This window comes from Saimiri boliviensis, chromosome 3, assembly GCF_048565385.1.
Source record: "Saimiri boliviensis isolate mSaiBol1 chromosome 3, mSaiBol1.pri, whole genome shotgun sequence".
In the NCBI taxonomy this organism is placed as follows: Eukaryota; Metazoa; Chordata; class Mammalia; order Primates; family Cebidae; genus Saimiri; species Saimiri boliviensis.
In genome coordinates, this window is record NC_133451.1 from 16,217,965 (window position 1) to 16,362,143 (window position 144,179).

Here is a 144,179-nt window from a genome sequence, read left to right on the forward strand (position 1 = left end):
GCTGCAAACCGAGGCTGTCAGAAGCAGCAATGTGAGGACAGAACCCTAAGAGTGTCGGGAAGTAGTGGAAGGTGGCTTTTATGAACACACACCACTATCCACTAAGCGTGCTGCACCCACCCCTGGAGCTTGGTCCCCCCATGTTTGGATCTCTCAGATCTCCCCATTGAAGGAGGCCATGAAGTTTCCTGTATTGTAGGAGGAAAGCCAAGAACAGTACTAAAAGATCCAGGACAAAAACTTCCAGGTTGCCCCAGAACCAAGCACAGAGACCATGCTCATGCAGGAGGGGACGATTTGTCCGACAGAGAGAAGCCAGCACCCCCAAAGCAGGGTCATGCCCTAACCCACCTCAGAAAGGGATCTTTTGGTTTTGCTACAAACAGAGACTCTGTTGAGCCTCCTTGAATAATAGAGATTTGTTGTCAAGATGAACATTAAACAAAAGAGACAGGATCACAAAGAAAGCCGGTTTGTCGTCTGAAATCTAAGGAATCACCAATCCTGGGACTTTAGTGTTTGTTCTCTCCTTCTATTTGTGTCTTTTTGTTCTTCAACTCTTATACACTGGTTTATTTAATGTATTTTTCCAGGTGAGGTTCCAATAGGAGAAATATTGCTGGTTAGGCTCATTCCATAGTCCTCCCTCACTTTGCAGGCTGGGCTTGGCTTCCCTATGACTCAGTAGCCAGCGTAGGAATCAGCTGCCATCAAGTCCAATATTCACTCCTAATCCAGGAATATTAGATAGCAACTCTTCATTCAAGAGACTATCTAGGGTCACTTTTTGTCAATGGGGCTGTTACCCTTTGAAGGGGGTGGTGATTTGGCCACCTCTGTGATGTGCATGTCTAGTGAATATCTATCTTTGTCCATATAACAAACATCAACTAAAAGTTTAGTTAATGGTCCCATGCCTACCAACCCCTGGGCACTCAGGATGGGTCCATTCCTGGCCCACTGGATCCAGTCAGTGGCAGTACCTGGAAGGAAGAAGTTCCAACCTAGGAATGGATCTCACAGGGACTTGATCTCTCAGGCTTATGAGTGACAGGAGGAGAAGTCAAGGAGGAAGCAGATGGCAGGCCCTAACCAGAGAGAAGGGGTCTGAGAGGACGCAGTTCCCATGGTTGTCCTGCGTGTATTTTTGCCACAGCCTTAGGGTTGTCCTTGACATAGTCACTGGTATCACCACCCCTTCACCAGGTGCGTTCCTTCTCATCTGTGTTCCAGGTGATAATGTTAAAAATAATGCTCATACCTATACGTTCATTTTTTGGGGAATCAGACAGACATGGGGTCTATCTCTGGCTCTGCATCCTTGATAAAGTCATTTAATGTCTCTGGGTTTCATGTGTCCTCATCTACAAAACTATGCTAAGAAAATCTTCCTCATATATTCTTTATACATGACTACTGTATTTGGGACATTCTTTTTCTAACTATTGATATGTGATTTGAAAAAAAGAATGTTTGACTCTTAAAAGCAGTGTCATTCATTCTGCCACAGAAATAGATGAGGACTTGGAACAGAGAGGAGGAAGGACTTCCAGGGCAGCAATATGAAGATAGAAGGGGAATAGATTGAGGGTTCCTGAGGTCATGGGCCCTAGAACCTGTTTCTTACATAGCACTCCCGGGGGCTGGCTGTTTCCCTGGTATGAAGGAATCGAGAGCTATAATGTCAGGCCATTGTTGACTCAGAGAATCTTTGGCTGATATGATGCTGAGAGGGGCAAGATGTTCCTTCCCCAAAACACCACTGGAAGCCCTTATCCAGTCTCCCATTAAATTGCTGGGATTTGAGGAGCCCAGAGAACACTGCAAGGAGAGGTCTCTCCTTTCTTCCTCCACGTGCCCTGTCAGCAGATGAAATAGCCCAATACCCAGAGCATTACCCAGGTATCCAGAAAGAAATGCGTGATCTCTGGAGGGCAAATAAGTAGGCATAGCTTCTGTTTTTAAGACCTGGGCCATGTGATAGAGAAGCAACAACAAAGGAAAATGGAAACTAAAAATGGGTTTACCACATCACCAAGTTTTTTTCACCAAGAAGTATTTTGAGGCAAGACTGGATCTTTTGGACTGAGAAAACCTTGGGGTTCTTGGATAATTCAGAATAGGAGAGGAGGGCATATGGGCTAGTCTGCTAATATGGATACATGGATGCTGCAGACAACTTTAATCTGAAAAATCAAAGTGACACATCTTAACTAACGCATGCCCACAGTAGGGAAAGGGGTCATACAGGTTATCGTGCATTATTCTGAGAGTACTCCAAGGATGCCAGCCTGAAAGAGATGATCTTTCATGCTTTTTCCATAGGAAAAATGATTGGAAGTCTGTCCAAAGATTCACAGAGGTTCAGGTGTGTTTGGTCCACTTAGAGAGAGAGAGTGACCAGTTAACCTGCTGCACTGGGATATGACTACTCTGAAATAGACTGGCCTAGGTATCTCAGTACTGTCAGGGTCCAGAGTAGAGACTGCAGAGCTAGGTCCATGACTGCCTCTCGGAGCTTAAAGTTAACATGCAGCTTTAGTCTACAACAAAATCCAAAAGAGCATGCTCAGAGCAGTAGGGCTGAGTGAGCTGTGAACAAAAGATGGTTTCCAATCAGTCTGGAAGTGAGCAACTTGCCCCTCTTATTATCATCTTGTCTTAGTACGTAATTCATCATTTACTCTACACCCTCCTCAAATCCTTTGCCCAAACTTAAGATACAATATTCCGTCTCCAAAAAGCAAAATCATAATGGAGTTAAAGCTCAAATTCAGCTCTGTGCACAGCTGTGCTATTAATTTTGGCATTTAAGCTTCATTCGTGAACCACTTAACACCCCACATACCAGGATGTTTTGGGTAACTATGATGAAATTTACATAAAGAAAACAATTTAATTATCAGTCCAATTCACATAGATTAATTTAGTTTTTCTAAATTTGCAATGCAGAATGAGTTATTACTTTTTTAGTGAAATAAAAAAGGATCTTTTCTCACCTTTCCCTAGCTGTACAGGGAAATGAACAAGATATGGTCATCTAGAACTTCCACTTCCATCAGTGAAAATTCTAGAAGCTTTAAGTTAATGAAATAGCTCCAAGTCAATGGGTTATTGAATAAAGAAGGAATTGCATTTTGGGAATGTATTTTGGAAGGTAAAGAGTTTAAATCTGAACTGGAAACCTGAATGACAAAAAACATGATCCTAGAATATTATATGTGTTAGTGTTTGGTTGAATTCAGCATGTGGTTTGTGATTCTACTGAACAATTTATAAAGATACAAGAAAAAAAGAACTAACATGCATTTGTACTTAATTATATGCCAGGTACTATGCTTGGTACTATGAATACATTATTTTATTGAAGATTATCCTGAAAGTTAACCTCTGTGTTTCCTTATTTATACAATTCTTCATAATAATAGTACTTGCACCACAGAATGGTGAGATTTTATGTGTAAAAGCTCAATAAATGTTACCTGTTGTTTCTGTGGCTGCTGCAAGTAATGATAGAGTTAATACTGCAAGGTAGGTACTGCCTGATTTGCACCCAATTAAATAGCCAGAAAGCAATAAACCCTGCACTTAAACCAGATTTCTTGACTCCAGACCCCCTGCTGTTTTCACTGTGCTTGGTAAGAATGTATAATCACATTTTTACTCTAAGTCAACTAACAAAACATTTTTCTAATACCTAGATGTGAAAGGAAGGGAAACTAGCTACTGATTCCAATACATGCTTTTGAGTAAGAGAGTTCTGGTTTTAAAAATGTAGGCATCACCGTCTATAAGCTGTGTAACCTTGGACACATTCTTTAACTTCTGTGACTCTCACTTATTTTGTCTATAAAATTTAAAATTCCTCTGAGTTTTAATATTGCATTAGTTAAGGTAATGCTGATTTTATAACAAATTAATCCTGAAAGTCCATTAGCATGGGGAAAAGAAGTTTATCTCTTATTCATGTGAAGTAGGAGCTGTAGCAAGGCAAATGGGGGAGAGTGTTGGGGAACTGTTCCATGCAGTGATTCAAGTATCTAGGCTGATGGACTCTCCACCATTTTCAACACAGAGATTATAAACTTGTTTTGTTTAGTTTTGTTTTTATTTATTTCTTAGACACAGAGTTTTTCACTGTCACCCAGGCTAGTGTATAGTAGTGTGATCACAGCTCACTGCAGCCTCCACCTTCTGTGCTGAAGAGATCCTCTCACCTCAGCCTCCCAAGTAGCTGGGACTACAAGCACGCACCACCACATTCAGCTATTTTTTAAAAAGTATTTTTAGTAGAGACAGGATCTTGCTATGTTGCCCAGGGTGGTCTTAAATTCCTGGCCTCCAATGATTCTCCTGCCTCAGCCTCCCAAAGTGCTGAGATTACAAGCACAGACACTTAGCTGGCAGAGAAGAGGGAGGATGGCGAATTCCTCAGAGGATTTCTATTAGTCAAGCCTGGAGGTGGTATATATCATTTTCACCCACATTCTGTTGGTCAGAACTCAGACACACAGGTATATCCCAATGCAAGGGAGGTTGATGAATGTAGTCTAGCTGCATGTCATGAAGGAAGAAAAAAAAAAACCTAACACCCTTAGATAATCTGTGCAATGAATATATTACATATTTTCAAATTAAATCTAACATACCTCATAAAGTTTGTTGGAATGATTAAATGAAACAACATGTATAAAGCATTTAACATGATGCCTACACATGATATGTATTCATAATTGGCAGTTATTATATTAAATTAGTATATAAAGGGCTAAATAGATTAACTGAGCTTCAGAGACCTATGGGACAATATCAAATGGTCTAACATAAACATCATAAAGCCTAGAAGAATACCAAAGTGAGAACAGAGCAAAACAATTAAAGAAATAATGGTCAAAATTTTCCCAGATTTGATTTTTAAGATTCGCTTATAGATCCAGAAAGATAAAGAACCTCAGGCTAAATAAATATAAAAAACACCATGGTTAAGACGTCATAATGAAGCTATCAATAGTCAAAGATAAACAGAAAATTTGAAAGCAGCCAGAATAAAAGGACACATTACATTCAGGGGAAAAATAATACAATTATTCCTTCTCATCATAAACATAAAAGGCCAACAGACAATGGAACTCCTTCCTTAAGGTGTTGGGAGGGTAAATACGTCAACCTAGAATATCAATAGCTAGTATAATTATCATTCAAATACAAGGATGAGATATAGATAATTTCAGATAAACAACAGCTGACAGCATCTGTTGCCAGCCAACATGCATCGCAAGAACAGAAAAAGGGTATTTATGAGGTTGAAGGAAAATGACACCGCATGGAAACACTGAAGAAAGTGTTAAAGAGCATGAGAAGTGGTAAATGTTAAATAGAAAGGAATACACTTTTTATTTTAACTTGCATTTTAGGTTCAGGGGTACATTTGCAGGTTTGTTATATAGGTAACCTCATGTCATGTGGGTTTGTTATACAGATTATTTCATCAAGCAGGTACTAAGCCTAATACCCTACTGATATGTTTTGTGCTCCTCTTCCTCCTCCTATCCTTCACCCTCAACGAGGCCCCAGGGTCTGTTGTTCCCTTCTTTGCGTCCATGTGTTATCATTTAGCTCCCACTTATAACTGAGAACATGTGATATTTGGTTTTCTGTTCCTGTGTCAGTTTCCTAAGGATAATGGCCTCCAGCTCCATCCATGTTCCCGCAAAAGACATGATAAATTAAGGATACATAATGTTAGCCCTCGATCAAACACGAAAGCATAATTTTTTGTATTATACTTTAACTTCTGGGATACATGTGCAGAACATGCAGGTTTGTTACATAGGTACACATGTGCCATGGTGGCTTGCTGTACCCATCAACTCATCAGCTACATTAGGTATTTCTCCTAATACTATTCCTCTCCCAACTCCCCACCTCCTAACAGGCCCCAGTACATGATGTTCCCCTCCCTGTGTCCATGTGTTCTCATTGTCCAACTCTCATTTATGACTGAGAACATGTGGTGTTTGGTTTCCTATTTCTGTGTTTGCTGAGAATGATAGTTTCCAGCTTCATCCATGTCCCTGTAAAAGACATGAACTCATCCTTTTTTATTGTTGCATAGTATTCCATGGTGTATATGTGCCACATTTTCTTTATCCAGTCTATCATTGATGGGCATTTGGGTTGGTTCCAAGTCTGTGCTATTGTGAACAGTGCTGCAATAAACATGCGTGTGCATGTGTCTTTATAGTAAAACAATTTATAATCCTTTCAGTATATACCCAGTAATGAGATTACTCAGTCAAATGATATTTCTGATTCTAGATCCTTAGGAATCACCACTCTGCCTTCCACAGTGGTTGAACTAATTTATACTCTCACCAACAGTGTAAAAGCATTCCTGGCCAGGTGAGGTGGCTCACACCTGTAATCTCAGAACTGTGAGAGGCTGAGGCAGGCAGATCACAAGGTCAGGAGTTCTAGACCAGCCTGGCCAATATGGTGAAACCCCATCTCTACCAAAAATACAAAAATTAGCCGGGCATGGTGACAGGCACCTGTAGTCCCAGCTACTCAGGAGGCTGAGGCAGGAGAATTGCTTAAACCCGGGAGGCAGAGGTTATAATGAGCCAGGATCATGCCACTGCACTCCAGCCTAGGCAACAGAGTGAGACTCTGTCTCAAAAAAAAAAAAAAAAAAAAAAAGTGTTCCTGTTTCTCCACATCCTCTCCAGTATCTATTGTTTCATGACTTTCTAATGATCATCATTTTAACTGGTGTGAGATGGTATCTCATTGTGGTTTTGATTTGCATTTCTCTAATAAGCAGTGATGATGAGCTTTTTTTCTTTTGTTTGTTGGCTGCATAAATGTCTTCTTTTGAGAACTGTCTGTTCATATACTTTGCCCACTTTTTGATGGGATTGGTTTTTTCTTGCAAATTTGTTTAAATTCTTTCTATATTCTGGATATTAGCCTTTTGTCAGATGGATAGATTGTAAACATTTTCTCTCATTCTTTAGGCTGCCTATTCACTGTGATGGTAGTTTCCTTTTGCTGTGCAGAAGCTATTTCGTTTCATTGGATCCCATCAATTTTGGCTTTTGTTGCCATTGCTTTTGGTGTTTTAGTCATGAAGTCTTTGCCTATGCCTATGACCTGGATGGTATTGCCTAGGTTTTCTTCTAGGGTTTTTATGGTTTTAGGTCTTTCATTTAAGTATTTAATCATTCTTGAGTTAATTTTTATATAATATGTAAGGCATGGGTCCAGTTTCAGTTTTCTGCATATGGCTAGCCAGTTTTCCCAGCACCATTAATAAAATAGAGAATCCTTTCCTCATCACTTGTTTTTGTCAGGTTTGTCAAAAATCAGATGGTTGTAAATGTGTGATGTTATTTCTGAGGCCTCTGTTCTGTTCCATTGGCCTATATATCTGTTTTGGTACCAGTACCATGCTGTTTTGATTACTGTAGCCTTGTAGTATAGTTTGAAGTCAGGTAGTATAGTTAGTAGTATAGCCTTGTAGTATAGTTTGAAGTCAGCCTGATGCCTCCAGCTTTGGTCTTTTTGCTTAGGATTGTCTTGGCTATATGGGCTCCTCTTTGGTACCATATTAAATTGAAAGTAATTTTTGCTATTTCTGTGAATAAAGTCAATGGTAGCTTGATGAAGATAGCATTGAATCTATAAATTACTTTGGGCAGTATGACCATTTTCACGATATTGATTCTTCCTGTCCATGAGCATGGAATGTTTTTCCATTTATTTGTGTTCTCTCTTATTTCCTTGAACAGTGGTTTGTAGTTCTCCTTGAAGAGGTCTTTTACATCCCTTGTAAGTTGTATTTCTAGGTATTTTATTCTCTTTGTAGCAATAGTGAATGGGAGTTCACTCATGATTTGGTTCTCTGTTTGTCTATTATTGATATATAGGAAGGCTTGTGATTTTCGCACATTGATTTTGTATCCTGAGACTTCCTGAAGTTGCTTATCAGCTTAAAGAGATTTGGAGCTGAGATGGTGGAGTTTTCTAAATATACAATCATATAATCTGCAAATAGAGACAATTTGACTTCCTCTCTTACTATTTGAATACCCTTTATTTCTTTCTTTTGCCTGATTGACTTGTCCAGAACTTCCAATACTATGTCAAATAGGAGTGGTGAGAGACGGCATCCTTGTCTTATGCCAGTTTTCAAAGGGAATGCTTCCAGCTTTTGCCCATTCAGTATGATATTGGCTGTAGGTTTGTCATAAATAGCTCTTACTAAAGAATAATTTTTAAAGATAGTAATAAGAAGCCAATACAGGAAACAAAATAGAATTTTTGTTCCAAAAATAATCCAAAAGAAGGCAGAAAATTAGCATGAGAAAAAAACGGAAGGAATAAATGAATGATAAAAAGCAAAATAAGTTTAAACTCTAAGACATTAGTAGTACATTAAATGTAAATTAACTAAATAATTGAAAGTCAGAAGTTATAAATCTAGCTTTTAAGAGCAAAAAATAATATGCTATAAGAGATGCACTCTAAATAGTAAGATAAAAATAAATTGAAAACTAAAATTACCTCTGTTTTCAGTTCTCTCCATAAAATATATAAAAAAAAATTTAAGAAAATTAAAGTAGGACAAGAACAGAAGTCAACAAAATAGTAAAACAACAGACAATAGAAAAAAAGTTGAAACTTAGGTCTTTGAAAATTAATAAAATTGATAAACTGCAATAAGACTACCTATGAAATAAAAAATACAGCAACGACTAATATCAACAAAAAGGGCCACAGGGGAGGAATATTACTACAAACTTTGCAAACATTTAAAGGGTAATAAAGAAATATAAGCAATTTTATTACCAAAAAATTGTGAGATGAAATGGACAAATTGTTTGAGAACACAACTTACAAAAACTTAAGTAGGCTCAAAAATAAATGGAAAACCTAAATAGTCCTGTATCTGTTTTAAAAATTTAATTCAAACACAGATAGCCACACAGAAAACCACACACACAGGTGATTTTACCGGTAAATTCTATGAAATATTTGTGAAGGAACAAATATCAATATTATACAAATCTTTTAGAAAACAGAGAAAAGAACAATTTCCAGCTCACTTTTTGAGGCCAATGTAATCCTGATACCAAAAACAGACAAAAACATTATAAGGGAAAAAAATAACAGCCAATATTTCTCATGTACCTAGACACAAATGTCATTGTAAAAGCAGCAAACCATGATATATAAAAAGAATAAATGTTATGACCAAATGAGTTTTACCCAGGAATGCAAGGTTCATTCAATACTTGAAAATCAGTCCATTTGCTACATTAACTGAATAAAGGGGAAACAATGTGATTAGTATGATCATCTGAATAGATACAGGAAAAGTATTTAACAAAGTGCAGCACACATTCCTGATAAAACCCTTTAAAAACTAGGAATAGAAGAAAATTGTCTCAATTTGATACAGAACACCGGTGAAAAAACTACAGTTAACAAAATAGTTAATAGTAATGTTTTTCTCCTAAAAATGGGAAGCAGATATTTTCCGCCTAATTTATTCAAAATTGTAAAGAGAACTTGATGAAATAAAGCAAGATAAAGCAAAAGAGGCATAATGATTGAAAAGAAAGGCGTAGTATTATTTCTATTCACAGATCACTGAGAATCAAGGACACACTGAATCAGCCCTGTACACCAAACCCCAGGTTCCTTTGCATGAGGAAGAAACGTCTTATTTATGGTCCTGCTAGTTGGTTTATTTTTTATTCACAGCTAAACCTAATCCAAGACAAAACAGACAAAAGCTTTGCTGTCTGTGGGCCTTCTCTCAAGTATGCTGACATAAAGTAAACTCTAAGACCTCTGCTCGCTATATTTCTCAGTTCAATTTCTTTTTATTTTTCTTTCTTTTTTTTTTTTAACATGGGGTTTCTCCATGTTGGTCAGGCTGGCTTGAACTCCTGACCTCAGGTGATCCACCCGCCTTGGCCTCCAAAGTGCTTGGATTACAGGCGTGAGCCACCACGCCCGGTCTCTCAGTTCAATTTCTACATTACCAATAGAGAATTTGTTTAGCCAAGCCTGGGTGAGGTGTTCATTGTTGGTCTAATCAACTGTCACTAGGAAGGGGAACATATGGCAGAAATCCACTGTTAAAGACCCTACTATGTGCATAAGGAAGTGAAGGAAAAGCATTCCTAGAGGAAAAGGATTGTGATGAACTCTGCAAAACTCCAAAAAGTGCCTTCTAGGGTGAATTTGGACACAGCTCTCTAATCCTTACTTTCTTCATCTGTACGATCAGTGTAATAATAATATCTCCTTCCTAAGGTCAGCACTGTTACCCAGGCTGGAATGCAAAGTTCCTATCTCAGCTCACTGCAATCTCTGCCTCCTGGGTTCAAGTGATTCTCATGCCTCAGCCTCCTGAGTAGCTGGGATTACAGGTGCCTGCCACCACGCCTGGCTAATTTTTTTGTATTTTTAGTAGAGATGAGGTTTTGTCATGTTGGCCAGCCTGGTCTCAAATTCCTGACTTGAGGTAATCTGCCCACCTCGGCCTCCCAAAGTGCTGGCATTACAGGTGTGAGCCACCATGCCTAGCCTGTGATTTGTACTTTCTTATCATAACAAGGATGGTCCCAGTGGCCAAGCTTTTGCCAACATCACCCTCTCCTGCGTCATACTCATTTATGTCCACCATGCTGTGTTCCAGATACAGAGTCCTCATCATGGCCTTATGCTACAATTTTGTCCCCTACCATGGCTTTATACAAGCTTTCCCCGCTGCATGGAATAGCCCTACTCCATCTTTTCACCTGGAAAAATGCCTTGCACATTTCAAAGCCCATTTCAGAGTCTGCCTTCTCTATAAGGCCATCATTTTCCTGTGCAGAATATTTTAATGCACCTGACCCTGGCCCTGTCCTGTAGTCTGAACATGATTGGCTAACTCACTCTTCTGTGCTTAACCATATACACACAATAGCATGGGCCACATTTATTATAACCATCTCTTTACAGGATAATGTTTCTCCTCTGATCTGTAGGCTCCTGACAGGCAGAGCCTGCCCTACTTATCTCTGACCTCAGCATCTGGCAGAGTTCCTAGCACTAGAGAATGCCTGGTGGAATATGGGAGGCATTCACCAAAGGGCAGTCCACCAATCCATTACTCCAAGAAGAAATGAACTAAATACGCACCACCACAGTCACTAATGAGCCAAAACAAATCAGGAGACTTAGAAGCCAAGGCAGAGAGCTCTCCGACTTCCTTCCCTAGAGCACAGAAATCATCCTTTCTTCCTACAGATGCTCTGGTCCTGCACTATCCCTGGCTCTACTCACACCATCAGGAACAGAATGTTCTACCAAGCTCTTCTAAAAGCTGCAGAGCAAAAACATTCTCCTTCCCAGGCCCTCCCAAATAAGGACAAAGCCCAAGTTGTGTCCTACCAATGGTGGCTGAGTATGCAAATGAGACATTGCATCAGGAGACCAGGACAGAGAACACCCAGCTACCTTTAGGGACACGATTCTGAGTCAAATATAAATGGAATAAATAATAGTAATCAGAACAACAACGATATTGGCAAAGAGCTTCAAGCTTCAAGGCTTACAAAGCACTTTTACTTCTATTTTCTCAATCACATTCGCACGATTACTCTGTACAGCAGATACTGTTATTGTGTCCAATTAATAGATGAGAAAACTGAGGCTCAGAGAGAATAAGCATGAATAATAAAGGCTGAAAAGCTCATAAAAAGGATTTGGGGTTAAAAACAGGCACGGGGGCTCACGCCTGTAATCCCAGCACTTTGGGAGGCTAAGGTGGGTGGGTTACTTGAGATCAGGAGTTCAAGACCAGCCTGGACAACATGGTAAAATCCCATCTCTATTGAAAATACAAAAATTAGCCAGGCATGCTGGTGGGCGCCTGGATTCAAGCTACTTGGGAGGCTGAGGCATGAGAATCACTTGAACTCAGGAGGCAGAGGTTACAGTGAGCCAAGATCAGGCCACTGCATGACAGAGCAGGACTCCATCTCAATAAAATAAAATAAAATAAAATAAGGAATGAAAAAAAGTAGATTGATCAGAAGCTCAGATTTGAAGGACAGCATATTAGCCAAAGCCATAGGAAAAAGAGAGGACATGAAATTGGTGGCATAGGCTGATATACTGCTAGCAGGAAAGGCAGAAAAGGAGGTTATGGTTCTATGTGTAAAAAAGTGCAGAGCTTTTTTAATATCAAGGAAGAGAAAATGGTGTGACTATAATGAGAATTGGAGTTAGCAAAAAACCTGCTGGCCAAGGGATCAAGGCTACCACAAACCGAGGTAAGTGGGACTTGGAATCTACTTCTGATTAAAAGCAATATATAATTATTACAGAGAATTTTAAAAAACTAGAAAAAAATGAAAGAAACAAATTTTATTTAAGAACATTTTTTTTAAAACATCCTAAAGTTCCATTATATAAAGTCGAGCTCCCAATTGTTTGCTATACCTGTTTTTAATTAATGGAGTCTTTTTATTAACACGGATGTTCTCTTACTTTTTCCTTCCTTATCTTACCCCTGGATGAAAGTAAATATTTTACTTACCCTCATCAACACTCAATATGATTATTCCATTTTAAATATCAGATAATGATGGGGAAATTTTGGAAGAAGGGCTATAACACCCTATTATTATTTTAATTTACGTTTAATTGGTTAATTAGAAAACTTAAAATTTTCTTCACAGTTTTTACCAGCATATTTCATATTTGTCTTTTGCCTATTTTTGTCCTTTTTTCCCTTTGTTTACAAGGTCCTGGTATTATTGAATTTATACAAGTTTTATATTTATTTAAAAGAGTTATCCCTTGTTGAATTCTCTATATTATTCCAAGTTTTGTTGATGGCTTTTTAATCTTGGTGATTTTTTTGATATATGAAAGTTTTAAACTTTTATGTAGTCAGATCTATCAGTCACATCTTTAGTGATTTATTCTGTCAACTTTAAGTTGAGAAACCCTCCCCCTCAGGAGGTTTGATAAATATTCACATCTATTTTCTTCTAGAATTTCTAACACTTTAGGTTTTTAAATATTTAACTCTTTAAATCATCTGGAATTTATTTTGATGTTCTGAGTGAGGTAAAAAAAAATGTTCCAAATGCTTTAAAAAAAAAAATAAAACACTTAGCACCTCATATTTTTAGCTGATATTGGCATAAACCTTAAAGGCCAAGTGGCACCCCCATTAAACACTACAAATTTCTTAATAGTGTTTAGTATTTTCTTTCTAACAGCACAGCATACAAAATACACATACTTGCCAGTCACTGCTCCAAGTGAGTTTATCAGCAAGCCACACACCCAGCACGTAGTCTCTCTTTTATTATTAAGAAAAGTAGGTAATAAATAAGAAGCGAGGCTCCCACCAATCATTAGCAAATCCTCCAAAGAAAATCCAGCACATATTGGATGGAGTCTTGTCCCTAGTGGACTTGTGCAATTTCTCTGACTGAATCATTTAAGCAAAGAAAACTTTCCTCCCTTCCAATCATGTCTCTCCTTCAGAGTATGTGGTGCTCATTCAAAAGAGTACATGCAGAAGAAACCAGAATATACACATTTGCTCTCTCTCCACACTGGGGAAACAGTCCTGCCTTTCTCTGCCTTCCAGCCCAAAGGTTGCCATGCCTGGTGCCGCACAGAAAAAGATTTGTGGCTTCTTGTCCTGACAGATGCCAGAGTAATGGAATAACTCTGTGCTATGTCCTGGTAAGGCAGGCCAACAAAACACTGTGCTATTGATGGCTCACATTATAATAGAGAAATATTAGGGGGATATTTCAATAGCCACCCAGAGGAGAAACAGCAGCTATAAGAATGCCACAGACTGTTTCCAAGGAGAGTAAAAGGTACATTAAAAAGGGGGGAGGGGATGAAAAGGGGGTAAAAATGCTTCAGGGGAAAAAAGTCCACTCTGAGAATATATGTTAATGCATAGCCTGTTTACTAGCTTGGTTCTCTAGAGAAGGAGAGTAACGACCCCCAGTATGTGAATTCCACAATCACAGCATTATTAATTTATACAGCACCAGAGACCACACATGGGACCTCATGGTAATTAAGTTACAGATAAAGCCAGGTTAGTTTTCCTCTGAATATAAATGACTGTGTTCTGTTTTACAGACACTCAAAGAAAAACTGGTGGATTTTAAACCAAAGAACAGTGTCTGGTAAACATATTCAATGCAGATCTGTCAGTAATATAATTTAAAAAAAAAAAAAAAAAAAAAAGAACTGCCTAGCAATAGATTCAGGAGAGAAGTAGAATAATGAAGATTTAGTCTGTAAGCCATGCCATTTTCCTTAGAAAAGAGAGTAGGCAAATTGGAAGAAAGAGATTTAATGAGTCTCTCTTACAAGGCCTGAATTAGAAATGTGCAAAAGTTCAATCAAACACTGGACATGGGGATAAAATCCATTGCCATCGTCCCTGCAATGGCCAGAATTAGACCACGACATAATCTTGACAAGTGGAGTAGACTTGGATCCAGCAATTTTACTTCTAAAAACTCATTCTAAGCAAGTAATCATGGACATGTGCAATGATTTTGCTTCAAAGATGTTCATCACAGCATTATTTATAACAGCAAAACTTTGTAGTCAATTTACCCTTTCATATCACATTTTACTGTAAACGAATCTTCATGTCTATAGATATAGTTGTGGACTCTCATCTTAAATAATGACAGAGTCTTCCACTGATGAATACATCATAGTTTAATATATATATATATATATATATATATATATATATATGGATATAAGAATGATATTACATTTAACCCTTAATCATATTCACAAAACTGAAAAGAGTGCACTAAATAGATATTACACGTTTTTATTTCCTGCTTGCAGAACCATTCAGGAGTACCCTCACCAGCAATTTCAACAAGATTCTAACAAACTTATTTATTTCCAGTAAAATTCCTACTTACAAGACATTTTTATCGTATCTAGTTTGCCATTTAAATGACCTAATTTTATGTCAGATTCTCTAATTCATGTCTCTCAGCAATGCGCATATCAGATACATGCTCAAGTTACTATTTTCAAGATTGTAAAAAATGTACACAGAAGTAAAGCCATTAGAGTGTAGTGGAATTGCATCTAAAGAAAATGTTAAGACCGTGTGTCAGTTAGCTATCGTTGCATAGTAAATTGCCCAAAAATTTAGTGACTTAAAATGTCAAATATGCATTATCTCATAGTTTCTGAGAGTCGGAAATGCAGCCATGACTCAGCTGGGCCCTCTGGTTCCAATCTCCTGTGAGGCTGCAATCAAGGTATGGGCCAGATCTGCAGCAATCTTAAACTTAGCTGGGAGGTGATCTACTTTTAAGCCCATTCGAATGGTTATTGACAGGAGTCAGTTCCTCATGGATTGTTAGGCTGAGACCACCCTTGGTCTTCATTCAATATCTACAGGGCATCACACAGCGTGGCAGTTGGTTTGGCCAGAGTGAGAAAGAAAGAAGGCCAGAGAGGAGTACAAACAAAACAGAAATCACCATCTTTTAGAGCTAGGGTTGCCATATTTAGCAAATAAAAATACAGGACACTCAAAGCAGTGTTAAGAGAGAAATTTACAGCTGCAAAAGCATATAGAAAGAAAAGTAAGAAAGAAAGAAAGAAAGAAAGAAAGAAAGAAAGAAAGAAAGAAGAAAAGAAGGAAAGAAAGGAAGGAAGGAAGGAAGGAAGGAAGGAAGGAAGGAGGGAAAGAAGGAGGGAAGGAAGGGGAAAAATAACTAGAAAAATGAGAAGAAACTAAACCCAAAACTAGCAGAAGGAAGAAAATAATAAAGATTAGAGATGATAAATGGATTGGAGAACAGAAAAATAGTAGAGAAAATCAGCAAAACCAAGAGTTTGTTCTTCTAAAACATTAACAAAATCAACAAACCTTTAATTAAATTAATGAAGAAAAGGAGAGAGGATTCAAATGTAGTGAAATAGGGGACATTTCAACCAATTTTACGGAAAAGAAAAGGATAAGAGAATATTACAAGTAATATGCCAACAAATTCAATAACCTGGATGAAATTGACAAGTTCTAGACTGAATTATAAAAAATACAAAATGGGAACAGGCCAATAACTAGTAAGGAGATAGTTGCACACCACTGCTCATAGCAGAACTATTTACGATAGCCAAGAGATGGACTCAACAGAAGTGTCCATCAACAGATCAATGGATAAACAAAATATGGCATATAGATACAATGGAATATTCAGCCTTGAAAGAAAAGGAAATTCTGACACATACTACAACAAGGATGAACCCTGACGATATTAGATTCGAAGTGAAAAAGCCAGTCACACACACGCAACAAAATGCATGTGTGAGTCCGCTTCTATAAAATATCTGGAGGAGTCAAATTCATAGAACCAAAAAGTAGAATGGTGGTTGCTGGACCAGAGGAAGGGGAAAGTGGTGAGTGGTTGTTTAAGGAGTCTGGGGTTTCAGCTTTTTGAGATGAAAAAAATCTGGTGATTACCCAACAATGTGAATACACTTAACATCACTGAACTGCACACCTTAAAACAGTTAAGATGGTAAATTTTATGTTATGTGTTTTGGTGTTTACTGCTTTTATTAAAAAGAAACATTTAAAAAGATGTAGAACACCTTATTAAATTTGAATTTCAGATAAACAGTGAATACTTTTTTAGTATAAGTACCTCCCAAATAGTGCATGGGACATTTTTACGCCAAAAAGTTATTCAATGTTTATCTGAAATTTACATTCAAGTTGGCATTCTGTATTTTTGCTGGCAATTTTATTTACAGCCTAATCTCAGAAGTGAAATATCATTACTTTTACAAAATTCCATTAATTAGAAGCAAGCCACTAGGTTCAACCTCACTCTAAGGGAAGAGATTACACAAAGACATGAATACAAGGAGACAGAGGTAATTGGGAGCCATTACAGAAGCTGCCTACCAAAGACAGAAAAAGATTAATGAGTATTTCTAAATAGTTTTATTTTTTTTCTCTCAGCAATGAGTTTGCAAACCTCTTGAAGGTCTACTACAGGTAAGGTGACTGCATAATATATCATCCAACCCGAAACTATTTTGAGATCATAAAAAGAGTGGTTGTGGAGGGTGCTACAAATAACTACAGCAGGGCAACGAAGATAAACAGAACTTTCCTAGGCAAACCCAGAGGTATGGTCACCCGAGTCAAAAATCATATTGCTGGGTGTCTTCCTCAACCATTGGCACAATGCCAACATATAAGGAGTATTTAATATATCTTGCTTATGGAATGCAAAATGATTCTAAGACACACAAAGGTACTTAGGCCACTGTTGGCTGAGTACAGTCGTTCTCAAGAATTTTTCATCAGAGTCTAATTAGGGAGGCCGAAAACCCCTTTTAACCCATTGAATCTTACCTTTCAATCAAAAAGTACATCGATAACAACACAGAGACTTCACTCTAGGAAGTCTCTTAAATCCCAGCAGAGGAATGAGTTATATTATATAGCCATTGGGGTTAGCAGTGGATCTCAAGTATCCCAGTGTTATGGTGAAGAGCTCACTGGGTCTCTGGCATTGAAGACTTCTGGACTCGAACCCAGCTCTGAGACTAAGTAGGCAAAAACCATGGGCAAATAAACTGACCCCTCAAAACATCAGCATGTTCATTTAAAAATCTTTTTTGATTGAATATAACAATATGCAGAAAGTACTTAGCACATTTATTCAACATATCAACAAATATTTCAGCATTTACTATGTGCCAATACATAATTCCTGGAAAGCTATAGTCCAAGAATATTCTTGATAGGAATGTATATCACTACACAATCTGCGATTTACCAAAGAGTCCTCAACAAATGAAATTAGAATTCCTAAACTTACAGTAATTTATTATTTTAACAGTCAATCGTACCAGCAACTATAAATCATAACCAGTGTAAGACAATGCTGATACCCCATGGATGAAGAAATTTGCTCCTTCCAAATCACAAACATTTCAATTATTGACATAAATTCTTTCACTGAAAAAACTTTTAAATTTTGTACCCAGACGGTGCGATAGAATAATGAGTTCAAGTTTTCAGTAAACTAAAAATGTTGCCATTTCTAGTTTATGAAAAATAAATTTTTGTTACCCTTCATAACTCACAGTTACTAATTAGTCCTTCTTTATACATAAAAATGAAATGTTATGTGATTTTTCCTTTTATGCATGTAAAAATAAAATAATACACAATTTTTAGGGATCAGGTTGCAGCCAATTAGGAAAACCATTCCACTTCACCATAAAGACATGAATATAAATAATATGATTATGAATCTAAATTATTTCCAGGCTTGAGTGGGAACACAGTAAATGTATAGGTTGTGACATTAGGACTTTTGTATTAATTTTCTCTTGCTGCTGTAACAAATTACCACAAACTTAGTGGCTTGAAACAACACAAATGTATTAGCCTCTCATTCTGGAGATCAGAAGTCAGACAAGTTTTCATTGGATTAAAATCAAAGTGTTGGCAGAGCTCCACTCCTTTCTCAAGGCTCTAGGCAAGAATTCAGTTTGTAGCCTTTTCCAGCTTCTAAAGGCCACCTGCACACTTTGGCTCATGGCCTCTCCCTCCATCTTCAAAGCCAACAGCAGCAGGTTGAGTGTGTCCATGCTGTATCACTCTGACCTCCTCTTCTGCCTCCCTCCTCCACTTTTAAGGACCTGATCACGGTGTGCCCACCCTGATGGTCCACAATCAATTCTTTAAAGGTCAACTCATTGGCAAAACCTTAATTCTATATACAACCTAATTCCTCTGTGCTATGTAACAGAACATAATGACAGGTTCTGGAGATTAGGTTTTGGACATCTTTGTGTGGTAAGGATGTGGGGGAATTGGTCTACACAGCACAGCTGTGTTTTCTAAAATGTATTTTGGTGAATATTAGTTCTGCAAGATGGTATATAAGGGAAGGGTTCCATGGGGAAATGTTTGGGAAATGCTGCAGCCTACATCTCATTCTTAGAACTTCACAAGACAGTTTTACATGAAAGAGATGTGCCCAACTAATTTGAAAATGTAATGTATTTTTTTCTTAAAGTAACTGTTAGCACCCAAACAACTAGTGTTCTGCAGAATGTGATGCCCTTGAACTAGTCCAGGACTTACGAATCCCGACCTCTGCTTACCAGTAGCTCACAGTATGACCCTGAGCCAGCTCACAACCCCCCTACTAACTAAGGGGAGCATGTGGCTTCAATGTAATCTGCTTCACTATTCTACATTTCCTAAAGTGACCAAAAAGTTTCCTTTTAAACTTGAGATTCTATGAATCACTTTGGCCAACATTTATGGAACATTATTATACATGCAGGAAATGAGCTAAACTCTGGGCATAAATTGCTATACAGACCAGGCCCTTTTCTTAAGGATCTAACTCTCCAGTTAGGAACACAAGCATGAAAATGAAAATCTGTAACATGTCTGGTAAAATCCCTAACAGCAGTTAATGCAGAATGCAGAGACAGCATGGAGAATAGGTCATTGACTCCATCAAATACCATAGGAGGGGGTGAAGTTTGCTTGTAAAGGACAGCTGGAATCTTCCTGGTCAAGTGAGAGGGAGAGAAGGATGTCTAAGTATTCATTCTGAAACATAGGTCAAAGACAGAATCATCAAAATAAAGGAATATTTACTATAATTCATAAACTATTTATAATGTACCAGTGGAATCTATTGAATCACTGAAGCATTGCCAGAAGAGAATAATTCTAATGTTTCCATTATAGAGAGAAGACAAATATGTAAGGGATAGATATCCCAATGATACTGATTTGATCTTTACAAACTATATGAATGCATTAAATTACCACATGTATCCCACAAACTGTGTATCTATTGTGTATCAATAAAAATAAAAACAAAAAAAAGTAACTAGACTGCGATCCATAAAAAATTATCCTTTCCCATAGTTAATATCTACTAGACAATTTCTGCCTGACTGTATCACCAAGGATACTACTTTCTAGCATCATCAAGGCCCTTTGGGGGACAAGTTAAAAGACTTGTCCCCATTCCAGAAACAGCCTTGCCTTTCTTTGGCACTGAGGACATAACAGATGTGATTTATTCAGGCTACAAAATTTACACCAAATTATAGACCTTGCTTTGCATGTCTTAAGGACTTTTTCATGTTTATTTTCAACAAAGGTGTATTATGTTTTTTCTGCAAGCCTTTTGTCAACAGCATGACAAAGAGAGCATGAGTGTTTCTAAATTACCCTTGCCTCTTGCATGACTAGAAGAGAAAGTCACGCAGGTTGGATATCTGTTAGTTAACAAGAACACAGGAATATATTTATCATTTTTATTTGGACACATTCTTTTTTCCGGTTCCACTTAGAGTTGTGGGATATTAATGGAAGGCCACCCATGTTCAGTTGTTATTGCCATTGTTGCTAAGAACAGGGGAAACGAATCAAAAGGGCAATTGAGAAATGTTTTCTTGAATAGAAAACTCAGAAAAGTAAATAAACCAATGCACATAACAATGTACTACTTACCCAAAGAGTTAGACCTCAAAAGAAGACCTCATATATCTCCATAGAGATGAGGATAAAAATAAAACACAAGGGAGCTAACGATTGTTAAACTGTTGCATCATGCCAAGTATTGTGTTTAATGTTTTCTTTATTTAATCTTCAAGACAATTCTTTGCAGTAGGCCAAACTCCTACAAATCGATCTCCAGAAAGACCATAACAAAAGTTTATAAATGCAAATAAACCAGTACCAGCCTGTGTACCATAAATCCTGTGGGGCCCCATGTGCTCTTTCTACAGGGTCTCTAGGATGCTGGAGGTATTTTTTCGAAATTCACAGCCACCTTTTTCAAGCTCTGGGCTGTCCATGAGGAGCTTCTCATAGAAACCCTTGAAGCTAACATCTCACTTTAGCCCCCATCTACAGATCTCTGGGAGAAAACTGGTATTTTGCCAAGTGTCTCACCTGTGGTGTTCTCAAAGTTATCAGCTTTTAAATTGCCAAAATAGACCTTGCTTTCTGCCATCCTTGCCACACCACACCATGCTGAGATCCATGCAGAAGAAGAGAGAAAGTCTACCTACTTTGTGTCTCACTTTAACCCCTGGGCACCAAAGGTAAACCTTCAGGACCATTATGAAAACATCTAATTTAGCTTCTAGTAAGCACCCCCTCCAGATTAGACACTGCCTTAGGGTTGATCTTAAAGACAATCATCTTACACGGACTCCATGTAAGCCTCCCCTTTTCCTCTGTACACTCAGGCATCTACAAAGACCTCTGATCTCATTCTCCCTGGGCCAAAATTCCTCATGCCAACTGATTTCTAGCAGGACAAACCTATGCATTCATCAGATACACAAAGATATCTCTGGATTCCAACTTTCATTCAAACAAGACTCCAGCTATAAACAAGTAAAAAATCTGAGCTTTTGAAAAGTTAATAAATTGGCCCAGTTGTTAAAGGTCAGAGCCAGAATGGGAACCCCAGATATGCCTAACTCCAAGTTACACCATCTTGAGAACTCACTAAACAAAGCTTATGTGGCATTGCTGCAAAGAACCTGGATTTTACTCCTTATTTTACTCCTGATGATTAGGGTGCGTTGGTTCCCTCTCAGGTTTTAATTTGGGCTTTCCATTTAAGAGTTTTGGAGCTTGTCCTCAGACTGTGGCAACATACCTGTAACTCATAAGGAGGATACAAGAAGACATCTCCCAGTAAACAGCAAAGGCTACAGCATTAAACTGATTTAACCCATGTCTCCTGAGAGTGTTGCTAACACACCTGCAATGATACATCAATATTAAGTGTTCAGTTTGGAGAAGGAAGTTGCTATAAAGGGAAATAATTTTTTATTATATATGTAAGCCTTGTTGAAAAAGTTGTATAGTTTCAAGATATTCTGGAGGCATTGCACTGCCTATTTCCCCTTTGAGACTCTTTGGCATTCAAGAGAAAAAGGAAATCTTGCAAATTTCATGAGCTAGCTTACCTTTGTTTTCCTCAGAAGCTATGGCTTATTGAAAAGAGAATCCTGATCTAACAATTCTGAAAAATACTTTTCTCTAGTCAAAATTGAAATTAAGGCTGATGTAAGGAAAAGCGCAGTCAGATACTGAAAGCAAGAAGTCAGATACTGAAAGCAAGAAGCCAGATTGCCGAACCTTTGGGACTTAGACCATGCCTTTGTCAAGATGGGCCCTCAGAAAATTCTTCTACTAGAATAATATCAGCTAGTAAATGGAGAAGGAAGTAGAAGTAGAAAGTTACCATTTTATAGCTACTAATGAAATAATTGATTAAGGCAGGGATTATCAACAACACCAAGACCCTTAGATGAAAAGTTGATAGGGCATTGGATGCTTACATGATGACAAAGGTTCTCCTAAATCCAAAGGCCAATCACAGGGGAAATATAATATCAAAGGGCTAGAGCCAAGCTCCCAATACATTACTTGCCTACTGAAGTGATTAAATATGAAGGACACAGCATCATGCATGAAGAGTTTTACCATAATATTTACCCTGGATCTAATCAAATGTTTAGATCTAATGTTTAGTTCATGTAGGAATTAAAGAGGAACCAAAACACTAGCAGATGAAAGGGCAATCAGGCAATTTAGAAAGAAGAAATTTCTCTAGGACAATTAGCCCAGTTCCTTCAAAATCTTCAACAAGTCGGTGTCATGGAAAAAAATAGTACTAGATTAAAAGAGACTCAACAGATGTAACAACCAACTGTGATGTTGATTATGTCCTCCTTTAAACAACTCAGCTGTAACATTTTGGAGGGCAATTGGAGAAATTTGAGCATGAACTGGTAATTTGAGGATTTAAAGAAATTATTATATTAGGCATGTAAATTGTACGGCTTTTCTGTAAAAAAAAAATAGCCTTTGCTTTTCAGAGATATACACTGAAGCTAATTCACAATTGCAAAGATATGGAACAACCTAAGTGTCCAGTGACCAATGAAATGAGCAAAGACAATGCGGTATATCTACACCATGGAATACTACTCAGCCCTAAAAAAGAATGAAGTAATATCTTTTACAGCAACTTGGATGGAGACAGAGACCATTATTCTAAGTGAACTACTCATGAATGAAAAACCAAATACTGCATGAGAAACTTCTAAGTGGGATGTAAGCTATGAGTACACAAAGGCAAACAGACTGAGATAATGAACTTTGGAGACCCCAAAGCAGGAAAATGAGGGGGTGTGGGGAAAAAACTATATATTGGATATAATGTTCACTACTCGGGTGACAGGTGCACTGAAATCTCAGATTTCACCACTAAATATAATAATTTATCCACATAACCAAAAACCACTTGTACCACAAAAGCCATTGAAATAAAAATAGATTTTAAAAAGGTGCATGCTGAGAGATTTGTTGGTGAAGTACTATTATATAAATAATATGCTTTAAATTTCAGCACAAAAAAATACAACCAATATGGAAAAATGCAAACAATTGTTATATTTACATGATATGTATATGAGAATCCATTATACTGTACACTAGTCTCCCTACTATTTGGCATTTGTCAGAATTTTTTTTTTTTTTTTTTTTTTTTTTTTTTTTTTTTTTTTGAGACGGAGTTTCGCTCTTGTTACCCAGGCTGGAGTGCAATGGCGCGATCTCGGCTCACCGCAACCTCCGCCTCCTGGGTTCAGGCAATTCTCCTACCTCAGCCTCCTGAGTAGCTGGGATTATAGGCACGCACCACCATGCCCAGCTAATTTTTTGTATTTTTAGTAGAGACGGGGTTTCACCATGTTGACCATGGTTGGTCTCGATCTCTCGACCTCGTGATCCACCCGCCTCGGCCTCCCAAAGTGCTGGGATTACAGGCTTGAGCCCCCGCGCCCGGCCTGTCAGAATTTTTTAAAAATACCAGTGGTCATCGTGGCTTTGGGCTTTGGCAGGGAGGAAGCATGAGCGTTTGACCCTCCCTGCTTCTGGTTGCTTTGAAAGTTTGATGACACCGTCAGGGAATCCTGGAATATTGCTGCTGAAAGAACCTCCAATGTTCAATCTACCTCCCCCTTTATTTAACAAAGGAGAAATGGAACTCCAGGGAGACACAGTGAATTTCTTCAAATCACATAGTTAATAGGAATGTGGTCTAGGAGCAGAAATCAGATTTATTGACTGCACATAAAGCCCCCTCCACTGTCCCAGACCCTCAACAGCCCTACAGCCTCTAAGCTTTTGATGAAAGGAAAAAGTGGAGCCAGATCTGGAGAAGCTGTAATTGCTATCAGGATTCAAGGAATGCTATCAGGCCTGGAATGTATTCCCCTCAGTCTCAGACTTGCTGGTTCAAGGCAGAAGTGGGTGCAGGCATTTGCCAAGATGGTGTATAACAGCATGAAGTGACACACCCAAGTTAGAGTATACACACAAATGAGGAAAAGCAATTCAAAAAGCCGCCCCACCCTCACCTTGGATTTCTTCCACCAAATGACTGAGTGAAAAGAGGTGGGCATTGGAGTTGGAGAGCATTCCGTCCTCATTCTACCACTTATAATCTGAGAGTCACTTAACTCACCTGATCCCTGGTTCTTCATCTATAAATTGGGAACAGCAATACAAGAGGGGATCCAGGAGAAACTACTTGTCACAAAAGATGGCACTCGAACAGTTTAAAAACTTCCATTTCTGTCCCTTTACCTTTCCCTTAACTAAATGCTAATTGACTTACAATGAAAAAATACACAGACCACTGCATTATCTATTAAGAGACTATTTAATAACTCCTGCTGTCAGAGTTTGTGCAGATTTTCTAACATTTTCTTTGCCTAAAGAAACATTTGGTTATCAAAATATGTACCTCATATTAGCTCAGGAAACCAAAAAGGGAGGAAAAAAGATTTTCATTCTGTTGCTGCAATAAAGGTTTCCTTCTCTAGCGATAATCAGCTCTGCATAATTAAAATCGTTCAGACTGCTGAACTCATTTTCAGACTGGAGGTTTCTTCCTGTAGCAACACTTACAAGCAAAGTTTCTACTGTGAATGAATTTAATCATAGTCTAATTACAATTTTAATGACTATCCCCGGCCCTGCATGTAAACTTGCACTCAAAATCTTTGCTATCTGTTAGGGTACTTTAAGGTCTTTTCATTTTTAATATAAAGGAATGGCAAAATGAGAGTGTGGAAAAGAAATCTTCCTTCTGGTTTAGTTTGGTTTGGTTTTGATAACCACGTGAGGAAATGTAAACAGTCCGATATTTTGAAGAGTCTTTTCAGTTTGGGCATTTCACCTTTAGATTTTATTAAGTGCTCTTTCCTAAGGAATGGAGAGCACCCTGAAACACTTGCATTCCAAACACTTGCAATTTGATGTGTGTTATCTGGTTTCATGAATGTCCAGAAAATGAGAGCTCCAATTTACCTTAGAGCTCAATCTATTCTGGAAATTCAAAGACATTTTATAAAAGAAGTACAAAAGTGGGCTGGGTGCAGTGGCTCACACCTGTAATCCCAACGCTTTGGGAGGCCAAGGCAGGCAGATCAACTGAGGTCAGGAGTTCGAGAACAGCCTGACCAACATGGTGAAACCCCATCTCTACTAAAATTAGCCAGGTGTGGTGGTGCGTACCTTTACTCCCAGCTACTCCAGAGGCCGAGGCAGAAGAATTGCTTGAACACAGGAGGTGAAGGTTGCAGTGAGCAGAGATCATGCCACTTTACCCCAGCCTAGGAGACAGAGTGGGACTCCATCTCAGAAGAAAAAAGAAGAAGCAAAAAAGAGAAAATGTCAAAAATTTATTCTTTAAAAATATATTTAAAAGGCAAACACAAAAATCGTCAAATTAAGCCACTCAAGTAATCAAAGATAACTTTCTAAGAGAAAACAAATGAAACACTTGATTAATGCCACCTTTTTTTATAATAGGGAATATCATGTAACAAAACTGGAAACCACCTACTAGCTAACAATAAACAATAGGTGAAATAAAATTGTCACGTTTGAAGGCTATTTAGTGACATGTTTTTCTCTTTTTTAATATTATTTTTATTATACAGCTAATACATGTTCAGTTAAGAAAAATACATAGGTAACTAAAAATATAAGATTTTTAAAAAATTTTTAAGATTTAAAAAAAAAATCTCACAACCTAAAATTTAGTACTGTTTTTTAAGTACTAAAATCAAAGACTTTGAGTGTAAGTTTACATGCATTTTTAAAAAGTGATCGCACAACCTAAAATTTAGTGCTTTTAAAATTGATGTATGTTATTCCATATTTTCATGTGTGTATGGATATATACATAATTCATACATGCATATATACATACACATGTCTATACCAAAATGGCTTCATATTGCATTTACTGCTCTGTATCCTGCTATTATCACTTAATAACATATTGGAAATAACTTTCCATGTCGATAATTACGTTTATGCAAGTTACACAGACTGCAAATGCAGAAAGGCAAGCCTGCTCCAAGCTCTCTAGCAACCCTGATTGCATTCTCATTTCTCATAGCCAAACAGTTGAGGGCCCTATCCTTTGCTCCTGTAGCTCCCTCTGCCTAGAAATCTCTTCCCTGCCCTTTTCTCCTCACTTCTTAGGCTGGAGTAATGGCCCTCCTTCGTGTCACCGTAGAACTGGGGACTAACATTTGGTAAAGTCTTCTGTGGTCAGGTCAGAGCCCTCAGATTCCGAAGACAACCAGTGCATGGGGAGAAAGACAACACAGGGAAAGGAAGGAAGGAAACAGGCATTCATTGTAATTGGAGGGACCAAGTGTCTTCACATACATCATCGTTGCATCTTCACAGAGATTCTGGGAAGCTGGTGTTAGTGACACTCTTTTCGCAGATGTGAAAACCAAGAGTAAAGGCAACACAGCCAGGAATGATCACTTTGTAAAACTGCTGCAGCCAAGATGCTGTTGCTGCCCAGCTGAGTGAGCACTGCGGTTTGCAACAATGACCTCTAGCCCCAGATACCACTTGAAGGCCCCCAGCCCCACAGCCTCTGGATCCTGGGTATATCTGTGCCATCCTTGCAGTATGGATTCTCTGGGATCCCCCCTCTTTTTTTTTGGCATCAGTAGCTTCAAACTGAGTCAGGTTATCAACAGGTCCTTGCTCACTTGCCTGCACCAAAGCTGTTAAGGAGAGTGGGAAAGAGACTTCTGGTTTCCACCTTAGGAATAGTGAACTCTAGAGTAGAATTTTCCAAATGGGTGTTCAAAGGCACTGTATGTCTATACAGAGTAGGTAGACTGGGTGTAGTGGCTCACATCTGTAATCCCAGCTACTCAGGAGGCGAAAGAGGGAAGTTCTTTTGAGGAGAGGAATTCCAGACCACCATGGGCAACAACATAGTGAGACCCTGCCTCTACAATAAAAATAAAGAAATAAATTAGCTGGGCCTGGTTACACGTGCCTATAGTTCTAGCTACTCAGGAGGCTGAGGAAGGAGGATCATTTAAGCTGAGAAGCTCAAGGTTACAATGAGCTATGATAGTAGCACTGCATCCAGCGTAGGCAACAGAGTGAGACCTTGTCTCTAAAATAAATAAATAAGCAAGCTAAGGTCTACCATCACTCATTAAAATAGTTCACTTTACAGAAAAGACTGCTCTGGGTTTCTGAGGCACAGCTGGGTGAACCCCAAATGGTTTAGACTCTCTAAACTGCCTATGTACTTAAAATTTGGGGGAATTTAATTCTAGAAAATCAAGACTTTTAACTTCATTTTTTAAAATTGTACTTTAGGTTCTGGGATACATGTGCAGATCATGCAGGATTGTTCCATAAGTACATACATGGCAACGTAGTTTGCTGGCTCCATCACTCCTTAGCCCCCACCTCAACAGACCCCAGTGTGTGATGTTCCCTTCCCTGTGCTTATGTGTTCTCATTGTTCAACACCCGCCTATGAGCGAGAACATGTGATATTTGGTTTTCTGTTCTTGAAGACTTTTAAGTTCTATCTACCTCTCTTCCAGACTTCAGGCATACCAAAATCCTGCTCTTGCCTTTTTTGTATAACTTGATTATGTGCTGTTGAGAGAAATCTTTTCCAAATCTCCCACTTCTTCCTCCTAATGTTTATCTTGACCCCAACTTCCCCTTGCCCCTCCCATCATAGCCATATGTGAGAGATTATTCTAAAACATAAGCAAGAAGTGAAGGGCACCCTAAACCCATGGGAAGGGCATGAGAAATTCTTTCCTAGAAAGATCTGTTTTTTAGGACCCTAAAAATGCATAAGATGAAAAAGGAGATGGGGACTCAAACCGAGGTCTGCGGGCTTCATGCTATAGTTTGAGAGAGAAAAAAATCTAATTCCACCTTGGACAATGGAAAATGGGAATAGAAATGGACAATAGAGGGGGAAAAAACTTTCAAAAAGAACTCATATTTCTTTGAGTCCATTTCCTGCTCTCCTAAAATCATAAATTCTATGAGGATACTAACAAGTTGTTTCCGGATGAAATTTTGATTCTTTTAAGGGTAAAAATGAGTGTACTAAAATGGGGAAAGGAATAAAGTTAATTTTTTTAAATCTAGGAAGGCTGAGGAAAGCAAATAATGCAAGAAAAATGAGGAATAATTTGACCCCAGCCAACAATGGCAAAACCTAGTTGGGATTATATATATATGTATATAAAATTAGATTTATTATATAAATAATATATATTTATTAGATTAATATATATAATCTAATATTTATTAGATTAATATATATAATCTAATATTTATTAGATTATATTATTTATTATTATATTATTTATTAATATATACTCTAATATATAATCCAATTATTAGATTAATAATCTAATATATTAATATATTATATGTATTATATAAATATAATACACACAGATATGTCAAGACAAAAGTACTAAACATTACTAAAGATACAATTTTTCCACAAATTTTGACTAGTCCAAGCTACTGAAATCCTTTTGTATGTATATTTTTAAAAGGCTGGAATTGTAATGTACAGGACAGTAAGAGATGCCTAGTAATTTATTTCAGCTGTGGCTAAAAAGAGGCAAGTGGCTTCATGAAGAAGCTGAACAGAGACCAATCATGAAGTCCAGATGGCATACATCTTTGGGTCTTGAGGAATTAGGTAATAAACTTACTGAATCATTGCCATTATTTTTATAAGTCAGATAGCAGGAGAATTGCCAAATGGCTTTTATTTGAAGGGTTTATTTTTTTTTCTTTTCCTCATTTTTTAATACAGGTTGAATCAGGTTATGAGGAAAATTTCACCCAAATGAAATACAGTACTTGCCAATAACCAACATCAATCTAAGAGTCAGCTCCAGAAAAATTATACAACTTAAAATGCAGTCAGGGTAATGCTTCAAAAAGTGATAATGAGATTCCTCCAAGTTGGACCTATTTCTAAGTTCTTACAGACAGCTGCTTTACCATGTGGTGTGATGCTGGATCGCACAGAGGTCTACGAAAACTATGCACATAAAAACAGTGGTTGGAAAGAACCAGGCTCGGTGTCAAGAGAATGGAGTCAGTCCTCTCTCCCCGTCATGAGCTGAGTGACCGTGGGTGAGCAAATTAACCTCTCTGAGTCTTGTAATTCTGAACTATCTATAAACCCGGGAAACTGAGGCCTGTTATACCACTCTCGACACATTTAAAAGCTAAAAGATGCATCAAAATATAAGTTAATGTTATTATTTTAAACTGCTACTATGCTGAGAAAATTTCTAAAAATTCTGGAAGCATTGACAATGATTTTTAGCTCATGCCAGGCACTCTGAAACGTAGGCTGGAAAAATATTTTGAAATTATAAAAGACTGTACCAATTACATTTATGGTAAATTTAAGGCATCTCAGTGGGGGAAACTCATTTATTGAATGTTTATTGTGAGTCTGACCCTGTGCTCAGGGCTCTACATACATTACTCAAATTTTAATCCTGTGAAGTTGGGTGATATTCCAGCCCCATTCTTCTCAAGGGAGAAGTGAGGCTCAGAGAGGCTGGATTGCACATCCATGATCTTTTTAGTGGGAGGTGGAAACTCTAGGATCTGACCCAGGAAGTCAGATTCCAGAAACTGCTCACTTCACTGGCCATAGGCTCTTAAAAGAAAGATAAAGATAAACCATAGCAACAGAAAACAATGACTGTGGAAGCCTTATGCAAACCATCAAAGCCAGTGTTGACCACATAAATAAAAGAATCGCTTGGGGCAGTGAATCATAAAAATGATACTCACAAACTTTAAATGTTTTCTTTAAAATATATACATATCCACTTGTTTAATAGAACCATTATTTGAAAGTTGTTAAGAAAAAAGAACACAGTTTTTGAAGCATACTTTTGAAGCACATGCATTTGTTACGCTCTAATATAATTGGCTGCTGATTCAATAAAACAAAACTGTTCCCAGAGAAGCTTTGGCTTCTGAATGTGAGAATTTGGGGTCTAGACTCGGTATCACACTTCCTTTTCTCCCTTCCTTTATTTTTTGATTTATTTATTTATTTCTGTCATGATCTTAATGATTCTTCCCTGGACCTTACTATATATTGCATAAACAGAAATCATTAGTTCGTTGCCATATATCATCTTTCTTTAAATCAGTGGAAACCCCAATTTTGTCTGGGGTCAGTTACCAAACTGATTTAGTAACTCTTAATTATTCTCTTTTAGTCCAAAATGTTTCCAATATTGTCAACTTCAGGTAACATTTTTTTTTCTCTAAAACTTAGTAAATATCAAACTGGGAATTTCACTCCCCACTAAATGCTATGTGAAAAGAAATAAACCCTTAATGATTTTTAATTTATGGTGCCTATATTAAAATGAAACTCATAAATTTTTTCCTAAAATGAAACTCCAAAATTATTTTAAAAACATTTTATAGTTCATTGATCCATAACTTGGAACAAGGACATTGCATTCTGTTGTAAAAACCTGGCATTTATTTAAATCACTTTCTTTACATTATTCATGACCAAAACATGAAGGAGCATTATTTTAGACCAAAGGCCTTCAAAGATTTGCCACAAATACAAGACAAGAGAAATTTTACATGACAGCTAGGAATTTTATATTATGTATACATACATACTTACATGCTCAGATGTATATACACACAAAAATGTATAATAAAACAATTTTCATAAAATGCCTTTACAGCATATAATGCTCACTGACATCTTTTATTCTGTTTTATTCAATTTCATTTTATTTTTGAAAATCCTTTTTCTCAATTCAGTAAATATATTTCATGACCCACCAAAGAATTAAAATCTACAATTTGAAAAACATTGATAAAGCAAGCATAGGCTTTTCAGACGGCTACTTTCTTCAAGTGTTTCTTCACAGAATATACACATTCATGGGAAAGAAATCAGTTTATAGAATTACACAGTGTCTGTCCATGCTGATTTTTACAAATAATACTTATCTTGTAAAAACAAACAATTCATATCTCTTAAATCTTGAAGAATTTTTTGTTGGCCAATAATAAAAGTCAAAATTTGAAATTCCACTTGTATTGCTACAGGCAGCTGCTGCACATCTTTGCCTGGATTTTATGTAAACTGGTAAAGCACTTGCTTTACCTTTGCACCATGCTTTTCTAGAAAACTTCTTATAATTTAGAACTGCTTCCACTCCATTGGAGATGTATGCCCTAATCAATTTTTTCCTTTTGATAAGTGACTTTAACTCCTCTGTAAATTTTTAAGCAGCAGATTGATTTGAGGGCAGAGGCAACTTTTGACCTCCAAGACCCAATACCTGCATACCATGGCTTTTCCTATATTCAAGCCATCCATCGGTTGCTACAGAGCTGTCAGTGCTTCCCATCTTTTTGCAGGGCCAAGACCTTTTTTGTAACTATCCATCTACTGATTGGCATTCTGTGTATTCTTTCTTGCATAAGCCACATCAATAATATATCAGCCCTAGTCATTAGTTTCAGTTTCTTTAAAGTAGAGCAAGAATTTAAAGACACTTGGAAAGCCATGAAATTATAGAAACTTTCTAGATGATTGTATCTTCCCCCAAAACTTTTACAATTATCTTACCATAGTTCTTTTTTTTATTAGCAACATTTCTTTAAGTCCAATTCATTCAATGATGGTTTTTTTTTTTCAACTTTTATTTTAAGTGCAGGGGTACATGTACAGGATGTGCAGGTTTGTTACATAGGTCAACATGTGCCATAGTGGTTCGCTACACAGATCATCTGGTCACTGAGGTATTAAGCCCAGCGTCCATTAACTACTCATCCTGATGCTCTCTCTCCCTCAACCCCTGACAGGCCCCAGTGTGTGTTGTTCCCCAACGATGTGTCCATGTGTTCTCATCATTCAGCTCCCACTTATAAGGAAGAGAATGTGATGCTTAGTTTTTCAGTCTGGCGTTAGTTTGCTAAAGATAATGGTTTCCAGCTCCATCCATGTTCCTGCAAAGGATGTGATATTGTTCCTTTTTATGGCTGCATAGTATTCATGGAAACAGCACTCTTAGTCTTCACATCCATGATTTGTTGGGTTTGCAGCATTTAATCGCATTGTATGATTATGAGTGAAAATGGTATATAAAAATATAACTGAATCTTGACAAGGACGTAGGCCAGGTGAAAACGTAAATCTGCATGAGACTACAGCAAGGCAACTGGCTGTGAGCATTCAGAGTACAGTCTACAGATGAAATGAAGCACACTGGACAATCCAGGAGTAGCTTAAGAGGAGATGGGTTAAGAGAGCTTCCACTGTCCCATAGCAGAGGTTACGGACAAAGCCCAATGGGAAGCAGTCAAGAAAGTATCACAGCCTGGGGCCTCCTGAAAGTAGACCCCCAAGGCAAGAATTAAAGTGCTGTCACTTCATTTATTAGGCGCAAGCCCAGGGTACAGAAGGCGAAGGGAAAAGGTGAAACAGGTTAAGGAAAGAGACTAAGCAACACAGTTCAATGTAACAGCTACAACATCACAATTAACAACAAAGAGATACAGTTGGCAACTCAAGACACATGTTTACTCACTACACAAAATCTTTCTGGGATGTTTGCAAAGAGGTACTGCACAATCTCAGCACAATCCAAAAAGGGCAAAGGAGTTGGAACTTACAGACCCTCCCATCTCCTGATTCCTATTGTGAAACGATCACCCTACAGCAAACTGATTGCCCCATGCTTCAGATGACATCTTCCAGCTTCTCAGCATACAATCAAGGACTCAGATACCATATCCTACGGTGGGACTTTTAGGTTCTTGTCTTAAAAGTCTTGAAGCAGAGGGGCTTGCTTGTAACTCATGGATACAATGCAGTTCAAAGCTCTAACTGTGAGCACCAGCCAGCCCAGGGAGTTCATAAGGATGCCAGAAAATGAGGTGATGGCATTCTCCAGAAGGTGTGCAGAAGCAATAGAATAAGAAGGTAGTTGAGAGAATCTGAGAAGGTGAACGTTTGTGTTCAACACAGCTTAAAAGAGAAAACATTGGGAAAGTAAGGACATTCTAAGAAGAAGGAATGATGCATTTCCAGACTCAGTAGGTAATATCTGCACCCCCATGTTCACTGAAGCATTGTTCCATCAGCCAAGATATGGAAACAGATCAAATGCCCACTGGCAAATGAATGGATAAAGAAAATATAATATATGCATACAATGGAGTATTAATCAGCCTTTAAAATAAAGAAGGAAATTCTGCCATTTCTGACAACATGGATGAACCTGGAGGATGTGAAATAAGTCTGGCTAAGTGAAATAAGCCAGACACAGAAAGACAAATGCTGCATGATTCCACTTATATGTAGTATCTAAAATTGTCAGCCTCATCGAAGCAGGAAATAAAATGGTGGTTGCCAGGGGCTGGGAAGAAGGGGAAATACAGAATTGTTGCTCAGTGGGTATAAAGTTTCAGTTATGCAAGATAAATAAGATATGCTGTACAACATAATTTAGCCTATAGTTCATTATAGAGTATTTTGCACTTTAAAGTATGTTAAGAGGATAGAACTAATGTTAAATGTTCTTATCACAAAAAATGAATAACAGTAACAACAAAATATATAAAAGAACACAGGAAATTTTTGTAGGTAATAGTTATGTTTAGTACCTTGATCATGGTGATGGTATCACAGGGGTATGAATATGTCCAAATCCATCAAAATGTATACATTAACTATGTAAAATTTTTCTATATCGATTGTACCTCAATAAAGCTTTAATAAAATATTCAATGAAAGGAAATAGTGTGGCTTTTTCTGCAGAGTGCAAACAGTAACATGTGGCCAGCGTGCAGGGGCATTCTAGAGTAGGACAGGAGAAAGCTCATCTCATTTCATTATGGCAGCCCTTTTACACTATTGACTTACAAAGAACTTACCGTCCACTAAACCCCCTACATTGTCTTTTTTACACATTCAGACCAGATTAGCACTCAGGTGTCTTGATTATTCCTGATTTTCATCCACTACACTGCATACCCACTAGAAAATATCCTTCTCATGACAGCAGGGCTTAGGGAAAATATGGAATACAGACAAGGCTTAGAGAAAGTAAAACTGCTTATTTCTTCCAAATAATGCAGCCTACATATTTCACAGAATTAATGTTGACAGAATTCACAGAGTTTACGGAAAAGCAAAACCCAGCGCACACGTGATTTCTTCCAGCCATTTCAAAGCTCACAATTTCTCTGCCATTGGTAACCTACCATGGAGAATTCATTTCATGCCTGTCTACTCTGGTAAAATCTTGGAATGAATTGAATTGTTACAAAAAGGTGAAAATTAGGAATGCCAAGAGTCATTTGATGCAGCTAATTAAGAGTCGTCATCTCTGCAGTTTTGCACATGTTCCTGACTTGCTTTACCCATACTTTCTGAAGTTGTATCTGATTTAAAAAATCATGAGAAACCCCTTTGTTTGTTGCCAGAGAGAGGGTCTTATCTCTTTACACTGAGGCATTGGAGAAAAATATTCACTTTCAAGTGATCTTTCTAATATTGAAATTATTTTGATCAAACTAAAAACCTCTGAGCCAAAATGTAGTTTAATTATGTGCTGGGTGCAGGAGATTGGGAATGAAACAAATGAAACTGTTCCCTCCCATGACTTGTGCTACATTTAGATAAAAACCCAACCCCCTTTACCTGGGTTGGCAATGCCCTAACTCTCTGACCTCACCTTCATTTATGTTCCCATCACTCCCAGCACACTGTAACAACCTCTGCTCTTCCTCAAACCCATCATGCTTGTTCCCGTCTCAGGCCTCTATACCTACTGTCCTGACTGCCTACAGCACTCTTCCTCTAAGCCCTTGACATACCTTGGCTCCCTCTTGACTTTCATATATCAGCTTGAATGCACCACATGTATCATTCAGGATCCTTTCAGCAACAGGTAACAAAGAAGACCCAATGAGAAATAGCTTAAAAAAGGAGGAGGAAGAAGAAGCTCCAGCAATGCACACATATAACATAGAGAGACAGGGTAGCTCTGAGGCTGGATGATTCAGCAGCAGGAGGACTCCATCAAAGACTCAGGTCCTTTCCAGCTTTGCACACTGCCACCTTCAGCAGATGAGCAATGCTCCCTTCATGGTCACAAGGTGACTACAACTGCTCCAGACTTTGCATGAAGATACAATGGTGGTCAGTGAAAAAGACACACACCTCTTTTCATGCAGCTTTCTATTAACAGAAAAAACATTTACCAGAGATCCTCCAGTCAGTAACCCTCTGATTCCATTGACCAGTACCTGATGTACTTAAACTGAACGCTGACAAGAAGAAAACCACCATGATTGATGTCAGCAAAGGATCTGGGCAAGGGTCTCATTCTCTAGGGTGGCCAGAGCCTAAGAAATTTGAAGCCATGCCAGCAAGCACAAGAAGTGAGGCCAGGGTTGGAGCAGGAATGGCTGCTAAAAAACAACCAGAAATGGGCCAGGTGTGGTGGTTCACGCCTGTAATCCCAGCACTTTGGAAGGCTAAGGCAGGTGGAGCATGAGATCAAGAGATCAAGACCATCCTGGCCAACATGGTGAAACCTCGTCTCTAATAAAAATAGAAAAATTAGCTGGGCGTGGTGGCGCATGCCTGTAATCCCAGCTACTCAGGAGGCTAAGGCAGGAGAATAACTTGAATCAGAGAGTTGGAGGTTGCAATGAGCCAAGATCACGCCACTGTACTCCAGCCTGGTGACAGAGCGAGACTCTGTCTCAAAGAAAAATTTAAAAAAAAAAAAAAAAAAAAAAAAAGCAGAAACAACTACAATGCCCAATTCAAAATTTCCCTAGTCACGCTCTACCACAATGACCATAATGTATGTTTAAATCTCCTCATAGAACTGGGTCTAGCCTCCTATTTCTCTTGCGCAGAAATTGTCTGATATTTCCATGCAAATGTAAACTCCGTAAGGGAGTTACGGACTCTATCTGTAGCTTCACCAGGGCATTCTCCAGCACCAGAATAGTACCTGTCACATAGTAGCACATAGTGAATATTTTTGAGTACCTTCATGCAGGACTGTGCCTACATGTGTGCCCATTCTGCCACGGAACCCTTTGCAGTAGCCTGTTATTGAACTTAATAAGCAGGGAAATCCACCAAAACTGAGCCATCACTTCAATGACCATAACCCTGGGAGATGGCCACTGAGTTCATGAACATATCTCTTATGATTTCAGAGAACGTTTTAAGGAACTCAAAACAGAATGCAATACTTTTCTCTCAAGCTGTTCTCCTTCTGCAGTGTTTCTGATTCCATGATGACACCACTGCCCGCCCAGTTGACCAAGACAGAACCTCAGATATTTCCTTCACTCCTCTTTCTTCCTTACCCACCCCACATCCAACAGTCAAGTTTTGAAGAACTCAAAAATTCATCTTCTCCCCTTGACTTTGATATTACTATTTAGTTAGGTTGTGTTCAATAAACTCTAATATCTTTGTCAACTCCGATATTCTATGATACTTTGACTTATATGCCCTTATTTTCCAGGACCCCACATTAAAACACTATTATGTTGTGTTACCAGTGAACATATCAAGAACATTCTGTTTCATCCTCCTCAAAGAGTTACATTTGAGAGGAAAGGGAGGGAGAAAAGGCAGTTTAAGTTGTGACTTTAAATGGTCATTTCTTAACAGTGGCAGAAACACTAGAGAGCATAACTCAGAATTTTTCGTTTGGTACTCAGCCAATTGTACAGAGTCCAATCTTGTAAAAACCCATCAATTTATAAAATAAATGAAGTAAAGATAGTCCAACGTCGTTTATAATTCTGGGATGTTAGCCACAGAGAACTTTTTGCTTTTGAACACATATCATAATTGTTAAGAAGACGTTAAAGAAAATTTATGGACAACATGTGACGCCTTTCTTCTTCCTCCAATCAGAAAAGTCCATCTCTCCTCTGAATTCCCAGAGCACTTTATATGGGACCTTTATTCTCATCCTTTCTAACATGTGTTAAGTTATTTCTGATCTTATTATATCTCCCCTACTCACCTATGAGCTCACTGAAGGCAAAACCTAAGTGTATTAGGAAGTCTTAACTCATAGGGGTCATACACATGAAACAATCATTGTCTTTTCCAACGACTGCTTTCAGTCATTCTCTGTTGAATCCTTCTCTTAGACGGCACTTAGGCATACTACATAACTTCATGGTTACCTTGAGGTATTAAAAGTCCCTTTTATTTTAAAACTTCAATTTTATCTGTGACACAAACTTAACCTCTTCTGTCTTGCGGGCTGGACATGTGGTTTGGGAAAATTTGAGTGGGAGGGTGTTTGGTCTAATTTTTCACTTCCTTCTCCTCCTTCAGGATAGGCTCTATCCTATCAGCATAGAGAGGATGGATCAGGGAGCAGGGAATTCCCCTTACATTTGCGGCTGTGGACTGCTGATGCCGTCCCTCTGTGTGGTGGGCATCTAAACACTGCCTCTCGTGTGTGACTTCCTCCAAGGTCAATTAAAATTTCCCAAAGAAATTTCCCTTCCTTTGGAAATCTTAATTGACCTCTGCAGTCTCTCATTCAGCTCTCATGGGTGTTACAGTTTACCCAGCTAGTAAACAGCCTGAACTGACCCTGTGACATACGCTTAACCTCACGGTTCCTGACATGCCAAGTGATGAGAGTGCTGACTGTCCGACTGTCAGCCTTTCCTAGGCTTTGCCAACTCCCTGTCATTCACTTTTTCTACTCAAGAGGCAGATCTGCTACCTAAAGACAGGTGTAACTAACGGCTAAGATGATCATAACTGCTTTCTGTGGCTGGTTCCAATCTTCCAGGGGTTCTCTGACAGTCCCTATCACTTGACATTGAGGGGAGAAGGGATAAGTTAATTACTTCGCACCTGAACATTCCCCATCAGCACAGCAACCCCAAAGGATCTCTTTCATCACTTCCTCCTTGGTCTTCTCTTTTGTAAAATGAGTGAGGGGGGCAAAAAATAATGATGGCAAAGCTCTCTCTTGACCCTCTGGGGAATGTTGGCTGCTCACGTTAGATGACAGCTCACAGAGTAGAAGCCTTCTCTGCCTGCCACTCTGGACTCTAGTATCTTTTTCTGCAGCCACAGGGAAAAAAAAAATACCATTAACATAGAGCTTAAAACATCATCCACTCATCATCTCACAGTTTCCATGGATCAGGAGTCCAGGCTTGGCTCAGCACAGTCCTACTCAGGGTCTCCTAAGGCCATAATCAAGGGGTCATCTGAGTCGAGTTCCTATCTGGAGGCTTGACTGAGAATAATTCACTTCCAAGCCCACTCATGTTGTTGGCAGATTTCATTTCCTTGCACATGCATGGTTGAGGCCCATGTTTTCTTATTTGCTGTCAGCCAGGAACCACTCTTAGTTCTAAAGCCACCCACAGTTCCTTACCATGTGGCCTCCTCCATAAGCCCTCCTACAAATTGGCAGATCACTTCTTCAAAGCCAGCAAGTGTATCTCTCACTCCTGTCTGCTAGGGCAGAGTATAATAGAATATAACACAGCAATGGGAGTGACTATCATATCTCCTTTGTCATATTCTATGGGCTAGAAGCAAGTCACAGGCTCCAACCACATTCAAGGGGAGATACAACTCATTGGGGGCAAGTTTAGGGTGTGTCCACCACACACGGGTTTCTTTCCTTTCTCACTCCATTCCTTCTTTCTTTACTCCCTTTCTTCCACATGTAGATGGCCTGCTATGTGCAAATCACACTACCTTAAGTGAAACAAAATGATTAAAGCAAGCCCCTTGTCTTAGTGTAGGCTGGTACAACAGACTGTCATACCCTTGGTGGCTTAAACAACAGACACTTATTACTCACAGTTCTGGAGGCCAGAAGTTGAGGTCAGGATGCCTGTATGGTCAGGTTCAGGTGAAGATTCTTTCTGGTGTTCAGACAGTCGTCCTCTCACTGTACCCTCACTTGATAGAGAACAAAGCAGAGAGAACCATTAACCTCTCCTGTTTTTTCTTCTAGGGGCACTAATCCCATTCACAAAGTCTCCACCCTCATGACCTAATTATTTTCCAAAGTCCCCACCTCCTGGTACCATTACGTTGGGTGTTGGGATTTCAACACATGGATTTCCAAAAGCTCCTAGGCTACTGAAAGAGATAGTCCTGTAAACAGCTACATGTAGCTTGTAATCAACACTGGCCTGTAGTTATGTACAAGCCCCAGCCCAAAACCAGGAGCCCTACTTTTCCATGATAAAGGCAGGAAAAGTTCATGGAGGAGGTGCCATTTGATAGGCTTTTGAAAGAGGAGGGGAAGCCCTACATGTTTCCACAGTGCTTTACCTGTGTCAGGCATTCAGCAAATGTATGTGTAATAAAAAGCTCAAGAATGTGAACAAAGAACTAATCTTCCAAATGAGCAGAGTAAAAGCTTGGGGAAAACACCTGACATCACAGTAATTTAAACATAATAATTAGTACATGGTCACATGTTGCATGGCAAAGAACTTGAAATTCTTCAAAAACAAATCTCTTCATTATATACCTAAGAAGCAGCTGAGATGACCAGAAAGGACAGGGCAGAGGAATGTAGTCTCAGAGCCAAGAAAAGGTGAGTGGAAGGACTGGCATTCAGGGCATTGGGTTGGAGAAGAAAGAGGACGGAGCTGTCTGATGGCTGCATTCAGACAGGTGGTTCTGGACCAGTAAAATGCAGACAGTCGTTCCAAAGTTTCTTTATTTTATTTATTTATTTATTTATTTTGAGACAGAGTGTCCCTCCATCACCCAGGCTGGAGTGCAGTGGCACAGTCTTGGCTCATGGCAACCTGTGTCTCCCGAGTTCAAGTGATTCTCATGCCTCAGCCTCCCAAGAAAAGCTGGAATTACAGACTCATGCCACCACGCCTGACTGATTTATTTTTTTTTTAAGTAGGTATGGGATTTAACCATGTTGGCCAGGCTGGTCTCAAACCACTGACCTCAAGTGATCCATCTGTCTCAGTTGCCCAAGGTGCTGGGATCACAGGCATGAGCCATTGCGCAAGGCCACTTCCAAAGTTTCTACTTTCAGACAACCTGCCTTTTCACACATTGTATACCAACACCATAAAGTGACTTTCATATACCTAAGACAGACTTTCCTCTATGAGCTGACAAATGAACATTTTGAACAATTTGATAGTAGTACCCATCAAGCTTCTTTCTGACAGTGTCATCAGCTTGGGCTATACAATAGTGTTTACTGTGGAATATTAATATAATGTTGCAAAGGTCTTTAAATGGGGTTCTGGGGGTCCCAGAGAGATGCCTCTAAGACCTTTGTATTCTATTCCTGTCTCAATTTTAATCAAGGTTGGTTTACTTCTTTTGTTTTATTATTTGTATAAATTTAATGTGTACAAGTGCAATTTTGTTATGTGAATATATTACAGAATGGTGAATTCTGGATTTTTAGCATAACCATTACCTGAATAATGTTCATTGTGCCCAGTAATTTCTCATCCCTCACCTCTCCCACCCTTCTACCCTTCTGAGTCTCTATTATTCCACACTTTATTTACATGCGTACACATTATTTAGTTCTCACTTATAATTGAGAATACATGGTATTTGTACCTGCATTAATTTATTTGTAATAATGGCTTCTAGCTGCATCAATGTTGCTGCAAAGGACATGATTTCATTCTTTGTATGGCTGAGTAGTATTCCATGGTATGTGAGCATATATATATGTAATTTTCTTTATCTAATTCTCCATCAATGGACACTTTTATTCCATATCTTTGCTATTGTAAATAGTGCTGCAACAAACATACAAGAACATACAAATGCAGGTGTCTTTTTATACAATTATTTCCTTTGGGTAGGTAGCCAGTATTGGGATTGTTGGATTGAATGAGGTTGCTCTACTTCTATGTTTTACAGATTAGGATCCTGGTAAGATTCTATTTGAAGAGAACTTCACTGTTTATTTTTTTTAACCCACTGTTTTATTACATTTTATCCTTTTTTATAAAAATGAGGAGAAATTTTAAAAAATAGAAGCCCTGACACATGTGATAGGAAGCTAGGTATAAACACATTACAATCAAAATTAAGACAGAAATCTTTAAGCACACTCAAAGCAGCAAACCTCTGTTTCAATTCAATGTTTAATGAGCTTAGCATGGGTCAACCACACATGTGATTAATTGTCAAGGACAAGAAACAGAAGATAAACAGGTACAACATATCATTAATGATATACGATTGAAAATTGTGACCAAAATGAAGATGTAATTATAGAGATTTTTAAGCTTTCTGAAATGGAGCCCCCATTATCCCATGAATATCAATATCTTTCACACATTTGAAGCTAGCACATGCATGTTTTGGAGTGTGTATGTATACAAACAGGAGAATGCCTTCAAAAATGTTTTCATTAAATAAAGTGATGAGCTAATGACTTCCCCAACTAGTGCATCTTTAATATCTTATTCTCAATGCATACAATACACAACATACCTTTTATCTGGGTTTCACTTTCACAATGTATGTCCATCTCAGCTAGATTTAACATCACCCCAAAGTTGCTTTCTTTTGTTCCTAATTCTAGCCTTTGCTTTCAAGAGGGCTTCTACTTAGTTTGCTCTCATAACTAAACCAAGAGAAGAAGCTTAAGAAAATCCCAGCAAACATTTCTTAGCCTGATCCTGCTCTTTCCTGCCTTCTTCATTTCAGATCATTTGAAGCTTAGAGAGCTTCTGGTAACCACAATAACAAGCCAGAACAAGGCACAGCGGGGTCTTGTTATTAAGAAATAAATATAATGGAGATCCACTTTGCATTGGCTGTGACAAAAATGAATATTAAAGCAAATAAAATCACCATGCAAAAGACTGATTTACCCTTTAGAACATCACTAGAATGAGAAATTTAAAAAGCCCTAATGGGCAAATATTTTGATGGGCAGTGTCTTTAAACCTACTCTTGTAGATTTTTACTGTCTTGCTAGCTACTATCTTGTTGCATTTTTTTGTTTTCTGAATCAATAGATAGCCTTTGTCTAACATGTATCATGAGCAGTACACTGTCTTAAGTTCCATGGAAGATAAACAATTGAGCTTACCTATGAATTTTCAGCTCACCAGGGAAACTAATTCATGTATTCTAACAAAAAATCAAAACATACAATTGCTTGAAGAGAGAAAACCTTGCAAAAAGGTTTTGCATGACCAGTCAATGCCATGCCAACCAGTTACTAAATATTTGCAGTATCACTTGTGGGATATATACTATAATAGTAGCTGGCTAAGAAACGAGGAAACTGAAGTGTAGAGAGGTGAAGTGACACATCCGAGGACGCAGGGCTGAAGCAGCACCAGCAAGATCCTAGCCCATCCCCTCACTTCACTCCAAACTTCTCTGAGGCCTGTTTCTACTGCAAAGGTTTTCAAGGTTTTTAGGACAAGGTAGCATTTGAGCTGGTTTTGAAGGTTTGGTATGATTTAGACATGCAAAGATGAAGACAACCATGTTAGTCTGTTTGTGTTTGGGCTGCCCTAACAAGATACCATGGATTGGGTGGCTTAAACAATAAAAATTATTTCTTATAGCTCTGGAGGCTGAGAAGTCCAAGAGCAAAGTGCTGGCACATTTGGTGTCTGGTGAGGGCCCACTTCCTGATTTATCTTTTCATTGTAAGAAAAGATGGTCATCTTTTGCCAGAAGGTGCAAAAAAAAAAAAAAAAGAAAGAAAGAAAAATAAGAGAAAAGATGATTATCTTTTCATTGCATCCTCACAAGGTAGAAGGAGTGGAGAAATTCTCTTGGAGTCTCTTTTATGAGGATGTGAATCTTATTCAAGAGGATAGAACTCAATCCCACTCCCAAAGGCTTCTCCTCCAAATTTATCACACTGGACATTTAGGTTGCAACCATACCAAAATGATAAAGCATAAAATTGTTCAGAAAATAAAACCTAGATCTTGAGCTGCAGATACCAAAAAACTCAGTTTCAAATACTAGCTGAATATGCCAGTTCAAACTTCTTAGAAGACACAAAGGTGCTCTTTTCTCTGGGATGTTGAAACATGATATGAAGATACAAACATTACTCCGGTACACTGAGGCAGCACCTTTCCCCCTGCACTGCCCCATTCTCTCCTCCCTTCCACCACCCATCTCATATCATGTCTATGCTCAGTTACTCAGATGTATTATTGTTACTCTCAGTTACTCAATATGCTCAGTTACTCAGATATACTCAGCCACCTGCTCCAGGGCACATACGTTTCAGAGCCTAGATTTAAACTCCAATCTTGCTCATTTTGATGTCTCCACTCAGCCAAGATCAGCTGCCTACACCCCTTTACCTCCTCCACGAGAATCTGTCTCCTCTAGTTTTAACCATCCTGGGAGCCCAGCACACACGCAGCCCACCCACACCTTGCTAGGCAACCAGCAACACTGGAAAAAAGAAGCACAAGCTTAATTCCACCAAATTGACCTTTGTTCCTGTCTCTTCTCAGTGCCATTTTGAGTAACAAACAAATTCATAGCCACCATAGGCATTGTCTAGGTCCATGCCTGTCACTGGTGTCAATTTATAATAACACATAGAAGGTGTCAACTGAATACCCAACGTCTTGGGCACAATAAACTCAAGAGAGAAAGACATTTAACATCACAATGATTTACTTGACTATGACACATTGAGATATTTTCAAGCTCTACTTGGGAAATATCTTCCCAGCCATGGTGAGGAGGAGACAATGATGATCCCAGCCAGATCAGACCTCCTTGCAAATGAGCAGTAAGCTACTCCACAGTGAGCAAAGTCACCTATGAATCTGTGTGGCCCCTTCATGGGGGCCATAGTCTCTGCTTTTGTTTACACTGGTGTTGGACTGCCTTTCCCATTTCTTCACCTATAAAAAGAGTTTCTAAAGCAAGTATATAGACTTAGCTCCAGAACCACCTTCCAGAGAAGTCTCCAATCCCTCCACCAGATTCAATCATTTTAAACTACCTATGCATACTTTTTTTACCTCTAGTGAGCAATTTATTCTTTATGTTTTCCTCCATTATTTATGTATTTATCCACCCATTTCTCTTAAGGGCTAGAACCTCTTTGACTCGGGTCTGCACTCCCCACAGCATCTAAGCAAATGTATGGAAGAGAGAAAAAAGAAAAGAGGTAGTGAGAAGAGAAAGGGACAGTCCAGAGCTGAGCTCAGTAGAGGGCGAGATGGGAGAATATCCAGGAGAGGCCAGGGAGGAGCTCTGGATGGCCAGGGCTGTTGCATCATCAGTACCCCAAGCATCATGCAGCAGCACGAAATGTTCAGGTCCTGGTTTCCTATGTGGCCCCCAATTAGCTCAGTGTTCTTCTTTGTAAAATGAAGGACGTGCACTACATTTCAAGGGACTCTTCCAAAGCTGAATTCCATACTTCTCTCTGCCCCACCTCCAGACACCTTGCCATTGCCCCTAAGACTGCAGTGACCACCCTGTGGTGTCACCACCTGCCTCCTCCATCAAACTCTGAACTCCTCTAAAAGTACCGTGCGCTGAGTCTTGTTAGCAATTGCCTCCTTTGCACTTAGAACAGGACCTGGCAACTGTTTCCCTGAATGAATGAATAATTGAATGGCTGAAGGAATGGAGAGTTCTGAAAACTCCAGAGCAGAAGTCTGGATTCAGGTAGAGTTGGGGGATTTTAATGGCTTCTGAGGTCAGACTGAGATGGGATCAGGCCCCTCCATATGTCCTAGTCTGCCTGCGACAGTTCCAGTTACTGCTTGTTGTCCTAGTGTAATTATTACAGCCTCCCCTTTGACCCCCATGTGTCCCATATGGATAATAAATTAAATGGTCACCATGAAAATGAGGGTGCCTGGTGCTTTAAGTACTGACCATGTACCAGATGCTTCAATCAGCTCTTTCCATACATGATCTTCATTAATTCACCCCCAAACCCTTAATATGGGTCTTATTATCCCCACTTCACAGACCAAAAAAAAATAAAAAATAAAAAAATTTAAAAAAACTGAGTCTCAGAAAGTTCATATAAATGGCTGAAGACCTCAGAGCCATTAATAGAGGACTGTCTGGATTCAAAGTCTTGCTCTTTCTACTCTACCATGTTGTTGGATCACGGGAGCAGTGGGAACCAGGAAGGGTCATGTTTCTCTCAATGCTCAGGGTCAGATTTCTCTCTCTTACCTCCCTTGTTACATTCTCTTAATTCCTATTTTTTCTTTGCTGGGTCTTATCTCCTCTCCAAACCCCAGAACAGCCACAGTGGGTATTTCCTTTTTCCATCACTTTTCCTCTGCTACTTCAAGAAGTAAGTCTGTAAGAGAGGACTGTGCTTTGTAACTCAAACTATTTGAGCAGAGTGCATAGCAGGAGTTGACCTTCACAGTGCCAGGGAGCGTCATACCCAGCAGACTCAGAGGCATGCACTGAAGGATGTAGGCCTTCTGAGTCTGCCTGTCTGGGTTTGAGTCTAAATCAGCCATCTTCAACTATTTGATGTTGGGCTAATTGTTTCATCCCTCACAACCTCTGTTTCTTCATCTGTAACTGTCCATTGCCTCTGGTTGTCACTAGAAGACTAGCTCTCACCAGTTGCTGGTTGAGAGGAACACTGAAGACTAGGGCTTGGGGTTTTACATGTCCTGATGGAAACTCAGCCTCTCCATAACCTAGATACTGTGGGAAAATTTCTATTTCATCCCCCTAAGCCACCAAGGCATCACCTCAATAAAATCTAAGATGCCTCCAAGCTCTGTCCCTCCTCACTCCACACCCACTACCCACGGCCATCCTCTCATCCTCAGTTTAAAGCAATAGCCTCTCACTCTGCCCCTTTCCCTTCCTTCTACCAATTTATTCTCTACTCTGATTCCAGATGGATTTCTTTTAAAGTGCAAATCTATTCATATCACTTGCCTACTTAAAATTCTTCAATCGTTTCCTCTTGCCCTCAGAATCAAGTTCAGCCTCCTCCTTGGAGAGAATTACATGGCCAGGGTACCATCCTGAACTCTCCCCCTCATTTCTTACTCTCTAGCCAGAGTGAACTTCTCTTGGTTCCATGAAGGGGCCTATTCACTTCCCACTGCCCAGCTCTCATGATGCTTTTCTCTGTTCCTAGAATGTTCTTCTCCCCTTCCCATTCCCCACTCCAGTCACTCACTCACACCTCATCTTGCTGACTCTTCCTTGTCATTTGAATCTTAGCCTGAACCTTGCTTTAAAGGAAATAAGCCTTTTCTTTCCCCACTTGCCAATTGAGGTCACCCGTTTACAGGTGTCAGAGCCCCTTGTACTTCTTCCCTTGTAAAACTCAGTCCACTCAAAGTCAGTTAGTCAGTGGCTGTATTCACTACTAATCTGTAAGCCCCAAAGGAGCAAGGAGCACATCTGACTTGCATCCTATTATATCCCTGCATGACGGGGAATCAGAAGCAAGTCAAAAATGTTATGTATTCATTCACTCACTCATTCATTTGTGCATTAATTCTTTCCATTGTAGTGGGTGGGCATTTCTTTTTTTTTTTTTTTTTTTAATCACCTTTTCTCTGCAACTTCCAGAGATTAATCTGTAAGAGAGGACTGTGCTTTGTAATTCACAGAGGAGAAAGACTCACAAACTCTTTGAGCAGAATATATTGCAGGCATCCTTGCAGTATAAGAGGTTAGGTGTTTTTTAGATCGTCTGTCCTGATGCCTGACCCTGGTAAGGACACCTTCCCCTTCCTCTCCTCTAATCTCAGGTTGTGAAGCTCCTTGCTCTGTCTGAAAACCCTTCCCAGCAGTGCGATCAGGTAGAGCAGAGAATGACTGACAACTAAAATTTAACGTAAGACACTGGGAGAAGGAAAAGTTCGAAGAAAGAAGCAACAGGATGAAAAATGGCCAAGAGGTGGTATGGGATAAGAGAAAAAGGGAGCCAGGCGTGGTGGCTCACTCCTGTAATCCCAGCACTTTGGGAGGCTGAGGTGGGTGGATCGCTTGAGGTCAGGAGTTTGAGATGAACCTGGCCAACATGGTGAAATCCTGTCTCTACTAAAAATATAAAATTATCCAGGTGTGGTGGCAGGTGCCTGTAATCCCAGCTACTCAGGAGGCTGAGACAGGAGAATTGCTTGAACCTGGGAGGTAGAGGTTGCAGTGAGCCAACCTCTACCCTTCAGCCTGGTCGAGAGAGAGAGAGAGAGAGAGAGAGAGAGAAAGAGAGAGAGAGAGAGAGAGAGAATGGGTCCTGAGAAACTAAAACTAAACCATCCCACCTAAAATTGGACTAGATAAGCCATCTGAACTTCTACCACACTGTGGATTCTGGATGATTTGAAACATTTCTTGCTGAAGCCCAAAATAAAGAATTGATCAAATGCTTGTCATATGTCCCTGTTAATGCTTATAAATGGCTTATCTTTTTGTGTGAATCTTTTTTCAGCAAACACCAATGGCCATCCACTGGAAACCATTTCTTCCTTCTTGGTTAGAAACAGAATTGAAGCTGGAGTATAGTCAGCTTCAATTATGACTACATTTCCCAGGCTTCCTTACAACTAGCTATGCATACTAAGTGTATGATTAGGTTAGATCAATGGCAATGAAATATGAAATTTCTGTGCCATCTCCAAGTCACTTGCCCTGGAGATCCTCTATATCCTTTCACATGAGCTGCATCACAGAGGGACCATATAGACAGGACAATGCCCTAAGGAACAGTAGAGTCATAAGATCAATAAAAGGAACTTGGCCCATGAATGGCCACATAAAGCTGAGCTAGTTCACCAGCCTCAATTGCTCTCTTCGGGGATGTTACATGAGAATGAATAAGCTTCTATCTCCCTTAAGTCATGGTATTTTGGGGTAGCTTCATTATAGCAGGTTAGCCTCTACCCAGATTAACAGAGGTTTTCTTTTTTCCATGTCAGAAGGTATAGTGCTGAGTTTTCAATGATTGGATTTGTGAAACAACAAAGAGCTTCCAGAATGTATGTTGTCTCTTAATAGTGTATAGCAATTCTAACAGTACTCCCTTGGGACTTATTTGGCCAGGCAGAGCAGTGTGTATTAAATATAGTGCACAATGAATTTAGATGCATTTTGAGGTTCCTATGAAAATATATGCAAACCTTTTATCTATTGTCTATATAGCTCAGTTGGTATGCAAATGCTACGTAAGGCTCAGCTCAATACTGCCTCCCTGAAGAAGGCTTCCCTGAATGCTTCCCTCAACTCCAGTTAGTCTCTCCTTTGTTAGAAGGTCATTGAACCAGCAAATCTTCTCTACCCAGAAAAGAATCTGTGTGCAATTTCTCTCTTCTATCAAGTTGTAAGCTGCATCACTGCTTTGCGTCATTACTTATTCACTTAATAAATATCTATTATGTGCTAAGTACTGTGCTGGGTGCTGGGGACAGAGAGATGAATGAGAAACAGTGATGGTCCTGAGAGTCTGATGGATGGAAAGAGACACGTAGATGAAAAATGACCATTTTTCTTATTGCCACATGTAGTGTGGCATGTGCTACTGCAGTATCATGAATCTAGGCAGGCAGCTCCAGAGCTTGGTCTCTCAACCACCACACTCTCTGATGACCCCCAAATGTTTATCTCTAGGACAAGATTGTCTCCTGAAGGTCAGCCAACTGCAACACAGGGCATTGACAATAATCACTGGGACAATTAGCAGTGTCAGGGTGATGAGACACTCTGACACTTGGGTTTTATCTTTGGGCTTCCCCATGGTCATCAAGAACTGTCCTGGGTCCAAACTCATCAAATTGTTCACATCGAATACATGCAGTTCATGGTATATCGATTATATCGCCCATAAAGATGTTTTTTTTTTAAAAAAAAAAAAAAAAAAAAACTCCCCAGGGATGAAACTGAACAGAGAGCCACTAAAGAGTGCATGGACTTGTCTCTGCCCCAGAGAACTCCAACTGTCCATCAGGAAGTTTTACACACAGCTGGTTTATAGTGGGCTTGATCTAGGCCTCTGTGAATATAGCTAGAATCTCTGCTATTTGGGCCTCTTACATTAATCTGATAAAGATTTTTAAATAAGAGACCTTTTGTGAAATGTCTTTGATCTAAAAGCAAATTTTTAAATTGCAGGGCCAGAGAAAACCAAAGTCCCAAGAAAGAAAATCAAACCTACAAATTTAATTATCATGTAACAAAGAAAACAACTGTTTATGAAAATCATTAAGACAATGGAGCCCAATCATATAATTGCTTTAGCTATTTTCTTATTTACAAAGCCATTTTGGTGAAGTACAGGTTTTAAGGCAGGATCAGGGCATCTGTAAGTGAATCTAGCACAGGCAATAGCGTATGGTAGAGGCTCAACAAATATTTGCTGAATCCAGATTGATTTTCTTCAGAGCCCACTCCTCTCCCTCTTATCCAGCTGTAACATATCCTGTATATTTTGAACTTAAGGCTCAGGCATAGCCTGAGGCTACAGAGAGAACAAGGTCAAGGTTAATTAGGAACAGCCAAAATTCCTCTAATGACACAATTCAGGACTTTTAAGGACAAGCCTTTAGAGTTCATATGCTCCAAACTTCTTATTCCGTGGAAGAAGGAACAGGAGCCTGTAAGGAACCAAACTCTTACACAATGTCCTGGGCAAAGCTGGGGGTGAGGGAGAGAAATCTAATCAGTGAGGAAATCCAAGGTTTTTTCAGAACTTGAGTTTCATTCCAAAGTGCATAATATTTACCTGGATTTTAAGATAAGAGCAAATCAGGGAGTAACACTACAAGTAAAGTTTGAATCAAACGCACTGTACTAGATTGAATAAAGAAAATGTGGTACGATACACCAAGGAATCCTATGCAGCCATAAAAAGAATGAAATAATGCTGTTTACAGCAAAATGGACGCAGCTAGAGGCCATCATCCCAAGCGAATCAACACAGGAACAAAAAACTAAATACTACATGTTCTCCCTTACAAGTGGGAGTTCAACATGGGGTACTCATGGACACAAAGATGGGAATAATAGATGCTGGGGACTAATAGAGGGGAGAGAGGAAGAGAGACAAGGGCTAAAAAAACTACCTGTTGGGTACCATGCTGACTACTTGGGTGACAGGTTCATCCATACCCCAAACCTCAGCATCTCACAGTATACCCAAGTAACAAAGCTGCACACATACTCCATGAATCTAAAATAAAAGTTGAAAGTATAAAAATAATTTTTTTTAATTTAAAATGCACCATATATCCCACCTCCTCGTTCTGCATTCCCTTCTCCCACTGGTTTGGCAGCAAAAGAACACAGGACATTGACAATAATCACTGGGACAATTAGCAGGGAGATTCCCCTGGAAGGAGCTAGGATGTGGGCTGCAGAGAAGCTAATCCTATCCAGCCAAGATGACTCATTGGATCAATAGAATCATTAACAGGAGTCTTCTGAAGGAAAGTGCCCACCACAAAGCTGATTCTTAATCTATCTCAGATGGCCCCATGTGCACATATAAAGAAGTCAGATCCAAGGCCAGGTATGGTGGCTTATGCCTGTAATCCCAGAACTTCAGGAGGTGAAGGCATGCAGATCGCTTGAGCCCAGGACTTTGAGACCACTCTGGGCAACATGGTGAAATCTCATCTCTAAAAAAAATATAAAAATTAGTGGGGTAGGGAGTGGCATGTGCCTGAAGTCCCAGCTACTCAGGTGGCTGAGATGGGAAGATCTCTTGAGCCCAGAGGCCTCGAGGCTGCAGTGAGCCGTGATCATGCCACTGCACTCCAGCCCGGGTGACAGAGCAAGACCCTGTCTCAAAAAAAAAAAAAAGAAGAAGAAGAAGAAGAAGAAGAAGAAGAAGAAGTAGAAGAAAAGTCAAATCCAAAGGATGAAGGGCCAGGAAAGGGGAGAAGGGAGTAGCCCAGACTGGGTGAAAGGAAGAGTAAGGCCACAAAGCAACCAGCAAACTGCATGGGAGAGCTAGTAGCTAAGCCTGGAAAAAGGACTCTCAGGGCGGTAAGCAAAAGGCGAGTCCAGACTCTGCTTTCAATAGCGCCCCTGTGAGCATCAGCTCTAACCCTATGATAACAATGGCTACCATGGATTATGTCCCCAGCCCTGAGAAGTAGGTGAGAATCAGCGTAGTCTTGAGGGTGTGAGAGGTGGTACTAGGAGCAGCTGTGAACTCCAGAAGTGTAACCTATGAGATAGGATGAGGTTGCAGAGGTCAGCTGTTTTGCATATGAAGTAGTTTGGACTTTCTTCTGGGACAGTGGGGAGCCATAGCCAGATGCAAAGCATGGTAGTGCCCTTGGTTTAGGTGACTTGTCTGGAGGTTGTACAGAGAACAGATTAGCACAGGGGATCTCCAAGTACTGTCCCCAATCAGCAGCATCAGTGACAACAAAGACTAGTTAGAAATGCACATTCTCAGGCCCCACCTCAGACTGAATGAATCAGAATCTGGGTGGGAGCTTAGAAATCTGTGTTTTAACAAGTTTGAGAAGCACCAGGTTAGACACCAGCGTCACTGAGAGCATACCAGTTAGGAAGCTGCTGCTGGAGGCTGTAGAGAATGGTGAGAAGACATGCATGGGGGCAGTGGCAGTCCCTGCGATGGGAGGATGTGCATAGCATAAAGAGGCCAGAGGAGCGCAACCCTTGGTGACACTCGTGAGACAGAAGAGGCCGAAGGAAATTTCACAAATTGCTGCTTAGAAAGAGGTGCCATTTGCCAAAAAAGGAAACACAGGTTGGTGCGGTGACTCATGCCTATAATCCCAGCACTTCAGGAGGCCAAGGCGGGTGGATCACCTGAGGTCAGGAGTTCAAGACCAGCCTGATCAACATGGTAGGAACCCTGCCTCAAATAAAAATACAAAATTTCCTGGGCATGGTGGCACATGCCTATAATCCCAGCTACTCAGGAAGCTGAGGCTAGAGAATCACTTGAATCCGGGAGGCAGAGGTTGCAGTGAGCCAAGACTGTGCCATTGCACTCCAGCCTAGGCAATAGAGCAAGACTCACTCTCTTAAAAAAAAAGAAAAGAAAAAAAAAAAACGGAAACACAGGAGGTGGGGAAGGAGGAGAGACGAGCTTGTGGGAGACAGCTGGGCAAGAGTCCTCCCCATCTTTTCCTTCCTTCTCTCCAGCTCAGCAGGCCCTCAATCAGCTTCATCCCTGGGCAGTTCTAGAGGAACACAGGGGAGCATGAAGATAGGGCCCAATTCAGGATCGTGGTCATCCCAGGGAGTCTGCTGTCAGCTGCTCTCTAGACAAGCCAGTCCTAGAGATAAACGTTTGCGAATCACCAGGGTGACTGGTCAGAGCACAGCGGTGAAGAGACCAAGCTCTGGAGCTGCCTGCATGGTGTTAAATACAATTTATAGGCGGCCATTGATTGGGACTGAACTCCTCCTCCAGTAGGCCCCAAAAGACCAAACCAAAATGGAGTCACTCATGTAAAAGTTTCATATCACTAAGCCATAACTAAGTTGCTTATATGCCCTTCTGAATAATTAGAAGAGGGAGAAATAGATGACAGACATATCCCCAAACAGACCAGTTTAAAACGAATTAATAGGGAGGTCCCCTCTGCTTTAATGTTTACAAGTAAAGGACTTTGAAACGACCAATTCACTTTTTGTTCCTTGTGTCTGCTTTCTTCAACCTTTTCCTGTCTATACATACTCACTCCCCACACTGCAAATCAGAGATCTCTGAACCTCTTCTGCTTCTGTGGGTTGCCTGATTCATGAATCATTCTTGACTCAGATAAACTCTTAAACTCATCTTGTCTGAAATTTTTCTTTTGTCACTGGTCTCATGACTTCTGTTCTATGGTTTGCTTGCTGTGTGACCTTGGGCAAGGTGCTCAGTCTCCATTTCTTTGTCTATAAAGTGGGAATGGTAACAATAAGACACATATTTTCAGATTATTTTGAGAACAAAATGAATTAGTATATGTAAAGCATTTAGAACAGTTCCAGCAACGCTGTATTCATGTCAATGTTTAGCTATTATTATTGTCATGTTACCATTTTTATAACCCATAGAAGTGAAGAGATTTGAGAAATCAACCAGTGAGATGAGAGGTCTAAAGGGCTCATTTGCTCTGCTTCTAATGTAGGGGTGTGAATTCCAGTCCTGACTGCTGGAGCGCATGCTACTCTCTTACTTCCAGGCCACTGTTCTTCCTTCCAACCTCCTCTCTGCTTAGCCTCCCCCTCCTCCCCGTTGCTCTTCTCAGCTTTAATGAGCTGACACCACATAAGCTCTCAGGACATATCCAGTGCATTGCCAGGCTGGAAAACAAATCTTCAAGATGGGAAAGAGAACTTCAATCCATGTATTTCTTGAACATCTAATGGGCACTGAGACCTGGGAGACGGAGTCCCTGGCCTCCAGGAGCACTGTGGCTGGAGGGCAGCGAGGAGGGTGCAGAGACCACAGCAAGAGGCCCGAAGGAATAAGCTTTTCTCTCTCACTAGAACCCTCCCACCCCCAATCCACTTAACAATTTGTGTTCTCACTCTGGAATCATCAAAGCACAAGAAATCTGCTATTGGAACAGGAAATGCCAAGATAGCACAAGCTCTTTTTTTTTTTTTTCTCCCCAAATGTCCCATCTTTTCTAATCTGGGCTTTGGAAGCAGAGCCCCTTGGCAGGGAGAGAGAAAGCACAATCCAAGCTCGGAAGAGGCAGCGCTCCTGGAGAACGACGGGAAACAGCAGATATCAGCCCACACCCGGAGCAACTCGGGGCAGAACCGCAGAGCGGGAGCCTGGGCCGCAGCGGCGAGGGCTGATTCAACTTCCTGGTTTTAGCTGTAGTCAGCTGGCTAGATGGATAGACTCCAATAGAATCCCAGAATGGGTTTTGAGAATGAAAGAGAAAGGCCCAGGGGCACCGAAAGAAATTCCCCAGAAATACAAAGGTTGGGGAGAGAGAAGGAGAAACATTGAGAGGAAGAGAAAAAGAGACCCAAACTGGGAAAGCGTCAAAGGAAGAAGGACCTAGGAGAGCGGAAAATGATTGAGCGATCTCATAACTTCTTTTCCAGCTGGTCCAAGGGAGCAGGGAAATTTGATGATGAAAACCGGAACAAGAAGCTCAGAGACGGGTCAGCAGAAGACAGCGTGTCTGGTGACCCCGCCTTAGGCTTGGAATTAGATGATGATTCCCCCAAACACAGCGCAGAGGTGAAGTGACCCACTGATTAGGAAAAATGTATTCTGTCATCCCTGTAGGGCAAATAGCTTTATATTTTTTTCTTTTTCCAGTTTCTGAAAAAGGGTCTCTTCTCCCCACCATTCCCATCGTCCTCACAAGTCTTGTTCACTGCGCAGAAAGGCTGTTTTTACTGAGACACATCTGGGCAAGCCGGAGTCTTTAACAGTATCTCATAATGGCACCAGCTTTTTATGTGTGAGAAATAATGAAACACCTTATTGGTGAAACAAATATCAAAGTGAAAAAGCATTGCTCATGCAGAGAAAAACAGAGGGAAATTGCTTCCTTCTGCACCCAACCCATAAGCACAAGTCCCTTCCAAATTGGGGTGTTTGGGGTGTGTGTGTGTGTGTGTGTGTGTGTGTGTGCGTGTGTCTTTTTTGTTTCTGTCTAGAGTTTAATAAAATCCTAAGACAGTTGTTGTATTTTAAGAGGAACATATGATCTTGTTATTAATGCAGAGTAGCTAGTGATTATATCCTCAGACCATCAAAAGGGACTCTCAGCCTTCGTTCCACTCATCTGGAAAGATAAAGTGTTTTATCAAAAAGCAGTAAGTGCACCATATAGAAACAACCAGCCAAAGAAAAAAGGAGCCAACCCTAGTTCTACAACTCAAACAAAAATATTTATATCTTATTATAATTCTTCCCAGTCTTTTTATTCCTATATAGGCACTCTTTCATATTAAATTTCCTTTCTTAAAAGATCAGTAATCATAGTAGAGCTACTTGAAATTGTTTTAAAGAGACACATGATGAACATATACTATTCTTGGCTTTCCAGTATCTATGTAACCTTCCTTTGGTACTTGTGGCCATATTCTCCTTTGGCTATTACTTTTCCAGTGATATACCTGATGGGAATGTCACCTGAAATGTGCTGTGTTCTTCTCACCCTGGGAAGGGCATTGGCCAATCAGAAACTTCCATGCTTGGATGTGCATCTTGAATAACGTGGCAGAAAGACATGAAGACAAAAGTAGTTTAAACTTACACATCCCATACGGTTTCCATGTAAGACTACTGCACTGTTCTTGCCACCTTTGTACACCTCTCCCCTCCAGAAATGCCTTGGTTCCTGAGCCTGGTTCTCCAAACTTGAGTAATTCTATGAACTCTCTCATGTTCTTTCAGGAAACTTTATTTTTGCTTAAGCCAAAAAGAGTCCATTTCTGTCGCTTGCAACCAAAGAATCCTAAATGAAAATGTAGCTAAAATAAGGATAGGTATAATAAGAGGTGCTGTTATCTGAACAAAAGAATAAGAGAATATGTTCTGGAAAATATTGTTTAATAACTTGTGGGACAAAATATCATCTGTTGAGACTCCCAGAAATGTTGTAAAACCCCAGATAGTACTAAAACCTCAGTTAGATTTGGCAGTGTTAATAAGAACATGAGTCCTGGAACCAGAAGGCCTGAGATAAATCCTTGTTTTAACACACACTAGCCAGGTGACCTCAAGCAGATTGCTGAGCCTCTCTGTGCCACAGTTTCCTCATCTAAAGAAGAGGAAATAAGAGATCCAAATTCAAGGGTTACATGATAAATACATGCAATGGCTTAAAACAGAAATCATTCAGTGTAATGCTGGTTCTTAAGAGAATTTGCTTTTCAGAGTCAGAATAATTTAAAAGAATCATAAGCTTCTTGTTGAGTTCTGTTTCTTTCACTTAATTTGGCAATCTTTGCCTTCTAGTAGAAATAGTAGGTTTCATTTAATATGCTATTGAGATAGTTGTGGTTAATTTTACCATCCTTTTGTTTAATATTTCTTTCAGATTCCTGACTTCTTTGGGATATTTTAATGTCCCTTCTCCTTCTCCTGATAGAGAGGATGGATAAATAGATAGATAAATATATAGATAAATGGAAAATAATAGGTCAATAGACAGTAAATTGTAGGTAGATAGGTAGGTAAGTGGATAGATGATACATAGTAGATATACAAGTAGGTAGGTAGATAGGTAGATAAATAGAAAATGATAGATAGATAGATAGATAGATAGGTGAATAAGCCCATTCTCATGCTGATGATAAAGATATACCTGAGACCAGGTAATTTATAAAGAAAAAGAAGTTTAAAGGACTCACAGTTCCACATGGGTGGGGAGGCCTCACAATCATGGTGGAAGGCAAAAGCTACATGTTAATGGACACAGAGAGAGCTTGTTCAGGGAAACTCATCTTTATAAAACCATCAGATCTTGTGAGACTTATTCACTATCATGAGAAGAGCACAAGAAAGACCCACCCCATGATTCAATTACCTCCCACCAGGTCCCTCTCATGACGTGTGGGAATTGTGGGAGCTATAGTTCAAGATGAAATTTGGGTGGGGACACAGCCACACCTTATCAACAGATGATACATAGGTAGATAAATAAGTCTGTAGGTAGGTAGGTAGATGGTAGAAGAGAGAGAGAGAGAGAGAAACAGAGAGAGAGAGAGAGAGAAATTGCCATTCTTTCAGTGATTAAAGACAGCAATATACATCCTTAACTTTAAGGGCTAATATAAATTAGCATTTTGTCAGCAAGCTATGTAAGGAACTTAGAATCTTTTGGCATCTGATTCCTTTTATCCCCATTCCACCTTATGTGTGATTGTTAGTGTATATTTGAGGCTCCCTTAACATTATCCTGCTCCAGGGAGAATTTGGTTTTGCTTCTGTCAGGCACTTAGGCTGAAAAACCAATCAGACATTTTCAGAGATTTGATGATTTGAAGCCAGGCTTCAGTCTTTATGAGGGCTAGCTTATTTCCAGGCCTTTACTCCTAGGAAGGGTTTCCTACTAGAGTTTCTCAGCCTTAGCACTATTGACATTTGGACCAGAAATTCCTTGTTCTGGGGGAGCTGCTCTGTGCATTGCAGGGCATTTAGCAGAAGGCCCTATTTCTTTCCACTAGATACCAGTAGCACATCCTCAATTGTGGCAACCAAAAATGTTCCCAAACATTATCAAATGTCCGTTGAAGGGGCAAAGGTGCCCCACTGTGAACCAGTCTCCCAGGGTGTAGCCCTACAGGATCTCAACCAAAAGTCCCCAGTCCCTGAGACTGTCAAAGCTGCTCTCACTTCTCAGCCTCTTTGTTGCCACTTTGGAATGAGGGGAAAAGCTGCTCCCAACATGTAGTTCAGTTCCCTTAATTCCCTCTTCCCAGAGACTTACACATTTTCCAAACTACCTTGTTAACCTGGCCAGCACCTTGACACGGGTGTGTGTGTGTGTGTGTGTGTGTGTGTGTGCGCACACATGCATGAGCACATGTGTGCATGTGCATGTGTGTTTGCTTTTCTAGTTCTCAACAGAAACATTGATCTGCATGGCCTGGCTCATCATCTGAAATGACTAGCTCATCATTGCAGAGCTCAAGAATAACAGTTACTTGGAAGCAAAATCTTAAATAATTTCTTTTGAATATAGATGCAGAAGACTGAATTCTCTGCAGAGCTCCTGGGTGCAGGGCACAAAGAGGGAACACGTTAATGTACTAATAGAACTGTTACCAGAGGAGTTTTACACTGGGTTATTCTTTGTTGCGGGTCATAGCTCTGTGTATCATAGGATGTTTAGCAGCGACCCTGGCCTCTGCTACAAACAATAAAAATACCCATCCTTAGAGGAATTTACAATCTCGTTAGTGTAAGAGTATATGCACATTTTAAAAGCCAAAATAAATACTTCAGTTGAGCTACAAAGTATATACAAGTCTCAAAAAAAAAGGCATATGGTAGAAAACTACGGAAGGAGATATTTATTACAAGCTAAATTCATTCCCCTACTTTTTGCAAGCTCTGTGACCTTGGCCAAGTTGAGGCTCAGGGTCTTCCACAAAGTCAGACTGTGGGATGAGACAATCCATCACTACCGTTGCTTCCACACCTGACAGATGAGAAGTCTATCAGAAAATAGAGTTGTAATCATTTAGAACACTAAATGCAGCCAAAGAGAAGCCGTGTGTTTATGAAAAGTCAGTCTTACCGGATTGACCTATTCCCATTTCAACTGATGTTCCTAATTGAGAAAGTAAAGAAAACTCATCAGACATGGAATAACTGGTTTCCAGACACATCTGACAAGATGCATCAGAATTTTCTGAGGAAATGGAGAAGTGTGGGCTAGAGGTACAGACAGCTTGTATGGTTTGTAACTAGTTGATTCCAGAAACTAAAGAATTCTGATTGGCAGGTAGATATGGAGGGATAAAGGCCGTCTCTGATGTTATGGTCCCATAAAACAGCAGCCTCTTCCAGGCCTGTTGCTCTGGATCAATGATTTGGATGCCAACTGAGAAAGCATTTCATCAAATCCATGGGTTTTTTTTTCAAAGGTGAGATAAAATACAGGGAACTCTAGGTGGGGTGCGGTGGCTCATGCCTGCAATCCCAGCACTTTGGGAGACCAAGCAGGGCTGGATCACTTGAGGTCAGGAGTTCGAGACCAGCCTGGCCAACATGGTGAAACCCCGTGTCTACTAAAAACACAAAAATTAGCCAGACATGGTGGCAGGCTCCTGTAATCCCAGCTACTCAGGAGGCTAAGGCAGATGAATCACTTGAACCCAGAAGGTGGAGGTTGTGATGAGCCTAGATTGCATCATTGCACTCCAGCCTGGGCAACAAGAGCAAAACTCTGTCTCAAAAAAAAAAAAGAAAAGAAAAGAAAAAGAAAAAGGATAAAGGGAACTCTAAACCATGTTCCTGCCCACTGTCCTTCAAGTACCTCCTCTCTCCGCTGCCGGAAGTGCTGCACAGGCTTTCTTTGTTCTTTCCCGCCTGAGTCAGTGCACCCTAATGCCTGCTTCATCACTGCTGCCCAGTGGACCCTCTGGCTGCTGAGGCTGATGCCCTCTCCTTCCTGGACACTTCCCCATGCACAACACCCCTCTGCATTTATTCCCCAGAGTGCCACTAACACAAGACAATCATGTGCTGCAGATTTCTACTGAAGTTTTGCGGACGGCAGAAGATATTTAGAGCATAGAGCAGAAAACAGCCTCAAACTAAAAATCAGACATCATTTCTCTGGAAATATATTTTCTACTCCTGGCCACAGAGAGTGCCCGATTGACTTCTTATGGATCCTCTTGTCTCAGCAGCATGCAAAGTTCCTCGCGTCCTTCCATCTCTTCCGACCCTTGGCTCCTGGGTTCTAACAACATTATGTCTTGCCTGCCGTTGATACTCAAAATGTGGACTTATTTTCCTGTACCAGTACATTCTGGACCCTTATTGACCTGATCTTTGCCATCTAGTATATACCCAGGGTGGAGCAAGGAAGGGTAAGAGAGGGCTTGTCTTCTTCACCTAAAATACCTACCAAGGAAGGTTCCTATAAATTCATCCACCTAAGAGAAAAATATTGCCTTTTACATACAGGGGAATTTGAAGGTTCTCCTCTAAGCTGAGATTCTATGATTTTGTGGTTTTACTTTTTGTCTTCAAATAGCTAAGTGCCTAAGAAACAATGAGCACTGGCCCCCCCTTACCCCCCACACCCCTTCCCACCCCACCACAGTCAAGGGTGGGAGGATTAAGGCTCACAAGTTTTGAGGATCAAAGATTCCTAGAATACAGCGAGGATTGCCATGCATTTACAAATCCCCCTTTTCCTTTGTGCATTTGTACAAACCTGAAAATACTCTCATCCCCATTCAATAAACAGAAGCTTAGAATTCAGTAGGAGCAGGAAGTAGTGACAGAAGATGAGAGAGTAAAAATGATTTGGAGGAGGAAAAAAAAAAAACACAAGGGAATGAAATGTCCACACCCAAAAAAGGAGTGGACTAAGTGAGACGAAGGATTTGGGTCCCCAAAATACCACCCTTTCCTTTCGCCTCCCGATTTGATGCCAGTGAGGAGCTGTGAGCGTTTGGGCAGATATTTGCATGCTCTAAGTGTTCCGCTGGGAAAGTGGCAGATACCGAGACAGATGGCTCTAGGAAGTGTGGGTGAGCCTGACGTCAAGTTTGGGAGCCAAATGGTGTTTTCTGAGTTCCACCTCTTCAGATCCCATCCATAACGGACCCACTACTTCAAGCTATGCCCCTCCCTGAAGCCTCTCCTGCCCCCTGGATCATAGTAATCTTTCTTTCCTCTAATAATAATAAATGCTGGTTAAACCTGTGCTGTTCTGTCAAATATTGTCATTTTGGCCTCATCTGTCAAGGATTCCCTTGAAGGCCATAACAGGGTCTTCCCTCTGTACCCTGCTGCCTGAAATTCCTCCATTTACTCGACACATCCTTATCAAATACCTACTATGTGCCAGGTGCTGTGCTTTGCACGAGGGAAACCAACAGAGAACCAATGAGAAGGTCCTTATCTTCACAGGGATTTCATTCCAGTAAAAAGAAACAATAAATAACGTAAATAAAAATGAAAAGTCCAGCTCCTGGTTAAAAACCTATATATGGGCCAGGTGCGGTGGCTCATGCCTGTAATCCCAGCACTGTGGGAGGCCAAGGCAGGTGGATTACAAGATCAAGAGATCAAGACCATCCTGGCCAACATTATGAAACCCCGTCTCTACTAAAAATACAAAAATTTTTAGCAGAGTTTGGTGGCACGTGCCTGTAGTCCCAGCTACTCGGAAAGCTGAGGCAGGAGAATTGCTTGAACCTGGGGGGTGGAGGTTGCAGTAAGCCAAGATCGTGCCACTGCATTCCAGCCTGGCCACAGAGCGAGACTCCATCTCAAAAAAAGGAAAAACCTATATGTGATTTTTCAGGCCCCACCATAGGCAAGTACAAAGGCTTTACCTGGCTGGCTCCATGGGCAGCACCTGCCCTTCCCACAGCAGACTTGCCTCTGAAGGGAATTGGAAAGGACTCAGGCCCCTCTAGCTGATCTTGCTTTTTGCATATTTGTATTCCTAGCCCCAGAGCCCTCATTCCTGGGTTTCTTTATCTGAGGCCTTAGGCAGAGGCCCTCTTCAGGCATCTCTGCCAAGCCCTACTTATGGGTGAAAAGACCAGAAAAACCTGGAAGACCATTTTTCCCACTCTGACTCAATACCCAGTACTTTTCCACTCCTGGCCCTCAGCCCTGACCCTCCCCAACCCCAGAGTCTGTAAACTGCTCCTGCTACCCCACGTCTGCTCTGGCTCATGTGTCCTCGGCCTGTGCACCGTGCCAGGGGCAATGGGGGCAATTTCACTGCATGGGTTTTGCCACTTGCTTGTACCACAGCAGTTAGTGAATAAAGGCTTCCTTGGTTCTTCCGTTTCAGCCTCCTGACGCTTAATCAGCTACTCCTACACCTGATAGCTCAGCCCTCTCTCCGGCTCAGCTGAGTTCCTGAGAAAAAATAACAGTTACAGAGAATAAGATCTCAAATGGAATTTTTGGTGTTTGTCTTAGAACTTTGAAGTCCAAAGCTGAGAACAAGAGCTGATCAATAAAACCCTCCCACTCCTCCACCAGCACATAGAAACTAAAGATGCAAAGGTGTAGACAACCCATTCGGGAAGTCTTGTGACCCACAGCCCACCTCCCACCCCCCAGTCTGTATGTATGAAGGAAGCCTAGAAATAGAGGAAGATAATCTCAGGCAAGTGGTGAGTGGGGCGGTGGGGGTGGGTGGGGGAGGTCTCTGTCCCTGGTACTGCTGCCAGAGGGCCAGAACAGAGGGTGACTTCTTAGGGGAGCTTTTTGGTCTCCCAGTGCACAGAGACCAGAGAAAAGTCTACATGCCAGAGGCTGGCTGCAGCTGCCAGTGACAGAAGCCGAGGGAGAGGACTGCCTTGGGAGTGGCCAGTCCCCCCAGGAGTACACAGCAAGATAACCTAGGGTTTCCAGTGGACAGAGTGGATGCTGTGCAAAGCTGCCCGGCCCAAATTGTCTTGAAAGAGCTGCTCAGGGGAATGAGCTCACCCTCACAGATGGAGAGGTTGTGAGGTACAGTGCCTGAGAAGGAACTGCAGGGCAGCTCATGGGAGCGAGCTGGAGAGCACCCCGCTCCCCCACTGAGGCTGGGTGGGCAGGACGGAGGCCTCCTATTCGGGGGTCTTCTTCCCGAAGAAGAGCCAGCAATTGTGAATCCACCTTGACAGAGGGCATTTGACAGTCAGGAGAGAAGTGAAAACAGCACCAGCTACCTGGAAAAGAACTTCTTACCCATTAACCCCTCATTTCTCCCTCAACCTTTGTCTTTCAGCCTGACTCTGGAAATGCCGGAAGTCCAGTGGAGAAGCAGAGGGGGGAAGAAGTGAAGAAGGTGAAAAAATGCAAGATGGAACCACAGTGTGTTTGCAACTGCCGTCAGTAGGACCTAAGTCTAGCTTGAGTCTATAGGGCAGGAAAATTAACTGAAGGAGGAACTGAAATGTTGGCGTTAAATTGGATTAAAACCATTTAATATCTAAAAACAAGATGATTTTAATATGCAAAACTTATCATAAAAGCCATGGGATTTGCTTGCAATATTATTTTTGGCAAATCCTTCCCAAGCAGGTTTGAAGCTGCGGTGGGTGACAAACGTTATTTCCTTATCTTATCTTACCAAATATAGCTTGTTCAAATGCCAGCCATAAAGGCAAAAAAGAAGCTGAGGAAGAGACAAGCAGAGATTAAATCTACTTTTGAAACTGCCACCTGGGAAGGCTGAGGCAGCAAACAGTAGTGAGAGAGGCGCCACCTCTCTCACTGGACAGGGGGAAGACTGTTCCAGGCCCAGGGAAGATATGTGCAAAGGCCCTGGGACAGGAAAGAGGATGTAGTGAAACTACAAGGTCTGGAGCAGGGCAGGGCATGGGACATGACATCAGAGGCAGATTGCACCAGGCAATATGGTCACAGTGAAAGGTTGGAATTGATTCTGAGGGCATTCCAGAGTTTACGTAGGAAATTGACATCCAATTTATATGTTTAAGATCTCTTTTACTGTTGTTTCAAGAATGGATTGGAGAAGGAATAAGAGTGGAGGCCCAGCAGAAGCACACAATATACTTCTCAGAAAGGGCACAATAAATCCTGAGTGGTTGCCTTCCTCAAATTTACAGACTCCAGAAAACCAGAAAGACAGGCGGCCATGCGTACTTTAGGCTCCCTATGACTAACACAATCTACTGGAATTTAACAAACAAACAAATTAATTAAAAAACAACAATAGCAAAAAGAAAAAACAGAAGAGATGCTCTAGCTCGAAAAACAGACATTCTTCATGAAAGCTACATAGCATGTTATATACATAGATATATATATATATATTTCCTCCTCAAGCCACCAAAAAGCTCAGAGCTAAATTTTACATTCTAGTACAGTAATTTTCTCACCTCTTCTTCCTCGCTATAAATATGGTTTCTAATCTCTCCTTTAACAGAATTTCAACATGAAAATGTACTTGTTCGTTGTTCATGAGCCACTGCAAATCCATTTTAAAGACTTTTGCACAACCTGCCATAAAGAGAAGAATGAAATTCTTTTTCACCCATTTTGAAGACAAGACCGAAAAACAAAAATACCGCCAATTATCAAAAACTGCTTTGATTTTTTTCTCACCAGCAGCTACACTGATCATTCCCCCTCTGTCCTGACTCTTTGGGACAGTTAATCCCCAATAAACCTACTGCCAGCCCAAGGAGATGAACTGTGAACACCTCCTAATGTTTGAGACAATTTCTCGGGAAGCCCCACTTCACTCTCATGCATTCTAGCCTTATTTGAATAGTTACTATACATTGAGCACTTGCTCAGTGCCAGGCACCATGCTGAGCACTTCACATATATTATAATAATCCAGCATCACAAAAACTCTTTAAGGCAAGAACTGTAGCCACACCAGACCAACCTGCTTCAACTTCTATGTAGTAAAGTTGTGAGTTGTTTTTCAGTTGCTATGGACACTCAGATCATATAACCTGAACAGGCCCAGGTGAACCAAGCATGCAACCACAGAGGAACCTAAATGCTTGGACCAAGAAGGTGGGGACTGAATTAAGAAGCAGACACCGCATGAGAGGATCCAGAATCCAATGAGTCTGAGCCTTGGCATCACCCCACGGCAGGATCCAGTCAGATCCTGCCTCCCAACTTCGCCTTGTCGAAAGATCCAATTAGATCACGCCTCATTACCCTATGCTTACAAGCCCTGACCCAGCCCCCAACTCAAAGAGACAGATTTGCGTGCTGCCTTGGTGTTTGGCTTTCTGATACACAGCCAAATGGATCCAGTTCAGTTCAATGACAGGACTGTTATTAGCTATATCATTTTATAGCTAAAGCAACTGAAGCATAGAGAGTTTCAGTCACATATCCAAGGTCACAGATACTGGGACCACTAATGTTTCCACTATAAATCTATCTGCCTCTGGTGATAAACTTTCATATTTGAGGTCATCACTTTAATCCTCCTACACTTCCACCTCCAGCTCACTAGATGATGGGATGTTTGTTTATATCCTCTCTAGCTCAGGTGCCTTGTCCGCTTGTCATAGACACTGGCTTGAACCCCTGCTTCTCACTGCCTACCGTGGTGTCCCACGAGAAATATCAGGTCTAATTTAGGCCCCAGCTCAACCACGCTATTTCCCTGTAGGAGGTAACAGGATCCAAACAGACAGCAGTGTGCTGGATCTGCTTATCCTAGTTTATGAGAGTCTGTCATGTGCATTACCTCTCTACAGTGTATTCAATGACATCATGTTGCTCACTTGAAATCAGTCATGATGGAAGTATTTACACCATGGATATTGGCAAACGCTGCCAATTAGGGCTTTTATTATCCTATTGTCTGCTCCAAGTGGTGTGCTGGTAAACGTGGGGAAAAGCCACATTTACCAGCACATCACTTGGGGCAGACAATAGCATAATAACAAAATCATTTCTTAGTCTTTTCTTTATAGCCCTTAGTAAACGAACGATACTCAATTCCCAGAACTCCACCAAGAGAAATCCAGCTGAAATTGTATATGTTGGGACCCATTCTCCTTGCTGAGAATGCAAATGTCCTCTTGGTGCTTTATGAGAAACAAGCTAGAAACTTTTTCATGCTTTCCTACATTCTGTTGAGCTTGCAGTCTCACTGGAAGGAGAAAGCCAGTCTCAGGTGCTGAACAACAAATTGCTTATTGGAACAGCTGCTGCTTTCGGCTGAGTAAGCAGGACATTCAAGGGTGGTGCTTTCTTGCCATGGTGCTGCAGCCAGTTAAAAATTAGTGTTAGGGACAGAAAATAAGAAGCAAAAGGGAAACCATCAGATGATTTGATATGGGCCACAACCAGAAGCCTCTTTTGCAGTTGTAAACACAGGATAGGTTAGAGGAAAGAATGTGAACGTAGAAACAGGCCTGCATTTGAGCCTTTGCCCCACCACTTGCTATATGTTCTGATGGGACAAAAAGGTAAGAGAAGAGAAGGAGGCATGATGAAAGGTGTAATGATGAAGAGACATCAGGGCTGAAGAAAAGACTTTTCACCGTGACAGCAACTCAGTGATGATTAGGAGCATTCCTTGCATATTCAGTATTCATTTGGCACCTACTGTCTGCCATGAGAAATACTAGATACAGTTGTGAACAATAGACATAGCTCCTGCCCTCATGAAGCTTACAATCTAGTGAAGAATAGAAGTATTAAATGTGTAGTACTAATGAAGTTTTATTGCATGTTATGACAAAGGAAATAAAGGAACCATAGAAACATAACAGGTATGTGTTGTGGCTGACCTGGTCCAAGGGAAAGAGAATAAAGTCTCCCCATAAGGTCCTGCTCACAGAGTGAAAGGACAAAGAGTGGCTAGAGAGTCATAGGATGACATCATGACTGGACTTTCCCCTCTTGTAAGAGCACTAGAGTGAGCCAGACACTATAGATTTGGAAGCCAGAAACCTGTGTTCAAATCCTGGCTCTGCCACTGAGAAGCACAGCAAGTTACCTAACCTCAGTTAGCTCAGTACCTTCGTCATATATAGGGACAGCAATAATACCTATTATCTTCCAGTTTTATTCTTTAAATTAGTGTGGAGAATAGGTCTCAACATAATGCATGACTTACAGCAGATGCTCATTAAATGATATATATATATATATATATATATATATATATATATATATATATATAAAGGTTAACAAAAAATTTATTTTAAAAATTAAAGATCTCTTAAAGTGGACATGATGATCTCCTTATTTACATATAAACAGAAACATTTAATGAGGCTTAGTGGTCCTGTCCTATAAGATAACTTGAGAGTTTGCACAGCAAGAAGCTTTGAAAGTAATTGCATTAAACACATCTGGAATAGTCAGCATGTGTTTCTAGCAGCAGTGAGAACACATACTGTCCCTTCCAACCTACCTTTTGTTGCCTTACCCAAAGTATGATTCCCACCTGCAGTGACTCTATCTATTCCCAGATTGTCCAAGGTGAATTGCTATTTCTTTTTTTTCCAATAGCAAGAAGATAAGTGTGACTTAATTTGTTCACCGTTATAAACCTTTCTTTAAAAAAAAAAAATCATTGTCCATGGCATGCCAATTTGATATTAGAGAAAATATGGTCATTATAAAGACTTGAACATTCTGAAAGTTTAAGTTCGAATAGATTGATTCGATTGCTACCAATAGTTACCCTGAAATGACCCACCTTGTTTTCCATCCCTCTGGTGATGTATGTAAATTTTAACAATCTGCAATATTTCTTTCTATACGCTGCATTTGCAGCAGAGGTGATAAGCTACGACGCTTGTCTTCTTTGCACTTTTGCTCACCTTTAGCATAAATTATCAAAGAAGGTAGCAAACTGCAAGTTGATCAGTCTCCCCACTTTAATTTAACAAGACAGGTCATGATGGCTTTGTTCCTTGGCCATAAAGGCCAGGAAGCTGTTTTCACAGATTAATGTGACATGATGTGGAGAGTCATAATAACTATGACAAGATAAAGGGAATTAGTTAAAACTTAATTAAAACCACATGGACAACAAGTAGAACACTGTATGTTTAGTATCTTGAAATCTTTGTTGCTGGTTTGACAAAAAAAAAGAAGAAGAAGATGTTTTGTAGCAAGCACAAGGTCCCCAATTAATCCCTGGTCTGAAATGATCAGATCAAAATCATAATTAAGAGGAAATGAAACTGGTGATTCTGATACCTGTCAGCACCCACCCTGTCCCACCCTGGGTCACGGTAAAATAACAAAAAAGTGAAGTTCTCATCAACTCAAAGACTGGAAGCATAAAGTAGGTAGTTACCACATTTCAAAATGCTTAAGAATCATCCTGAGACATTTATTAAAAAGCTGATTCTTGGGATCCAATCTCAGACATTCTGATTTGATGAGTCCAGCATGGCAGGCCTGAAATCTTTATTTTTAGCTAGCATATTTCAGCTTTAAAGTGACTTCTAGTCAAAATATATTTGGTTACCATAGACAATGAGGGAAGATACTTTGAAATTATGTAAATAACCTGCTCTTCATTAAACTATTTATCTCTAGTTTTATTATCCATGGATGAGCCTTACCTGAACTAATTATAACTATCACTGTTGCAAAATGGTGACTTTTGTAACTCCTCCATTATTAATTGGCATTTATTATTTCTTTTGTTTGTTTGTTTGAGACAGAGTCTCACTAAGTCACCCAGGCTGGAGTGCAGTGGCACGATCTTGGCTCACTGTAGCCTCTGCCTCCCAAGTTCAAGCAATTCCCATGTCTCAGCCTCCCAAGTAGCTGGGATTATGGGCGTGCACCACCATATCCAGCTAATTTTTATATTTTTAGTAGATATAGAGTTCACTATGGTGTTGGCCAGGCTGGTCTTGAACTCTTGACCTCAAGTGATCAACCCACCTTGTCCTCCCTAAGTGCTGGGATTATAGGCATGAGCCACCACGCCCAGGCAGCATTTATTATTTCCTTCTATGTTTATTAGTTGGGATATATTATTTCTTTCTGTTCTTTTCTACATTTATTAGCCAGAATTCTATTAGAGGAAATGTTCTCTCAATAATTATGAGTATTATGTTATTCAATGGGTGATTGATCCATTACTGTCATTCACTTTTAATACTTGTATTATCCCATATTTGACCACAGATAGCCCCTTCAAGCTGGCTTCCACAACCTTCTAAGTACTTTCTTGCTTTTTGGGCAATAAGATGTTCTAGACTTATCTTACATTTTCTCTGCCCTGCCCTTGTACTTTTAGCAGGAAATGATGTTTAAAAGTAAATTTCTCAACTAAGAAAGATCCAATATCATTTCTATGATACTCTTGCCAAGAAACGCATATCCTAAATGTAACCATGAACAAACGTCAGACAAACTAAAATCTAAAGGTGTTCTACCAAACAAGAAACCTGTACTCATCAAAAATGTCAATGCCCTGAAAGGCAAACAAAAGCTTAAAAAGTGTTCCAGATGAAAAGAGAGTCAAGAGACATGAAAACCAACTGTAGTGCCCGAAACTCGTTTGGATCTTGATCAGAATTTGGCAGAATTTATGAGAATTAGCAGATGAAATGTTATATGAAGAACATTTTTGGAACAACAGGCAAAATTTGCATAAGGGCTGTAGATTAGATGATAGTATACTATCACTAAATTTTCTGATTTCGAAGGGGACTATGATACAGCAAACATGATGAGACGATGAAAGGTGTATAGGAATTCTTTGTGCTCTTCTTGAAACTTTTCTGTCCATTTAAATTTATTTCCAAATATGAAGTTTTAAAAAATTGACAATATGGCATTAAGGCAAATGGTTAATGTATAAATGAATGGCAATTTACTTAAGCAGGCAAATTTCAGATAATTATCAATCTACTTTAATATGCATTTATATATGTACATATATATATATAACAAGCATATCTAACCTATAATTTTACAGATATTAGTACTTAATAGAGGCTAAATTTAAAGAAATTCATGTAAATAAAAATATTCATTAAATAAAAGCACAGGTACTGTGTAGATGCAGCAAAAATTATAAGTATTGAAGAAGAATGATTGAAGTTTAAGGAACAGGGGTATATTGAAGAAAGCACTTACATCAGGGGCACTGTGCTTCTCTAGATATGGCTTCAGACTTAACATTTTGAGTAAATTTCCTACTCTTTGTCCATAAAATGGAGATAAGAACATTTGTCCATACCATTTTCTATAATGATTACCAAAGGTATTACTATGAAAAGGGTTGTTATTCTATAAAGAACAACACTAGGCCGGATGCAGTGGCTCATGTCTATAATGCAGCACTTTGGGAGACTGAGCCAGGTGGATCAACTGGGGTCAGGAGTTCGAGATCAGCCTGACCAATATGGCGAAACCCCATCTCTACTAAAAACACAAAAAATTAGCCAGGCGTGGTAGCATGCACCTGTAGTCCCAGCTACTGGGGAGGCTGAGACAGGAGAATTGCTTAAACCCAGACTCTGAGGTTCCAGTTAGCCAAGATAGTGCCACTGCACTCCAGCCTGAGTGACAAAATGAGACTTTGTCTCAAAAAAACAAACAAACAAACAAACAAACAAAAACACACCAAATTCATGGCCAGTCACGGCAGCTCACACCTATAATTCTAGCACTTTGGGAGGCCAAGACAGGTGGATCACATGAACCCAGGAGTTTGAGACTAGCTTGGACAATATAGTGAGTCCTTACAAAAAATAAATAATTAACTTGGTGCAGTGGTGTGTGCCTGTCACCCTATCTACTCAGGAGGCTGCGGTGAAAGTATCTCTTGAGCCTGGGAATTCAAGACCACCCTGGGCAACATGGCAAAAACTCATCTCTACGAAAAAATACAAAAATTAGCTGGGTGTGATGGCATGCACCTGAGCTACTCAGGAGGCTGAGGCAGGAGGTTCACTTGAGCCTGGGAGGTTGAGGCTGCAGCTAGGCATGACTGCACCACTGCACTCCAGTCTGGGACACAGAGCAAGACCCTTCCTGTCTCAAACAACAACAAAAAGAATGGCACTGAATCCAAATGGAGCCATTTGATGCCATTCTGTATCCAAGAATGCCCTTTACTTTTCTTTATTTATCACAGCACTTGGCAATGTTTCATCAGCTGATGGTCAACCAGCAACCCTCTTCTTGCCTCCTCCTCCTCCTTCTTCCTAAGTAGAGGCCTTCCCATTCCTTCCCATCACTTCCTGTGATTGAGAGAGTAGGATATGAAATTTCAACCTGAACATGGCTGTTCTAACAACCATGGCCATAATTTGGTGCTATCCATTTGACTTCATCCCACTCACTCTCCCCCATCCTTAAAACAATCCTGAGCCCTCTGGACCTTTGAGCACACGGGGTGCAATGTTTTGAGATCAGCAAGACATAAATGCTTATTTTTGCTGTTTGATTTTAATAAGCTCTTTGTTATGTCTAGGGTTGTACAAAAAATATAAATAGGTAAAGATAATATGTCACTTTCAGTGCACTGACATTTTAGAACACAGAAGAATCAGCATGAAAGAGTGTAATTTACATCAGTAAAAAAGATTTGAATCCTCTCTCCTCTACTTTTCAGCTACGTGATGGTGAATGAGTTATTTAACCTTCCTAAGTATCTGTTTCCTTAGCTGTAAATTGGAATACCAAAATCTACCTTATCCATTGGCTACTAAAATTTAAAAGATAATGATATAGGGCTGTAATTTTCAAACTTTCATGTGAGTGCAAACAACTTTGGGATCCTTGTTAAAACACAGATTCTGTTTCTGTAAGTCTGGGATGGGACTTGAGATTCAGCATTTTTAAAAAGCTTCCAAGTGATGTCTTATGGACCATACTCAGAGTACCAAGGACTGAAGGCTGAAGGTGCAGAGAGAAACAGCTAAACCAGAGCAGAATCCATGTAGGTTTGCTTCACTCTCTTCTACTCCCCACCACTTCATTTTCTAAAGGGGTCTCTTTAGCTAAAAGAACTCACTAAGGAAAGTCAATCAAAAAAATGACAAAGAAAAAAGCATAAGCAATTCACAGCTCTACAGTAGGGGTTGATTAGGGTCAAACGAAGATATATTTAAACCTAATTAAGATAAAGGATCCCTCGTTAAGTTGAGAGAAAGGCTAAGAGTAAAAACTCTGAGGACTGGTTGATTTCTGTCAGATTTCTGTCAGAAAAATATTGCATCAAGGGGATATAATGACAGCCTTGAAGAATGATGGTCCTGACTGTAATTCTGAAGGCAGTTTTAATATTATAGAACTCAGGAAATAACAATAACAACTTATTCTGAGAAATTGTTTTAAACACTGCAAATCCCTTTGCATGCATTAATGCATCCCAGTCCTCACTTCATAAACATTTTATCCCCTTATTAAATAGGAGATCGTGAGCTCCTTGAGGCTAGGGACCTGCCCTGTTCATATTTTTATTTCTAATATTTGGCAAACATCTATATCTAGCAGGCATTTGACAAATATTGACTTGAAAAGAGATTTTTTTCACCCAGGTCCTCAAATATATATTATCCTATTTCATTGAATCTAAGTAATCATCAATAATATCATACACTGCTTTATGTATCTCTAAGAAAGAAAAAATGCCCCCATTTAAATCTTGTGTACCATTGATTTTAAAATAGATCCCAATTTCAGAGATATTAAAATGTGGGGAAAAATGTGAAACCTAAAATTGAGACGGTGCTATGTAGTCACTCACCCAGAGCAGATGTGAAATGACAAAACAGCCATACATAAGGGTTGCTGAATATACTGTAGGTAAGAAAGGAGACAAACAGGGACAGGGAGATATTTCTTTTTAATTTTTATTTCAATAGTTATTGGGGTACAGGTGATTTATGGTTACATGGATACGTTCTTTAGCAGTGATTTCTGAGACTTTAGTGCACCCATCACCTGAGCAGTGTACACTGTACCTAGTGTGTAGTCTTTTATCCCTTACTCCCTTCCTAAAAGTCCCCTCAGGTCCCCAGAGTTCATGATATCATTCTTATGCCTTTGCATCCTCATAGCTTAGCTACCACTTATAAATGAGAACATAAAACATTTGGTTTTCTATTCCTAAGTTACTTCACTTACATTAATGTCCCCCAGCTCCATACAAGTTACTGCAAAACCCATTATTTCATTCCTTTTTATGGCTGAATAGTATTCTATGATGTATATATACCACATTTTCCTTATTCATTGGTTGATGGGCACTTAGATTGGTTTCATACTTTGGGAATTATGAACTGTGCTGCTTTAAACATGTATGTGCACCTATCTTTTCCATATAATGACTCCTTTTCCTTTGGGAAGATACTCAATAGTGGGATTGCTGGATCCAACTGTAGTTCTACTTTTAGTTCTTTAAGGAAAAGATGTTTCTTTATTTCTTTATAACATAGAACGTGTCACAGATTCAGTAACTTGAAGGCAAGTGGGGATCTTTCTTAGACTGTGGTCAACATGGTAGACATTCATCTTTCTCAGGAAAAGCATCAGTGGACTCCTGTTTTTAAAGACGAGGTGAACAGCAGATTCCATGAGACATTGATCCAAGGCTAATGGTCCTTTAACAGAAGGCAGACAGAAGAAAAATACAGGGGGAGCGGGAATGTCATTACTGTCTCAAGTTATACAAATCTGTGTAGTAGCTATTAGGGGAACCCAGAGCTACAGAAATTCAGTGAGTGAGGACACTTGGAGCAGTTGTCTAGAAAGAGAGTAATTCTCTGCCTATATTAGTTCACTCTCATGCTTCTAATAAAGACATACCCAAGACTGGATAATTTATAAAGAAAAGAGGTTTCATTGACTGGCAGTTCCTCAGGGCTGGGGAGGCCTCAGGAAACTTACAATCACAGCAGAAGGGAAAGCAAATGCATCTTTCTTCACATGGTGGCAGCAAGAAGTGCTGAGCAAAAGTGAGGAAAGCACCTTATAAAATCATCAGATCTCGTGAGAACTTACTCACTATCATGAGAACAGTATGGAGGTAACTGCCCCCATGATTCAATTACCACCCATCCGGTCCCTCTCATGACACATGGGGATCATGGGAACTATAATTCAAAATGAGATTTTAATGGGAACGCAGCCAAATCATATCACTGTCTCTGGTATAAAAGTCTTGGATCAAGGGAGACATCTTTCTGCTGTGGATAAATGTGAACTGAGGAACCATTTTTATGCTCCCTCAACAGGAGATCAAACTCAATGCCAGACTCTTAGACCCACTGAGAAAAATTAACAAGTTAGAATTACCTCCAAGTGAGGTTTTTTCCTAGCTGTGGGAGCTACCATCACCACAGCTCATAGAGTGCAGCTCTGCAGCTGCCTTTGCTTGTGTTGAAAAGACATTTGTGAGCCGGGCGCGGTGGCTCAAGCCTGTAATCCCAGCACTTTGGGAGGCCGAGGCGGGTGGATCACGAGGTCAAGAGATCGAGACCATCCTGGTCAACTTAATGAAACCCTGTCTCTACTAAAAATACAAAAAATTAGCTGGGCATGGTGGCGCGTGCCTGTAATCCCAGCTACTCAGGAGGCTGAGGCAGGAGAATTGCCTGAACCCAGGAGGCAGAGGTTGCGGTGAGCTGAGATCGCGCCATTGCCCTCCAGCCTGGGTAACAAGAATGAAACTCCGTCTCAAAAAAAAAAAAAAAAAAAGAAAAGAAAAGACATTTGTGGAGAGTCTTTCTTCAAGTTAAGGACCTTGGGCAAGTTATTTGATGACTTGGAGCCTCAGTTTTATTATCTGTAAAATGGATAAATAGTATCCACCTCATCTTGAAATGAGAATAAAATAATACTTGAGAATATTTTTATCTTAATTTTATTTATTTAAAGTTGTACATAGTAATATTTAGCTTTTTCCATATTTCTTGATCTTTATATTATGTCTTTTTTTTGCTTTTTTTAATTGCATTTTAGGTTTTGGGGTACATGTGAAGAACATGCAAGATTGTTTCATAGGTACACATGTGGCAGTGTGATTTGCTGCCTCCTTCCCCATCACCTATATCTGGCATTTCTCCCCATGCTATCTCTTCCCAACTCCCCACTCCCTGCTGCTCCTCCCCTATTTTCCCCCAACAGACCCCAGTGTGATGCTCCCCTCCCTGTATCCATGTGTTCTCATTGTTCAACACCCGCCTATGAGTGAGAAAATGTGGTGTTTGATCTTCTGCTCTTGTGTCAGTTTGCTGAGAATGATAGTTTCCAGGTTCATCCATGTCCCTACAAAGGATATGAACTCATTGTTTTTTATGGCTGCATAGTATTCCATGGTGTAGATGTGCCACATTTTCCCTGTCCAGTCTATCATCGATGGGCATTTGGGTTGGTTCCAGGTCTTTGCTATTGTAAACAGTGCTGCAATGAACATTCGTGTGCACGTGTCCTTATAGTAGAACAATTTATAATCTTTTGGATATATACCCGGTAATGGGATTGCTGGGTCAAATGGAATTTCTATTTCTAGGACCTTGAGGAATTGCCACACCATCTTCCACAATGGTTGAATTAGTTTACACTCCCACCAACAGTGTAAGAGTGTTCCTATTTCTCCACATCCTCTTCAGCATCTGTTGTCTCCAGATTTTTTAATGATCGCCATTTTAACTGGCATGAGATGGTATCTCAATGTAGTTTTGATTTGCATTTCTCTAATGACCAGTGATGATGAGCATTTTTTCAAATGTTTGTTGGCCTCATGTGTGTCTTCTTTTGTAAAGTATCTGTTCATATCCTTTGCCCACTTTTGAATGGGCTTGTTTGCTTTTTTCTTGTAAACCTGTTTTAGTTCTTTGTAAATTCTGGATATCAGCCTTACATCAGAATATTTTGAACAGTGTCTGGCATATGGCAATCACTCAATAAGCATTACATATTTTTATTATCTGACTTTTTTATAGATTGACACAATGACTTTACTCAATGCTGCTTTCATGATGATGCAACAAGTTGCATATCCCTGCAACATTCCTAAATTCCTATCCCAAACTTTTTTATTAACGGTTGGCTTACACAGGCAATGGCAAAATTAAAATTGAAAATCCACAACTGCAGGAAAGGATCCAATTCTAGAAACCCAGAAACATGGCCTTCGAAGAACTGGGGCCACGGCACTTCCCTTAAAGCAGCCTGAAAGCAACAGCAGCTCTGAGGAACGACATCCCCAACCCACCTCACTGCACCTCAGTCTCCTTTCAGGATGCAGAGTGTGTGCTGTGTAATCTGTCTTGTGCACAAAAGCATTAACCTCTGGAATCAAATGTGTCTGTTAATAAACCAACAAGCCGCTCACACCGTCAGCCCCCTGCGGTGTTCCCCGCTTCGGAGCCACAGCACCGGCATGTCACATTTGTCAGCTGGTTCAACTCCTTAGGCACAACATAATTTGGAAATGTGAAAGATCCCAAATTATCTTATCCAAAAGTGACAAATCAAGTACAGTGCCCACAAGCCCAGACAGTTTACACAAATAAACAAAACACAACAGTAGCGGGGGTATCAATCTCATAACAGTTTAGGAAAAACAAGTCTATTTCTTATCTGTAAGATTAATGAAGTAGGCTGTAACCTCACCTCTCATTGTGGCTGAACAGAAAGCTGTTTTTCATCTATTCTGCAGTAACATAATAATGTCATGTCACAAAAGTTCATAAAGAAGGGGTCTATACTTACTTGCAGAATTATTTAAAATACCCAGTGACTAGTCATTAATGCAGAATTATTAAATTTTTCTCAGATATACTGTTTTTAAGAAGCTGCAAATATTAGGCATAGCCCAACTGCTAAAAATATCCTCCACTAAATAAGAGTTTGTGGTTTGTTTCTTTTTTTTTTACTATAGACACAATGATAAAGAATATTTATTTATATAGTACATAACTGGTATGTTTTAAAAGCTATTGATATTTTTATATCTTTGTGGCCTTCTGCTGAACTTAGTTGTTCCAATAGCTGTCAGGTTTATTTCTCTCACCTGATTTTAAATGAATGCTTATGTTATCTGGATTTAGCCAGGACCCATTTTCCCTGCTTCCCCCTCTGAGCCGACACACACAGGCATGAAAAGCTTAGGCAAGGAAGAAGGGGAAGCTGGCAGACTGCAGTGAGGGAGGAGAACTCGGTTTCCTTTTGGTCAGATAACTGCTGAAGCCAACCGAATGCTTTCAGAGACAGGGGTACAAAGTATAGCACCTTTCTCTCTCCAAACTCTGTTGAAAATGGTTGTACATCTAATGAAAATTCACATGGAACTTCACATGGTTAAACATAATCATACCCGGTGAGGCTTTTTCCCACGTGGAATATAAAATGTGCATCCTCCTCAGAACTTATTTTCCATCAACGAGACTGTGAGTAATCATAGGAAGGGATTCATCGTGAGCAAAAATCAATTTTATTGGAAAAGCAAAGAAAGGTAATGCATACAAAAAGGGAAAAGCAACATTTCCCAGTAAACTCCCAGGTGGGGAGATAGGCTGAAACCACAGGCCATGTCTACACTACTAATTTGAGCAATGGAATTTGGATGCAAGTTAAACTGGATCATCTGTATCATATTTGAGCATACACTGATTTGACAGGAAAATTGTAATGAACCAACACTGAAGCCCAGCCCAGTCTTGGTAGTAAATTGTGCTCACCTAACATCCCAGAAAGTTCTAGAGCAGACACATCTAGGATAAATACTTTCATGGGCTACGTGTGTGTATGCATGTGTCGGTCTGTCGGCATTGTTTTGCAATTGAAGAATTATTCCATGTCTTCATTATCCAAGCTATGCATAGTCCACACATAGCAAACAGTCAAGAAATGTTACATTAAAAAGACCTTTGTGCTAAGGGGTGAAATGACGAAATGACTACAGGACACCCTTATTTAAGAGAGAACTAAAAAATGAGGGGGAAACAAAATTCCAGAATTCATTATTTACTTTGTGTTACCACCTCAATTTTTGTACTAAAGAAGTCTTCAATAAATGGAAAGTAACTGCAAGCCAGCGATTTCTGACTGCCTCCCTGAAGCCTTTGGCTGGATGCCTCTGGAATTCTAGAGGGGTTGCTGGCTGGAACACTCTGGTCAAGGCTTGGTTGGTCTTATGCTTCTTGATGAAGCACACAAGGTTTGATTCTGCTACTAAGAGCAGAGCAAACATTCAAGTGCTGAATTACCTACCATGGCCCTGAAATAGTTCCCAGTAACCAGACATTCCTAAGAGAAAATCTATGTAGCCAGTGTCTTCCTTTCTTCTAACCAATAAGATAAAACCAAACTAATAGCTTAATTCCTCACCAGTAACGACAATGAGGAATTACATTTAGGACCTACATAATAAGTGCTTAATAAGTCATTGGAATAAGTGCCTTCTTAAAAGAAGAAGAAGACTTGCACCGCTTAATGGGGAAAGACAATCTGGAAGTGAGTCATTAAATATATCAGGTTAAGTGTTGAACTCAAATAAACAAAAAGTACTATGTAACATGAAGAAGAGATTCATAACCCCTGTACAGAAGTCATAGAAAACTTCATGGAAAGGTGACGTTTGACCCAGTTTATCAAGGATATGCAGAAACTGCTAAATTAGAGACGGAGAGGAAAGGCATCATGAAATAAAGAAACAGCAGTGCAGAGACACTGAGCTACCCGAGTTCAGGATCTGCACTCCATGCCTCTGAATGGTTTGTACTGTGGGAGTGCAAACAGAAGATGAAACCAGGAATAAAGAAGGACAGATTCTCACGGGCTTATTTAGCACGTGCTAAGGTCTGAATGTCCCCCAAAATTCATTTATTGAAACTTAATTCCCATTGTCGTGGTATTAAGAGATGGAACGTTTTAGGAAATGGTTAAGTCATAAAAGTTTCACTCTCATGGATGAACTCATGCCTTATAAAAGGGCTGGAGGGAAGCAGCTTTTTTTTGCCCTTTCATCTTCCACCATGTAAGGATAGCGTTCAAGGCACCATCTCAGAAGCAGGGACTGGGCTCTCACCAGACACTAAATCTGCCTACTCCTTGATCTTGGACTTCCTTGCTCCAGAACTATTCTTTATAAATTGCCTAGTCTGTAGTATTTCATTATAGCACACAAACAGACTGAGACACCAGGGGAAGACATATGGATTTATCCTAGGAATAAAGTGGGAAGCCAGTGGAAATATTAAATCAGGGGAGCCATATAGTAAGATTGGATCTTTAGGAGCTATCTGAAGACAAGGGAAAGGAGAGAAAAACATTTATGAGAGCTTTTGTAGTTGTCTAGGTAAGATACAATGCTGGCCTGAACTAAGAGAGTGATGTCAAGAATGAGTAGAAAGGACTAAATCAGAAAAATGACCCCGATTTAGAATTGCAGAAGATATTGGCCTAGTGCAGTAATCCCAGCACTTTGGGAGGCCAAAGCAGGTGGATCACCTGAGGTCAAGAGTTTAAGACCAGCCTGGCCAACATGGTGAAACCTCGTCTCTAAGAAAAATACAAAAATTAGCTGGGTATGGTGGGGAGCACTTGTAATCCCAGCTACTTGGGAGGCTGAGGCAGGAGAATCACTTGAACCCAGATGGTAGAGGTTGCAGTGAGTCAAGATTGGGCCACTGCACTCCAGCCTGGGTGACAAGAGTAAAACTCTATCTCAAAACAGAAGAAGAAGAAAAAGAAGAAAGAAGAGAGAGGGGAAAAGAAGATATTGTACAATCAAATAGGGAGAATAAAGGAGGAAAGGAGAACTAAATAATGTCAAGATTTTTTTTATCTTGTACAATTGTGTGGAAATTAACATCATTAATACAGAAAAATCAGGTTTGGAAAGACTGATTTTTGAGATGCCAAAGGGAAGTCAAGCACTGATGCCCAACAGACAGTGAGAAATATTAATCTGCTTAGAAAATTTTATTTGTAGTGGATTATGACTTACTTAATTTCTGCAATGTTTAGAAATGTTGACAAGTATGCAGAGAGAATAGAAAGCATACTCCAAGTCCTCTTAGAACTTATATTTCTCAAGATTTTCAACTAAAATTTCTGCTCATTTAAATTCTTTCCAAATATCAGTTCCCACATGCAGGAAGCTTTCTTCTATTCCCAAAGCTTTAAGTCATTTCTCCTTCTTCTGAATTTCGCTGTCCACAAGCATGCTGACAATGTCTTTCCTTTGGCATTTATATGATGCCCTGTGCCTAATTGTCAGTTAAGTCTTTATAAATATGCATCCTGTTTTTCCCAAATGAATTGAGAATAGTCTCAAAGGCAGAGCTATAGTTCTTTTTTTTTTTTTTTTCAGCCTTAAATATTTTGCACAATGTCCGACAGCAAGTGGCAGCTTAGTCGAGCCAGATCGCCTGGGCTTGAATCCCAGCTTTGTCACTAACTTGTTATATTGGCAAGTTATTTATTCTATGTATAGCTTCCTTATCTGAAAATGAAACCAACAATAATACCTACTTCACAGAGGTGCGATGAAAACTCAGTGAGATAATAAATGCAAAGCATTTTCTAAGTTCCTGGGACATAGCAAGAGTCCATAGGTCTTTGTATTAGTCAGGATAAGTCAGGATGCGCTATGTTAACAATCAACCTCAGTGTTTCAGTGGCTTAAAACAATTGAAATGTATTTCTTCTTCGTGCTACAGACTGAACTGATCAACAAGGGATTTCTGCTCATCAAGTCACTCAACGACCCAAGCTCACAGCAGCCATTATCTTGAATGCTGTTGGTTGTCATGTCAGAGGGAAAGAAAGCCTGGAAGGTCTTGCACCAGCAATTAAATATCCAGAATGAAAGTGTCTCATTCACTCTAAACTCATTGGCCACAGTAGTGACATGACCTCACCCAACTACTGGGGCTAAGAAAGTAGAATCCTACCATGTGCCCAGAAGGAAAAGAGAAACAGATCTCAGTAGAATATCTGTAATGACTATCAAAGTATTGGTTGTACTACAGTCATTTTGTTGTTGCCACAATAAATTATTCCATGTAAAGTACTTAGCATAGGATCAGGCCACACTAAAGACTCAGTGTTAGCTATTAACAGTATTAGTACCAGTAATAGTTTCATATAAAATTATTTTAAGTTTGCTCAGACCTAAACATTAAAACACACATACACATGTGCATACATACGTGGACAGACACGCACACAGAGGTGAGGTTATTTTAACCTAATCTGTATACCACAAGTCAAGTTGGAATAGATAAAACCAAATACGTACTTGATATTAAAAAATAAAAGTCAAGCTTTTAAAAAGTTGGCCAGGAATGGTGGCTCATGCCTGTAGTCTCAGCACTTTGGAAGGCCGAGGCGGAGGTGGGTGGGGAGGAGGGAACTCTTGAGATCAGGAGTTCAAGACCATCCTGGCCAACATAGCAAAACTCTGTCTCTACTAAAATTACAAAAATTAGCCAGGCACGATGGCAGGCACCTATAATCCCAGCCACTTGGGAGGCTAAGGCAGTAGAATCACTTGAATCCAGGAGGTAGAGGTTGCAGCGAGCTGAGAACATGCCACTGCATTCCAGCCTGGGCAACAGAGTGAGATTCCATCTAAAAAAAAAAAAATCAGTTCCACTATTCAAAAACAAACACATTTAGCATTGTTGTGTTCCTTCACCCAGTCTCTTCTCTATTCCTAAGACTTTGTTTCTTTATGTTTAACATAATAGTACATAGATAACTTTTACCCAAATGTTTTCATTTAGACCTTTCCCTGTGTTATCTGAAAGTTTTTTTTTAATCTTCCCCACTCCAAACCTGCTCTTCCTCTAGCATTCCTTTCTTTGTAATGACATCTGTCAGCGAGTTAAGCCAGGTACCTGGGAGCTATCTTTGTCATTCATTCCCCCTCCTCCAACATTTGGTGTATCAATACGTCTTAATCACTTCTACCTCCTAAATATATTTCAAACACATTAGCTTTTCTCTTGTTCCATTTCATCACCCTAGACAAGGATTTCTCAGCATTGGCACCATTGATATTTGAGGCCAGATAATTCTTACTTAGAGGTGGCTGACCTAGATACTATAGAGTACCCATTTTGAAATACATGCAGGGCATTCTACATTAACAAAAGCCTTCTCTTACAAGTAAAAAACTTTGTCAGAGCCTTATCTCATCCAGGGGGAAAAAAATTACCTAATCCCAGCCCCTTCTAACCTTCCTGTCTCACCTAAGGGAGATGGGTGGCAGGGGATGATAAGAAACATTTAGGAAGGTCACAGCCTAGAGACACAAGCCAAGAAAAATACTGAGATTTGATTCAAATTATAGAATGCCTTCCCTCCCTCACTTCTTATTAGCCCATCAACAGGACTTCAGTATAATAACAGTGGATTAAAATTCATACTGGTGCTAGATTAAAGCTGATACAGGTACAGACTCTATTTAAGAATAGCATTTAGAGAATGCCAAAGACAACAGGGAAGATTAAAACAAGGACACTAGAGGAATTTGAAGCACCTTTGCCTTCAGCTACAACAATCATTAGATACAGCCACGATCTCAGCCAGATACATATAAAACCTGATACTAAAGTCCTGTTTGCCTCAGTGCCTATTATCTGATATATTATATCCAGCTTCCAATAAAAAAATGCAAATTGACTTCCACTAAGACAGCCCAATAGGAACAGATCCAGAGCACAGTTCCCAGTGAGATTGATGCAAAAGGCAAGTGATCTTCACATTTCCAACCGAGGTACCAGGTTCATCTCAGTGGGACTTGTTGGACAAAGGGTATAGCCCAAGGAGTGCAAACCGAGGCAGGGTGGGACGCTGCCTCATTCAGGAAGTGCGACAGGTCAGAGGGCACTCCCTCCTACCAAAAGAGGCAATCAGGAACATCTGGCCACTCCGGAGCTCCGCTTCTGATGCTGCACTTCTCCCAAGGTCTTTGCAGCACACAGACCAGGAGATACCTGCATGCCGACGGGCTCTGCAGGTTTCCAGGGCAAATCTGGGCAGCTGATACAGCCTGCGCTGCGTTACCAGAATAAATCCTGGAGCAGCCATTTTGACTGGTGCCTGGAACACCTGCAAAACAGACTCACCCATACACCTGAGAGAAAGGGGGCTGAAGGCAGGGAGCCAGGTGATCTGGCTCCACAGGTCCTACCCCCACGGAGACCAGCAAACTGAATCCCACTGGCTTGAGATTTTCGCAGCCAGCACAGCAGTTTGAGCTTGACCCTGGATGGTCAAGGTCTGTTGGGAGAGGCGTATCCACCATTACTGAGGCAGCACTAACCTTACCTGTGTAAACAAAAGCACAAAGAAGTTTACACAGCAGCTGGGGGGAGCCCACAGCAGCTCAACAACAACTCTCCAGGCAGACCATGACTAGAATCCCTCCTTGCTGAGCAGAGCATCTCTGAAAAAAGGCAGCAGTCTGTCAGGAACTTATAAATAAAGCCACACCTTCCTGAGACAGAGCACCAGGGAAAAGGAGAGGTTGTGAGTTCTGCTGCAGCAGATTTAAAAGTCCCTGTCCAGCAGCTCTGAAGGGAGCAACGGAGCTCATAGCACAGGACTTGAGCTCTGACAAGGGACAGACTGCCTCCTGAATCGGCTCTCTGACCCCTGTATATCTAAAGAGTCACCTTATATAGGAGACCTCTGGTGGGTACCCTTCTGGGATGAAGCTACTAGAGGAAGAAACAAGCAAAACCATTGCTGTTCTGCAGCCCCTGCAGGTGACTCCCAGGCAAGCAGGGTCTGGAGTGGACCTCCAGCACTCCTGCAGCAGAGGGGCCTGACTGTTAGAAGAAAAATTAAGAAACAGAAGAAATTGCCTCAACATCAATAAAAAGGATGCCCACTCAGAGACCTCATTCAAAAGTCACCAACTTCAATGACCAAAGGTAAATAAATCCATGAAGGTGGGAAGAAACCAGTGCAAAAGGATGAAAACACCAAAAACCAAAACACCTCTCCCTCACCAAGGGATCACAACTCCTCACTGGTAAGGGAACAAAACCAGATAGAATGAGTTTGGTGAATTGACAGAAGCAGGCTTTAGAAGGTGGGTAATCACAAACTTCTCTGAGCTAAAGGAACATGTTCTAACCCAATGCAAAGAAAGTAAGAACCTTGAAAAAAGGTTACACGAAATTCTAACTAGAATAACCAGCTTAGAGAAGAACATAAATGACTTGATGGAGCTGAAAAACACAGCACGAGAACTTCACAAAAGCATACACAAGTTTCAATAGCTGAATCGATCAAGTAGAAGAAAGGATATCAGAGACTGAAGATCAACTGAAATAAAATGAGAAGGCAAGATTAGAGAAAAAGGAGTATAAAGAAGTGAACAAAGCCTCCAAGAAATATGGGATTATGTGAAAAGATCTAATCCACGTTTGATCATTGTACCTGAATGTGACGGGGAGAAAGAATCAAAGTGTGAAAACACTCTTCACGATATTACCCAGGGGAACTTCCCCAACTTAGCAAGGCAGGCCAACATTCAAATTCAGGAAATACAGAGAACACCACAAAGATATTTCTCAAGAAGAGCAACTCCAAGGCACATAATCATCAGATTCACTGGGGTTGAAATGCAGGAAAAAATGCTAAGGGCAACCAGAGAGAAAGGTCAGGTTATCCACAAATGGGAGCCCATCAGACTCACAGAAGATCTCTCAGCAGAAACCCTACAAGCCAGAAGAGAGTGAGGGCCAATATTCAACATTCTTAAACAAAAGAACTTGCAACCCAGAATTTTATATCCAGCCAAACTAAGCTTCATAAGTGAAGAAGAAATAAAATCCTTTATGGACAAGCAATTGTTGAGAGATTTCATCACCACCAGGCCTGCCTTAAAAAAACCCTTAAAGGAAGCACTAAACATGGAAAGGAACAACCAGGAAAAATGTACAGCCACTGCAAAAAAGTACCAAACAATAAAGACCATTGACACAATGAAGAAACTGCATCAGCTAATGGGCAAAACAACCAGTTAGTATGAAAATGGCAGGATCAAATTCACACATAACAATATTAACCTTAAATGTAAATGGGCTAAATGCCCCAATCAAAAGGCACAGACTGGCAAATTGAATAAAAAGTCAAGATCCATCAGTGTGCTGTATTCGGGAGGCCCATCTCATGTGCAAAGACATGCATAGACTTAAAATAAAGGGATGGAGGAAGATTTACCAAGCAAATGGAGAGGAAAAAAAAAAAGCATGGTTTGTAATCCTAGTCTCTGATAAAATGGACTTTAAACCAACAAAGATCAAAGAGACAAAAAGGGGTATTACATAATAGTAAAGGGATCAATGCAACAAGAAGAGCTAACTATCCTAAATATATATGCACCCAATACAGGAGCACCCAGATACATAAAGCAAGTTCTTAATGACCTACAAAGAGACTTAGACTCCCACACAATAATGGTGGGAGACTTTAACACTCCACTGTCAATATTAGACAGATCAGCAAGACAGAAAATTAACAAGGATATCCAGAACTTGAACTTGAGCTGGACCAAGTGGACTTAATAGACATCAACAAAACTCTCCACCCCAAATACACAGAATATACATTCTTCTCAGCAACACAACACACTTACTATAAAATTGACCACATAATTGGAAGTAAATCACTCCTCAGCAAATGCAAAAGAAATGAAATCAAAACAACCAGTCTCTCAGACCACAGTGCAATCAAATTAGAACTCAGGACTAAGAAATGCACACAAAACCGCACAAGTACATGGAAACTGAACAACCTGCTCCTAAATGACTACAGGATAAATAACGAAGACAGAAATAAAGATGTTCTTTGAAACCAATGAGAACAAAGATACAACATACCAGAATCTCTGGGAAACATTTAAAACAGTGTCTAGAGGGAAACTATTAGCACTAAATGTCCACATGAGAATCTAGAAAAGCTCTAAAATTGACACCCTATCATCAAAATTAAAAGAACTAGAGGAACAAGATCAAACAAATTCAAAAGCTAGCAGAAGACAAGAAATAACTAAGATCAGAGCAGAAGTGAAGGAGATAGAGACACAATAAAACCCTTCAAAAAATCAACAAATCAAGGAGCTGGTTTTTTGAAAAGATCAACAAAATAGACAGACTGCTAGTCAGACTAATAAAAAAGAAAAGAGAGAAGAATCGAATAGATGCAATAAAAAATGATAAAGGGGATATCATCACCAATTCCACAGAAATACAAACCACCATCAGAGATTACTACAAACAACTCTGTGCACATAAACCAGTAAATCTAGAAGAAACGGATAAATTCCTGGACACTTGCACCCTCACAAGCCTAAACCAAGAAGAAGTTGAAACCCTGAATAGACCAACAACAAGGGCTGAAGTTGAGGCAGCAATTAATAGCCTACCAACCAAAAAACATCCAGGTCCAGGCGGGTTCACAGCTGAATTCTACCAGATGTACAAAGAGGAGCTGGTACCATTCCTTCTGAAACTATTCCAAAAAATACAAAAAGGGGGCATAGTTCCTAACTCATTTTATGAGACCAACATCATCCTGATACCAAAACCTGGCAGAGACATAACTAAAAAAAAAAAAAAAAAAAAAATTCAGGCCAATATCCATGATGAATATAGATACAAAAATCTTCAGTAAAATACTGGCAAACCAAATGCAACAGCACATCAAAAAGACTATCCATCACAATCAAGTAGACTTCATCCCAGGGATGCAAGGCTGGTTCAACATATGCAAATCTATAAACATAATCCACCACATAAACGGAACCAAAGACAAAAACCACATTGTTATCTCAATAGATGCAGAGAAGGCCTTTGACAAAATTCAACAGCGCTTTATGCTAAAAACTTGAAACAAACTAGATATCGATGGAATGTATCTCAAAATAATAAAAGCTATCTATGACAGACCCACAACCAATATCACACTGAATGGGCAAAAACTGGAAGCATTTCCTTTGAAATCCAGCACTAGACAAGGATGCCCTCTCTCACCATTCCTATTCAACATAGTACTGGAAGTTCTAGCAAGAGGAATCAGGAAAGAAAAAGAAATAAAGGGTATTCAGTTAGGAAAAGAGGAAGTCAAATTGTTTCTATTTGCAGATGACATGATTGTATATTTAGAAGACCCCATCATCTCAGCTCCAAATCTCCTTAAGCTGGTAAGTAACTTCAGCAAAGTCTCAGGATAAAAAATAAATGTGCAAAAATCATGAGCATTCCTATACATGAACAACAGACAAACAGAGAGCCAAATCATGAGCAAACTCCCATTCACAATTGCTACAAAGAGAATCAAATACCTAAGAATACAACTAACAAAGGACATGAAGGACCTCTTCAAGGAGAACTACAAACCTCTGCCCAAGGAAATAAAAGAGGACACAAATAGATGGAAAAACATTCCATGCTCATGGTTAGAAAGAATCAATATCATGAAAATGGACATACTGCCCAAAGTAATTTCTAGACTCAATGCTATCCCCATCAAGCTACCATTGACCTTCTTTACATAACTGGAAAAAACCACCTTAAACTTCATATGGAACTAAAAAAGAACCCACATAGCCAAGACAATCCTAAGCAAAAAGAACAAAGCTGGAGGCCTCATGCTACCTGACTTCAAAGTATACTATAAGTCTACAGTAACCAAAACAGCATGGTACTGGTACCAAAACAGACATATAGACCAATGGAACAGAGCACAGACCTTGGAAGTAATACAACACACGTATAACCATTTGATCTTTGACACACCTGACAAAAATGAGCAATGAGGAAAGGATACCCTGTTTAATAAATGGTGTTGGGGAAACTGGCTAACCATGTGCAGAAAGTTGAAACTGGATCCATTCCTTACACCTTATACAAAAATTAACTCCAGATCAATTAAATAGTTCAACATAAGACCTAACACCATAAAAATCCTAGAAGAAAACTTAGGCAATACCATTTAGGACATAGGCATAGGCAAGGATTTCATGACTAAAAGACCAAAAGCAATGGCAACAAAAGCCAAAGTAGACAAATGGGACCTAATTAAACTTAAGAGCTTCTGCACAGCAAAAGAAACAATCATTAGAGTGAACCAGCAACCAATACAATGGGAAAAAAATTTTGCAAGCTACTCTTCTAACAAAGAGCTAATATCTAAAATCTACAAAGAACTAAAACAAATTTATAAGAAACAAATAAACAGGATATTAGCAGGCACCTTTCAAAAGAAGAAATTCATGCAGCCAACAAACATATGAAAAAATGCTCATCATCACTGGTCATTAGAGAAATGCAAATAAAAACCACATTGAGAAGCCATCTCATGCCAGTTAGAATGGTGATCATTAAAGAATCTAAAGACAACAGATGCTGGAGAGGATCTGGAGAAATAAGAACACTTTTACACTGTTGGTGGGAATGTAAATTAGTGCAACCATTGTGGAAGACAGTGTGGCGATTCCTCAAGGATCTAGAAATAGAAATTCCATTTGACCCAGCAATCCCATTACTGGGTATATACCCAAAGGATTATATATCGTTCTGTTATAAAGACACATGCACACGTATGTTCATTGCAGCACTGTTTCCAATAGGGAAGACTTGGAACCAACTCAAATTCCCATCAATGATAGACTAGATAAAGAAAATGTGGCACATATACACCATAGAATACTATGCATCCATAAAAAAAGGATGAGTTCATGCCCTTAGCAGGGACATGGATGAACCTGGAAAGCATCATTCTCAGTAAACTGACACAAGAACAGAAAACCAAACACTGCATGTTTTCACACATAAGAGGGTGTTGAACAATGAGAACACATGGACACAGGGAGGGGAACATCACACACTGGTTGGGGAGTGAGGGGCTAGGAGATCAATAGCAGGGATTGAGGAGGTTGGGAAGGGTTAACATTAGGAGAAATCATAATGTAGGTGAAGGGAGGATAGAGGCAGCAAACCACCATGGCATGTGTATACCTGTGTAACAATCTTGGAAGATCTGCACATGTACCCAGAACTTAATGTATAATAAAAATAATAATAATAATAAATTGTAAATCATGAAAAAACACAGGAAAAAACACCATCTGAAGAGACAAAGCAAGCATGAGAAACAAACTCAGATATGACACAGATTTTGGAATTGTCAGACAGGAAATTTAAAATAACCATAATTAATATTCTAAGGAATCTAATGGAAAATGTAGGCAGCATACAAGAACAAATCGGTGAAAGAAACAGAACAATAGACTCTCTAAGAAATTATCAAATGAAAAGGCTAGAAATCAAAAACATTGAAACAGAAATGAAGAATGGCTTTGATGGCTCATCAGTAGACTAGACACAACCAAGGAACAAATCAGTGACCTTCAAGATATGTCAATAGAAACTTCTTTCCAGACTGAAATTACAAAAAAAAAGAAAAAAAAGAATTTTAAAAAGGAAACAGAATATCTAAGAGTCATTGGCAATTTCAAAAGGTTTAACAGGCATGCAATTGTATACCAGAAAGAAAAGAGAGAAACAGTTAAAATAATAATGGCCAAGAGTGTTCCAAAATTAACAACAGACAGCAAACCACAGATCCAGGAAGCTCAGAGAACACAAAGCAGGATAAGTAATAAAATGTCTACACCTGGGCATATGATAGTAAAATTGAAGAAAACAAAAGCCAAACAGAACATTTTGATAGACTACAGAGTTTAAAAAGGACAAGAATTACAACATGTTTGTTGTCAGAAACCATACAAGTAAAAAAAGGGTGGATTGAAATACTTAAAATGTTAAAAACAAAACAAAACAAAAAACCTAGAATTCTACACCCAGCAAAATTATCCTTCCAAAGTGAAGAAGAAATAAGTATTTTCTCAGGCAAGCAAAAACTTAGGAAATTTATTGCCAGCAAACTGCTCCTCTAAGAAATATGAAAAGTTACTAGGGAGAAGGAAAATTATAATAGTCAAAACCTCAGATCTACATAAAGAAAGGAAAGCTGCCAGAAAAGAAAGAAATGAAGGTAATATATAAAATCTTTAATTTTTTTCCTATTTATTTATTTTTTTAGACGGAATCTTGCTCCGTCACCCAGGCTGTAGTGCAGTGACATGATCTCAGCTCACGGAATTCTCTGCCGCACAGATTCAAGTGACTCCCTTGCCTCAGCCACCTGAGTAGCTGGACTACAGGTGCACACCACCACACCCAGCTAATTTTTTTGTATTTTAGTAGAGACTGGGTTTCACCATGTTGGCCAGGATAGTCTCAATCTCCTGACCTTGTGATCTGCCCACTTTGGCCTCCCAAAGTGCCTGGATTACAGGCATGAGCCACTGTGTCTGGCCTCTTATTCTTTTTTTAAATCGATTCGAGGTATGCATGTGGCAGTTTGTTACATGGATATACATGTAACATGTAACACGTTCACCTGGCCAACATGGTGAAACCCCGTCTCTACTAAAATACATTACTGGTGTAATATACCCAGTAATGGGATTGCTGAGTCAAATGGTATGTTTGGTTATAGGTCTTTTTTTTTCTTTTTCGTTTGCAACATGTTTAATTTGTGCTGTTCACACTGCACACTGCACTGCACTAGTGCCGGCCCCTGAGAGCACCCCCTGCACGAAGGAAGATGAGATGAATATTCAGAGGCAAAAAATGGCAATAAAAAAGCTGTGTATGTGAACTCTGACTACTCAGAGGTGGCAAAAAGCAACCCCACTTGTCTTGCACTCAAAGGCTCACCAAGGGTTGGTGAGGGGCAAACGGTAACACAGGGAGGGGTCGACACCAGGAGAAGCAGCATGAGCACACCAAGGATGTTGACGCTGTGACAGGCTGGGTGGGGAGCCCTGAAAGGCCATTTGCTCAGGGTACTGGCCAGTTGCTTTTCCTTGTGAAAGCCTTGCCTTTTCCTTGTGAAAGGAATGTAAATCATTCCATTATAAAGATACATGCACGGGTATGTTCATTGTAGCACTATTCACAATAGCAAGGACATGGAGTCAACCCAAATTCCTATCAATGATAGACTGGATAAAGAAAATATGGTACATATGCACCATGGAATACTATGCAGCCACAAAAAGAATGAGATCATGTTTTTTGCAGAGACATGGATGGAGCTAGAAGCCATTGTTCTCAGCAAACTAATGCAGGAACAAAAATCCAAACACTGCATGTTCTCACTTATAAGTAGGAGCTAAACAATGAGAAGATGGGCACAGCGAGGGAAACAACACATACTAGGGCATGTGGAAGGTGAGGTACAGGGGGATGGAGAGCATCAGGATATAAACAGCTAATGCATGCAGGGCTTAATACCTAAGTGATGGGTTGATAGGTGTAACAAACCACCATGGCACACAATTACCGATGTAACAAACCTGCACATCCTGCACACGTATCCCAGAACTTAAAATAAAATAAATTTTAAAAATTATCATAATAACCAATTCTGACTGGTATGAGATGGCGTCTCATTGTGGTTTTGAATTGCATTTATCTGGTAATTAGTAATGTTGTTTTTATATATTTTTTGACCAATGTATGCCTTCTTCTGATAAATGTTTATCTTTTGCCCACTTCTTAATGGAGTTGTTTGGTTTTTTCTCATTGAGTTGAGTTTCCTGTAGATTCTAGATATTTATTCTTTATCAGATACATAGTTTGGAAGTGTTTTCTCCCATTCTGTAGCTTATGTGTTTACTCCATTGATTATTTCCTTTGCTGCGCAGAAGCTTTTTAGTTTAATTAACTCCCATTTGTCTATTTTTTGTTTTGTTGCATTTGCTTTTGAAGTCTTAGTCATAAATTCTTTGCCTAGGCCAACGTCCTGAAGAGTTTTTCCTAGATTTTCTTATAGGATATTTATAGTTTCCAGTCTAGCCAGAGCAATCAGGCAAGAGAAAGAAAGAAAAGAGATCCAAATTGGAAAAGAGAAAGTCAAATTATCTCTGGTCACTGATGACAAAATCTTATAACTAGACAAACCTAAAGATGCCTCCAAAAGACTACTAGACTCAATAAATTACTGGAGTAAAGTTTCAGGATACAAAATCAACAGGATAAAAAACTTATTCGCATTTCTATATGCCAATAATGTTCAAACTGAGAACCAAATCAAGAGTTTAATCCCATTTACAATAATCACAAAAAAATACCTAGGAATATGTTTAACCACAGCAGTGAGATATCCCTACAAAGAGATCTACAAAAAAAATGATGAAAGAAATCATAGATGACAGAAACAAATGGAAAAATATCTCATGCTCATGGATTGAAAGAATCAATATTATTAAAAACAACCATATTTCCCAAAGCAATATACAGATTCAGTGCAATGCCTATCAAACTGCCAATGCATTTTTCACACAATTAGAAAATGTTATTCTAAAATTCATATAGAACCAAAAAATAGCCCAAATAGACAAAGCAATCTTAAGCAAAAGAAAAAAATTAGAGACATCACATCACCTAACTTCAAATTATTCTACAAGGGTATAGTAACCAAAACAGCATGGTACTGGTCTAAAAATAGACACATAGATCAATGGAACAGAACATAGAACTCCAAAATAAAGCCACATACCTACCACCAATGTATCCTCAACAAAGCTGACAAAACTATACAGTGAGGAAAGGACATACTACTCAATAAATGGCATTAGGAAAATTGGATAACCATATGCAAAAGAATAAAATTGGAACCTTGTCTCTTGCCACATATAAAAATTAATTCCAGATGGATTAAAGACCAAAATATAAGACCTGGAACTATTTTGTCTTATTCTTAACTGATCAAATAGAAAACTGTTCAAAGTAATAACAATGTGTTATGTGATTAAAGGATACGCATAAGTGAAATGAGTGAAAGCAGTGCTGTAGGATGGGAGGGAGAAATTGAGAGTGTTCTGTTATAAGATACCTATATTACCTATGAAGCAATATAGTGTTATTTAAAAGAGACTTTGGTGGGTTGTAAATATGTATTGCCAACTCTAGGCTAGCTACTAAAAAAATGTTAAGACATATAGTTGATACATTATGAGTAGAGAGAAAATGGATTGGTATAAAATGCTCAATTAAAACCAGAGAAGGCAGAAAAAGAGGAAAAGAAAAAAGAAACAAGAAACAGATACAACAAAAAGAAAACAATGATAAACATGTCAGATAGTAATTCAACTATATCAATAATCACTTTACATATGAATTGGCTTAAACATGCCAATTAAAGGACAGAGATTGTAATCTGATGTTTTTAATGATTAAAAAAAATACCTAATCATATATTGTCCACGAGGAATTCATTTTAAACATAAAGACACAGATAGGTTAAAAGAAAAGTGGTAGGGAAAAATAAACCCTGTTAACACTAGTAAAAGAAAGACTGAGTTATTAAATTAATATCAGAAAAAAATGTCTCCATCCATTGCCGAAACTGTGGGTTACATACTGAGGTTTAAAACCACCTCTGGCTGAGTAGCACCAGTTTAATCTACCAGCATCTCTTGGGAGAACACCTTCAGTAACTCTTTAATCAGTTCTGTTATACGTACTCTTGGTCCTAAACAATTCATTCTACACTGCAGCGAGAATAATCTTTTAAAACTCAAATCTGAGATGGGCATGGTGGCTAACACCTGTAATCCTGTACTTTGGGAAGCTGAGGTGGGAAGATAACTTGGGGCCAGGAGTTTGAGACCAGTCTGGCCAACATGACAAAATCCTATCTTTACTAAAAATGCAAAAATTAGGCAGGCATCGTGGCGCATGCCTGTAATCCCAACTATTTGGGAGGCTGAGGCACAAGAATCACTTGAACTCAGGAGGCAGCGGTTGCAGTGAGCCAAGATCTCATCATTGCACTCCAGCCTGGGTGACAGAGCAAGACTCTGTCAAAAAACAAACAAACATCAACAACAACAACCAAAAAAGCCCTCAAATTTCATGTAATCTTGCTGCTTAAGACCATCAATGTCTTCCCTCTATTTTTAGGACAAAGGTCCAAATTTGGTAATGTGCCCATAAAGCTCTGCATGTTTTGACCCTGACATCTTCTCCAGGTGCATTTAACATCATCCCTGCTCTGCTCTGCATACTCCAGCCTCACTGACCCTCTTTCTGTTCCTCGAACTCAATCTGTTTATTTCCACACCAGGACCTTCACACACGCTATTCCCTCTACTGGAACTCACCCTCACAACCACTTACTGCCCCCTTACCTAGATAACTGAGCTTCAGACACCACCTTCAAAGTTTACTTTCGCTACCTCAATTCTGGTTCCCCATTTATAATTTCCTAGCACCTGCTACTGCTCATTTATAGCACGCATCAAAACCACACTTCATTAGTTAATGTAAAAATATTTGTTTTCATATCTGTCCTCCCTGTTAGATTATAAAAGGGATGTTGCCCTCTTGTTCACATGTCCAACATAGCTCTCAAAACATAATAGGCCCTCAGTACATACTTATTAAATGAGTAGATAAATTGAAGAATGAATATCTTTGTAAATATAATTTTAGGGCTGCCTAGTAGTCAATCTAGGTTGTGATAAAAATTTAGCCATTCTTCTGTTCATGACCATTTAGATTTTTTCAAATATTTACTAAAAAGAGAGAGGCATAAAGAATAGAATGAGATATTATTCAAATATCTAGTGTCAAAATTTCTCTTAGGAGAAAAACTTCCTTTGGAGAAAAATCCCTTATTAAGAACTTGGGATTACACTGAGATTCCAAGAGGTGTATGGCAACTGGACCCAAAAACTTCAAGAAAGAGTTCACTGCACTTCCTGAAACAAGAAGATGAATTTTCTCATTGTTCTAGAGAGGCAGAGTAAAAGGCATAGAATGCGGGAGAGATGAGAAGGAGAAAAAGAGAGATACAGACAGAGAGACCGGCAAGGACAGGATGCGATGGTAGATGATGAGTGGGGACAGGTTAGGAGAGGTTCCCTAGTAACATGGTGACCAAACAAATCCAAGAGAACAGAATATTGTAGTGAACCCGTTGCCACAAATTGTGCCTCTTTAACACTTTTTATTGGGTTGGTTTTTGTTCTTTCTTTTCTCCCCCAGAATAGATGAAGAGGCTGGATTCCATGTCTGAATTGACACGTAAGAAGCTGAATTAACTCAAGATGGATTAAAGATTTAAATGTAAAACCTCAGACTGAAATGTTTAGAAAAAGACTTAGGAAATACCAATCTGAACAACCAGACTTGGGAAAAAAATTCTGACTAAGTCTCAAAAGCAATTTCAACAAAAACAAAAAGTGACAAGTGAGACCTAATTAAACTAAAGGGTTTCTGAACATCAAAAGAAACTACCAACAGAGTAAACAGACAACCTACAGAATGGGAGAAAATATTTGCAAACTGTGCAGCTCACAAAGGTCGAATATCCAGAATCTATAAGGAATTTAAATAACTCAACAAGCAAAAAAGCAAATAACCCCATTAAAAAGTGGACAAAAGACATGAATAGACACTTTTCAAAAGAAGACATACAAGTGGCCAACAAACATATGAAAAAGTGCACAACATCATTAGTCATCAGAGAAATGTGAATCAAAACCACAATGAGATACCATCTCATGCCACTCAAAAAAGTCAGAAAATAACAGATGCTGGTGAGGCTGCAGAGAAAAGGAAATGCTTATACACTGTTGGTGAAAATGTAAAGTAGTTCAGCCACTGTAGAAAGCAGTTTGGAGATTACTTTAAGAACTAAAAAGAGAACTACCATTTGACCCAGCAATCCCAATACTGGATATATATCCAACAGAAAATAAATCATGTGAGATATATATGTGTGTAAAGTGGACCACCACCTAGCCATAAAAAGGCATGAAATAATGGCATTTGCAGCTACCTGGATAGAGCTGGAGACCATTATTCCAAATGATGTAACTCAGGAATGGAAAACCAAGCATCGAATGTCCTCACTTATAAGGAGAGCTACGCTATGAGGACACAAGTCATAAGAATGATACAGTGGACTCAGGAGACTGAAGGGGAAGGGCAGGAGGGGGATGAGCGATAAAAAACTACACATTGGGTAGTGTATGCACCACTCGGGTGACGGGTGCACCAAAATCTTTGAAATCGCCACTAAAGAACTTATCCATGTAACCAACACCACCTATTCTCCAAAACTATTGAAATTTTAAGAATTATAAATCGTTCTAACAAAAAGACACATGCATACATTCATATGTTTATCACCATACTGTTCACAATAGCAAAGACATGGGATCCACCCAGATGCCCATCAACAATAGATGGGATAAAGAAAATACAGTCTACTGGTCATAAAAAGGAATAAAATAATGTCTTTTGCAGCAAGTTAGATGGAGCTGGAGGCCATTATCCTAAGTGAACTAATATAGGAACAGAAAACCAAATATCAAATGTGTCCCTTATAAGTGGGAGCTAAACTTTGGGTACTTATAGACATAAAGAGGGAACAATAGACCCTGGGGGCTATCGAAGGGGAAAGGGAGGGAGAGGGACAAGTGATGAAAAACTCACAATTGGGTACCACGCTCACTAGCTGGTTAAGGGGCTCAATCAAACCTCAGCATCACAAAATGTACCCAGGCAAAAGAAACATGAAGCAGGAAGCAAACAACAGGACATCTGATTTTATTCAGATTTCCAAGAGACAAGGCAAGGAGGATCCACCTTGTCTCTGTTTCTTTTTTTTTCTCTCTCTCTGTCTCTATCTCTCTCTCTCTCCATATATATATATAATATATATATATACACACACATACACACACTATATAGAGAGAATATACATATATAGTATATGTGTATATATAGTATATGTATATATCGTATATGTATAGATACAGTGTATATATATACTATATATGTATATACTCTCTATATACATATACTACATATATATATATACATACATATACTATATATACACACACCTATAATATGTGTGTGTGTCTATCTATCTTTGTTGCTTTTTCCTTTCTGAGGGGAGTGAGAGTATATTCAAGGTTGTCTCCTTCAGGATAAATTTCTAAATATGGAATTACTGGGTTAAAGTTTAGATACACATTTAAAGTAAAAATGATTTCTAGCAATTTATATTTCTGTTTTGTTGTTGTTGTTGTTGTTGTTTTTGAGACAGAGTTTCCCTCTTGTTACCCAGGCTGGAGTGCAATGGCACGATCTCGGCTCACCGCAACCTCTGCCTCCTGGGTTCAGGCAATTCTCCTGCTCAGCCTCCTGAGTAGCTGGGATTACAGGCACGTGCCACCATGCCCAGCTAATTTTTTGTATTTTGAGTAGAGATGGGGTTCTGTTTTTTAAAGTAGGAATTCAAAAGAATGAAACATTCCTTGTCCTTACAAATAGTTGTCTTCAATTAAAAATTCCAGCTCCTTCCCATTAAAAGTCATCGCTCTTCTACTGTAAAACTATATATACCATGAGTGTTTAATCAATGAATATTGAATTAAATTCCTAGCACTCCTAGTCCTGAAAACTAGCCATTTTTATATGGGCATATTTCCCCTATTTCCAAGAACACTGCAGTATATCTTAATTTTTCAGGCTCTGTCTCTTCATCCTCTGACTTACAAGTAGCTTGAGTCTTCAAAATCGTGTTGGGTATTTTGTATCTTGATTTCGTGAATTTCCAACTCTGTTAATGTCTTGTTTTTGTTTGAGACAGTGTCCTGCTCTGTCACCCAGGCTGGAGTGCAGTGGCGCAATCTCCGCCAGCTCACTGCAACATCCCTCCCTGCAGCCTTGCCTCCCAGGTTCAAGCAATTCTCCTGCCTCAGCCTCCTTAGTAACTGGGACTACAGGCACCCACCACCACATTCATCTAATTTTTGTATTTTTAGTAGAGACGGGATTTCACCATGTTGGTGAGGCTTGTCTAGGTCTCCTGACCTTGTGATCCACCCGCCTCAGCCTCCTAAAGTGCTGAGATTATAGGCATGAGCTACTGCACCTGGCCAATGTCCTGTTTTTTAAAGGATTTTGACACACATACTCCTGATTAGCATAGTAAACGCAAAATGATACTAAATCTTTTTGAAATTCAAACAAGATTTTGCTTATGCTTAGTTGTTTTTTGTTGTTGTTGTTGTTTCTTTTTTTTTTTTTAGACAGAATTTTGCTCTTATTGCCCAGGCTGGAGTGCAATGGTATGTTACAGCTCACCACAATCTCCGCCTCCTAGGTTCAATTGATTCTCCTACTTCAGCCTCTCGAGTATCTGGGATTACAGGCATGTGCCACCACACCCGGCTAATTTTGTGGTTTTAGTACAGATGGGGTTTCTCCATGTTGGTCAGGCTGGTCTTGAACTCCCGATCTCAGGTGATCTGTCCACCTTGACCTCCCAAAGTGTTGGGATTACAGGTATGAACCACTGCACCCGGCCATGCTTAGTTTTTAATAACGCAAAATTGTTTTGAGCCAGTACTCCTTTTTTAAACTAATTCAATTCTTCTCTTTAATATGCTACATTAAAAATCTAGCCAATATCAGAATTAGCCATATGGCTGATAAAAGAAAGCAATAATAATTAGAATCATAATTTCAGAATTTGTCTAGAAGGCTTTTTCTCTTTTTTCCAGATTTATTAAGGTATAATTGAAAAATAAAAACTGTACATATTTACAGTGTACAACGTGATGTTTTGACATATGTGTACATTGTAAAATGTTTAAATCAAGCTAACTGACATATGCATCAACTCACATACTTATTTTCTGTGCTGAGAACATTTTAGAGCTAGTCTTTTAGCAATTTTCAAGTATACAATACAGAATTATTAAGTATAGTCATTATGCTGTACAATAGATCTCCAGAACTTATTCATCCTGTCTAGCTGAAACTTTGTAACACTTGACCAATATCTCCTGCTCAGCCACTCCAACTCCTGGTAACCACCATTCTGCTAGCAGCTTCTATGAGTTGGACATCTTAGATTCCGCAGATGTGAGATCATGCAGTATTTGTCTTTCTGTGCCTGGCTTGTTTCTCTTAGTGTAATGTCCTCAAGTTCATCTATGTTGTCACAAATGACAGCATGTGCTTTGTTTTTAAGGCTGAATAGTATTCTAGTGTGAATCGATACCACATTTTCTTTATCCATTCATCTATCAGTGGACACGTAGGTTGTTTCCACGTCTTGCCATTGTGAATAATACTGCAATAAACACAATAGTGCAGATATCTTGTCAACATACTGATTTCATTTCCTTTGAATATATGCTCAGTAGTGGAATTGCTGGGTCATATGGTAGTTCTATTTTTAATTTTTTGAGGAACCTCAATGCTCTTTTCCATAGAGGCTGCACTAATTTGCATTCCCACTGACAGTACACAAGGGTTCCCTTTTCTTCACATCCTTGTCAACACTTGTTATCCTTTGTCTTTTTGATAATAGCCCTCCTAACAGGTGTGATGTGAAATCTCATTGTGTTTTAATTTGCATTTCCCTGATGATTAGTGATGTTGAACATTTTTTTTCAAATGCCTATTGGCCACTTGTATGTCTTCTTTTGAAGAATGTCTACTGAGGTCCTTTGCCCATTTTTTAACTGAGTTATTTGTTCTCTTGCTTAACAGCCATTTTCTTTAGACTCTGCTGGACCATGTTAAAAAAAGAAATAGGCAGAACTAAGAAAAAAATTTAATCCATAATAATCCAACAGCTAGATATTTTATCCCCTCTTTATACCTTTGAATTTTTTCTATCATAATTATTCTCTTTCTGCAATTGGTCACTACTAATATATTTGTGGTTGGGTTAGAGTCTGACCATATAATGCTTTTAAGGGCATAGCAATGCTACCTTTAAAAAATTATCCTGGCTGGGCACAGTGCTTCACATCTGTAATCCCAGCACTTTGGAAGGCTGAGATGAGTGGATCACGAGGTCAGGAGATCAGTTGGCCATCCTGGCCAACATGGTGAAACCCTGTGTCTACTAAAATACAAAAAATTAGCCAGCTGTGGTGGCAATCACCTGTAGTCCCTGCTGCTCAGGAGGCTGAGGCAGGGGAATTGCTTGAACCTGGGTGGCAGAGGTTGCAGTGAGCCGAGATTGTGCCACTGCATTCTAGCCTGACAATAGAGCAAAACTCCATCTCAAAAAAAAAAAAAAAAAAAAAAAAGTTATCCTACAGTTATAATCTCACAAAAATACAGTTTATCATGGCTTTGTTTCTAATATCAAAAGATGGGAAACTTTGTAAATCTCCAACACCAGTGGGTTAGTTAAATACCTTATGGAACATGCACCAGTAGAGTATCTTGCAGCTAATAAGAAAGAATGAGATATACCTACATATGCCAATGCAAAATGAATTCTATGGTACATTTTAAATGAACAAAGCAAACTGCAAAACATTGTGTATAATATGCATTTTGTATGTTTAAAATATCTCTACTTGGTTACACAAGAAACTCCTAATTGTTTGTAAGGAAGGCAGTGGGAGACATGGTTCTGAAATGTAAGGAAAACTTACTTTTCACTGAAATTTAATTTTTTTCTTTGATACAGAATCTCGTTCTGTCATTCAGGCTGGGGTGCAGTAGCATGCTCATGGCTCACTGCAGCCTCAACTTCCTGGGTTCAAGCAATCCTCCCACCTCAGCCTCTCTAGTAGCTGGGACGACAGGGGTATACAAAGACACATGGCTGAATTGTCTATTTTTTGTAGAGATAAGGTTGCCCAGGCTGAAATAATTTAATTTTTTTACCATGAGCATATATTAATTTTTATTTAAACATACACAATCAAATGGGAAGGGGGAGGGCTTTGGTTCTATATTTCATGAAACCAGTCAAAATCACTATCAATTTTGGCTAATGATAATCAATTCAAATTGCAAATCAGCAATTAATTTATCTCTGAATCCATCAGCAGCATTTCAACATCTCACCAAATCTTAATAAGAGTTTTAACCATATGCCAAACAGTTATTTCCTTGGTCATTCATTGATTGTATGCCAACTGTAATTGCAGGGCATGCACAATGCCAGCTGCCATGCTGGCACACAGGAACACAGCAGGGAGCAAGAAAAAGAATTCGTTGTTACCTCCTTGAGCACAGAGTCTAGCAGGAAGGACCACCCTTCCCACTGAGTAACTGCAGAAATGTTGAAGAGCATTGTAAGAGCACTTGAAGGGGTGCTGACACAGTCCATGTATTGGAAAGACCTCTAGGAAAGGACATTTAGCTGATGGCTCTAGTTAATCAGGTGACTGAAGAGAGAGCATGTTCATGAGGAAATGTGCAGATGGTGCCACCTCAAGGGTAAAGAGAGCTTTACCTGGCAGCATTGAAGGCCATCGGGACCAATGCAGCATCAAGTTCAGAGAAATGAATGGGGAGAACACCAGGGAGCCTTCCTAGGGGACTTGAGCAAGGCTGAGGACCCTGGACCTCACTTTCATGACAGAGAGAATCACAACAGGATTTCGAGCAGGAGTGTCAGTCTCCTAGGGCCACTGCAACAAATTACCACAAACCAAGCCACTTAAAACAACAGAAATGCATTTTCTAACACTCCTGGAGGCCGGAAGCCTGACACCAAGGTGTTGTGAGGGCCACGCTCCCTCTGAAAGCTCCAGGGGAGAATCCCTCCCAGCCTCTTCCCAGCTTCTGGTGGCTGTTGGCAATCTTTGGTGTTCCTTGACTTATAGACATATCACTCCAAACCCTCCCTCTGTCATCAGATGACTTCTCCTCTCTGCAGGTATCTCTGCACAAATCTCTCTCTCGTAAAACCAGCAGTCATAATGAATTTAAGAGCCACCATGATCCATGTGACTTTATATTAAGTTGGTAACATCTGAAAAGACCCTATTTCCAAAAAGTCATATTCCCAGGTTCCACATGGAAGTGAATTCTAAGGGGAGACAAATCAACCCAGTACAGCAAAGACAAGATATAATCTGAGTTGTATTTTAGCAAAACTATTCCATGGATAATAAGGAAAAAGATATGAAGAGAGCAGGACTGGAAAGATAAAGATTAACTTCATATACATCTTTATTATTTTTTAATTAGGAGAATCATTTTGAGGCCCGAGCTACACATCAGACATTGAGCTAAGGGCTGTTTCCATATCACATTCTGCCCTCACTCTGCCCTGTTGAAGACAGTCAGAGATGTGACTTTACCTATCCATGGTCACAGAGCAGTGCCTCAAACCCAGATCTGATAGGCTCTAGAGCCTGTATAGTTTCCATCCTCCCAGGTTGAAAACTGAACACATTCTCAAGGCAATGAGACTCCTCTGACATGGATTTCCAGGAGGTGGAAAATACTGCATACTGGCATGATTTTAAGCACACTTCATATTCTTTATGCAAAGCCAGGGCAAAAGGTGAATAGTTAACATGTCCTAAAGAGCAGTTGTGTTGTAATGTAAAGGAATCTGAGGGTTCCAATCACACTGCACCATGTCCAGTAATTCAACACTAGGTCAGAAATATTCTCTTTAAAAAGAGATCTATGCAAAATCCGTGCTTTGCAAACACAAGCCCATATTAGAAGAAGCCTGCTTTTTACAAAATGAAGAAACTTGAAGCTATCATCTGAAAAACTCAGACATAGAAATGAATACACAAGGAAAAAAGATAAATTGGTGGGAATTGTTCAGACTGATAGCTGATATTGATCAGAAACAGACTATGGGTCTTCTCCCTCTTTCCTGGTTTATTTCCATGGTCCACAATTGTAAGTATGCATTGAAATTTTAAGAAACAACAATGAAGACCAAGGTTATTCTCTCTTGTGCTCAGTAGTTTTGGGGGTGTCAAATGAGTAACGTGGGTATAGGTTACAGCTTCCATCACTTATTACAATTTTGTCATCTCAAGATCTGAACAGAGCACCCAACTCTCAATTTCCTCCTTTTTATTCCATGGCTTTTTCCTGCAATATTAAAATAGAAATGAAAGAAGGAAGAAAGGAGGGAAAGAAGGAATGAAGAGAGGAAGAAAGGGAGGAAAGAATGAAACTTGAAAAAAGTAAAAGGGAATCTAAAAAGGGAGTAGAAAAGGATTATTCTGATATTTATTACTAGTTAAAAAAAATGAACTGTAAATCAGGTTATAATTTATAAACTGGTTCCTAAAAACAAAGAATCAAATATGTTTAAAAGCAATTAATAAGCAATTTTTATCTAGGAAGTGGGTGATTTTTGCACAAGGGAGAGAGAAATGCTCCAGGCTTCGCCTCATCTCCTAGAAGCATCCCATATTCTTAGATGTGACGTTGCCTTGGTAACCACAACTTGGTGACCTCGTTATTTCAACCTAATCCTGCTTTGAAATTATAGTTGCTCCACCCTTTTGCCTGGCCAGCCTGATAACATAATCATTGTAAATGAGGATGGGGAAAAAACAGCAGGATATGGTCCCTCCGGTGACACGAGACCAGTCTCACCTTATCATGGAAATAGACGAACAATTAAATGGCATGAATCTAAAACCCTAAAAGTGGATTTTCTTATTTTTTATATGGTTTGTTATGCTTATTTTCAAAACCTACTGGTGGATTCAATGTAGCAGGGTATCTTGATAGTACTATATGAAAATGGAAAATTCCTATTTGTGTTACAAAAAATAAGAAGAGCTAAACTGTCAAAGGTGAAGTCCTTAATTATGCATTTGTTTTGCCCAACAGCTAAGTAGAAACCAGAATCAGAATATAATTTTTTAACAAGTAGACTGGCAGTATCCAGGTTTGTTCGTCCAGCATAACTTCCTCTGGCTAAAGCCTTGCAGACCAGTTGTCATCTTGAATTCAGGCTCCTTTCATAACAAAAGAATCAGGAGATGATGTTGCTTACATTCTGAATGCATCAAATCTAACTATACTATCGTTTAAAGGAAATATAATTTACTCATTTGTTCCAATTTGTGTGCTTTGAGATCTCTACCCGGAAAGGAAGGAAAATTCCTTTCTCTTTCTCCTTCATTTCCTCCTTTAAAAAAAAATCCAAAATGGCTAGGATACAGTAGTGGTAAGTTCAGGTCTTAAAAAAATGTTCATACTGCACCCAACTCATACATGGAGGAGTCTGGGTAGCTACATGGCCTGGGTCTTGGGCTCCCTAAAACTTCCCTTCCAGGACACACCCCTGTTTCTGACTGGCACACACCAGTTCATTCATCTTTCCAAGAGATCCCCAATTGTGGCACTTGGAAGGGAGGGTTACATGGATGGATTCCCTTCCCCAATTCTCCTGCTGGCAATAGTCCTGCTTCTTCTGTCTAACCACTGGGTGTTTCCCAAAGAGTAATTCTTTGCTACTGGTGGATACGCTGCTGGCCTCACCAGTGGATGTCAGTGGCAGCTCACAGGTGAGAGGCAAGTTCCCACTCAGGGCCATTATCCAGAGAAAACATGCCCAGGGAATAAGGCGACCCATGCTGCATTCCCTCCTTGCCTGCAAAAAGAGAGCCACTGCCATTGGGGGAAGAGGGAATGGCCAATGGTTGGCTAATGGATCTAAAAGTGGAGCTAGATAATATAAATAAGTTCTAGTATACTATAGTACCATAGAATGACTATAATTAGCAACAACAATTTGTCATATATTTTTAAATAGCTAGAGGAGCAGGTTTTGAATGTTCCCATCTCAAATAAATGATAAATGTTGGAAGTGATAGGTATGCTAATTATCCTAATTTGAATACTCTACTTTGTATACATGTATTGAAAGATTATACTGTGTTCCATAAATTACGTGTAATTATTATGTGTCAATTAAAAACAATATGAAAGAGAGCTGCCACCAGCTATACCTATATCTACAAATACTATTGTGATATAATCTAAAGAATGTAGGGAAAGATTGTAGCTTCTTGAAAAATGTATGCTGCATTAATTAAAGCTTCACTATCAAAGTGATAGTATCAAATCTCTAAGAGAAATAACTTGGAACAGTACGCATTCTTCCTTTCTGCTGAGAGGTGAGTAAAATTAGCATTTCATAAAGTGTGAGCTTCAGGCACACTACACCGGACCATTCTAAGCCCATTCTTCTCTTGCTCACTACAGCCACAAGGAGTAACAGTAATATAATAACGATGATGAATACAGCTAACATTCAGTGAGTCTGCATACTACCAACTGCCCCATTTTACAAAGGAGTGGCCAATACTGACAGCCGAGTGTCATGATAGCCTCCCAAAGCTGGCAGCAAGTGGCAAGCCAAGATTCAGATGCATGTGACTCCTCAGCTATTCTGCCCTCCTGGACCTAACTGTAGAACTAGGACCAGTGCTGGACCCCATGAGTAGACACATCAAAACTCACTCTGAAAAGAAAGTTCTAAGTGGTCCAAGCTGTCCAAAGACAGAATAGACCTAGACAGTCTCAGAAACAAAGGAAACACACAAAGTATGAAATTTAAGGCCAAATATCTTTGACCTCTAGGAACGGATCAAAAGTACAGATCTGAGTATAAATACTGCACCCTATTGCCCTCTGTAAGTATTCATCAGATGGTGTGTTTTTGGCTTGGGGGTTCTTAAATGATACACGTAGAGAGAGAAAGGGAAGCAAATTTCTTGGCAGATTCAAGCATCTGTGTAGGGAAGAGGAAAGAAGAGTAGTACACTTGTGGTGGGATGGGGGTAAGAGGCTGAGAATAGACACGTTTTAGGTTTAGACTAAGAATTGAGAGAACTCACACAGTTGCTGCGAGGATCAAAGGATAACAGGCAAAAATAGACAGAAAAGTATAGATCATGAGATAAATGTAAGAAATTCCGGTCCCAGAGGCAGCTGGCAGTGCTGCAGCCTCCTGAGCAAGCGAAGTAATGCAAACTGTCGGAGGAATATGGTTCCACTGAACCTGTTCCAGCCAGGAAGAAACAAGGATACAAAGGAGGCTTTGGGAACAATGAAGGCAACAGACAGCCGGTGGGGGGTGGAGAAAGGAATATAAGAAGGGAAGTTCAGTTCTGCCAGGGCTTGGATAACAAGGTGCCCAAAATCCATGAAGCTCCTCCCTTCCACCATTTGTACCCAACAGACCTGAAAACAACCAGATTGTCAGACATTTCCTGCGTTTCCTTCCCTCTACCTGAAACATCTCTCTTCTCCTTCCTTACTCCACTCTTTCCTTTGCCTTCTGCCTGGTCATCTCCCAGCTACATTTCAGATCCTAGTTGTCACTTTCTGCAGAAATTCTGGACTTCCCCCCACCCAATGCTAAATCCTTCTTTCTTTTGGCCTCTCTAAACTCCCTATTCTTTTATGTTTGTTTATTTGTTTGTTTCTTCCCAGAATGTCTCACAAAACAGTCAAATATACCTCTGTAAAGACAGAAGGTAAAATAATGCTAGTTCCGTGAATTCTCTCATCTTCTCATGTAAATCCATCAAATGCCATCAACAGACAGAAGGGAGATCAATGAGAAGCCAAACTCCCCGTCCTTTCTCCATTTCTGTATATTTACTGCTTCTTGCCCTGTCTTCCCCACTACCTTCCATAAACTTGTTCTTGTGAAAGCAGGAACCATGGTGTCTACACAGTTCCTGGCACATAATAGAAACACAGTAAATTCATTCATTAATTTTTCGCCCAACACTTATTTACTGAATATACATTCTGTGCCAGGCGCTGAAGTAATGCAACAAACAAGACAGATAAATTATCTGCCTTCATTCTTGGGGGAAAGAAAGATTTTTGTTTTAAATCAAGTCAGTGAAAACAAACAAGGTGGTTATAGATTCCTAAAAGCACTATGGAAAAAAAAAAAATGAACAGTTTGATGACATGGAAGAGGAAGATCTTTAAGTCTCATGTCTGTGGATCCTGAGAGAATCTGTCCCCTATAGCCTAAAGCCAATCTCCTTCTTTCATCAGGATTCACTGAGACCCTCAGGGAAATCACAGGGCACTGAGGGGAACTGAAGAGGAAACCAGGGATTGCAATCATATGGGATAAGACCTATGACAGATACTCACAGGAGACTGGGTGTCACAGAAAAACTAAGTAGTATGTTGAAAATTTAGCAGCAGTGCTCCAAAAGGGTTTCCAGTGATGATGACGTTGAGCCTGGTGATTCAGAGTATTACGGTATCTGGGACCATAGTACTGGGTTTGAATTCAGCCCCCACCCCACACTGGCTGTGTGGCCATGAAGGAATTACTTAATCTCTCTGTGTTTCCCATTCCTCATCTGAAGGATGAGTTAAATGATAATATTCGCCCTACAGGGCAGTTGTGAGGATTAACTCTATTGACATACATAAACTACTTAGAATAGGGCGAGTCTATAGTGAATGCCATACGTGTTCAGCACGATTACTGTTTTCAGGATGCAAAAGAGTTAGCTTGATGAAGAAAGAGAGGTGAAAAAGCATCCCACAAAGAACAAATACCTTTGGGATGAAGGAAAGAATGGCCAATGACTCCAAGATAACAAGTCAATCAACACATGCTGCCTCTGTCCAGGAATAATCACGGGGAGACTCCATCATGCTAGAGCTGCCTTGTGGGTTAAGAACAAACCCAGAGAAAAGAGATGGGTTCTCTCCCCTCACGGGCATATTCAACAAGACTATACACTGGAGGAAGAGAGACTAAACACGTAAGCAGGATCCAAGGCAGCAAGAAACCAGCTCTGAACTAGGTAGCCAGACTTAAAAAAAAAAAAAAAAAAAAAAAAATCATATCTTGTTTGTGATGTACCAGACACTGGGCTAAACACTTCATATGCTTTTCCTGCTGGAATCCAGCCTACAAATACACATGATGTGACTGCCTCCGTGACAAAACCCCCAGGAGATCTTAGGGAAGGGAGAGATCAACGCAAAGGACCCAAAAAGACAGCAAAGCTTGAGCTAGGCCTTAAAAGAAGGAAAGAATTTGAATAGAGGGTAAGGGAAAGGGAAACCACAGAAGCACAGCCCAAGAGAAACATAATGCGAGCCACAAATACAAGCTACATAAATAATTTTGAATTTTCTAGTAGCCACATTTTTAAAGTAAAAAAATAAAAAAGGTAAAATTAACTTTTAGAATATACTTTGTTTCATCCAATATTTGCAACATATTAAACTTTCAGTAGGTGATCAGTAAAAAACATTGTTAATGAGATGTTTTATCTTATTTTTTCTGTATTAGTCTTAGATATCTGCTGTGTATTCTCTACTTACAGAACTTGTCAGTTCCAAGTAGCCAGACTTCAAGTGCTCAGTAGCCCACTGTGGCCACCATCTTGAACAGCACAAATCAAGAGGGGAAAAGAACAGGCATTTATGGATGTCTTGCTAGTCCTCAGTTACTTTTTCTACAAACACAGGTTTCTTAAACCTTCCCAACCACTCCCTTAGTGGAATATTATTAGAGGTTGAGTATCCCTTATCCAAAATGATTGGGATTGTAGTGTTTTGGATTCAGATTATTTTCTAATTTTTGAACACTTGCATTAAATTTATGGGTTCAGCATCTCTAATCTAAGAATCCAAAATCTAAAATGTGCCAATAAGCATTTTCTTTGAGCATTGTGTCAGCACTCAATGACACACGTTGGGATGAGAAAAAGGTTTGGATTTTGGAGCATTTCAGATTTTGGATTTGGGGATGAGGGATACTCAACCTGTATTATCCCCATTTTACGGAGGAGAACACTGAGACTCCAAGAGGTTGACAGCTAAGTAAGTGGGTTGATCCAGGATTTAAATACAGCTCTGACCGACTTCAAGCCTGGGCATGTTCCTCACATTAGAATTGTCTTAGGAAACTACTTCCAGGAACCGTGTACCACAAAACAAGACAACACCTGAGCATGGAGGAACCGCAGCGATCCTGAGATCCACTTCTGAGCAGCTTCCTCCCCAGGTCCCATAGCCCACAGCAGCTTTGTGCAGCCTGCCAGATAGGGAGCAGCGTGGACAGAAAGCAACCGAACAAACACACACACCTTTTCTCTTTCCAGTTAGTAGAAATTGAGACATGTGCCCTGCTCCAGCACAGTCAAATGATGAAAGGGTATTACAGGAAGGGCACCTGTGTACGTAAATCTTTAACTTTTGTTGTAGGGATGCGCACGATGAAGACACTTGGCTGCTTCTGGGTCAGCCGAGCAGGGCTCCCTTACACCCTTTGTGGCTCTATTTTGTTGTCAATTACTGTTTCTAAAACTATTCAGAGAGGAAGGGGAAGCGTGTGAACAGCATTAACAGTAATTTATGATCTGAAAAGAGACAACAGGAGTTCGAGATCTGTCTCCATTAAGATACTTTCCCCAGCTGCTCTGGGTCCTGGAGCTACAGGATCTTAGGAAAAGGATGTTTATACAATGCTTCTGGCAGAAAGGACTTTTTTTTTTTGCACCCCAAGGGCAAGGTTCAGCTGACTTTCCGTAAAGGGTCTGGTCTGTGCTGAACGTGCTGTGGGTAACCCTGTCCCTGGTATGGGAAGATACTGAACTTTCTAGATTTTTGCTTGCTTTATTTTGTTGTTTGATGAACCCTCTCTGATTCCTACAGAGCCATTCAAGCCTGCAGCCACCCACCCCACCTCAGCTGTCAGCAAAGCCCACCAGCAAAGCCCACCAGGAGAGACACTCATCAGCTTTTCAGTGAGAATTGTGTCATGCTTCTTCTGCCTTTGGCAACTCTAGATTCTTTAAGACAAAGGTTGGCTCCTAAGGCATGTTTTATGCCACCCAGTTTAACTGTGCAGGACCTACTCTCAAGTCAAGGAATTACAAGGCCACGTTACATAGCAGCTTGAGTTAGAGTCTAAAAGGAGAGCCAGCTGCACCCCAGGATTACTATGTGTTTGTCCTTTTTCTTTTCTTTTGAGGTGGGCATGAGATACCATGGTCTGGCTCTGAACCCAGTCTCTGGCAGCTGCCATGGTTCTCTTAACACTAATGATGTGATCAAGTCTTCAAGTGAATTTTAGAGCTGAAGGGAGAGACAAAAGGAAAATTTCATAAACCACCCCAGAATCTCTTCGCTGAAGCACCACACGTTTACAGTACCACCTTTACGAACCAGTCTCTTAGATCACTAGCGACCCCACGTGGCCAATTTAAAATAACAGTAATTTTTTTCCCCCTGAAGAAAAGAAACTAACAACACTTCAAGGTTTTACTCCTAAGTCTTTGTAGAATTTAAAAATTGAAAGGCTGTAAGGACTATTAATGTCACCTGGCCCAACCACCTCATTTTACAGGAAGCAGAGGTTGAGAGAGGTAAAAGGGGGCTCGAAAGGTCACACAGAATATTGGGGTCAAGTTAGGAAGCAATACAAGGAATGATTCCAAGAGATTCTATTCTACTGGATTTTAATTTCTTAATGGAAGAAAGGAAAAGAAGGCTTTTTGTTCCCCGGATCAGAAAATAAATACTGCTATTATGTAAGAATCACTGTAATAAGACTGCATGTTTTAAAGGATTCCAAGTTCCAACAGGTATGCAAGAGATGCATATATTTCTTTCCTCTTCTACTCCTGAAACTTACCAGAGTACATTAAATCGAGTCATGGCAAGAATGAAGCCAGCATGGACAACAGGGAGGAGTTGGCTTTTGGCAAATGTGAATTAGATGCTTATTTCCAAAGCCTAGCCACTGAGTGAAGGAAAAGATTGGGTTTGGTTTCCACCCTCATAACAGTACTGCTATTATTCCCATTTTAGAAATGAGAACACTGAGGCTCAGAGAACTGAACTAACTTGCTCAAAATCTGACAGAGACTAAACTGCAAAGCCAACTTTCTGCAGGACTTTGCTTAATGCCTCAACTTATCCATCCATCAAATGAGATAATATAGTCTGCCTGTTGATCAGAAAATGTTAGTGTTAGGCAGGGTCCTCAGAGGAACACTTTTTCAAATGAAAATGGACCTGCTGTACATATAACAGCCAAAAATGATTGGTGTCTACTTACATATATATAATAAAGTCTAGCAAAAAGAAAGAAACATGGATGCTGCTGTGATCAAATTAAAGCTGAGAGTTAAACAGGGCATTTGCAGTTCTCGATCTGCTTGAGCATCTGGGCTCTATATTCTGTTCTGTTTACTCTGTAACATGAAGTTTCTGATTCACTTTTCCCAAGGTAAAACTCTATCTTGGATTGACCGACAATGTTGCTGCTGCTGCAGCTGTTCAAATCACTCTGCCCTTCCAACCTCAGAGCCCTCTGCCATTCAAGACAGTGATGCTTCATTCAAAGTCGGCTCTAAAATCACTTAGTGTGTGCCTAAGGTCCAAGTGTTGTTAAAATATGACATTCTATAGGCATTTATATGCATATGTGTTCATATTTATTACCACTGCTAACACAGTTTTAAATTAGGTGCAGATGACCTTAAAATCATTTGCTTAATTCAAGCACCACCATAGAATCCAAAAGTTCCCGGAGGAGGAAAGAAAATTTGAAAATCACTGACCCAGTCCAGGCTGCTTTCAAGAAATCCTACTCTTGTTAAAACAAAAATGACAACCTCCAAAATTTAGGTCCCGCTTAAATCTCCACCTCTCACTGCCACCATCACTACAAACCCATGTGCCACCTTTCCCCCGAGGCGTCTCATCTGGTCTCCTTCTGCAATCATAGGTTGGACCCCCTCCCCACCCCTGCAGGACACAGTCCCCCACTCTTGGCAGCTCTGTCCAAAGCATGGACCAAACTCCTTTTGCCGTCTGCTCTGAGCACCATGGAAACAGTCTGGAATTTTCCCAATGCCATTTCTAAAATAACTGCAAAAGAATAGAAGGTAAATAAACACAGAAAGTGGGAGAAGCCTAAAATCAATTATTTACAAAGTATGAAATTCTGATCCAAATCCTGCTACAGGTCATTCTCTCTCTAGGGCTAGAAAACCTTTCCCTATTCCAGGAGGGGTCTCAAAATAGAAATGTAATTCGGTACGAAACTTCTGAAAAGCAATCCAGCGGCATGCCTCAAGGTCTACAATAGAGTCCTATGCTCGGGTCCTGTAATTTCACTTCTGGCAACTCATCTGAATGAAATAAACAGTGAGGGCAGTAATTTATACACAAGATGTTTATCACTAGCTCACCTATAATTACAAAAAAAAAAAAGGAGCCTGAAAACAAATTGTGCAACAGATTTTATGATGTAGCCATAAAATGGAATATTACATAGCCATTAAAAATGATGTTTTAAAGCATTTTTGATAATACTAAGTGAAGAGAAAAAGAACTTTTTATGGCATTTAGTGACACTAGCAAGGTGCAAAACTGGCACACATTATGCAATCAAATATTTCAAATCAAAAAAAGAGAAGTGTGAGTGTGTAGAGAAATGAAAAAGAAGAAACCTACCAAAATCTAACAAAGTGAACAGGCCGAGTGGTGGGATGAATGCTGATTTTCCTGCATTCTGCTTTAGTTTTATGATGAGCTTGCATTAATGTATAATCTGAAAATGAGATAATTGGGTTGGTCTGTTTAAAAAATATTTTAAAGATATTAACTTCACAGATGTTAACTTTTTAGAGATATCAACTCTGCAGCCCAGGAGGCTGACCCATTTTCTCCATCTAGATCTCCCTCCCACCTCTCTGCCCCCAGCACGCTCCATCACAAAGCCTCCTGCTCCGCCCACCTCATCCCGCTTCTCCTTTCTGCTTGTGGACCCAAGAGATCCACATTCAAGACAGCCAATGATGTGACCCTCCAAGGGACCTTCCAGAGTCACATTTGTCAGGAGGCTGATGCCTCTTTTGGATTGCTTACCCCTAAATAAAGCAACCCCATGAAAATTCACATTCCTCAAATGTCTTAGAAGATTTTTCTTCTTTGCTTCGGCTCTGCCTGAAGAAAAAGAAAAAAAAGATTTTTCATCTCTCCTTGGTTGAAAGGCAGGATCTATGGAATTTGGAATACCTTCAACTAGTATTGATTGAGCATCCTCTGTGTGCCAGGACCTCTTCTGGAAGAATACATGAGACAAGGTCAACACCCTCTGAGAACTGGCATTCTGGCAGGGGCAAAAAATGATAAATAATCACACAAATGAGGATAATATCAACTCTGCTAACTGATGTTCTCAGAGGGACTCAGTGTCTGCCTGAGACAGTTATTCTTCAGATCTGTGATGGTAAGACCACGAGGGAACATCCAGGAGGTACCTTGATGCCAAGATGTTTAGAAAAGCTCAACTTCGTCAGGTCTTGTGCACTGGTGGTGAATGCTAGAAGATGCCAAGACCTCTCAAGAAGGGAGTTGCAGGAGGCTTCTAAACACAGACATGCACCCATGTGCTGTGGCCAGCAGGCTCCCGTTCACCTCACAACCTTCTCTCCACTCCCTGTCCAGTGATGTTAGTTAGGAGACAAATTGGAGGAGGGTAATGATGGTATTTTTGAGACTCAAACAACTCTTTTAAAAATTAGACTCTTAAAGCCAGGTGTAGTGGCTCACACCTGTAATCCCAGCACTTTGGGAAGCCAAGGCAGGCAGATTACCTGAGGTCAGGAGTTTGAGACCAGCCTGGCCAACATGGTAAAACCCTGTCTGTGCTAAAAATACAAAAACATTAGCCAGGCGTAGTGGCAGGTGCCTGTAATCCCAGCTACTCAGGAGGCTGAGACAGGAGAATAGCTTGAATCTGGGAGGCAGAGATTGCAGTGAGCTGAGATCACGAAATTGCTTTGCACTCCAGCCTGGGCAACAAGGGCAAACTTCATCTCAAAAAAAAAAAAAAAAGTTAGAGACTCTTAAATGGGTTGTAGAGACCCTGTTGCTTCTCTCTCATGTGGATTGCCATTGGGTTTTTGTTATTCCAAAAGAATAATAAAAGATTCAAAGTTACTAGATGCCATAATGACTTTATCTTTGTTGATTTTCCTCAGCAAATACCTTAAGATCGGAAAGTTCTAGAAGCAAAATGAAAAGTATGACCTAAGACAGAGGGCAGGGGAGATCCAAAGAGAAGAGACAATCTCCAACTCAGTCTATTTTCTCCACAGCAAGCTGCAAAACACACACACATACACGCACACACACACACAGAGTCACTCACTCACTCATCCTTCCTCCCCAGATAAGCTATAGCATCGCCTGAGCAGCCATTCAGAAAATTTTCCAATGCCTCTGTAACTTACAGAGCTCTTCTTTCTGGACATAAATAGGAATTTCAACTGGGCCGAAAGCAGACACTAAATTACCAAAAGATTCATCAAACATCAAACAACAGAAGAAAATGGTTTGAAGCTGATTGTAAAAGATTAAGGCAAAAGGTTCTGTCCTGAGGAATTGCTGTTTGAACAGGAAATCAAATGACCTAAGGTGGCATTAGGTGGAACTAGGGGAAGAGACATAAATCAAGGAAACAGCAAATACCCGATTGCTGTCATGCCCATGGAAAATTTTTGGAGAGAACTCAAGAAAATGAAAATTGAGCTTGCCCCAAATATGTCCCAGATGTCCACTTTTGACTCCCAAGAAATGGGAATGCAAAATGGAAAAAAGATGTAAAATGAAATGAATCCATTGAGATATATCCCCCTCTAAACTGGCACCCAGAATTTACCTTCTCTAATTTTTTTAAGCAAGTAGGAAATGTAGCACTTAAGGAAATGGTGCCTTCTTCTCTAGCTGTGTCTGTGTATATCTTGTTTCTCTCGTGGTATTGATGGACCTCAAGGGCAAAAGCCAGAATCTGCGCTTGTACCAGGTACCTTGCTGCTAGTAGGTGTTCAATACATATTTATTCAGTGACTGAAACATAAGCTCTGAAAATGTAAGCGTCTCTCTATATACATATTACCTGTTAATAAAATGTACACAAGCATCCGGGTTGTGTAGAAAAAGGGTTTGTGAAGATACTGGTAATCATAATAATGGTAAATAAATAGCTCTTTACCATTTACAAAGCACTTTCATAAACTTCATCTCTTAACTCCCGTAACAGCCATGTGAAATAGGATTGAGGTTAATTCTCCCGCCCCAGCACCTTTCTGAGAATATCACCAGATGGACTAATTACTCAGTTCATAAAAGAATACATCCACTCTAACCCCAGGAATCCCAGATCAAGCTGTGTTAGCAGAAACAAACAGCAGTCAGCTCTGCTTGCACATCCTCAAAAAGACATAGAAAGTCTGAGCCACAGCAGCTATACACAGCAAAGTCAATTTGCTGCCGAAGAGTAATTATGGGCCTAATTTTTCATATTCCTACTGGCTCATTTCTGATTAGTGGGAATGTTTGGTTGTATTGTGTGCTTCTAATATAATTTTTTAACAGTTTTCTCTCTCTCCCCCAAATATCTGACACTGAAAAAAGAAATACTAAAATGGGCTGGGGAAAGAAAAACTAGAAAATATTTCATACATCAAACCGATTGTGCCTCAACTTCTTTTGTTTTAACAGACCCACAGTTTGAAGCAAGAAACTCATGAATACATCTGTTTTCACAGTGTTTCTAGAATAATTTTTTCATTTTGAAGACTTTGAAAAGTTTGGAATTGTACCATTCGCTAGATTATTTTAGACTTTTCATTTAAAATAAATGTCAATAATTTATTTTAAAGTACATCAGAATAAGAAGTGGTGGGTGTGGGTGTGTGTGTGTGTGTGTGTGTGTCTAAATTAATTTGAATCTACCTCAAAGGGTAGGTTAGTTAGCCTTTGAAGAATGCTAATCAGAAAATATACCCCTTAGGAGTGTTAGTTAACATTTGAAAGATCCTTATCAGAAGTTCCAACTCCAGAAACTCTATGACAATCACTTCAAATAGCAAATTCTTAATCTATATTATGAGATTTATTAATTTAGCATTAGGGATTTTAAAATCATTTCTCACTGTTGAAAGGAGTAGTGATCAAACGTGTGTGTTGGTTAGAAACACCACACACACATCTGTCTCCACTACAGTGTAAATGAAGGATAAGAATCTGATGAGCCCAACAGTCTACTTCAGTGGTACGCCCTAGCCTGGGTCTCATTTTGATACCAGATTACACTACTTGACAGATGATTCTATTCCCTGATCCAACTGGAAAGCTGACTAATTCTACCTCTAAATGTAACATTGTGACATCTGCCTTCAGTAAACCTTTCCTGCAGGTGCTTTTAAGAGTGCCAAAGGGCAGGCTGGGCACAGTGGCTCACATCTGTAATCCCAGCACTTTGGGAGCCTGAGGTTGGTGGATCACTTGAGGTGATCAGATCAAGACCAGCCTGGTCAGCATGGCAAAACCCCATCTCTACTAAAAATACAAAAATCAGCCAGGCATGGAGGCAGGCACCTGTAATCCTAGCTACTTAGGAAGCTGAGGCAGGAGAATTGGTTGAACCCAGAAGGCAGAGGCCACAGCGAGCCGAGATCATGCCACTGTATCCAGCCTAGATGACAGAGCTAGACTCTGTCTCAAAAAAAAAGAGTGCCAAAAAGTAGAGAGCTAGGGCTTCACTAAAAATACAAGATCAGACCTAGGACTGCTATGGATTCTGTTTGCTAATAAATGTTAGCACTTGGGGAGCAGAATTCATTCAACTTCATGGGAACATACCAGCTGATAGCAATGCTAGCCGGAGAGAAGCACCATGGTTCTCATCTACCTCTAATCCCTGGAGGCAGTCAATCAAGACAACATGACAATTCCAAACCACCGCATTGGCTGGACAGCAAGCAACAGCTCAGCTTGACTTTACACTATCTGGAATTTGCTGGGAGAGTAATAACGTCCTCTACTGTGCTGCAGCCCACAGGGAAAAGCACTTTACTCTCTCTCCTTATATGAGGAAGTTCTGGGGAAGGTGTTTCTGCCCTTTGTCCACCTCCATCTTCCTACTTACTTTTCCCTAATATGGGAGCAGCTGAACGTGGCCAGAGCATAGACATTCGCTGGGTCACATTGCACTGTGATAATAGTTAGTGGACATTCTTGACATGCACTCTTGTTCTCTTTCCACATCTTCTTTTGCTTCCTTCCTTGGATTCGAGAGACCTGCTTGAGCTTTGCAGCTTCCATGTGGGAGACACACGTGGGAAGACATGGCTGCTGAAGGCAGGCTCATCTATCATGTTGGTTCTTCCCCCTGGGGCCTTAACTATGGTACCCATTAAAGTGGCCAGTTAGGAAATAGTGTGCTCTCATTTGCTCTCGCTCTCTCAATCTCTCTCTCTCTGACACACACACACACACACACACACATACACACACACACACCCCACGAAGGTCTCAAGATTCAGATTCAGTTCTAAGCTATGTTCTCCAATGAATGTTATACCAGGTGATGAAAGATGGGTTGTTGGGAGCCTGCCCAACATCACTGAATGCAACAGGCCTTCATTCATTATTGGCTATGGATATCTAGGTGTACACTCCACTGGTCAGAAACTCAGAGAAGAGGAATGATATTTGGTACCCTGAACCTCTACTGGAATGCTCTGTACCTATCAAAATCATTTTTTCTAACTAGTTAATAACATGGTGAAATGTTTACAATACAATTGGAAGTGAAAAAAGCTTCCTGCTCAAGAGGCTATGTAGTGTGGTTTCAGTTTTGTTTTCTACATGAAAGGATAATGAAAGAAAATATCCCCCAAATGCGTATCTGCCTTTCTTAGAGAAATGACACCACTGAAGATTTCTATTTTTGATCATTACACTTTCAAAATGCTTTACAATGAACAAAAACATTTATAACCAGTAGAAGAAAAGTTACTGTAACAATTTAAATATTTGCGCTTGTCAGGGAAGTCTCTGTAACAGCGATGTTCCACAGGAATAGAAGAATGCAAGCCATGAAGGTAATTTTAAATTTTCTGGCAGTAATATTTTTTAAACCCCAAAGAAACAGGTGAAGTTAATTTTAATAAATGTATCTTATTTAACCCAATACACCAAAATATTATCATTTGAATGTGAGCTCAATATAAAAATTATTCATGAGATATTTTCATTCTTTCTGTTCTCTAAGTCTTTAAAATGTGAGGTATATCCTGGCCAGCAGTGGTGGCTTGTGCCTGTAATCTCATCACTTTGGGAGGCTGAAGCAAGCAGATCACTTGAAGTCAGGAATTCAAGACCAGCCTGACCAATGTGGTGAAACCCTGTCTCTACTAAAAATACAAAAATTAGCTAGGCATGGTGGTGCACACTTGTCATCCCAGCTACTCAGAAGGCTGAGGCATGAGAATCGCTTGAACCTGGGAGGTGGAAGTTGCAGTGAGCTGAGATCACACCATTGCACTCCAGCCTGGGTGACAGAGCAAGATTCCGTCTCAAAAAAAAAAAAAAAAAAAAGTGAGGTTCATGCTACATTTAAAGAAACAGCCACATTTCCGACCGGCTACATTTCCAGGGTTTCATAGCCACATGTGGCCAGTGGCTTCTAGAGTGGACAGCACAGCTCTGTGCATTAGCACTGAAGAATCAATACAGAAAGCGTGATGCCAGGAGAGTGCAGGGAGATCTCCCCCAGTATGCTTCAGACCTTGACATCCTGCCATAGTCATATGCTAAAGTTGGGACTGTAAAGGCCCCCGTTAGAAAGTAAATATGCATGCTTTACTCATCCATTACTTCCTGAGTTATCATCATCATAGATCGGGCACTCGGCTGGAAGCTGAAGATGATGTCATGAAGGGAGCCCTGCCCTCCTGGTAACCCACTGTCTTGTGGGAGAGATGGCAGGTAAATAGACTGTGACTTGGATGGAGCACAGAAGTCCTGCAAAAGGGGACACTGGAGCCAGTCCTGAAGATGAGTTGAGAGTCTTGGCGGAGGCAAGAGAATGGGTAATGGGGGCAGGTGTGTAAAGGAGCATGTCTCCCAGGGAATGAGGTGGGCTGTGTTATCTGCTTCACAGGCTATATTGGGAGTACCAGTGGGAGCTGGGAGTAGAGAGAGGGCAGAAGCCATGGAGAAGACAATAAACTGAAGAGACAGACTCCGGGTGTTTTAGAAAGGAGGATGTATTAGAGCATCCTCCTTTCTAAAGGCTGGAGGATGCACTAGAGCCATAGAGTGGCTACTGCTACATGGAGGACGTATTAGAGTCATAGAGTGCCTGGCAGAGTAAGGTCCAGCTAGGAGAAGAGTACTGTGTCCACATGAGAGCCAAGTGCGCCTGAACCACATAGTGGCAGTAGGGAATGGGGATGAGTGAACAGAAGTAAAACCAACAAAACTTAGCAAGCAACAAGAGGTAGGGTGTGAGAGAGAAGGGAGAAGGTTTTAGTAACATTTCACTTCCCTAGTCCGGCTAAGTGGGTGAACAGTCATGACCGTAAACAACAGAAGCCTTGCTGTCTGCATAGAGGAGACTAAGTAATCACTGGGGACCAGCAACGCCAGCCTGGTACCTTGATTCAGCCCAACAATGAGGCTTGAGCTTGAATCTCTCTTCATAACTGGTCAGCTGCCCTGTCTAGAGCCCTGTGCTTCTCCAGGCTGGGGCCCGACCTTACTCCTTGCTTGGATCTCCCTGGAGATCTCCTGGGGGTATCACTGTCCTGGTGCCTGTGTCCTATTTGAACAGAACCACAGTGGCCACTCTGCCAGTCAGCCTTCTTGCATTTCCTCTCCTACCAGGAGATGGGGCTCATTTTCGCCATTTTTCTTAAATATTTTTCTTTTCAAATTTAATGTCGGGCTGGCTCAAAAAAGTAATTTTAGCAATACCAAGGCATTCATATTTCCCTTCTAGTGCCAAAATTATTTTTCTTGCACATAATTTATTCTGCTAAGCACAAATGTCCGGCATACAGCAAAAAGTGTTAGTCACATTTATTCACATTCCTAGAGCAATTGGTAGTTTTCAAGGCACTTCCATGATTTTTCACTGCTCTGAGGGCAAGTTTTCAAATCCTGCCTTGATATGCCAGGCTCTCAGTTCCTGGAGCCCTCCCTACCTCATTGCCCCGTCTCCCTCCACCCTGCCTCAGACTCCGCTTTCCATTCGGACCCATGACTCCGACCTGCACCATGCTCTTCTCTTTGCCTCTGATTGCGCCTCTGCATGGCCTATATCTCCATCTGGAAAGCCTCTCCCCACCTTTCACACCTTATGCTTTTCCTTTCTGCCTGCATCTCCTCCAGGAACACTTTCAAGCCCGACCCCAGGCTAAGATTGGTATGCTCCTGACTTGGGCTCTCATAGCAAATTTACTCACTTTCTCCTGTCCCTGGCCACACTGGACCGTAGGGCCTGCCTGCACCCCTGCCACTAGACCATGAGCAACTTGTGGCCACGTTCTTTGTCTTTTTCATCCTTTTCATTTTTCTCCTTGCAGAGTCTAGAGCACAGAATGGATAAATAATACAGTATCTTATTCTTACTCTTGGCGATAGGGTTTAGTTCTATGTCCCCATCCAAATCTCATGTTGAATTGTGATCCGAAGTACTAGAGGCGGGGCCTGGTGGGAGATGACTGGGTCATGGGGTGGTTTCTGACGGTTTAGCACCTTTCCCCTAGTGCTGTCTTGTGAGTGAGTTCTTGTGAGGTCTGGTTGTTTGAGAGCGTGTAGCACCTCTCCCTTCTCTCTCTCCTTCTCTTGCTCCAGCCATGTAGGATGTGCTGGCTTCCCCTTTGTCTTCTGCCACGATTGTAAGTTTTCTGAGGCCTCCCTGGCCTTGCTTCTCATACAGCCTGTGGAAACATGAGTCACTTAAACCTCTTTTATTTATAAACCACCCAGTCTCAGATAGTTCTTTATGGCAATGTGAGAACAGACTAATATACTTGGTAACAGGGGTGAACAGAGGCCTCAGAAAGCTCTGTCCAAGTCCTAAGCCTCCCACCTTCATTCATTCCACCCCCATTCAGTATCTGTGAATGTGACCTTATTTGGATATAGGATTGTTACAGATGTAATTAAGGATCTCAGCATGCAATCATGCTGGATTTACAACAGGCTCTAAATTCAAGCATGGTGAGAGAAAGAGACAGGGAGCTTTCAGACACATAGACATAGAGACACACAGGGAGAAAGCCTTGTGCAGACAGAGGCAGAGACTGGTGTGATCCATCCACAAGCCAAGGATCACTAAGGATGGGTGGAGCCACCAGAAGCTAAGAGAGCGGCAAGGACCGACTCTTCCCAGAAACGCCAGGGGGGCTACCCATCTGACTTTTTGCTTTCAGACTTCTGGTCTCCAGAATTTTAAGAGAATATATTTCTCTTGTTTTAAGGCACCATGTTTGTGGTAATCAATTACAGCAGGTCTAGGAAACGGATATAGGGGATGCCTTTGAAATGCGATATAAACACACATATGATGCCTATATACCTGAGTAAAAGTATTTTTTGTTTATGATTTGGTTTTGTTTGGAAAATTCCCATAAATGTCTAGGCTGGTTCACACCTCCCTCCCTGCCCCCATGTAAGTGCCCTCTTTCCAGCCTCAACCCTAGCTGGGCAAATCATCCAATGTGATCTAGCAAGAATTCTACTGGAATAAGTCAGTTCATGCTCTTGACTTGGCTGCCCTGTCTCCCCCACTTTCCCCTCATCTGTTACATCCCACTCCCCAGCATGGAGTCCAGTTGGATTCCATGACCTTGTGTAGCCTCTGCACCTGTGACACCTGTTCCCTCACTCCCAGTCCTCTCGACCTGCAACCCTAGGGGCAGCTCTTGCAAGCTCCAGGATGCCCCCCACCCCCAATCCTGATCTCACTTCCCTCCCAACTAGGTCCTCGTCACAGCCCAACTCCCAGCACACAGCATCTGTGAGCCTGTCATGAGTAAACACATTTGCCATGCACAATCAATACACTGATAATGATGGTGATTGTCAATTTCAAGCAGTAGCAATTAAAGAAGGAGGACATTTTCTTGTCTATCTACAACACATTTTCAGGTTCAAAATCACACATGTTATCATTAACAAATCCATTGCTTCTCAAGATACTTTCTTATTTACTTCTTCATCAGATACTTGAGAGCTATCTGAATAAAAATGAAAATATGCTGGCTTCCAGGAATGGCATCTTTCTTGACACCTGGTTAAAGCAAAAAGTCAGTATCTAATCCCACCATGACTGATTTGCTAATCGTGCGAAGGTAGCTGATATTCTTACTCTTTAAGTCAGCCAGCACCCATCTCTACTCCACTCCCCAAAAATACTAGATTTCCGGAATGCAGTGAAAGCAAACCAAATGAAGTGATTTCACATTCCTGGGACACTGCAGGTGTTTTTGTTATTAGGAATATGTCTATGCAAAATAAGAGGCATGCCAGGAAACAACATGATTTGTGTTCTCCATGATGGGGGGAAAGGCACCGTTGAGAACTCCAAGTTTACTTTTGGAATTTTGACACAATTCAGTAGTTTTCCAGAAGGTCAGAGGGCCTGAAGCAGCTGGTAGACTTCCTCTGATTCACCACAGCGACGTCCTTCCTGTCCAGGCCCCGAGCCCCAGTTCAAGCCCTTTTATCTTCCCTCCTGCCACTGCCAAAGCCTCACACCCAGCCAGCCTGCCCCCTCCCACAGCCTGCCTGTCCATCCACCTGGAGACGCAGAGCCACCTCTCATGGAGCTGATGATGTCACTCTCGTGTTTAAAACTTTCCTCTCACCCTAGCCTTGGGTATAAAATCTGAACCCCAAGACCCAGAAGCTCTGAGTCACTTCAGCCTCCCACGCTGCCTGTCAGCAAGAGACACCTGAGCTCAAACCACATCAAAGTAATTTGAGTTTCCAGCTCATTTCGCTGAGAGCCAATTTGCAGCATTTCATAAATGAAGGGGTTTTCTCGTTGTTCATTATGCCTATAGCTCTTTGTTTCATTTACTTTTGAACACGTCAGTCACTTTCCCTTTGCATTTTGTTATAATGTAACCTACTTGTTTTGTTTGTTTTATTGTTTTAAAATCCTGAAAAGACTAAACAATAATAAGCTCCTCAAAGATGTTCAAAAACACACACACACAAAGGTGTGTTGATGGTTTCGTGGTTATGGGGTAGAGGGTCTTTGTTCCTAGGAGAACTTTGCTGAAATATTGGGCAGAAGTGTCATAATGCCTGCAGTTTATAAACATTCAGCTAAAAGAAAAACTGTGAGTTGTGAGAGAATGAGACAATGTGGAAATGTTTCAAAATAAAACGTTGGGCAGAACAGAGAAAGTGAAGTGAATTTTACGTAAACTCGTCATTCAACAGTTTGATCCTCCATGAGCCGGCCTCGGGGAAGCACTGTGACTTTTAGTGACCTCGCATCCTTCTGCTCCCTCTGCCTGAATCCCTTGGTAAATCTCAGTGGCCCCAGTCTAAATCCTTCCTTGATCTTTCACTTGCTCTTCGCAGGCCAATCTGATCTCTTCCCCTTTTACGATAATACCCTATCATCCATACTCTTCATTCCTACACTGTTAATATTGCATTTTGGGTTGCTGTTTTGAGAGCTCCTAGTGCCTATGATGGGGCCAGGCATACAAAAGGTGTGCAAGCATGTTGTCCTAGAGGAAATGAATGAAACCATACCATCTATTTTATACAGAATTTTATATATATATATATATATATTTGAGACCAAGTCTTACTCTGTTGCCCAGGCTGGAGCACAATGGCGTGATCTCAGCTCACTGCAACCTCCGTCTCCCAGATTCAAGCAATTCTCCTGCCTCGGGCTCCTGAGTAGCTGGGATTACATGCGCCCCCACCACACCTGGCTAATTTTTGTACTTTTAGTAGAGACAGCATTTTGCCACGTTGGCCAGGCTGGTCTTGAACTCCTGACCTCAGGTGATCTGCCTGCCTTGGCCTCTCCAAGGGCTGGGATTACAGGTGTGAGTCACCGCACCTGGCCTTCTTTTATCCACTAGGGTACTTGAAAAACTGAGGCAATATGAATTGAAACTGGGCCCACCAAAGCTCACACTTAGCCTGAGAATTCAGGATTCTGCAAGTAAGAGAAATTGGGTATAGCGACTAAATGAGTTTTTCCAGAGAACTATCTCAGAAAACAAAGACTGGGGGATGGACTTTTTTGGTGCAGGGTGTACTGGTGCTGCAAGCTGAGGAAAATGCCCTGGGGGCCCAGCCATGGTTCCATTCTCAGTCTCACTTGTTCAGATGTGCTGGTCTCAGCCTAATCCATCCCAGGCAATTCATTAAGCATCCCTTGAGAGCGGGCTTCTAGTCTTTTCTTTTCTGTGGATCCACTAGATTTGCAGAGGTTCATGCAAAGTTTCACCCACATGTTACAGCAGGTCCATGACAAAGAACAGGGCTTTTGTGGCCAAGAATGTTTGCAGCCCTGAAAAGCAAGAAGGCGTGACCATCCAGTGAAGCCCAAGGGAGGGAATTTCACAGGCATCTCACCTTGGACTGTCTACTCAACTACTTTGTTTCACATCATCTTTACACCTATCGCACCTATTACGCCCTTTAATGATATCTTTTCTTGGTTGTTGAACCTCTACACATAATTCAAAAACCGTTTAATCCTAAATTGGCCTTTAGAAAGCATTTCTAAATTCCACAGTCCCTTTTTTATTATACAGCATATTGATGTGTATCTCATCTTCCATCTCTTCAGAATTGTTATCTGACTCCAAACCCTTACACTATTTTTTTTTAACGCAAAGTTTTTGGAACTGGATCATCATCTAGATTCCTACTAAGCCCTTCTTTTTTAATTTTTTAATTTTATTTTAAGTTCCAGGACACATGTGCAGGACATGCACGTTTGCAACATAGGTAAACATGTGCTGTGGTGATTTGCTGCACCTATCAACACATCACCTAGGTAAGCAAGCATTAACTATTTATTCTGATGCTCTCCCTTCTCCACCACCCCCAACCCCTGACAGACCCCAGTGTGTGTTGTTCCCCTCCCTGTGTCCATGTGCTCTCATTGTTCAGCTCCTCCTTATAAGTGAGAACATGCAGTGTTTTGTTTTCTGTTCCTGCATTAGATTAAACCCTTCTTGCTACCTCCACCCAGTACCTTGAAGGATGGCATGGAGGAATGGAAAGACCAGAGACTATGTGGCCTTTCTAAGTACCCAGCATCTCTCTAAACATGGGATCCTTCAACTGTAATTAAATAACACCAATTGTGCCAAACTCAAAAGACTACCTTAAGTAGTAAACAATGTAATAAATACTGCAGGTGGCAATAGATCCTGGAAAGATGACTGTATTAGTCAGGGTTCTCCAGAGAAACAGAGTCAATCAGATAGAAAAAAAAAAAAGAAAGAGATGTGTTAGACACTATTATCCCAAATGATTATGGAGGCTGAGATGTCTTACAACCTGCCATTGGCAAGCTGACGGTGTCATTCAAAGACCTGAAAGCCAGAGAGTCAGTGGTGCAGATTCCAATCCAGGTCAAAAGGCCTGAGAACCGGGAGCACTAAGGGCAGGAGAAAATTAGTGTCCCAACTTTATCAGTCAGGCAGAGAGGAAATTTAATGCTCTTCCACCTTTTTCTTCTATTCAGGCTCTCAATGGATTGGATCTTGCCCACTCACATTGGGGAGGGCCATTTACTTTACTGAGTCCATGAATTTAGATGGTATTCTCTTCCAGAAACACCCTCAACCTGAAACACTCAGAATAAAGCTTAATTAGCTATCTGAGCATCCCTTGGCCCAATCAAGTTGACACAATTAACCATCACAATACAGTTCCTTTCCTATTCTAACAATAGTAAGCACTAGTATTTAATTTACTGAGCACTTACTCTGTGCTTTATATGTGGTAACTCTTTAATCTTCAGAGCAACCCCATGAAATAGGTTATAATTTACAGAAGAAACTTAGGGGAAAATGAAGTCAAAGTGGCAAAGCCAAACACTGAAAGCCTACATGCTGGAGAAACAGCTGAGGTAGCTGTACTGCAAAGGGAGAACTTTCAGCATCTACATGTAAACTCATTTTCAAAAGTTCTAAGAGATACTGTGAAGTCATGAAAATAGCAACAGATGAAAGTCCAAAGCCTGGGCTCCTGTCCAGGCTCCATCAATTCCTAGTTTTGTAATTGTCATGGGGCGCCCTCCACAGGCCCAGAACAGCAAATCAGACTGCATGGTTTTCCTCCTCCTTGGAACGGACGGGCTTGCTAGATACTTACCACTGATCTTGAAAGCAAAGAATAGGCCAGTGTGGTGGCTCATGCCTATAATCCCAGCACTTTGGGCAGATCATTTGAGGTCAGGAGTTCAAGCCCAGTGTGGCCAACATGATGAAACCTTGTCTTTACTAAAAATACAAAATAAAATAAAATAAGCCAGGCATGACACTTGCCTATACTTCCAGCTACTCAGTAGGCAGAGGCACAAGAATCACTTGAACCCAGAAGGCAGAGGTTGCAGTGAGCCAAGATCATGCCACTGCACTCCACCCTGGGTAACAGAGTGAAATCCTGTCTCAAAAAAAAAAAAAAAAAAAAAAAAAAAAAAAAAAGTCAGAAAGCAAAGAATGCCAGTGTCCCTTCCTGAAACATAGACTATACATCTGTGGTGAGCGAGAAAAATAAATAACATCTGCAAATTTCCTGCCTAAAAATCCCCTTTGTTTAGAAATTTCACTTACTTATATATATATATATCCTCAGAAAGGCAAATTTTAAGTTCCAATCAGTTGTCATGGGTTCACAATTTATGATCCTAGGGAAATTTTTGAAAGGCAGCTGTACATTCCCTCCCTTTGTAGGACAAGTATTCCAATAGTCCCTTCAAGATCCTGGCTATAAGTTTTAGTCAAGATCCCACTAATGTCCCCCTCCCCAACCTACCCTATGGAACAAAACTAAGGTTCCAGATCATTTGAAATAGGAAGATGATATCCCAACCTGAGCCAGACGTAATAACTAGATATTGTCTGATGCTGTCTGCATAAAACCCTTTGATCAGCCTCTGTCCCATGGCCATCAAAATAATTAAGATCTAATGCAGAGAAGAAAGATTTGCACTTGGTTTGGCAGGCCCTGGAACCCTGGTCTTAGCTGAGTTGAGTCATTTAAGCTCACCAAGACTTGAATTTCTATCCAAAAACATGACAATAATAACATCTATCCTGATTCTTTCAAGGGCCATCGTGAAGATTAAATTTGGGTGGCAGCTCAGCTCATAGTTAAGAGGTCAGATTCAGAGTTAGACAGCCTGGGTTCAAATCCCATCTCCAATACCCACTAGCTGTATGACCTTGGGCACATTATACAGTCATTCATTTAACCTACAGATGCTGCAGATTCCTTATGTGTAAAGCAGGGAAAAGCAAAGATCCTATATAAGTTTTTTGACCTATATGATCCAAAGGTCATAAGATTGTTGTGAGGATCAAGTGGGCTAATATATGCAAAGCATTTAGAAGTGTTTGCCATTATGAGTTAGGAGTTAGTGCTCATATAAGTGGTAGCCATCATTATGGGGAAGCATTTTAAAAGCCAAAACTGTCGCTCTAAGGTACCTCTGTGGAATGAGTCTTACCCAAAAGCTTTCTGTGAATTTTCAAACAATGAGGGCCTGGAAGTTTGCTTTTAGATAACTTCAAAATATCCGCTGCCCAATCACCAGGTCAGAACTGCAGCATCTACAGTTCCTGAAACTTAAATGAGTGTTGTTGAAGTCCTATAGGGCTCCACCCTGCTTTCTGCCATCCCAAAGCATCAACTTTAACTCAGCTAGAGAAGTTGGTCATTTCCTGAATATGGTTTGGATTTGTGTCCCTGCCCAAATCTCATGTGGAATTGGAGAAAGGGCCTGGTGGGAGGTGATTAGATCATGGAGGCAGATTACCACCTAGCTGTTCTCATGATACTGAGTAAGTTCTCATGAGATCTGATGGTTTAGAAGTGTGTGGCACTTCCTCTCTCTCTCTCTCTCTCTCTCTCTCTCTCTCTCTCTCTCTCTCTCTCTCTCTCCCTCTCCCACTGCTATGACAAGACGCTTGCTTCCACTTCACCTTCTGCCATGATTGTAAGTTTCCTGAGGCCTCCCAGTCATGCTTCCTGCACAGCCTGTAAAGTTGTGAGTCAATTAAACCTCTTTTCTTCATAAATCACCCAGTCTCAGGTAGCTGTTTATAACAGTGTAAGAATGGACTAAAACACAGAGGATGGCGATGATTATGGAAACCACATGCAATAACTAAACATTTTTTATCATTTGAAGCACTTTTTGAACATAAACCCTTCAACCATCACAACCAATTCACAGATCATCCTTCTCTACTGTCTCCTCTTAGAGGAAGACATATAAAAATCCATTCACAAAAAAATACATTCATGATAACAACTCTCACAATTTCTGAAAAATCACTGTGAAATTCACCCTCAAGCACTCACTGAATCAGTTCCTGGGACTCAATGGCTAATCAATCTATAAATGTAATCTATCTCAACAAGTCAATGTCTTCAACTTCAAATCACACAAATAGACACAAGCCACACTGCACAAGGTCATTATCTAATGCGACATGGGGAGACACCAGTTAAGACTATTACCAGGTACCCAGAGGACTGTACAGGATCATTGCATCTGTGAATCACATCAATTTTAGCACCTAGCACATTACTAACACTACCCAACATATACTAGGCACTCCATAAACATTTGTTACAGTTGTATTTTCCTAAGCATCTTCACCCACATTATGTAGTTTTTAAACCTCAAACTATCCTTCACAATAGGCATTTTTAACTTATATCACTCATTTTAAAATTTGTGAAACTGCTATTTCTACCAGCTCAAGGATTTGACCAAAATTATAACAAGAGTAATAAATGACACAAATGGAACACATCTCTCCATCATTCAAGGTTAATGTGTCATACTGTTACATAAGTATAAAAACATCAGAAGTAACATGGAACAGGGATCCCTTTAGATAGAATGTCATGTCTCTCACAACATTATAGACCTTGCCATGGTATATGCAGTTCTAGCAAGAATGCATTTTCACACTTTGATCAAAATTTAGCAGTGTACCTGAGACAGTTGAAAAGATGCTAGCAGCAAGCCAGCTGAGAATCTTTGTCTCAATAGGAAGATGTGCCAAGAAAGGAGGAAGGTAAATGGGGTTCCAGGAAGGGCAAATACAGTAGGATTTAGGCTTGTAAGGCCTCCTCCAACCTACCTTCTCAAAATCCAACCTCCACCCATGGCTCCATACACCATTCTACTAAGATTATTCCTCTAGCAAAAAAGAGTTTTTCCCCTTCATTTATAAATATTAATGTCACAGAATAGAATTACTTTTATTTTGTTCTGTTATTTTAATCAAATCGCTAATTCACATTTACTATAAAAGGACTGGTAAATATAGATAACAAAAATAAAAATTATTAAATTAAAATCACTCTGAGTTCCACAACCAAAAAAATTCTGCTAACTTGTTAATGTAATTCTTCCAGAATTTTCCTAGCATACCAACTCTTATATATATGTATATATATTTGAAAGACAATACTATAACTGTTTTAAAATCTGGCTGTTGTGTTTCTTCACTCAACAGGAAATCTTACACAACTTTTCATGTTAATGTATAAGAGCATGTAAACATCATAATGACTTCAGTATAAACCGTTTAATGAACTTTTTATGGCTGAATATTTAGGTTGTTTCCAAAATTTTGATACTAGAGACAATATTTTATGAGCATTCTTGAATATGCATCTTTGGGTACCTGGTTAATTATTTCTTTAGGATGAATGTGTATTTAGGATGAACAAGTATTTGATTATCTCATAGAGAGGCCTTTAATGGCTCCTACTCAACACTTACAATAAATTCCAAATGAATTCGCTTAGCCCACTTTAGTCTTTCCCTCACCCCAGAACTTCCGTGCACATACAGTTGACGTCTTAGGCTGTGCTCACTCCCTGTGTCTTTCTTCACTTCACTGATCCTTTCTCTTCTTTCCCCAAACTTCAAAATTCAGCTTAAATATCACCTTCTTCTGAAAGTCTTCTACTATCCTGATTCTTCACCAATACAACTCAAATTATACTACTAATAATAATAATAAACATGTACATTTAGCACTCATTTTGTGCCAGGAAGTATTCTAAGCATGTTACATAGATATGCCATTCTATTCTTTCAACAAATCTATGAGGTCATCACTAATACCTCAATTTTACAGATAAACTGTGATTTAGAAGCTTTGAGGTTTGTTAGGATTTATGAATATATGAGTACTTATACAAACTTAAACTAAAATATGTGTATGTATGCAACTCTGGCTAAAAGTATAAAACCTTAGCTACCTATTTTGATGAATAAATCCTTTTTCAAAAACACTTAAAACTAATGTTATTACCTAGAGGAAAGAACTATAAGATGCAATTAAAGAGAGCTATGTGATTTAAGGTGAAGCTATTTGGATAAAAATTTGAAATGAAGGTGAATTATTGGTATTGTAGATTAAAACTCAGCCCCTGAATCTGTTAAACACTTTAATTGCCTTTACACATCAATAACAACTGGGGAAAATTCCAACCTGTATATACCATTTTTGTCTAAGTATCAAGCCTTTTTATCAGGTACTTAGCATCCTATAATAAAAACCAAAGTTATTACTTTATTTTACTCAATTAGTCAAAAGGAAAATAGAATTCCTACTCATAAAAAAACAAAACCAAACAACTGGACATAATAAGTTGTTAAGTATTTATATAAACACATTACATTTTTAAAGCATTCAACAAGTAATTAGTGGAACCCAGAATTAGATTTGTTTTTATTGTCACAATGCAGAAGAAAACCTAGTACTGAATAAGTTATTCAACTATTAAACCTTGACCAAAAAGATTTATTGTTAATTGTTTAAACAACCAGCAATAAAATTAAACAACTTTTTTTCCCTTCCAATCAACAAACCTGGACTGCATGACTTTCCCTGATTCACTAAGTGTCTAACAAAGGTAAAATAATAAACATGCAATGAAGAGGCAGCCATGCCCCATCAAACAGAAGTGCAGTGTCTCCTGAATTGCCTGGCTCTGTGCCGGGTGGTATGAGAAGATGAGCTCGATACAATTGACCCCGCTAGAGCATCAATTTTTCTAACAATGAAGATAAACATGTTTACTGTAACATAAAATAGAATAAAATTTTGAAATAAAAAGCTGTCATCTACTTAAATGCCTTCCTATCCACTCTATATTTGTATGCCTTTAGAATTTTGCACCATTTTAATGTATTATCTCTTAGAACAAATTAACTTTTTAAAAGCTGTAAGGGCTGGGTGTGGTGTCTCACACCTGTAATCCCAGCACTTTGAGAAGCCAAGGTGGGCCAATCGGGAGGTCAGGAGATCAAGACTATCCTGGCCAACTTGGTGAAACTCCATCTCTACTTAAAAAGAAAACAAAATATGAAAACTAGCTGGATGTGGCAGCTCATGCCTGTAATCCCAGCTACTAAGAAAGCTGAAGCAGGAGAATCTCTTGAACCTGGGAGGCAGAGGTTGCAGTGAGCTGATATCATACCACTGCACTCCAGCCTGGTGACAGAGCTAGACTCTGTCTCAAAAAAAAATTTTAAAAGCCAGAAGATGGGAAAACTGATTTGGAGAAAATAACAACTAGGTTTTGCACATCTGAATTTGTAGAGAATTCATATCTGCTACACATATGTATAGCTGCAAAGATTATCCTTGTCCAAAATATGTGTATTAATCTCTGTCAATCTCTTTCTCAATATGTGTAATACTTCCAAAAGGTTTCCATCAAAAAGTCCTAATAGTCTAAATAAAAATTTGTCCACCCTCTCTCCATTCCAAATTCACAGCACAAAAGGGTCACTAAAGATACTAAAAATTTTTAATACATTTTTAAAATCATATTTTTCTTTATGAATTTACTTTTAAATTAATTTTATTTAATTTTTGTTTGATAATTTTAATAATTTGTTTGGATAATGATTCCAAATCCAAGAGAAAAACACACATAAAAATTTCCCCTTCCACCTCTGTCCCCAGCTGCCCAGTTTCCCTTCCTGAAAGCAACAATCAAAGTTACCAGATTCCTGTGTATCCCTCCAGAGGGCTCCTTAAATCTGACCCTGTGCCCATCGCACCAGGCTAGAGAGAATTTAATCTTAGTCATGTTAAGGATACATACTTTTTGAGGGACCCAATAAAGTGTTCTCTTATTAGTTCCAACTAGTTGGAATCAATCTGAAGAGGGGTTCAAAGAACCACACTTATTTATGCGGGTAGGAAATGCAAAGTGAATTTGCAAATAGAAGCCAAATGGGCCCTTCCATAGGGCAAATAATCACCTCCCATCTGACATAGCTAATTTGGATTTCTATAGATAATAATACTTTTCACTAGCATCAGTTTTCTATAGTTTACAGTCTGATAAAATAGCTCCAAGACAGTAAAAGGCAGATAAGCAGAAAAGGTGTGCTTAGACAGAACACTTCATTATCTTTTCTTTGTCCATTTTGATCTTTCTCAGTTGTTTCTGACAGTCACTTAGATGGAATCCTTAAGCCCTCTGCTATACTCTACACACATCTGCATATGCCTACACATATGTGAAGGCACAGAGATCTATCTCACAACAAAAATTCAGGAAGGGTCCTCCAGTCATTGTTCTACACTGGTCACTGCTAACTGTTCCATGTCCTTGCCATGGTTCTATGGAAGAAGAGGTCCTCTGTTGCTTTCCTGATGCTTTATTTTAGGTTTCTGAGAAGCAGACCCTGAGATAAAGATTTCAGAGTAGAGAGGCAGTTTATTTAGAAGGTGAAGGTACCACTGGTAGGGGAGGGAGAAAGTGAGGCAGAAATGGAAAGACAGCAGTTAGAGGATTGAGTAACTGGAGCTTAATCTTATAGGAAAATTATGGGATACACTATAAAGCCCCCTCTTTGGAAGTATCCCAAAGGGTAAGGGAACTGGGGTATTTATACTCCAGCTCCCTGGAGTCATTGGTAGAGGGCTGCTCCCAGGACTATTAATTCTCTAGCTCTAGCTCTATTGGCCTACTCTAAAAAATAGCAGAGTAGCCTTCCAAAGCTTTAGAGAGACACTATGTCAAAGAGATGCACCTACTAGCAGGTGGAAGTCCACAGAAGCACATAGGAGTAGGGTCTAGAGATGTAGGCAGAGCCCCCACAGAAACCACTTCATACCAGGCTTGGATGCTCAAGCCTTGGCTGGGCTTCAAGTTGGAAGCCTGAAACCTAACTCTCATGCCTTGCACATCCTCTCCCACCTAGGGTCCTGCCACCTCCTGTCGCAAGTACTGTGAAGGTAGAAGACATGGGTCCTGCTACTCACAAAATCATCAGCCTCTGTCCCTCTCCAGCCTTGGATCTGTTTTCCCTCCCCACTAGAGCTTTGACCTCCCTGCTCCCAAAGACATTCATTTCTTGCTCCAATTCCACACTAGGAGGTCAGGCTACCCAGAACAAAAGCCAAAATAACAGGCTTCCTTTGATCAACTTTGAAACACATTTCCCTAGAAACCATAGAAGCTGAAGTCCCAATTACTTTCTTGAAATAGGAAAAACACGGAGAACAAAACACAGTCATGTTTCAAACTTCATTCTGCCACACAGAGGAAAAATAGCAAAAATGTGGGATCCTCTTTCCATCTCCAGTGATCTGATGGTTTCTGAAAAAGAGAAGTCTCCTCATTTTGTTTCTGGGATTCCTCAAAAAATAGCAAAACAAAGGCCAGGTGTGGCAGCTCATACCTGTAATCCCAGCACTTTGGGAGGCTGAGGCAGGCCAATCACTTGAGGTCAGGAGTTAGGGAGCAGCCTGGCCAACATGGTAAAACGCTACTAAAAGTACAAAAATTAGCCAGGTGTGGTCGTGGGAGCCTGTAATCCCAGTACTTGGAAGACTGATGCAAGAGAATCACTTGAACCTGGAAGGCAGAGGTTGCAGCAGTGAGCTGAGATCATGGCACTGCACTCCAGCCTGGGGAACAGAACAAGATTCTGTTTCAAAAAAAAAAAAAAAAATACACACAGCAGAATGAAAATTCAGCTAAGTTGAGGACTGCTTCAGTCTCAGCACAGACACAAAGATAAACCTCTACTCCCCAGTGTTTGGAAGGTGTTGTCTTGATTGTTTGATCCTTATGGGGAATCTGTCTTCCCTCTCAAGTTAAAGTGCTAGTGTATATTTCTCTGCAATCTTGGACTGGGAAGTGGTAGTTAAAAATCCTGCCTTCTTTGCACATTTCATTTCCTCATTATTTTAAAGTTATTTTACCTTCTATAGTCTCTGATGAGACATGAAATAAACTGCCATTTTTTGAAAGCCTAGTAAACATCAGCAGCTTCACACTCATAATCTCCTAAAAGTTTCCACAACGTTGAAGTGTAAAAGCATTTTTAAATGGGGATTGTGGTCCAGAGAGGTTAAGGAATTTCCTACAGGTCACAAAGCTACAGTTGGAACTAGGATTCAAACATATTCCCTCTGATATTTTCCACTATACCATGATAGGGATTTTTCTCATTAAATCCTAACTGGACTTTGTATCTTAAAAGTCTTCACAACACTGAAGTGTAAAAAGCATTTTCATATGGGGATTGTGGTCCAGAGAGGTTAAGAAATTTCCTGTGGGTCACAAAGTCACAGTTGAAATTAGGGTTCAAACTTATTCCATCTGACATTTTCCACTATACCATGATAGGGATTTTCCTTATTAAAGCCTAACTGGACTTTGTCTCTTCCAAGGCTAAAAAGTCATGAAAGGTTAAAAACAATAGCATTTTCCCTACGCTTTTTTCAAATTCTAGGAGATGGCAATAATTAAATGACAATAATAATTTAAAAGACCCCGCTTAATTATTATCATGATAAATAGAAAATAAAACCAAGGAAAATGTATTACATCAATTAGTGGACATCAAAGTCAATTTTCCATGCTCTAGGAAGTAAGTTCTACCAAGTAACTGACATTGTAACTTACAAACTTGGTAAGAACAGGGCCCCCAATGGCATTCATCAGGCAGGATGATGGTTTCTTCCAAAACAACACTTCACCCACTTCCTCTTATGCTCATTGGAGGGAGCGGTTCGAGTAAAAAGATCAGAGTTTTGCTGACTGGCAGGCCTGACTTCTAATCACAATGCCGTTGGTGTCTTGCAGTGTATATTAGTCCATTCTCATATTGCTATAAAGAACTACTTGGGACTGGGTAATTTATAAAGAAAAGAGGGGTTTTCTGTTTTTGTTTTTGTTTTGAGATGGAGTTTCATTCTTGTTGCCCAAACTGAAGTACAATGGTGCGATCTCGGCTCACAGCAACATCCGCCTCCTGGGTTCAAGTGATTCTCCTGCCTCAGCCTCCTGAGTAGCTGGGATTACAGGCACATTACACCATGCCCAGCTAATTTTTTATTTTTAGTAGAGAGGAGGTTTCCCCATGTCAGTCAGTCTGGTCTCAAACTCCTGACCTCAGGTGATCCGCCCACCATGGTCTCCCAAAGTGACGGGATTACAGGTGTGAGCCACCACACCTGGCCAAGAAAAGAGGTTTAATCGACTCACAGTTCTTCAGGCTGTACATGAAGCATGGCTGGGGAGGCCTCAGGAAACTTACAATCGTGGCAGAAGGCGAAGGGGAAGCTGGCACATCTGACATGGCTAGAGAAGGAGGAAAAAAGGGTGAAGGGAGATGGCTACACACTCTTAAATGATCACATCTTATGAGAACTCACTCACTATCATGAGAACAGCAAGGAGAAAATCTACCCCCATGATCCAGTCACCTCCCACCAGCCCCTCCTCCAATACTAGGGATTACAATTTGGCATGAGATTTGGGCAGGGACACAGAGCCAAACCATATCATTCTGCCTCTGGCCCCCTCCCAAATCTCATGTCCTTCTCATATGGCAAAATACAATCCTCCTTTCTAGCAGTCCCCAAGTCTTAATTCATTTCAGCATTAACCAGAAAGTCCGTAGTCCAAAGTTTCATCTGAGACAGGCAAGTCCCTTCCACCTATGAGCCTGTAAAATCAAAAGCAAGTTAATTCCTTCCAAGATACAATGAGAATACAGGCACTGGGTAAATACACCCATTCCAAAAGGGAGAAATCAGCCAAAACAAAGGGGTTACAGACCCCTTGTAAGTCCAAAAGCCAGCAGGGCAATCATTAATTCTTAAAACTCCAAATTAATCTCCTTTGACTCTGTGTCTCACATCTAGGCCACACTGATGCAAGGGGTGGGCTCCTAAGGCCTTAGGCACAGTGTGATCCTGAACAAGTCATTCGTTTATTCAACACAAGGTTACTGAGCACTTGCTAAGTGCCAGGCTCAACATTCCATCCTGTTGCTAAAACTCTATTCAAACCTTGTCCTCAGAGCTGTCTATATAAGGAGCCAGACAAGAGTCAAGCAAACCTAATGGAAATGGGGTTAAATACTATGCACATGTGGCCAATAGACTCTAAGGTAGCCCCCAACAACTCTGCCTCTTTGTATTCACACTTTTGTGTAATCTCTGCTTAAGTGTGAGCTGAACCTAGCTACTTGCTTTTACCAACAGAATATGGCAAAGGTGATGGCATGTTGTTTCCATGATTAGGTTACCTAAGATTGTTTGTACCTTTCTGGAAAACTCTGCCTTACAGTCTGATGAAGCAAGCTGCCATGTTGGAGAGAGCCACATGACAAGAAATTGAGGGCAATCTCTGGTCAACATCCAGCAAGGAACTGAGGTTATTAGTCCAATAACCTACAATTAACTGAAACCCACCAATAATCATGGGAGCCCAGAAGCAGATCCTTCCCCTATCAAGTCTTCAGATAAGACTTCACCCCTGCTAACACCTGGATTATAACCTTGTGAGAGACTGAGTAGAAGACACCAAAAAGCCATGCTCAACCTCCTGATTCACAGAAACCATGAGATAATAAATATGTGTTACTTTAAGCAAGTTTGTGGGCAATTTGTTACATTGCAATAGATAACTAATACGAAGCCTAAGAACAGGCTGCTGTGAGAGATGCCAGAGGGAGACTACTTGAGACTAAGTGGTGAGCACAGACTTCTCCGAGGAATCACATTTAAGGAGAGTCCTGAGTGATGAACAGGCATCTGCCAGGAATGTGGGGAAAGGGAATTCCAAGTCTTTGAAGCTTATTGGAGCCTCGATTTCCTCAAATAGAAAATGAGAATTGGCTGGGTGCGGTGGCTCATGCCTGTAATCCCAGCACTTTGGGAGGCCAAGGCAGGCAGATCACAAGGTCAGGAGTTCAAGACCAGCCTGGACAACATAGTGAAATTGCATCTCTACCAAAAATACAAAAAGTAGCCAGGTGTGGTAGCATGCACCTATAATCCAAGCTACTTGGGAGGCTGAGGTAGAAGAATCGCTTGAACCCAGGAGGCAGAGGTTGCAGTGAACTAAGAACATGCCACTGACTCCAGCCTGGGCAACAAAAGCAAGACTGTCTCAAAAAAAAAAAAGAAAGAAAAGAAAATGAGAATGTTCCCTAGGTAAGGCCTCCTGCATACAGTTGCTTTGAGGATTAAGTGAGAAAATACTTGTAATGTGCTTTACATGATGCATGGTGCAAATAATAAACCTGATTACAATGCTGGATGTTGAGAATGATATTAACACCAGTATTTTACAAATAAAGTACTAGGACTGAAGGGCACTCAATGACAAAAAGAAGTAGATGTTCTAAGAATGGACACTTTCTGTCCATAGATTTACTCCTTTTAAGCTTCCCTTCTCTGTCTGGCCCATGCCTTTCTCTGGCTAGGCCTTTCTATGCCTCTTTATGCAGATGCAGGGAAGAGGTTGGGTAATCCCTCCTACTAATCATTGTGCAGAATACCTTTATTTCTCTGTTGCAAACCACTGTGGCTCTCTTATCAGCCAATAGCAAATAATTCTGTACTTAGCTTGGGCAGTCCTGCTTTCTCATTCAGCTCACTCCTGTCTACTTGATTAAAAATGTACCTCCTGGGCCAGGCACAGTGGCTCACACCTGTCATCCCAGCACTTTGGGAGGCTGAGGTGGGTGGATCACCTGAGGTCTGGAGTTTGAGACCAATCTGGCCAACATGGTGAAACCTCATCTCCTCCAAAAATACAAAAAATTAGCCAGGCATGGTGGCATACACCTGTAATCCCATGTACTCAAGAGGCTGAAGCCGGAGAATCGCTTGAACCTGGGAGATGGAGTTTGCAGTGAGCAGAGATCACGCCACTGCGCTCCAACCTGGCTGACAGAGCAAGACTACATCTCAAAAACAAAACAAATAAATAAATAAATAAATAAAATGCACCTCTCAAAGGCAGAGATTGTGATATATCCCTCTTTACCTTCCCAATACCATACAAAAAAACTGGAATAGTTAACCCATCCCTACCACCTCTCCCTTCCCCACACACATGCATACACACACACACACACACACACACACACACACACACACACACACATAGTCTGATAAACCAGTTTCTAAACACCCTCCAAAACCCAGCTCAGAAGCCTCAGTCTCTGCGGAAGCATCCTTCCTATCCTTAGGTGATGGAATTAATAATCTCTTCTCTCTGCAACCTGAACTTGCTTCTCTCATTGCCCTAATCAGGCTGTATTACAGTTTATTCACAGGTGTTGTCATCTTGGCCGGTTGTTACCTGAGCTCATCCAGCGTATTTTGAGAGCATACTGCATGAAGCTGGGAATACAGCAACGAATTTCACACAGACTCTGCCCTGGAGGAGAGGCAGGCTGTAAACAAGTAGTTTGAACTAATGTGGTAAATGTTTCCATCCCTGTGTATCCCAATGGCTCTCAACATGAAAGGGCAGTAGCTGAGCACTTAGGCCTCTGGGGAATCTGGAAAGACTTCCTGGAGAAAAAAACAACAGACAGGACTGAACCCCAAAGGATGGGAAAATTAGATGGTGTTATGGACTGAATTGTATGTCCCCAGATCCATATGTTGAATCCCTAATTGACAATGTGATTTGGAAATGGGGCCTTTGGGAAATAATCAGGGTTAGATGAGGTCATGAGGGTAGGGCCATCATGGTAAGATTAATGTCGTTATAAAAGCAGATATGAGAGAGTTTGCTTTTTCTCTTTCCTCTTACCATGTGATGCCACAGCAGAAAGGTAGCCATCTGCAAGCCAGGAAGAGAGCCCTCACCAGAAACTAGCTATGCTAGTTGCCTCATCTTTAACTTCCAGGATTCAGAAACGTGAGAAACAGATGTCTGTTATTTAAGCCAGCCAATCTATGCACTTTGTTATGGCAGCCCAGTCAGACTAAAACATACGAGCAAAGAAAGATGGACCCAGCATTTCTAGCAGAGGAGACCACTGAGGGAAAGGCGTGGAAACATGGATCAGCACAGAGTATGACAGAGATATCAGAATCAGAATTGCACTTGACAAGTTTGCAGAGCTGAGACAGGCAAGGTGTGGCCCAGGTGATAATGGCAGTAAATGCCCAGCTCACATAAACACCCTTTTTCTGAGAAGCAGCCTTCACTCATAGGATTAAGCTCCCAGCAGCCATAGTTTTATCCCATGACTCTCCTGGGCATAGTTTATCAGACCATGGTGCCCATGTGACCCAAGCTGGGCCAATCAGATCCTCTCTAGTGAATCTGGAATTGCTATGAGAACACAGCAATCAATCTAGGCTGTCCTGAATAGAGATGAAAAGTAAAAACTATGTGGTGGTCATGCACAGACAGAAGCAGAAAAAGCTGCTCTCGGGATGTGGAGAATAAAGCAAATGAACCCAGCAAAGGAGCAGCTAGAAAGAAGACAGGGATGCCTAGAGTTCTTATGCATTCCTTTCCAGTTCTTGCATAAGTTGCTTGAAATATCCCAGAATCCTTCTAGTAAACTTTCTTTCTTCCCTATATGCTTAAACTGGTTTGACTTGGCTTTCTGTGACTGGCTACCAAAAATGCTGGTGTGTCCTCAGCTTTGTCCAAGACTCCCGTTCTGTTATTTATCATCTTTGTTCTTCTTAGATTATCATTCCCTAGTCCATGAATAAAAATACCATTTATGTTCTGTAAGTCCCAAATGTGTCTTCTCCCCTTATTTATCCAACATCCTACTTCACAGCTTCATCTGAATTGGCTAAACACATCTCCAAACTATCCTGTCCCCCAGAATTCTTTGGCTCTGCCTCCTCTCCTAAATATTCTTCACCCCAAGTCTTCTACATCTCAATAAATGATACCAGGATCTCATTCCTCCAGCCAACAACTTAGAATTTTTCTTGATCATTTTTCCTTTCCTTGGGCTCCCTCATCCAGTCCGTCCGCAAGTCCTACCATCTCCATTTGCAAAATACATCTCAAAGCTATCCATGCCAGTCCACCTCCACCACTCAAATCTATGTCACCAAAATCTGTCACCTGCTCTGCCTCAGTAATCTCCTTACTGCTTTTCCTGCCCCCCTGCCCTGTTCCCACTCCACTAGCACACACATGCAATGACTATCCTCAGAGCTGCAAGAATGATTGTCTTAGAACATAAATCATGACACGTCATGTCATGAACCCACGTAAAACCTTACAATGGCTTCCCACTGAATGCTGGAAAAAATTACCTTAGTTCATAAGCTCTTACATGATCTAGCCCCTGCCCACCTGTCTGACTTTGCTCATGTTACTCTCCTCCTTGCTTACAATCTTCTGGGAACTGCTTCTGTTGCTTTATTTTTGCTTTCCTTTTGAACATGTCTAGATATTTCCCTCCTCAGGCCCTTCACCCCAATGTTCCTATTGTACCCTCTCCTCCACCTTCTCATCATTCATGTGTCAGTTTAAATGTCAGCTCCTGGAATGTCCTGACCACATCTGCAAAATAAGACTGTCCAAGATTGACTACCTCACATGTTACTCTAATTCTTTCAAGTACTTATCACAATCTGAAAAGATCTTGTTTGATTGTCTGTTTATTACCTAAATTCTCCTGCCAGAAAAGTAAGCACCAACCAAGGAGGCAGGTACCTCGCCTGTCTCATTCACTGTGTAGCCCCAGTTGAGCCCAACATCTGGCATATAGTAAATGCTCAATAAACTTCTGTTGACTGAATGGATGAAACTAAGGACAACATTGAAGTTCAAATAGTAGAGTGACAGGAAACATCTAGCATGCTTCATCTACATCCATGACAAGAGTGTGGAAGAGACTGAGTTCAGGAGGCAGAGTCCACATCCTATTCATTTTTGTACCCCCCAATGTCTAACATGAAACAATCTGATCTACTATGTGTAATAATGAGATTCCCAAGCAATGCAATTTTATCAAAAATCACATTTAAAGTACATTCACTGGGGTGTGTTTGGTTAGAAGGAGAACTAGCAACTATATATAATAGCAAAGGTTATTTTTCCGGTGTGAATTTCACAAATAAAGAATTTTAGTTATGCATACTTTTTATTAAGGCAAAAATAATCAGTTTATCAAAATGACAAAAACAAATCCAACCATCACCTGAACAATTGATTTTAATAAATTCTGATGATAACCCTTGAATGCTAGTGTTTGAGTTTGAAGAGCCTTTGAAAAGGATCTAGTTTGATCATCTTAAAAAACAGATGTGGTAACAGGCTGTTGGAAATTGAGTGGTCAAGATCAGAATGCAAGAATACAAGTGTCTGACCTGCTGTCCTGGGCACTGCACATTCTGCCTTCTTGGGTTGGGAAGATAATGTTGAGGGTGGAGTTGGCAAGATGGCAGCAGGCCAAAGCTGACAAAAGGCCATTGATCTATTTGAATCTAAAAATTAAGACTCTGACTTTTATGATGTTATTGAAAGGTATTATTCTTAATTCCAAAAAAAGAGAATACTTCCCAAACAAAAAAGGAAAATCAAGTCTCACTTTATATCAGCAGAGCCCAATTTGAGTTCTTTTATAGTCCACAACCAGATGTGCATTTAGAGAAACCATCTGTTTCCATCAGGATGCAAAACAAACCACATTAAAGAGAACTCTCACCCCAGTCCCATCTCTGAATGGAAAAGGAAATAATCAGGTGGACCATAAAGCACAAGTTGAAGAGATAGATAGGTAGATGGATAACACAACAGAAATTGCAATCGATGGCAATAGATGTAGGTGTTTGATGGAGATTGGCAGATGGAACAGGTGTTATGACTGTGGCTCCATGTGTTTCAATCAGAAGATGCTCAGGAGTTGAGGCTTTGGGGAGACACTGGCAGTTCAGACAACTTAGCTGAGAGTCATATTCACTCCATAGACACCTATTTCAGTATCATTATTTTTTGCCCTTCCGAATTCGCATTCTGGCTCTCTCTTCCTTCCCATTACTGCTTAAAAGTTGGTACCCTTTATTTAAATAATAATTCCCCTGTTTTCTACTATATGCATTCTGGGAAATAAACACCCAAAAAGCAGCATTTGGTGCATCTTTGAAAACTGCTTCTGGAAAGGTTTCACTATACCGGCACCCTGGTTAAAGCTTTAAAATGGATTTCCTTGTTTCAATTTTGTTTTTATGCTGATTTACTGAAGCATATTTCAAGTCATTCATTATCTTCCACATGGAAAGCACTCTTAATACCTGATGAATGCAGTCTAGCTATGAACCCAAATCCAAGAAAGAATGTAGGTCAAATCTAGACTTCTGCTTAATATCCTATTTCCACAAATATGTCTTATATATCTCACGAGAAATAAATGGCAATTGCCATCTATTGCCACCTATCCTAAAATCCTATCCCAAAAACATGTCTTAGTGTTATCAATAGCCTTGAATCAAGACTATTAATATCAGCAATATTATGACAATTTTACTGGAAAATTACAGTAACTTTATGCCATTGTTCTGAGTAGGTACAAGCAACCATCCATCTAGTCTTTCAATCAACATTTACTGAGAACTCATTCTGTACCAGACACTTTACTAAATGCTGAAGATACCAAATGGTTCATAGATTCTTCTGCAATTGTTCCTGTCTCCAGAACTCATCATCTGGTATAGTTCAGAGACTGGGTTAATAGACAGACCCTAAGGTGACCCTTTATAAATCTACCTTCTGATGTTCATGCCTCTGTATAATTTCTTCTCCTTGAGTGCAGGCAGGAAACATGAGCTGCTCCTAATCAATACCTTACGGCAAAGTGATGGAATGTCACTCTCTGGGATTAGGCTACATTGTGTAAGATACCTTGTTGGCTTGATGAAGTAAGACGCTATGTTGAAGAAGTCACATGGCAAGGAACTGCAGGCAGCCTTCAGCTGGTAGTCAGCCAAAGTCAGGACCTGAATTCACACAGGCATAAGGAAATGAGTTCTGCCAACAACATAAATGAGTTTGGGATTAGATTCTTCCCTCATCAAGTTCCCAGATTAAAACAAGCCTGGTCAATACCAGACTGTATCCTTTCAAGACTCTGAGCAGAGGACCCAGCTAAGCCGTAGCTGCACTCCTAACCCACAGACACTGAGATAATAAATGTGTGCTAATGTTTTCAGCGGTTACATTTGTGGTAATTTTTGTTTTGTGGCAATCAAAAATTAACATAGTTAGCAAACAATAGCCCACAAGCCAAATATGGTCTGCTGCCTGTTTCTGTATGGCCTACAAGCAAAGAATGATTTTTACATTTTTAGGTGGCTAAAAATAAATCAAAAGAATGTTTTATGACACACAAAAATTATATGAAACCGATACCTCAGTGTCTATAAATAAAGCTTTATTTAAAAACATCTACATTCATCTATTTATGTGTCTGTGGCTGCTTATGTGCTACAGCTGCACAATTGTGTAGGAGTGACGGAGGCTATATGGATGAGAAGACATTTACTACCCGACCCTTTTCAGGAAAAAAAATATATAGTGGCCTCTGATCTAAGGGAAGGGATATCAACAGATAAATTATAAGCCAGCCTGGAAAAAGCTCAGAAGAAGAGGCATGGGAGCTAACTTCTACTGTTGAGTAGGTGTTTTCCAGATGGAAATGGAAGAGAAGATATCACAAGGGAGAAATTCAGAGTGGAAACATCATGGAGACATGTAAGCCTTCAGTCATCAGAAAGTGGTAGAAACTCCCAAAAGGCAGGAGTGCTCCCACGATTTTACAACTCCATAAAATTTCTGACCCCCTGATTAAGTAGCATTGGATCAGATGTGAAGCTTTGGGGAAATTATTGCACATAATAAGATCTGTAATTTAATCCGTATTTCTAAACTGTTCTTGTGGCTTGCCTAGGATTCTTGGCCAAATCATGTCACATGTGCTGTTCCTGCCTAAATGAGTTTGATAATGATGCTGCATTCCATTTCCAAATGCCATAAAGCCCACAGATGTATTGTACTGCTGGGTTTGGTTTTATTTCTGGGGGGCGGGGAGCTCCTCTACAGCTTAGTTGCTTCAGATCATACTCACTGCTGAGCTACTTAAAAGATTTAGTTTCACCTTATTTCCTCAAGTCCTCTGCTTCCATCTCTTCCAATACAATAGTCAGTTATATTGCAGGTGCCACTGAAGTTTGCAAAAAAAGACACAAAAATCTGGGGAAGATCAGCTAGCTGCCTCTAAGAGATCTCACAAGGTGAACTTGTCAGGATCTGGCCGTCAGCTTCGCAAGTCTAGAATCTCCACCTCATTAGAGCTTTGTGACTATACTATCC

The 144,179-nt window shown here is 40.1% G+C and overlaps 1 non-coding gene across 1 annotated transcript; it reads right to left on the reverse strand.

The window, feature by feature from the left end:
* Positions 1–105,931: 105,931 nt before the first annotated feature.
* Positions 105,932–106,068, reverse strand: LOC120363800 (small nucleolar RNA SNORA75). Its single transcript, XR_005579238.1, has one exon. It is a non-coding gene; the product is annotated as a small nucleolar RNA SNORA75 (small nucleolar RNA).
* Between the last annotated feature and the right edge of the window lie 38,111 nt (positions 106,069–144,179).